Genomic DNA, 111,715 nt, shown 5'->3' with positions numbered 1-111,715 from the left:
AAAATATTATTCTTTCAAAATATAAATATGAAATGTTGTTCTTTGCCTTTTTCAGGAACTCTCTCTCCTGGTCAATGTCCTAATCTATTTTTCTCACATTTTGTCTCTCTGCTATAAACAATTTATCGTTGAGGACTGAGTTTTTGTGACCCCTTCCAAGTTCACAGACTGAAGCTTTAAAATCAAGGACTTATAGATGAGTCCTTTACTGCAGTGACTAAGGTTAAATGAGGTCTTAGGACTGGGGTGGTCTAAAAGAATTGATGTTCTTGTAGGAGACTCCTGAAGACCCCACCTCCTTGAAGATGAGCTAGGGAAAATTTCTGTTAGGAAACAGTGAGAAGAGGGTCATGTCAAGTTAAGAAGCCAGTCCTGACCAGAAGCCAACTGGTTTTAGAATCTTCACCTTGGAATTCTGGCTTTCAGAATGAGAAACTTGGTTTCTGTGGTTTAAAGCACCCAACCTGTGATATCTGTTAATGTCAGCCCTGGCAGACTAAAACCAGTTCTCAATTCAGTTACGAAATCTGCTAGACATATATCCATTTAATTTTGTTTATTTTACTAATAATGCTTTTGGGAATAAATTTTATGTTTATATGTGTAAATTTCAAAGAGGGTCATCTGAAATACGAGACAGACTTCATCATGAAACAACCCTTCTGACACCTTGATCTTGAATTATCATCCTCTAGAGCTATGAAGAAGTGAATGATGCTGTGTAAGCCACCCAGTCTATGGTATTTCATTATGGCAGCCAAGTAGACTGAGGTCATGACAACTCTATCAGTGGTTTAATTACTGATATCAATGTTATGTCCAGTTTTTATTATAAATAAAGCTGCTGTAAATATTCTTGTGCAAGAGTTGGATAGATATATTCTTAATTTTGAACAAATGCCCAGGAATAGAACTACTGGATCATATAGTAGATGCAGCTTGCATTTATAGAATGAACCGATCTATCATGCATGACTGTGTCATGGTCAAATCGCCCTGATTTCCTTCGTCCCCAGTGGGATAGTATTTCTTACTTTTTCTGAGAGCACAAATGATTACACAGGAGGTGCCAACCATTGACAAGCCAGGAAGAAAATTTTCTGGAAACACAATGTCCGATATTTTAGCTCTGGACTTCCCAGACTCCACAACTGTGGGAAATCACATTTCTCTAATAGTAGCCTCTCTCTCCTTTCTGTTCCTCCCCACTCGTGCCCCTGCAACTCCCATCCTACCCCTACAGATAAAACAATAAAACTGCTTCTATGATACACCAGGACATTCAAGGACGAAATGCTAGAATAACCCCTGGCAGCTCTCAGATCATCAGTTTACACCAAAAATATGAACAAAAATCCCTGTTCTGAGACTGACAAATCTTATTGTTACCTGTGCCCTATGACCCAGTTCTGCAGCTGTTTATGTACAAGTAAGCAAGAAATGGCAGGTTACTGAGCAGTGAGCCTGGGCAGAAATGTATGCATTACTTTTTGATAAACAACAGTTGTGGGTCTGGCATGATGGCACAACGGCTAAATCCTCACTTTGCAAGCGCTGGGATCACATATGGGTGCTGATTCATGTCCTGGCTGTCCCACTTCCCATCCAGCGCCCTGCCTGTGGTTTGGGAAAGCAGGCAAGGATGGCTCAAAGCCTTGGGACCCTGCACCAATGTGAGAGACGGAGAGGAGGCGCCTGGCCTTGGATTGGCTCAGCTTCAGCTGTTGCAGTCATTTGGGGAGTGAACCAGCAGGTGGAAAATCTGTCTTTCCTTCTCTCTGTAAATCTGATCTACCTTTCCAACAAAAATAAACAAATCTTTAAAAAAAGAATATGTGCTCCCTGAGAGCTTAAGAAATGAGGTAACATGTGGGGTCTTGAAAGACTTTGTGGAAAATGTATATAATGAATATACTGTACATGGATCACAAACTTCCTTGAGCTTTTCTTAGAGGCAGCATTTGACCTACTGGCTAAGATGCATGTGTTCCGTGTCACAGTGCCTTGGTTTGATACTTGCTCCTGACTCCAGCTTCCTGCTGGTGCAGATTCTGGGAGACAGACAGCAGGTGATGGCTCAAGTGATTACATGCCTGCCACCTGTATGGGAGACCTGCACTGAGTTTCCAGCTTCCAGCTTTGGCCTGTGTCTGTACTGGCAGGTGTAGCATATAGAGAGTGAATGAGTGAGTGTAAACTCTGTGTCTTTGCTCTCTCTGCTTCTCAAATAAATAAATATTCTTTTGGGGAATATATTTTAAACCATGCTTCTTTTAAAATTTCTAAGCATTTAGGGAAACTGAATTTGTTTCATTGAGAAATGCTACTCACTTTATACGTGAAGGCAAATGAAATTTAGTTCCTTTCACATAAATTTAAGATTCATAACATATTGTCAGTTCTTCCCAGGCATAACAGAAATCATGTTGAGTCTGAATTTCAAAATTGCTTTGAAACATTATGCTCACATACGTAAAACTGGATCTGGTGGAACCTGATCTAGTTTCAGTGTCAACCTTTTCAAGCATTCTGCTACCAAACGAGGAATGAAGGTGATTCAAACCAGGACATGCACTCCTGGGACAGATGTTGCGGCATTCAAAATTCGGCCTGATGCTTAGAAAACAGGCAGGCCAAAGTGAGCGAGTGTAACAGTGGAACCAGATGGAGTTTTCCCTCTTTCTTGGATTCTATGTGGACTGAGGCAATACCCAAAGGAAGACTCATCTTGCCAGCTGGTCCTGCTTGTACCACTGTAAATCCTTCAAATGCTGTGATTTTTCTCTGCAGGCTTCACCTCTTCTTTCTGCCCAAAATGATTTCTCATATTTCTCTTTAGCCCCCAAACAGGACTGGGAAAGCCCTTCACGAAAAACAATGGAGGCAAAAGCTGTTCTTGAAATCAGTTTATACATTTAATCAAAGCCAACTCCTTGAAATGCAAATGTAAAATCACGTACTTATTATATACATATGTACTATTATGTGCATAAACTTCTTTTGCATCCATACATAAGCTTTAGCATTTAGTATGTCTTTTTAGGAGTTCAAGTGCAGTCCTTCTTTCATGCCCTGTTCAAGCTGACCAGCTGACACACTAGCATCGCTTTCTTGAAAATAAGTGTGTTCGGAGCTCTCCGGTACACCTGAAATGTGAATTACAAATCTTTGTCCATCTCTCAGGGTTACCAGGGTTTCCTGGCCCACAGGAAGGCTGAGTTTCACTGCGCTGTCCGTGGCCTTGTCTTCCAACAATACCTGGATGAGCTGCAAATAGAAGAGATTTAAAGACAAATGTATATTATTTTTTGGTTCAGAAATGGTCATTTGCATTCTTTGCATTTGCATTCTTTGACCATAGCCAACACTGGTACCTGTCCAGAGAGTCTGTGCATGTATTTCCATCACAGGGAACCTGATTTCTCACAGGCAACATTCAAGGTCTTATGAGAACATCCCGGGAGCTCCGAAATCCAGGGATCATGCAAGATAACGGGCATGAAGGGAATCAGGGAGCTCCCTCTAGGAACAGGAGAGGATGCACTTCACTTTTGTTGGCTGATGTGAGAAAGCCCCAGTCGGCATCAGGAGGGGCCTGGGACAGGCACTGTGTGTTTCTGTGTGTTATAGTGTCCAGCCTGTGGGCTGCTTTACAGCTGGATTCCATTGGCCGCTTTCTCATCCTCTCTGCATCTGTCTGACATGGTGACTCAATTCCTGTGTAGACCCTCCACCATCCAGCACATATTCCACGAGACAGGTGCAAAAATGCCATGAAAATAGGCACCTGCCTTTGGCTAATGGGCCCTCGGTGGCGGTAGTAGGTTAGAGAGGTTCACAGCCCCTGATTCTGATGAAGTACCAGCTCTTGCCAGGCACCGAACTGTCCAAGCAAGGTGTCTTATGCAGCAAGCGGGGATAAGCTGCCCTTCTTCACCTAGGAACTTGGAAACATAAAACACACTCTCCTGGTCTGTCCCACCAACATATCCCCCATAAAGTCATATATTTTGATTAAGGATGTGAATGCCAGTCTCATGAAGCACATTGCCCACTTTCATCGGCAGTCCACAATAACCATCACTGTCAAAGGAAGAAAGGCTTTCTTTCTCGAAAATTTCTTTCAGCTTCACCCTAGAGCTGAAGAATCACTGATTTCTGAAGGCACTCTGCTGGACCCCTTAGGTAGCTGACCTGAAGTGCAATTCACACCATTTGTTCTCAAAACACTATATTCCTCACTTAATTTCATGATAGATTAAGAAAAAAAAACCCACTTTATTCTTAAACCTGGCTTAGCGTCTTCCTAATTTGAATGTTTCTGGAATGTACGAGAGCGACAGATGGATCTGGTCACCGGGGGTGCTGACTTCAGTTATTACTGTAGGTGCAGGGCAGCGCTAGAGCGTTCAAACAATGAGGCAGCCACAGATGTGCAGCGAAATGGGGCGCTGAATCGTGGCGGATGAATGCAAATGGGATGCAGAGGATGATGAGTGTGAATGCTGAATAATGAATGCAATGTAAATTAGAAGAGTACAGCTTCGGAGGTGTTAGATTGTGTCAGTCATTTCAGCTAATTCAGCAGGCATGAAACAAGAGAAGGGAGTTTAATTAATCTCTAATGTATATTACCTTGCATTATCTGGCATTCTTCTGCTTGGATAGCTTTATTATGTGGTTCAATTAAGTGTTTAATATCTTCCCTATTGATTCTGCCAACTAAATATAGGCCAAATCTCACCACAGTGAGCTTTAAAGTGATCGGGGACGGGCAGAGAAAATCAAGGGAGGGTGCTCAGATGAGGAGGTTTGGCTGGAGAAACATCACTGGGCTGGCAACCCCATTGGTTGGCATCTTATTGGGGCGTACTTGCTATGTGCTAAAGAATAGTCTCAGTGTTTGTGATTAATTTACTGAAACTACACAACAGTTCTATGGAATTAGGTATTATTGTCATTCTAGACTAAGAACCTTGCCCAAGGTTCCCAGCTAATAAATCCAATTGACCAACTTTGAATCCAGGAGCCTTTGGGCTAAAATTGCTTACTGAATATTTTTAATCTACTCTAAAGTCACCAGTTAAAATACACAGAACTAAAATGCCCAGAGACCCTCTGGGGGTGAGAGAGAGAGGATGCTGGGAAGGCAGGCCTTGGGAGATCTGTGGGCATGTGAATCCCTGCCCTCCCAACGAGCAGCGTGGACCCTTGGGAACATACTCAGCCCTTGTCGGAGCCTTAGTGGGACAGCTGTGAAGTGGGGATGTTGACCTTGCTGAGCTGAGGTGTTGCAATGAAATGCCCTGCACAGCAGTGGCTGCACAAGTAAGACTTTATTCCTATTCCTTGACTAACCAAGCAGCATGTTCAATTTGACCAGGATTCCCTGCTTGGGCAGGCTGTACTCAGGCCCTGAACCTTATTCTGGGCTCCTGTGTGCATCCTTCTTAACACCCAGTTTCAGAATAGAACCCTACGGAATGGCTAGAACCTCTCATCTTTGCCAGCTGATCGCGTGCTGAATATGTAGTTGGGGGGTCTCAGCCCTCCACCCCCCAGGTAATGCCAGGTCAACTTGGCCCATCTGTAGCTCAAATTGTGTGAGGTCAGATTAAGCTGGATCTCTCTGACCCCTGAGATCTGCTCTCAGTAATTTGTTCTATGTTATCCCCATCCACACTCGCCCAGGCTGTATTCCAAGTTGGACTCAATCTTTCTGCTGCACAAGGCCCTACCCAATAAGATGATTCCCTTATTATGCGTTAGCATGTGTCATTGAATGATCCTTTCCTTTCTGTCTAGCACAATGTCACCTCTGAACAATGCTTAGCCATAGCTTACAGAGGGCCTCCACACTGTGTAGCACCCAGAGTGATTCTTCAGGAAAGAAAGATTTTCCTAAAGGTTCAGATTGTCTTGAGAACTTTTAAGACATGAGTGGTTTTAGGCTGTGACCGCTGTGACCCTCCACTGAGGGCAATGATAGCCTCCTACAAAGCCCACCTCATTACTTCAGGAAGGGAGTTGGAGGCAGAGGGAAGACTGTGTACAGTAGCTAAGCACAGCAGCTGTGTAGAAGTTGTAGGAAGCCAGGCTAAAACAATTGCTGTCACCAGTTCTTAAAAACCACCCATTCCACTCTTCCAAGTGGAACGAAGCTCCTACATCAGTCCAGCTTCTCTCGGTTACCTCAGCAGGCCCCATCTCTGACCTGCGTCCTGCTTGCTCTGGAGCCTGGGCCACCTGCCTTTGAACTAGAGTTGTGGGGTAAGAATGGACTTTAGGAAGTGGACTTGGATTCTTGGGGTTTAGACTCCAGAGTCCCATGTACGAGTGCCCGGGTTTAATTTCTGGGTTTGGTAGTTGCTTTTTTTTTTTTTTTTAATTCTTAAAGATCATTTTATTGGTAAAACTCCAGTTTATCTAATTAATACCTCCATTTTACAGATGTGTCAACACAGCTCAGGAAAATAAATGGACTTTTCCAACAGGACTTGGTAGTTGCTTTTAACTTTAGATTCCTGCAGACCCTTGGTGGAAGTGGTGACACCCACGTAGTTGGATTCCTGCTACCCACGTGGGAGACCTGGGTTGCCTTCCTGGCTCCTGGTTCTAGGCCTGGCCCAGTCCTGGCTATTTTGGGCATCTGAGGACTGAACTGGTGAATGGGACCTTTTTGCTTTCTCCCTCTCTCCCTCTCTCCCTCTCTCCTCCTCCTCTCTTTCTCTCTTTCTTGCTTCCCCTGGCTTCTTCTTTCAATTGAATAAAAACAATAATCGGAACATTTTGAAAATTAAAAAATAGATGAGATCAAGCAGGCCAGGGCTCTTCCCTCTGTCTCATCATTTTCTTGAGTTTGTTTGCTTTGTGACTTTGGGCAAGTCACTTGGCTTCTCAGTATTTATTTTATTTGTTGCCGTCCAATGAAATAAGAAGAATAAACACTCTACAGTATTGTATGACTTCGGGATAATGTATGGAGGCACTTCAAAAGTTTGTGGAAAGCTAAGCACTTTTAAAAAAAGCTTATTTAGGTGCAGAAAATGAGTTTCTATAAAGGGTGTAGCGCATTAAATAAACAAAAATTCCTATTTTTATATGTTTCAAGATGTACTTCAATTCAACCTTTTCAAAATCCTTTCTGTTCAGGCTGTTCAGCCTTTCCTTATTGGAACCCTAGAGGCGTTTCCAGTGTGTGTCTCTTAGCTTCGTGGTTGGCAGGGTGAGCTCTGGACAGGCAAGGCTCATCATCCCTGTGTTTCACTCACACCTGTCAGTGCACCGCACACCTGACAGCAACAGACAGCTAAGTCATGGCAGTCACTGCTGGCAAAAATCGCCCAAAGCAAAGAGGATTCTAGAATGCTTATCCTTGTTTGGACAATGTCATCTTTATGGGTTTCCTAACCACCTTGTAGTTCTTATTGTAGTCAAAACAACTCTGTGTGCTACTGCACGTAGTGTGTGTGTGTATGTGTGTGTGTGTGTATGTGTGTGTTGGGGGGCACACAGGTCACAGCACCTCTACCTTATCACCCGTAGTGGTGTCCACCAGAAAGCCCAGGACTCGGAGAACCAAATTGCTCAGACCCGTGGGACCCTGGCTTTGGCTCATGTGCTTTGGTGTCACTGGTGGTGGCTCTGCAAGCAGGTTGGCACAATCCGGAGCTGAAGGTTCTGGAGGGCGGAAGAGCGCCTGGTCTGGTTGGAGAAGAGACTGGCTGTCTGGTAGCATTTCCCTGAGATGCTCCAAATCCTGCTCTTCCTCTTCTTCCATGCATGACTGAAGTATATGGATCACATATTCCAAAAGCAGCAAATGAAACAGGTGCCAGGAGCCTGTGTGTAAATAATAACAGAATTAATATATTTGGCAGACAGCTATGTGGGCAATAAATAAACCCATGTGAAACTAACAGCTTTTCTGGGGGTTTCAACTCCTGAGAAACACAGACTCGTTTCCAGTGGAGGAGGAAGGGGGTCTGGGTGGGCAGGATTCATCCTTCCTGCTCTAATTCCAGCTCAGAGAACCCCTACATGACAGTTTCTGCAAAGAAAAGCATAGATCCAGATGGCTCAAGCTGTGAGAGGTAAGTTAAAATGCAGCAAGGAGCCACAGGGTGAGCCACTGCTTGCAACACTGTCATCGCATATCAGAATAACAGTTCAAGTCTTGGGGTCTCCTTTTGAAACCAACTTCCTGGAAAGCAGCAGATGCAGGTGACAGCAGAAGATGGCTTCTGTCACCCAGCATCTCCTTGGATGACCTGACCTGGTTGTAGTAAGTTTGACCAACAGCTCCAAGTCTATATAATTTTGTGAAAACCACAGCCCCCTTTTAAGAGGAAAAGCTACTGGTGTGAAATCTTTGACTACACCTGGAGGTCCAGGGAAGGTGAATGGGTTAGAGCAACGACAACAGTGCTAAATTTCTATTTTTTGATTGCATGTGAAGTCTACTCTCTTGTTTGTTCTAAACAACATTAGCATAAAGCAGAGTCAGTGTGGACTCCGTGAAAGTGGATAACTTGATTATAAATGGTTGTCACTCCCAGGACAGCTTGCAGCAGTAAACCTTCAAAGAGCTCCATGATCACAAAACTGATCTAGAATAGGGCTCACTTCTTCTTTCTTATCCTGTTCATGTGCCCAGAAGGACAGCTGGCAAGTCACTGGGGCCAGGAATGGGACAGGGAGGTGAGGGAAGCAGTTGAGTCACCTGGAGACATCAGTTCCTTTTATTCTAAGGCCTAAAGAATTAGTTTGGGTCCCTTTGTTCTGCAGATAAGCAGACCATCTGCCTGGACCAGGTTCAAGATCGTTTAGAAGGATAAGGCTGACCTGGGTTGACTTACAGCTCATCATACACTTATTGTAATAGCTAAGCTTGCTAAATGACACACCTACTAGCCACTACAACAGGAAACATCAGATCATATGAGGAGCAAAAAGGAGCTCTAGCCACATCCTGGAAAATTTCTGCCTACTTCACAGTAATTCCATGAACATTCCTCCACTTTACTTCTTTGTACTAGACTGTACTTCCCCTTTCATTAAATGATCCACGTCATGTGAAACGCAATTCAGAAATGGGCCACTCTCTTCTGAGTGGGCTCACACTGTCTGTGGATAGCGGTCTGTTCTCTGGATGCAACGCTTGCAGATCAGTACCCTCCATTCTCCACTCACTCTTGGATTTCTTCCTGAAGTGAAGTTCATGTGCCAGGAAGCCTTTCCTGCCCAGTGTATGCATGACTCCTCCTAACCAGTGCCTAAACGTCTAGTGGTAAAAACTTCCTTTGTTTTTCTCTCAATAGATGCTCAGTGCCCAGCAAGGTGCTTGGGACTGTGAAATAAAAGGGAAAGCATCATTATGATGAGAGCAACAGTGAGAGAGCTTTTCAGGACAAAATCAGAAGGCTGTTAAGGCAGCAGCTCTGTGGACATGTCCAGCTGCTGTCCGGAAGGTGAATCTCCTTGTCACAAACATCTGGAAGGACTAGTCATCACATCATGCTCGGGTATAGAATGTCTATCCAGAGGTTTTTGGACTCTTTGCGGATATTTTTTTAATCAAGTGTATACATTCTTCGCTATCCTTCATTAGTTTTATATTCTTTTGAATTTCAATAGGAATTTTAACTACCTTGCAGTGACTTAACAGAATCTTCTGGGAGGCTCTACATGATTCCACTTTCGCTGCCTGCCTTGGAGCACTGATTTGGAGCTATCTGAACCTGTGTCTCCTGAAACTGCGATGCATAACATCCTTATTGTTTTTTTTGTTTGTTTTTTCACTTCTACTGCTTCTGAAATTGAATTGTTCAACAATTAAATGGCTAAGGACATAAATAAAAATCTGTTGAGTGAGCAATAGATCCTAGGAAGCTGGAGAACTGAGTGATGCACTTGCAGCTGTTACATCACACCAGTGACAAAGGTGTGACCTTCTCCTACAGTGACTTGATTGCCAAGTGTTCAAAGTTCACATTGGTTCATTCTCCTCACCCTCCACACACAGTGATGCCTCTGTTGGCCATTGTTCCTGAAAATTAAATATCGGTGCTCCAAAGAAGCCATTGTTTTTTCCATTTCAATGATCTCCTTTGATGCTTTTCCCATAATTTCACAAAGCTCAAAAACTAAGACAGTGATGGGCTCAGGAAGTGACGGCATAATGGGTTTGTTTGGTGGACTCTCACAACACCATTAAAGAGAGAGCGAGCTATGGCTTTGCATGTTTTTTTTCTCTATGATGTATTTACATTAAAAGAAGTTTTTAAAAAAGTGACTGGATTCTCTATAGCAATATGCAAAATACTTATGCTGTTACACCATTTCTGGAGGATAGAATATAAAACCTTTTGTATTCTGACTTACCAAAGCTATTTCTGTGGCAGAGGGTCATGGCTTTGCTCACAGCAGTAAGAAGGAAATTCCATCGAAGCTGGAAGTTGGCAGCTAATTTCATAAATTCCTCTTTGTTTCTGCTTGGCTAGTGCATTTTTGTGAGACAAAAAAAAAAACACCCACTGAGGTTTATGATAAAATCAAGGAGACCAGAGTGTTCTCAAATGCACACACATGTGTCAGGCACCAGCGTTTTACAAGGGCTAAACTAGCAAGGCGAAGGAGAGGAGGCTGTAAGGGTGAGAAGCAGGCAGGAGCTGACATGGGGCTGTTTCTGGTCTTGAGCCATCCCCTGTGGAGATGGTTTCAGGACAGAGCCCTTGAAGCTGATGGAGAAAAGAAGGGAGGTGGGAAATTGGCCTCATTTTTTTTTATAAATCCTATATAATTTTTTTAAAGAGGTCACTTGCAAAATGTGTTAAATAAAATTTATGAGAGGTCTTTGATTTGAACTTAATTCCCACATGAGGATCAATACACTAAATTGAAACGGAATCACTCATGCTAAAATCCCACATCACGAGGCAGAAGCTAAGCCGCTGATCTGACTTCCTGATAATTCAGGAGAGAGAGACAACAGTCGAATTCCCAAACAGCCCAGTGTTAGCCAGCCTGAGAGGGGAAGTCCCCTCTGCTTTAGCCTTTGTAAGGAAAGTGACTTCGGAGCTGGTGCAGTGGCTCAACAAGGCTAATTCTTCGTCTGCAAGTGCTGGCAGCCCGATGGCTGCCCGTTCATGTCCCAGCTACTCTATTTCCCATCCAGCTCCTTGCTAGTGTACTGGGAAAGCAAAAGAGGATGGCTCAACTCTTTGGGACCCTGCACCCATGTGGGAGACCTGGAAGAGGCTTCTGGCTTTGGATTGGCTCAGCTCTGTCCATTGAGACCACTTGGGGACTGAACCAGTGGAGGGAAAATCTTTCGTCTATCTCTCCTCTTTGTAAATGTATCTTCCTTTCAAGTAAAAATAAATCTTATTTTAAAAAAATAAAGGAAAGTGACTTTGTAAATGTCACTTTATTTTTAATTCCTTATTTTTGCTTTCTCTAGCCTTTTCCTGCCTACAAACACTCCTGCTCTCTGACCTCTGTGGTTCCCAGGCTTCCCAATTCAGGAGTTGTTCTTTGCTCAAGCCCACTCTGCAGGACTGTTTTGCCTGAAGGTTTTTTTTTTTTTTTTTAAATCAAGTGCACCCACAGCACCCTCCCCAACACAACTATTTAAATGGCTGTTTGGTACTTGCACTTCAGCATGCTCAGTCTGATGTGAAAAGCTGAGACCGATTTTCCCATAATGAAAAGTCAGAAGCTTATTTGGGAAAATGTGAAGTTGACTGCTGTACCATGTAAACAACCCTACGACTAGAGAATCTCTGACCTTGGGTCCCAAGGAGCCAAAGTCATCTGATGGCCTGAGTGGTGCTCAACAAGGTTCCAGCAAGATGCTGCTGTAAGCAGACTAAGAAATTCTCCCCCTCTGGACTGAAAGATGCCTTGAGCCACTCTTGAAGTGATCTACAAACTATGAAGTCATAGATATTTTTAAAAATGCATGCGTCACCGTGAATACCCCAAGGCATCCTCTTGGGTTTGTCACAGGACCTCCCACTGACTTGCAACCACATGTATTTTCTTTTTACATTTTTTATTTACTTATTTATTTAAAAGGCAGAAAGACACACACAGAGAAAGACAGAGGAAGATCTTCCATCTGCTGATTGGCTCCCCGATTGCTGGCCAGGAGCTGGAGTGGGCCAGAAGCTGGGAACTACCCAAGACCTAATTACCTGAACATCACCTGCTGCCTTCCAGGATATGTGCATCGGCGGGAAGCCGGAATTAGGAGTGGATCCTGGACTTGAGTCCAGGCATTGCAGAATGAGATGTGGGCATCCCAACTGGCACCTTGACTGCTACACCCAATGTCTACTCTGTAACCCCACATCACTGAGGCAAAGACGGGGACATGGGCTGGAAGTGACAAAAATGCCCATTCTCATCATTGCTTATCTACTATTTTGCCCCATGCCAAGCTGTCAACTCCCTGCAGGGTCATTCTAACCTTTGGAATCCTTTGTGACTCCTCTACTGGCTCTTACCACTTGCAAGCGAGCTCTTGGTAAGTGCTCCTCCCATTTAGTGGGGGTGGCACCAGGTTGAAGGGATGATATGACTACAGAAATCATTGGAAGCTTTCTGATAGCATTGGGGGAGATCATGCCAGGTGACCAGCATTCCCTCTGCGCATGCATTTGTTTGACCATCAGTCTTGAAGATCACTGAGCATTTGTCCTACCCCCAGACCATGGGGTGTGTCTTGTCCCTTTGCTTACAGATCTGCACCCAAACAGTGAGAAACATGTGCCCAAGTTGGCCAATTCCCTCTTCCAGTTGCAGACAATCGAGGACATTAGTCATCTCTGACAAGTCCCAGGGTTTGCATTTTAATGGTCTGAGTGTTTCATTGACAATAGTCTGGCTTTTTTTTTTTTAAATCAGGGAGGCTATTTTACAAAAACAAGCCTTTCAAAGTCACGCAATTGCAGAAACATCATTTTTCTAACACGCCTCATTTGTGAAGGCTGCAGATGGGAGCCTCAGGGACACATGTGGGGTTCCATGGCTTGCAACCATCGGGCTGCCTGCCTCGAGGCAGGGTTGGCATTAATGATCTCAGTGGTCTCTTCCTGGCGGAAGCTGAGACTCTGAAACAAGGAGCAGGGAGCACTGGCAGTTCCTCCCACCCCAGTTGCTGGTGGGTGGTAGGTCTGCAGTTCCCCAGGGAGTGACTCTGTGAGGCTCTGTAAAAGCCGTGGGTGGATAAATGTCTCAGTCACCAGCAACTCTGGTGTTCTGAATAAACCCTGCCAGAGACCACCAAGGAAGCATAAAGACTACAGACACTCTGGAATGATTATTTTCAGGAGGTAAAGAGTGGGAGCAGACACCTGTTGTGGGTTGGAACTGGCTTTCTGGCTCCTTTCTGAGGTATTCCGGTTCCTGCCCAGAAGGTTCAAAATCCCAAAGTTCTGGCAGCCGTGAAGATGGACTCACTCAGTATGTCTGCCTATTCTTCTCCACTGACTGGCCAGGGGTGAAGACAAGGGAAGTGAGATGGGATTGGGGCTTCCAGGAAAACATCCCAAGCCCAAGTTCCTATTCTAGGTCCTTGGCGTCTTTGCTGTGTGCCTGGAGCTCTCTGCTGATTCCTACCTGCTTCCCCATGTGCTTACCTACCGCTCTTGTCAGTCTTCGTTCTCAACACCTTCTCTCCCTCTCTCAGCTTAGTTGATTTCTCCACACCTTCCGTGTCTCAGGTGGAGTCCCGCTACCCTCTTGAAGGCCTTTCCTGACCTTCTCATCATCGGGGAGCATGATGGCACAAGAAGGGGCCTGGAGCTACCTTGTTTCCATCTGGGCTTTAATCCCTGACTCCTTCTAGAGCCCACTGGAGCCAGTCACTTTGGTTTTCCTGGAGACATTCTCAGTTCTTTCAGAGCAACGGCCCATGATGATGACAAAGAAAATCAATCCCAAGAACCAACTACAGTGATTGCCTGCAGGCAAGCTGATCACATAGACCAAATCCACCTGTGTCCACCACCAACTCATCCTTGAGATACAGAAGTCAAGCCAGGTGTTTCACTGGAACACAGCTGCTGAACATCCAGGTGGGTGATCATTGTCCTCAGGCAGACAAGCCTCCTCCCTCACACCCCACACATCTCCTCCACACTCTTGCTTGGTGCACATAGCATATACCCATACAGCCAGAATATACCCATACACACCCAGCACCTCTCACTCACCCATGTGTGCTCATTGACTGTCCTGCTCTCACCACGCACTGCTGTGGTTTGACCACATACTTTCAATTCAATCCCCAAGGTCATATGCTACCGGTTCTTGAAGGCAGGGCCTCAAGGAGGTGATTGGGTCACTTCATTCATGGGTTATGGAGAGAGTGACTTTGACATTGAGCTCTCTCTGGCACACATGGTCTGTCTTGTCCTGTACTATCTTCAGGACGGCAAGAAGGCTCTCACTTGATGCAGATCAAGACCTTGGACTTGCCGGTGTCCACAATGGCCAGAAGTATATTTTTCTTTCTCCTTGCCTGCCTCCTCTTCCACACCCCCTTTTTTAAAAATTATTTTTTTCCCTTTTAAACTTTTTAAAAACTTCACATTTTACTTATTTTTTGAGATAACATTTTAAATTTACATCATAGTCCAAGGCTTATGGGATTTACTAAGTAAAGAAGTCAACAAATAAAAAGCTGCTAATCCAGCAGGAAAATAGGCAAGGGTTAAACCAACAATCACATGGAAAGATATTCAATGTATCTAAGTTTTAATGTGGTAAAAAATTATTTAAACTATGGTAGTATATGCCTCATATCAATCTGACAAAAATATAAAAGTCAAAAAACACTGTATTTGCAGCAAAATTGATATACATGGGCATTTCTTTTGTTTTTAAATTTTAGCTAGATGTGAATTTCTTTTCTTTATCAGTGACCTCATGCATGATATTCAGGTACAGAGAGGAAGTGGACAAACACTGACCGCCCCTACACACCTGCACACCTGCACATACACACATTTGTGATTGTTTTGCTCTCCCATCTTCTGCTCTGCCACAAAATGGAAGGGCCACTCCCCTCTCTCCTCTCACTCCTGCCAGCCCTGACACATTCCTGATCAGAGCTTGGGAAAGGTCTTTCTCCTACCCTCAAGTAATGAGCATATGGGACTACAATTGAACTTGCATGATCGACACCCGCTTCTTTCCTTATCAAAACAGAAATCACGGGTTTGTACCTGAAAGACAAATGCTTGGAGATTAGAAGACAGGCAGTTCAGGAATACACTGAGATCTGTTGATGTTCCCAGCAAAGAAATCAAACTGCTTAAACCTACAAGGAAGCGAAAGGAGGCACAGGAGAAGATCACATGTACCATGCAGAGTGTTTGTGTCCTAGGCAACCTCGTCGACAACATCTGAACAATAGTTCAAAGGAATTCCTCCAGGCCTCACATTCATTCAGATTATAAAGGATGTCTCAGGCTAGACTTGTCACTCTGGCACTGTCTAGTTTGGAGTCATTGGCCATACCTCTGCCCCCTGCAGCAATGCAAGGAAATGTTTTCACACAGTCACCCCACCTTGTAATTACACAGACACTATTTGCAGGTGAGCTCATTCTCAGTACAGACATGACCTCACCTACCCTTGACATGTGCACAAAAGGCCTGGTGTATTCATGCCGTGCAAGCGACAGTGGACATCAAAGGTGGTCAGCACCTTGCCTGTGGTTATACACTCAGTCAGGTGGAGCCCAGCTGGGAACGTATGTGTGACATTAGATCTTGGCTCCCCCACCTGTGTAGGGAACACTGAGAAACAGAACCAGGTTTTGGCCTTCCCACCTTTGTAAGTACCCACTTTTTAAGCATCTGGGATTGAGTGTAACAAGCCAAGTAGGTTGCTTGGTTCAGGTGAGGCTTGGTCAGGGTACGCTGCTCCCTGGAAGCTTGTGCTTGCTGGGCAACCACAGCCACTTTTAGTGTTCTGTCAAGTCCTGGGGACCCACAGGGATGATGACAGGAGCAGAGAAGCCCTGGGGCAGCCCTTATGGTCCTGGGAGCTCTCTGGGCTTCAGCAGGGAGCAAGAGCAAGGTTTTGGGGAGTCACTTGGGATGCCTGGGGGTTCCTGTGGCCTGTGGGAACAGAGCCTTTTTGGATCCCACTAGCCAGAGGTGCTGTGTAGATCTCTGAAGCCTGTTGTGTCTCATGTTAACACTTCAGCTGCCGGATTGATGGAAAAAGGGTGGCTTATCAGGGGATCTGGGATTCAGGTTAGCCAGGACAACATAGGCCAGCCCTAAAGTGGGGAGAGGGGTGGTCAAAGACTATTTAGCATCAAGTATGGATGTATTTCAATATTTTAATAACTGTTACAGCCCACCAAGTTCAGCCCTACTTCAATGCCAAAGAAAGAGATATATCTGCCCACCATCCCAGTAAGGAAAGCTGTGGGAGGAGGATTACATTGCATCTCTGTGTGGCTTTCCAGCTCCTCCGCGGGGTCCAGGCCACCTGTCAGGGCCTTTGCAGAGATATCTAAAGCACCTTGACTGAGGATAGCATGCAGATCCGACTTCAAACTGTTGGCTCTCCCACTGTTTTTCAACACCAGTCTCATGGTCTGAAGACAAGAAGGAAGCATAGCACTTAATGACATCTTGCTGTCTTGTTTTTGCCTGCTGTCTTTCCATTTAACCAAGACTTTTTGTTACAGAAGAAAAGTGAGATCTGCTGCTAACATTGCCTCTTAAATGACAAAGCAGCGAAAGCATTCTAAAATTGCTAAGCTAAGGACTAGTATTTTGAAGTCTTCTGCCCTAGGCAGCGGTACCTAGGGCTGCTAACTTTCCTCAGCCTCCCATTCAATTAGCCCAAAGTGTCCAAGACAGTCCAACAGTGGTGACCGATCATCCCAAAGGAGATGGTGGGGAGAACCTTGACTTTGATTCTGAGGGGTGATTTTGGGGATTGAGAAACTGACTCCGCCGTTTTTTGTTGGGGCAAAGAACTGAGTTTTCTTGAATGACTTCCTCAGCTGTCAAGTGGGGACGCTCTTATCCTTCACCTGCTCAGACTGTGTGGTGTGAGCACCTGCTTATCCTTTCCCTGGGACACTCCCATTTGCACAGGAGGAACCTGAGTGCGTGGGGGGTGCTGAGTGAATGATCCCAAGTGGTGGTAGGTTTACAGTTAAGGCTGAAGACACAGCTGGTTCTGGTTGGAATGATGTGAAGGGCTTGTGCTTGAGAGTGAGATAGGCCAAGAACACATGAACAGGTGACACCCAGGTGAGCAGGGAGGGCTTTGTGTTGGAAAGATGGGGTCGGCTCGGGGGCTGACTCCGCTGACTCCTGCAGAGCAGAGACCAGACCAGAGCAGAATGACAGACCCCATTCTCAGTTCCCATCTGCAACCTAGGGATCACCACAACAGACTGCTGGGTGGGCCACAGGCTGGGTGCCCACACAATTCAGTTGGTCCCTGGTAACCTTGGGCGGTAGGTTCCAGGACCCCCTCCCAGGATATCAAAATCATCAAAATACTCAAGTCCCTACATAAAACAACACAAAATTGGCATCCAGCCTATGTACACCCTCCTTGGTTGTGCTGGATTATTTGGGCTACTTAGTACAGTGTAAATGCTGTGTTGATAACTGTTCTATTATGTTGTAACAATGAGGAAAATGTCTGTACATGGTGATACAGAAGCAATCACCACAGGCCTTCTAAGGTTTCCCATGTGCTGTTGGTGGAAACACAGAGGAGGCACCCAAAAATGCAGTGGGTCACTCCTTGGGAATGAGAAGGTCCAGGGTGAGCAGTCTGGTGGCCTGGACCCACTGAGCCACAGTGGACGGAAGGTCTGTCTATTAGTCGGTTGGTTCTAGACTCTGCTCTGACGCCCTTTCAACTTCGTACACCAGCCTGTCCGGGTCGGCACTGCATGGGACCTCACAGCAGCTTGTTTAGGGATGACCTCTTCCTCTTGCTCAGGCGACCACAGCCTGCCTGTCTGTGTGTGGGCTGTAACTGTCACAGCCCCACCAGGCCTTCCCTGCCAGGGGCAGGCACTGTTCCCCAGCACTGTTGTCCCACCCTCTGCTTGCCTAGTGGATGGAAATAGCTCCCCCCTGCAGCTCTCCTTTTCCTCTGCAGGAAACTGCTTTGTCCCCAGTGTGTCCAGAGGGCCACCACCTACCTTAGCCATGTTGGAAAGGTACGTCTTTCTTCTGATTCTCTTGACAAACACGGTGACTTCTGTTAAGAGCAATGCACGTCATTGTTACTGATCCTGTCAGCTCAGGTTCTTCCGTGACCGATGGGGAGCAGGGACACGTGGGTGAGTGGGGACAGAGAGGGCACTGTTGCCTGAGTGCACCCCCATCTTTCCCTGGCTCTCTGCCCTTTTTGTGGGCTGGGAGGTTCCAGCAGGGCCAACTAGATGAAAGGTACCTATGTGTAAGGAAAGGCATGTAGTTCCAGTGCTACTATGATATGCATGCCTGTGACCCCCCACTCCAAAGTCCTGTGCTAAATGCTCACCCTCATGGTGATGGTGTCTGGATCTGGGGTTTTGTGGGACCCTGCTTATGAGATCAGTGCTGACCTCATGAGACCCCTGGCATCTTCCTCTTTGTAAGGACAAAGTGGAGACAGCCGTAACTCAGTGAGGAAAGGGGTCTTCAACAGCCATGCCTGGCTTGGATTTGCCAGCCTGCAGTGGGAAATTTCTGTTTATTCACCCCCCCCTACCCAGCTTTTTAAGCAGCTACTCAAGTCATGCAATGGTGGCACAGCACTTCTGACACCAAGGACATATTTGGATGAACCCTTTGTTGAGTGATCTCATCATGGTGTGGACATCAAAGTATGTACTGAGACCAACTCAGAGGCTGTGATGTTGCTAGGAGACAGAACGTCATCCATGGGGCAATTGAATAACACTGTGCTGTGCTGTGCGTGGCAAACGACTGCATTTTGCTGTAACAGTCTAAGACACATGTCCAACAGAAGTTAGGATTTCTGCCAGGGAATCCTCTGTACTTCCAACTTTCTTATCTCCTTGGGAAATTATCCCAGGAGAAGGAAGGAAGAAAAGCAAAAACATGAAGAAGATGCTGTTGAGCTCACAACCCACCAGTGAGCTCTAGGTTCCCCTGCAGTGTGACAACATGGGGGAGACAAAGTAGATACTTCCGGGAAGGCAGAAAACTGTCTAGGGGACGGCATCAGGGAAGGCTTCTCTGAGGAGGTGACATTTCACTTGAGCTTTCACAGGCAGACAGGAGATAGGTAGGTAAGTGGGGGACACATGGATGTGGTCCAAGCACAAAGAACACAGAGACAAAGGCCTTCTGGGGACCACCGTTCTTGGGCCCCTGGGAAACAATGGGTGATCACGGTATGGGGAGAATCTCTGGGAAGACGGAGACACATAGGGGGCCTGAGATCAAACGGAGATGACTTTACATCAAATGAAGGGCTGTGGATGGCCTGTGAGCCGTAGAAGGTGCGCATTGACCAAATTACTCTTTGGGGATGGTCACTGGGGATGGAAGTGAGTGTGGCTGTGGGCTGGAAAGGCTAGAGGCAGGGCAGGCAGCCAGGAAGCCATGGAAATAACCGGCACACTGACAGACAGAGCCTGAGATCTAGTGTATGGGAAGGTGCTAAAGTGGCCACAGCACCTGCTTCACAGTAAACTCCAGTCTTGTTTTCTTTGTGCAGAACTTCCTCCCAGGTGTCTTTGTGGCTGCCTGTCATATAAGCCTATGGTCCCTGCCTGGCTGGGCCCCAGAATTTCCAAGTGGAGAAAAGTGGGAGCAGAGAGTCCAGCATGATGAGTCCTGAACACAGCTGGGAGTGCGATGGTGGTAAGTGGCGGGAGAGGTTCAGATGCCAAGACCAGACTGCCGATGGCCCAACCCAGGAAAGCATTGCAAAGGGAAGCAAGTCTCATACATGGAAGAGAGTGATGGGTATTGGCTTGGTGGGGGTGGTCCTGATCTGGCCCAGGAAGCATGGGCCTTGGGGAGGGAGACGGATCATGGGAAAGAGCTGTAGCAACAAGGATGGGAGAACCTCACAGACATAAGGCATGAAAGGGCATTTCCAGAACCACCAGGCATGGCAATCATACTGCACATGTGGCTGATGTTTAAAGGGCCCACATGCTGAATGAGGCACAAGCAGATGAGGTTTATGGAGGGCAGGGACAGTGGACACAGCACTTTGGGCTCACAATAGGAAGCCATTGCAGTTGCCCTGAACCCAAGGGCAGCTGGTGGAAGCAGTGCGGACTGAGCCTCCTTCCTTGGAAATGTCTGAGATCAGAAGCAGTTCATATTTCACTTAAAAAAAAGGCTTTGAAATATTTGCAGATGCATAATGAGATGTCCCAGGAATGGGGCCCAGTCTACACATAAAATTCATTATGCCTCATATATCCCTCATACAACTAGGTTGAAGAGAATTTAAACAATATTTTCAGGGTGCCTGCTTTTTGGCTGCAACCTGTCATATAAGGTCAAGTGTTGAATTTTCCATTGGTCTCATGTTGGAGTTCAGAAGTTTGGGGCTTTGAGGGCATTCTGGGTTTTGGAATTTTAGATTAACAGCACTCAAACCTGCATTCAGAGTCTCCTACTTGGCAGCCAGAGAGAATGGAGGAGAAAGTTCTAGAAAGTCCATAGGGAGACTGCAATTCAGGTGTGAGATGGCGCTCCAAAGGTGTGAATGCCCCGATGAATGTCTGGAGGTGTGAGGAAGTGGAGGAAACAGGAGGGATTTCTGATCAGAGAGCAGAAGGAGGTAAGATGGACACTGGAACCGGAATCTTATCCCACCTGCTCAAGGGACTGTGCAATGGGACGTCGGGCACTGGCTGGAGCTGTGTCCAGGTGCTTTTCCCAGCAGCAGCGTTGCCACATCTACAACTTTTTGGACCTGGCAGGCATTCATGTGATTATTCTTCAGGGGGAGTAGATTATCCCAAGAATCCTTCACTGGCACTCAAGGAAAGGTCAGGCCAGACCTTCTCAGATGGGTTTAAAAACTGAAAGGCTTACCCCCAGTGTGAATGCTGGAGAGATCCATTCTGATAGAATAGAACCTACCTTTGAGTTTGGAAATCTTTAATGGAGCCGGAAAACCTTCCACTGCTGTGAGAAGCCAAAGCTTATATCTCTTACTAAATTGTCTCACCAATTTCAAGTACTGGATAGAAACATCTTCCAAAAAGTCGTGAAGGAGAATGTCCTCAATTCCCTACAATAAGAATGTCAAATTGGGGTTGGCCTTTAGCCTAGTTGTGGAATAACCCGCCACACCCGAGTGCCCGTGCCTGGGTTCAGCTGCTTCAGTTACCTGCTCCAGCCCACGGCCCCAGCTGTGTGCCAGGGCAAACCCTGGGAAGCATTACTCATAGCTCCCACGTGGGACACTTGGATTGGGTTGTCACCCCCTGGCTTCTGCCCTCGTGCAACTTCAGCCATTGCAGGCATTGGAAGAGTGAACCAGAGGATGAGAACTCTGTTTGCCTCTGAAATAACATTTTTCAGAAAGTGGCAAGACGCTGACTTTTCTGGCTGATGTAGGGGTCTATCATTGAAAGTGACTAAAGCTGGACCCAGTGCGGTGGCCTAGCAGCTACAGTCCTCAGCTTGAACATGCTGGGATCCCATATGGGTGCCGATTGTAATCCCAGCAACCCTGCTTCCCATCCAGCTCCCATCCAGCTCCCTGCTTGTGGCCTGGGAAAGCAGTTGAGGACGGCCCAAAGACTTGGGACCCTGCGTGGGAGACCTGGAAGAAGCTCCTGGCTCCCGGCTTCAGATCAGCTTAGCTCCAGCCATAGCAGTCATTTGGGGGAGTGAACCATTGGACAGAAGATCTTCCTCTCTGTCTCTCCTCCTCTCTGTATATCTGATTTTGAAAAAAAAAAAAAGAATAAATCCTTAAAAGAAAGTGACCAAAGTTTATAAGTGCCACAGGTACGAACTGGAAGGAGCAGCTGCCATGCAGCCCAAGGCACTGCTTACTCCGTAGGACTACAGGCTGCTGTGGGTACAATCAGATTTTTTTCCCTCCAAGGACCTTAAAATACTAATAGTTGATTCATTTACAAAACAGTGCATTGGACATACGAGGTTAATCACACCAAGTATCTTTAAGGGTTGATCTCAGTCTCTAGTTTTCAATCTTCATTGTTAAAAACTTTGAAATAATATAATTTGATTCCTAAAAATGGATAAAGGTAAGATTTGTGACTATCAGAAGCAGAACACAGTCTTGCACAGACACGATACCTCCCTGATTCTCAAAATACAAACATCACGTTAGAGGCAGAGCTTCACATGAAATAGACGCCCCACCCTTTTCCCCTGCAGTTATGTCTATTTCCAAGCAATTATACCAGTTACTCATTGTACAACGTCTTGTTTGACAGAAAGGACCAGAGAAAGAACTCTGACTCAGTTCCAGGCTCGGCAGTTTTGGAACCATGGGTCACTCTGTGTGTTGGCTATGGATCTTTGCAGGAAGCAACTCAGAAAAGTCAAGAGCAACAGGTTCAAGACCCACCAACACTGCCAGTCACCCCTCAGAAGATCCCGGGCCCATGGAGAGAGCAAAGGAGGAGGGGCGGGGCTGTGGTCCCAATCCAGCCATTGGTATCAGTGTATGGAACTTGTACAAACCTGGGGCTCAGCTGTCTTCCTACCTTGTACAGCTGGGCATCGTAGCATTTAAAGAGCTGGCACACGTCAGGCAGTGACATAAACATGACTGTATCTTGCTGTAGAGACTTCCAGAAGGATGTAAGATGGTCCTGTACCTGACATAAGAAATGATCAAACAGTGGAAACTCCTTTTGTGCCTTGTAAAACCTCGTCCCCCCAGACAGACTGGAGGGAATTTTGTTCCAGGCATTTAAAGCTTTGCCTGTCTGCTTTCCAAGCTGTGTATTGGAAGGATTCTGCCCTGCAAACTCTCAGAGAGTCATTTCCACATAGGTAGGCCATGTCTTCTGAAGTTTTTCGGAAGGAAAGCTGTTTCTGACCACCAGGGGGCTCTGGTTGATAACATCAGGATGAGGATTGGGCCGGAGGGGTCCCATGGAGTTCAGACCATGTTGACTGACCACTTTGATCAATTTTCGGCTCAGAAAGAGGTGCAACAGTGTTTTTACACTTGATCTTAGCAAAAGGCCGAGAAGCGATGCAATAGTGTTTTTAATCTAAGGAGCCTCCTGTTTGACTTTGGTGAGAAGCCACCCAAGAGTGTATGCAAGACGGAGCTGGTGAAAAGCCGTGTGGGCAAGTTGGTGGTGGGGCAAAATAGCTGCTGTGGCTGCCTCCTTTCTTTCCTTTTGCCTCATGTGGACTTTTCAGATTCCATCCTTGAGTCCTTGTGAGGTGCCAGAAAATAAAGGCTCACATCCTTTTGTGCCTCTGGGCTTGTTGCCTTCGCTTGCATCATGGATTCTATGTGGAATCTCTCCTATCCCACCTCTGCTTTCCTACCAGAGTCGGCAGTGACATGGCTTGCCTTGAGGAAACTCTCCAGCCTTCTGAATCACTCTTCTCCTGACTCCCAGAATACTCATCATATAGTTATTCTAAAACATGCCATGTCACACCATATCTGTTGGCTAATGCTGTCTCTTTCATTATCAATCTATAGGATTATTCCAAAAAGTTTATGACAAATGGCATGAAAAAATAAGTTTACTTTCTGCAATTTCCCCCGTTAATTTTGTACATACAAGGGAATCTTCAAAAAGGTCATGTAAATGGCATATGATGAAAAAAAAGACATGAATTTCAAAAATTTTTGGTATCAAAACGAACTTGCCTATCAATTCCATTTTTCACTGTAAGTACTTTGGTACAATGGATGACCACCAGACATCCCTTGAGGGGTCTATTGAAGTGAGATGGTTAATGATGGGTTGTAAATACTTGGATTTGAGAGAAAAAGCCCTACCCTGTCAAATTCTTGGTTCTTCACACTCTGTAAAATGTCTTGACAATAGTTGCAGTATTCGTCAGCAAGAAAGACCATCTAAGGAAATATATAGAAAATTATTTCAGCTTTAACTTCCAAACAGAACTGATCCTTGAGGACCCACATGACCCTCTCAGATTTGCTCTTGTTGTGATTCAGCTGGACCACGGTGGGTTTAATTTCTAGGGAACACTACATACTCTAAAACCTATAATCCGTCTAGTCTTAACTCAATGTTGACTCATCTATTTCCAGGACTTCTTGAACCACTACATAGGCAGCCCTGCTTCTGACAAAGCTCCTTGCGAATATGTCAAGGGTGGAAGCAATAATACCACAAGTACTTGGGGCCCAGCTAGTCACATGGGAGACTGCTTGGTTTCAGCATGGCCCAGTTCCAGCAGTTACAATCATCTGAGGGAGTGAACCAGCAAATAGGATTCTCTTTCTCATTCTCTGTGTCTGTAACTGCCTTTCAGGTGGAAATAAATGTACCTTAAGGAAAGGATATCTACTGCCTTAACTGTCGTATAACATGAAAAGCCTGTCAACTTCCAAAAGTGCAAACCTACCATTTTATATGAGTGTTTCTTTGCCAGTTCTTGCTCCCAAAATTGACGTCTTCTGAATTCAGGCAAAAGAGATTCCTCTTGGTCTGTCTTTTTGAGTGCATGCGTTTCATACTAAAAATGATTTATACGTGGTTATTATTTTTAAAATAAAATGCATTTTCTAGCATAAGAACCATGTCATAATCACACTGTTACTGTAAGTTAATGATCTATGTCAGCTTTTATCTACATCTCTGGATACAGTCTTGATTGTAGCAACTTTCTTGAAATTATGCTAACCTATGGCTTTAAGACTATGGACTAGGCCCAGTGCAATAGCCTGGTGGTTAAGTTCTTGCCTTGCACAAACCCGGATTCTATATGGCACCGATTCATGTCCCAACGGCCCTACTTCCTATCCCGCTCCCTGATTGTAGTCTGGGAAAGCAGTAGAGGACAGCTCACAGTCTTGGGACCCTGTGTCCATGTGGGAGACCAGGATGATTCTCCTGACTCCTGGCTTTGGATTGGCTCAGCTTGGGCCTTTGAGGCCATTTGGGGAGTGAGCCAGTGGATGAAATATCTTTCTGTTTGTATCTCCTTCTCACTGTATATCTGCCTTTCCAATAAAATAAATAAATTTTAAAAAAAGACTATGGACTACAGCCATCAGGGTAAAGTAGGATTTGATATGAGAGGACTTCAAAAAGAGCTTTGTTTATGAAATATGGAATTAGTAAATTAGTATATTTTTGGTGCAAAAAATTTTGAAATCCAATTGTGTAAGGAGTCTTTAAAAAGATCTTGGGAAAATGCATATTATGAGAAAATCATGGATGGATTTAAAACGTTGCACCAAAAGAGCTATATCTTTTCGTTCTGTTTTTACAAGGTTTTTGAAGTACTCCGGTACAGTACTCAGACATACCATTGCTGGCTTTTCCTATACCTCTTGCCCCCAAGTCTTTCTCCCTCTACTGTGGAGGCTTCACACCATCCCTACATTACAGAGCCCATTCAACATTGTCCTAGTTATTTCAGATCTAGTTTAGCTCCCCATCCTCAAAACTGTGTTCTACCCAAGTATAAGGGGTTACAGCTTTTGGTTTGCTTGTTTGTGTGCTTGATTTTTAACCTTCATACCCTTAACATCCCTTAGAGTACCATCACAAAGTGGGTTTTCACAAAGTTGTCCAGTCAATGCTGGGCAGTGAGACAGTGTCTGTGACTGACAGAAGGTGTTAGCGTTAAGGATGGGACCTTTGGGAGATGAGTAGGTCATGATGATGGAGCTCTAGCAGGTAGCTTTGCAGAGGAGAGGCTGGCTTCCTTCCACCCTGGGAGGATACAGGAGTGGTGAGGCACTCTGTAGCCCTCACCAGAAGCCAGCCATGCAGGTACCTGATCCAGGATTTTCAGCTCCCAGAACCACGAGTAATAAATATTTGTTGCTTAAGTCCCTAGTCTGAGGGAATGTGTTGTGGCAACCCAATATAAGCCCATTATGTTGTATTGGCCAACTAAAGTAAAACCCAAAAGATATAAATTCATTAAATTATGCTCCACCATGTTTATACAAACACTATTCACAATAGCCAAGATATGGAACCTACCATGGTGTTCACCATCAGATGAAGGAAGAAAATGTGGTGTGCGTGCAAACACACACACACACAACTATAAAATAGAATGAAATCCTGTGTTTTGCAGCAAAATGAATGGTTCTGGAGGATATCATGTTGGATGAAACAAAACAGATCCAGAAAGACAGAATTGCATGCTTTCCTTTACATGAAGGGGCTAAAATTAAACACACAAACACAAACACACCTAAATCTGAACACAGAATGCTGATTCCTACAGGCTTGGAGAGGTGGAAGGAGTAAGAGTTTGAATTACAAAACTGGGCAAGATGGATGTAGTTTGTTATCCGTGAGAAATATACTAATAGGAGATGTTAATAGCGAAAATGGGGTGAGGGGTATACAGGAATTGATATTATCACTCAGTTTTTGCTATGTAGGTTTTGAATTCAAAATAAAGGGAACATATAAAGTGAAACTCATAATATCATAGATTAGCTAGTATTAATCCTGGTGTCCTAATTCTAAGAGCTATAACTACAATGTAGATACCTTCACATCAAATTTTACAATAACCTATAATATAACATAGGTTATACATGATATATAATGCTTACATATAATACAGATTATGCAACTTATATAACATGGTCATATATATTATAATATGCTATAGAACATAATAACCTTTTTTTAATAACTGAAGAACCACAGTTAAGCAGGGAAGGTACGGCTCAACAGTGGATACTACAAGACGGGGACCACGTCTTGCCCCAGCATGGTGAGTGCTAGGCAATCATAGTCAAATCAGTGAGCGATTCGGGGGATACCAGAAGAAGAACATTATACACAGAGAAAGAGTTCACTCTAATGAAGCAATTACTGAATATCACTTGGTCTATTATCATCAGTCTATTTTATTCCACACTCACTGTTTCTTCTGGTTGAATAACGTTGTTACAATTAGCAGATTTTTCAAAGGTGACAACATCTTTACTGTGAAAACATCAGATAGCAGAGAAATAATTTTAGTAAGACACCTGTGTCTGAGCACAAAACTGAAATTTCTTGCGTAGCGAGGTGTTTTGTTTGGGGTATAATAACCTTTATTGTAAAGCCCTCCTCCAAGATTCTATCCACAAATGGTGATGATCATGTGTTTGGGGTTTGTCAAAATCCATTTCTGTAACTGGGACACCCAAGTATTTATTTTTTAAAAAATAGGTTCCCTTCAGAAGCCAGGATATGATATAATCCCAGGGAGAACCTATTCTGAAAGAGAAGAAGACTCATGGCAAAAAATAAAATTTTATTACTTTCTGACTGGGGTAGTGGTGCTTTAAAAATGATCAGTGCAGAGGTGATGGTCACCCCTGCATGGATGGAGGTGGCAGAGCACCTGCACACAGTCAGTATAGGGCCACATGCTCCAGTTTACCACGTCTCCTGGACTTGTGTCTTAGAGTGGAAACACTTTCACAGGGAACAGATTCAGCCTCAGCCATGTGGCATGTTTTTCTCCTCACATTATATTTTTAATTTCATTTTCCAAAAGCTTTAAAAAAACTGTTCATATTTTCACTTTATAAAAAAAGGGATTTATTTATTTTTATTGGAAAGGCAGATCAGATTTCCAGAATGAAGGAGTAATAGAAAGAGCTTCCATTATGCTGGTTTGCTCTCCAGATGACTTCAATGGCCAGAGCTAAGCTGATCCAAAGCCAGGAGCCAGGAGCTTCTTCCAGGTCTCCCATACGGATGCAGTGAGGATGCGTTGAGCCATCCTCTACTGCTTTCGCAGGCCACAAGCAGGGAGCTGGATGGCAAGTGGAGCAACAGGGACACAAATCAGCACCCATATGGGATCCTGGCACTTGCAAGGTAAAGGTTTAACCATTGAGTCATTGCACTGGGCTCCATATTTTCACTTTCTAAATATATTTAATTATTCATTTGGAAACCAGAGAGAGAGAAACATAGAAATCTCTGATCCTTAGGATCACTCACCAAATAGCTGGGTCAGGCTGGACCCAAGAGCGGGTAGAATTCCCTCACGTGGGTGACAGGGGCCCAAGCAGCTGAGCCTCTTCCACTGCTTTCCAAGGTGGATAGTAGGGAGCTTTTTCAGAAGTGGAGTAGCCTGGATACAAGCTGGCACTGTTGTGGGATGCTGGTATCTAAGGCCATGGCCTAACCCACTGTGCCACAGTGCCAGCCCCACATTTTTCTTTTAACACAGGAACTGGAGAAACTGGGAGCCCCCTAATTTCTGCTTGTGCCAGACAAACCACCATATTCAGATGACAGAGGTGGTAATGACCTCCAAGCTGTGTCTTTGCCCAGGGTTGGTATAGGTTGGTGCCAGCTGTGTCCACTCCACATCCTGACACCTTATGGCCTCAGCTCAGCACAGGCACACGCAGGCAAGAGGAAGGCAGCCAACTGACCCTCTACCTCAAAGCAGGGCAACCATTGTCACAGCAGATGGGTCTAGAGGGGAGGGTGCAACAGGAGGTGACATGGAGGAAAACAGCTGTCACCTCACTCAGGAAGCTCCTGCATCCCCACGCTGCCTCTCAGAAGCCCCAGGAGACCTTTTCTAAAACTTTGAGTTGGCTTTTTCTTTGAACAAGTGGGCAGAAAGTGGGCAAGGTATGTGATGCCCTCTGCAGAATGTTCTTTAGAGATAGGGCATGTGGAGTCAGGGTCTACACATCCACCAAAAAGATACTCTCTTCATTTAAAAAAAACAAAAACAAAAATAAAAAATGTATTTATGATATTTCACTTGGCAGAGAGATAGAGGGAGGGAGGGAGAAAGATAGACAGAAGAAAGACCTTTTATGTACTGATTTATTCCTCCAATGGTCACAACAGCTCAGGCTGAGCCAGGCGAAAGATGGGAGCTATGCACTCTGTTTGATCTTTTCCATGGGTGGCAGGGTCGGCCACAGCTCTTTCCAGGGGCATTAGCAGAGATATGAGATGTTGATGTCGCAAGTGGTGGCTTAAGAAATATGTCGTCCCATAACATCGACTCCTCTCCATCATTGAATGAGATTATTATCAAAAGAGGAATTTTACCTTGGATGTTCCATCAGAAAGAGAGTTGTGGATCCATCCACCTGGGAGGGATACAAACTCTGCATATGAACAATACTAGGAGAGTTGAGTTGAGAGATGCTTTTAAAAAAGATTTACTTATTTACTTAGTTGAGCAGGGGGAGAGAGAGAGAGAGAAACATGTTGAATATGCTCCATTTGCTGGTTCACTCCCCAAATGCCTGCGAAGTTAGCACCAAGCCAGGCTGAAGCCAAGAGCCAGGACTTCCCTCTGTTTTAGTGCAGCACATTATGTAGATGGCAGGAACCCAAGAACCTCGGCCATTGGTCCATCTCATCCTAGGTCCAGTAGCAGGAAGCTGGAGCAGAATCACGGAGCAGGTGACACTCAGGCACTGTGGTATGGGATGCAGTTGTCCTGGGTAGCAACCTACGCTGTGCCCACCTCAAAGACAAAGAATGTGCTATGGGCAGGGTTGTGTCCTCACAGGTTGAAACCAGCTCCTGTGTCTGGATTGAGGATCTTCCAGGAGATAGTAAGACGAAATGAAGTTCTTAGAGTGAAGATTTGATTTGATAGGCCTGGTGTCCTTCAACGAAAAGGAAGAAGCACCAGAAAATCTGCTCTCTCTTTCTCTGTCTGTGTGTCTTCCTGCGCGTCACAAAGGATGATCACATGAGGACAGAGATGGCAGCCCTGTGAAAAGCCAGCAAGGGAGCCCTCACCGGAAACCAAACTTTCCAGCACTTTTATGCTGGGCTTCCATCCTTCAGAGCTGTGAGAAAATAAGTGTTTGTGGCTGGAGCTGCTCAGTCTGTAGCATTTGGCGATGGCAGCCTCAGCTAATGTGTCCTGATGCCTCATTTGACAGCTTTGGTGGCCGTGACAAGGTGAAATTTACAAGCAGCCCATTGCCACGGGTTCTGGGACGTGATGGCAATTAAAAACGTACAGACAAAAATCTAATAAGCAAAACCTGGAGTAAGGCTCAGAGGGATGTATCAGGACAGAAACGTCATTAAAGAAAGGAATCATGGTAAAGGAGTCTAGTCAGAAAATGTGATTGTCATCCTGAATAGATGTCTTAAAAAGGAGGGCAAGCAATTTCTCCATCACCCTAACGTCAACGAGCTCATCAGAGTATGTTCTCTTGCAAAAATGAATGCAGGACCACAATATGAATATGTGCAGCTACGTTTGTCTATCCACCCATCTAGCCACTCACCCATCCATTTCTCATCCAATCATCAAGCACTTCTTTCTTATCCAGCACCAACTATATGGCAGGCATCGTGCTAATCCCTGGTGGATATGGCAGTGACCAAGGGTGACATGTCTGTCTGCACAGGAGTGGGTCTATACAGGAGAGAAAATGTGAAACCAGTAACTGTGAAGGCTGTGACAGCTGAAGTATAGAGTACTATTGGCATGTATATTGGGGGCTGTCTGCTCAACAGTTCATGTGTCTGTCAACTGGCAGCTTGGTAAGTTTGGGGGAGTTTTTCTTGTGACTAGAGAGACTGATTTGGGGCTTATCAGAACATCACACATACGCAGCAATTATTAAATTCTTGCAGTGATGACAGAAGTCCACACCGGGCATTCCTTTGGTGGCTACAAGGCCTGGCTTCAGACTTAAAAGGAAGACAAGAAAAACATTCACTCTTATCACTTCTGTCTCACAACCCTGCCGCTGCAGCTGTGGAGGAGCGTGTACTGCTTGCCATGACCTAGAGAAATGCTCATATACCTGAGGAATGTGCTCGCAATGACCACAGGTGTTGAAATGACACTCTCAGGTTCCTGTCATGGACTCAGAGTCAAATATGGGTTTATTCCCCCCCACCCCCGGAAGGAGGTTGGCCTGGTCCTCCTCAACTTTAAAGACTGAAGGGAGCTGCCCACCACACAGCGGTTCACAAGTGCCACAAATCCTCCCTGGGAGAGCTTAACCATTTTTCAATATTTAATTAGGGAGATTTCCTGAATAGCAACAACAGTAGTGGGAAAGAGGAAATATTTCAACCTCGTAGAGAGATGGGATCACCTAATTAAAAAGTTCCAGTCTCCTTCTGGCCAGACAGACAGCCTAAGAGAATGGCTCCGACCCTGGGTCAACATGTGGCTTTAGTGAGATCACTTCTATTTATTTTCAAAAATCTCCTGCTTGCAGAGGTCTCTTCTGTAAGCCAAGAGCCACTATATTTTACCTGAGACAGGAAAATGAAGAGGAGGTGACCATGAAGTTGGACTGCAAGGCAGGTGAACAGAGTTGCAGCAAGGAGCGAATTCAGGGAGGTCCCAGTCAAGGGCGTTGGCATCCCGAGGAGCTGGCAGATGTGGCCAAGTGAACATTATAAGCATTGGCTCCACTTAATTTGGCAATCAAGGCTGGGCTAGAAGGTGAGACTGTGGCAGACGAGTGCGTCACCCTCCCCACACTGGAGTCTACCACCCAAGTGGAGGAACAATGAGGTTGACACCAGAGCGGGCCTGGAGGTGGCAGGTCCAGGCTGCCAGCCAAGATGGCCTTGTGCCTTTGGGCTCACCGCTCCCAGCATCATTTCCCTAGTTTGGTTCTGAGTCAGGTTGTTGGGCCACTTACTAGGGCTGTGATCAAAAGCATAGTCATTGCTAAGCTATGGCTCCTGTGAAACCACCCGTGGCGTCCCGAGCTGGCCTCATCACTGTGAAGGAAGTCTAAAAGGGGATGTGTCCTCTGCCCTCTCTCTGAGGACTGAGCTGTTGGAGCCCTGCCCAATCAGGAAGGCACAGGAAGATGAACCAAAGCCTATGGCGCCCCAGTGACCTTCAGTCGAGTTCATCCCATGAGATCATTGGCATGCTTTGGATGCTGACCCTCAGTGGCTACCCCAAGGGACACAAGGCAGGCCAGGCCTACCATATGAGCATTTCAAAACCACTTGGGGAAAGGCAAGATCAGCTGGGAATGGAGGGAGGGGAGCAGACAGAAGAGCGATGGAAGGGAAGCAACCACACTATGGATTCTTGTAGATTGATAGATGCAGCATCCTTGACTAGCTCTGCAGCTCTGTGGCCGCATTTCAGGCTTGAGCAAGTGGCTTGATTCTCAGACAGTGGAGTGGGAGGAACAACTTCTCCCCCTAACAAAGGGTGCTGATGGAATTTGATGAGCCCTCCCCTGAGAGCTTTTCCAACCCCTGCTGCCCACAGGTTTCACCAGGATGTGGACTCAGAGTTCCTCCCTGGTTGGCACTGTTTGTGGGCCACCCACAGGGAGGTAGGAGGAAGGTCTGTTTTTTTCTGGGCACCAGCAAAGTGGCCACTCCACTCAGATGTTGTAGATACAATGCGAGAATTATATGACGTTTTTCAGTTTTTCAAAACCATGTGGCTACAGAAGAATTGGGGTCCAAGAGGACTGAGATAACGACCACACTGCAAACAATGAATCTTTAAAAATTATGTTCTTTCGCCATCAAGTCTTTGGGATGTGTTGTTAGTCCAAAACACTTTTTGGCATGTGACTTTCTTTTAGTTGAATAATAATTTGCATTTGCATTCTCAGGTTTTGACATCATTTGTCATTAATCCAGACTTTTGTTTACATCAGTTTGGTCTCATAATTTGCCCTGGAAAAGCCACTCTAACCACAAGGAAACATTTAGAAAGTAAGAGAATAAAAATGCAATAAAACCTAATTCATGCACCACACTTGTTCTGAGCCCAATCTCAGCAATGAAAGCGCAAGATCTCCCAGTCACTGGAACCTAACACAGTTCTTTCTCAAAGCACATGAAGCAGATACCTTAGCGTTGATTAGGTGATGGGGCCTGCTGAGGCCTGTGCTCAGTCTAATGAGTTAAGCCTCTGGCTACAGTGCTGGCATCCCACGAGGGCGCTACTTTGAGATCCAGCTGCTCTACTTCTAATCTAGCTCCCTGCTTGTGGCCTGGGGAAGCAGCAGAGAATGGTCCAAGTCCTAGTAACCCTGCTCCCACACAGGAGACCCCAAAGAAGCTCTTAGCTTCTGGCTGCTGGCTTTGACAGCCCCAACTCCAGCTGTTGTGAACGTTAGAGAAGTGAGCCAGCGAATCTAAGATTTCTCTTTGTCTTTCTGTCTCACTGCAACTTTGCATTTCAAACATGAACACATAAAAAGAAGCCAGTATTAACTTGATGAATATTTGTATCTAAAATTAAAATAGCAAGTGTATGTAAGAATTCACAGAAGGATGTTTAGGAAAAACTTTAACATGAAGCTGCTTGACAACTTCATTCAAAATGGAATGAATACTTATTTCAGAGTAAACATTTGAAATCCAAATATTCAAGGGGATCTTGAAAAGTTCATGAAAATGTGTACTATGAAAAAGTGAGGCATAGATTTTGAGCTTTTTTTTTCTGCTAAAATAAGCTTATCTTTTAATTGCATTTGGACAAACATTTTGGAATACACTTAAAATTGTGATTACATTAATAATCATTGCAATATACTCACCACAAAGTGCTGAGTATATTTTTAATATTTCTTTCTTTCTTTCTTTCTTTCTTTCTTTCTTTCTTTCTTTCTTTCTTTCTTTCTTTTTAAAGATGCATTTAGCTATGTGCAAAGCAGAGTGACAGAAACAGAGAGAGAGAGAGATTGATTTTCTATATGTTGTTTCACTCTCCAAATGGCCCCAACATCCAGGGCTTTCCAGGCTGAAGCCAGGAGCCTGGAACTCCATGAGGGTCTCACCCACATGGGTGACAGGTGCATTAGTACAGAAAGGAAGAGAAAATGGGGCAGCTGGGTCTCTAACCCCAGCTCCAATATAGGACAGTTATGACACAAGTGATGGCTTAATCCCCTATGGCATAATGCCAGTCCTGTACTTATTTTACCCTAGTTCTTATAATATCCTGTTGGGAAAGTAGGCATGTCCATTTTACAGAAGGGATGAGCACAGGTAGAGATCTTGTTCTGTCTTCACAGTAGATGTCACTTACTCTACCATTCTGCCTTTGAAAATACACAAGTGCATGACTCAGAAAAATCCAGCTTTACAAGAAGCATCAAGTAAGACACAACACATGTATTTTGAACCTTACAATAGACAAGAACAACCATATATATATTTAAATTTATTTTATTTTTATTGGAAAGTCAGATATATAGAGAGGAGAGACAGAGAGGAAGATTTTCCATTCATTGATTCATTCCCCAAGTGACCGCAATGGCCAGAGTTGCTCTGATCTGAAGCCAAGAACCACGAGCTTCTTCTGCATCTCCCATGCAGGTGCAGGGTCCCAAGGCTTTGGGCCGTCCTTGACTGCTCTTCTAGGCCATAAGCAAGGGGCTGGATGGGATTAGAACCGGAGCCCATATGGGATCCTGGTGCTTGCAAGGTGAGGACTTCAGCCACTAAGGCCCAAGAACAACCATATTTAAAAATGTGCTTCTGGGTGATGGTCCAAGTACTTGAGTCCCTGCCATCAACATGGGAGACCTGAATGGGTAAGGTTCCTGGCTTCTGGCTTCAGCCTGGCACAGCCGCAGCTGATGCAGGCAATTGGGGAGTGAATCAGCAAATGGAAGCTCTTTCTCTATGTGTCTATTCATTGAATTAAAAAAAAAATAGCAGCAGGTGAACATTGGAGAGTACTGTTAAAAATGAAAGAAAATACATTGTGCGTCGCTGAGGGCTGTGGCTTAGTCACCTGTGCATTGGGGTTGTTGCTTTAGACACTTAGCTCTATGGGATTGAATGAACAACTTAATGGCAAACTGGTCACTGTGGGGGAACCTCTGTGAGTGCCCTCTGTGGAAGCTGCCCCTACTCATCTTCTGTAGTGGGAACTCAGACCCCTCAGGGTTGGGTTTCATCTAATTGCAGATGGCAAATAACACGCTGGCTTCATAGTGGGCATCTGCCCGTGGAAATGCTCAAAAAACATGCTTCTAACAGATGCTAGGTTTTAGACAAGAGTTGGCTTAGGAGTAGTACCTGCTTTGCTGGTTTTTCCCAAGCAATGCAGTATCTAGGGCATCATTCTCCCTGGGTATGTTTTTTTAAGCTGCCAGACAATAACGAGCTAATGTGTATTTTTTCACTTGAACAAGTTCTAACCAGCCTTGAAAACCATAGGGTAGACGGGGCTATAACAACGCGTTACAACTTGGACATTTTATTAGTACCTGGATGTGTCCTGGAGCTGCTCAGAGACCTCTGGAGGTTGGTGGGCTGGCCCCAGGGAGGGTCCCGTCTCAGCCCCACCTGGAGTGAGGATGCATGCGCAAACAGGAGGAGAGGCCCCTCCCAAGGAGGCACTGGTGCCTAACACACCAGTAGGCTGCGGATGCCCTCAATGGCCAGGCTGACCCTGGCTCCCTGTGAACTCGCTGTCCCCCAGGGGCGGTGCAGACCGGTAGATGAACTGGGCTCTGCCTGCATCCCCAGCTGGCAGCTGTGGACCCGCAGCCGGCATTCCGCAGGCCGGGGCCGCCCTCGCTGCCACCACCACCACCACCACCAAGGCAGCCCCTTGAGCTCATGGGCTGGCAGAAGAACAAAGAAAGCTGCGCAAGAATAAAGGCCTGCAATGTAGAAGGCGCAAAAGCTTGTAGCTTTTGTAAAGGCCTTTAATGTGCTAAGTGGGAAAAGCTGAGCCGGGAGAGATCATGTGTGCTGGGAGGAGAGGAAGGGCAGGCGAGGCGGTGGGTGGGTTGCACGCAAACCTGTGCGCAATTCCCTTCTGCACGTATCACCAGGGCACACAGTTTCTGCACAGGTGGGATGGAAATGTAAACTTATTTTGGAATCCATGCATCATTTCTCATCACATGCATTTTCATAAACTTTTCTAAAGACCCCCTGGTATGTACAGCTTTGAAATTTTAAGAACGATTTTGTTATTATTCTTTTGAAATTTGTATTTTGGTGGGAGAAACCCGGAGAGACACAGAGAACTCTCATTTGCTTGCTCATTTCCCACAGGCCCCCCAACAGCCAGGGTAGGGCCCAGGCTGAATCCAGGATCTGGGAATGCAATTCAGGTCTTCTGCTACATGAATGGGCCATCCCCTACTGACTTCACAGGTGCACCTTAACAGGAAACTGGAACCTGGAGAGGAACCAAGCTTTGAATCCAGGCATTCCCATATAGAGTAGCTCTCCTGTTTCCTAACCAACAGGCCAAATAACTATCCTTGGATTTTGAGCATTTTCATTTTTGCAAGCATTTTAAAATTAGTTATTTGAGGACTGGTGATGTGGCATAGTGTGTTAAGTTACTGTGTGGGATTCCTTCAGCCCGTCTGGGCATCGGTTCCTCTCCTAGCTGTTCCACTTCTCATTCTGCTCCCCACTAACAGCCTGGGGGAGGTAGCAGAAGGCTCAAGAGCTTGGGCCCTGCCATCCACTTCTTGAGACATTCAGAAGAACATTCTGGTTTCAGCCTTGCCCTTGTTGCTACTGCCATTTGAGAAGTGAACCAGTGCATAGAAGATCTATCTCTTTTTCTCTGTGTCCCTAACTCTCACTTTCAAATACATAAGCAAGTCTTTTAAGAAGTTAGTTATATGAGTCCCACTCTGATTGGTGGTTCATGCGCGCATGCACCCTTCTCAACTATGTAAACAATATAAAAATAAAAATTTTTAAAAAATTAGTGGTTGAGAGGCAAGGCAGACACAGGGCACTCCCATCAGCTGGCAGACTCAGCAGACATCCAAAGTAACTCCTTGAGAAGCTGCTGGCTGGAAACTTGATGCAGGTCTCCCGCGTGCGTGTTAGGAGTCCATTCTCTATGTCATCAAGCACTACCTCCCAGACTCTGCAGCAGCTGGAAGTAAGAACCAGCAGGGATGCAAGGCTTCTTCAAAGCCAGGTGCCAAGGTACAGCACAGTCATTTTTAAATTTTTACTGGAAAGGCAGATTTACAGAGAGAAAGAGAGACAAAGATCTTCCATCCGCTGGTTCACTCCCCAAAATGGCTACAACGGTTGGACCTGAGCTGATCTGAAGCCAGGAGCCATGAGCCTCTTCCAGGTTTCCCATATGAATGCAGGGAGGTTCTTTGGGCCATTCTCGACTGCTTTCCCAGCTCACATGCAGGGTGCTGGATGGGAAGTGGAGCAGTTGGGACAGTTGGGACATGAACCAGGGCCTATATCGGACACCAGTGCTTGAAGGTAGAAGAGTAGCCAATTGAGCCATCACTCAGGGCCTGAAGTGCAGGTATCTTCATTGGCATCCCAAACACCGTCCTACATGCCTGTCTCATCGCACACCATTTTAAGTCCCCTTGTACATTAGGTAGAAGGAAGATTTGTCTGTTTCAACAATGACCAAAAGTTTTCCTTGAAACATATTTGCTGGGGATTGTGCCCAAGAGGTAGAGAGCAAACATGAGCTGACCAGAGATAAGAGCACACACACCAAGTTCATTCCCCCCTTTCCTCCCAAAGAGCAAAGTGTTTTACAGTTTGGCCTCAATTGTTCAGCAATTTTCTAGGTCAGAAATCAGTCCCAAGTCCAAACTTCAACCCGTTTCTCAGCTAAACAAGACAGGAATCTGGGAGGCCCATTCCTGGCAAAATTATGCTACCCTTGGGAGAGGAGTGGAACTGGGATGGAAAATATGCTGGAGTGGGGGTAGGGATCTTTTTCACACATGTTACATTTGTGAGCTTTTTTTCCCTTTCTGTTTCCAAATAACAGCCTCAAGACTTTCTTTCATTTCCACAATCAAGCCCTGGTCACTCCTTAACTTGGGGCGGGCGATGCTACTGCTGCGAATTTGTCAAGAGACTCATTACAACCACAAACCTCCCCCTGCCACCCCAATCGAAAATGGGCACTATTGGTCATACAGGGGCCACCTCTACAAGTGTGCAATTACATGGCTCACCAACATCCTGCTTTCTGGCTTGAGGTGGTCACCTCTGGCTCCTCCTCTGGCTGCCTATCCTGCCCCATGCTCAGATGTGATGAGGCGGAGGCTCCAAAGGGTGGGAGTCTCAAAATTTCTGAACCAGTGGGACTTAGGAAAGCTGGTCTGGAAACAATAGGATGGAGAGGGGTCTCCCCTTAGGAGTGAACTTGTTTGAGTATATGCTTTGTTGGAGTGCTTGGTGGTGGTGAGCGAAATGCCCCCAAGCCCATCTTTTCTCTGTGAACCCCGGTTTTAGCCAAATTTTTCTATGCTGATGCTCTTCTTGGTGTTTCCATTTCTTTCCTTAACACAAGGTTCAGATGAAAAAAAAAAACCCACAAAGACAAGATGCTCTTGAACAACCTGTGCACAGTTCAGAGATTCAAGGTTGGTTTTAGCAAGGCACACTGTTTTTATCCTTCCCCCAAATCAAATTCTGGTTCATCCTGTAGACAAACATCACTGGAGTGTTTTTGCACGTTAGTTTAGTTCACAGAGATGTGCAACTTGCAGGAATGACTAAAACACTTGTCTGCTGGTTGGCTGGAGCTCCACTTTGGAGTTTAAACACAAGAGAGATGGTACTCTTAAAACCATTTGTGTGAATGTGCCCCATGCAGACACAGCTGCACACCAGTGGGGCTGATGACTTTCAGGTGTGCAGCTCCTCGAGAGGTGACTGCAACCAGCCCCTCTCTGCTTCCCTTAAGGACCAATGACACATGTGTCAGAGAAGGAAACACCCCTGTGCTGCCATGTCAACTTTGACCAGAATGGAGAGTCCTGCATGGAGCACCTGCATGGAAAGGGAGGGGCTACACACAACTTTGAGGTGGGGGATGGACATGCGCAGAGTAAGCATGAAGGCCTCCTGGACCCCCGGCCCCAGGGAAGTGGGCAGGTAAGAATGCAGACATACTTTAGGGGAGGTGCCATCATGTTTTGCTGCCTGGGTTATACGATTTATGCTTGAGTTATCACTTTAGATTGATATTTTTACCGAAGTAACTATAGATTTGGGCTTGGTGGCACAGCCATTAAGCTCATGCTTGAAGTCTGGGCATCCCTTATTTGAACTCTGAGTTCAACTCCTCACTCTTCCCTACATTTCAGCTTCTAGTAACAGAGGTGGTGGCTCATGTTCTTGGGTCTCTGCCTCCCACATTGGACACCTGAATTTAGTTTCCAGGTCCTGGCTTTGACCTGCTCAAATGTTGCTGGCATTTGGGATGTGAAACAGCAGATGGGAGATCTTTTGTCTCTCAGAATCTCTTCCTTTCAAGAAAATTAAGTTTGAGAAAGAGATGCACTTGCAGTTGTAAGAAATAATTCAGAAATACCCCTTTACTCACTGCCCAGTCTCCTGCAAACTGCCCTCAGCCAGTCCTTGGCATCCACCAGGGCTTGTTCCACAATGCCCACAGCTACTCAAATCCACAGGTGCCTAAGCTCCTTGTATGAAATAGAGCAGGGTTTGCATAGAACCTACACACTTCTTCCTTTACACTTTAAATAATTTCTGAACACTGGTAATATCTCATGCAATATGTGTGTTTTTGTAAGAAGTGTCTACATGACGTTGTTTGGGGGGCATAATGACAAGAACGGGATCTTGTACTCACACAGTTCTCCCCCACACGCTTTCCATCTGCAGTTGGTTCAACATGTACATGCAGAACCTGGGAATACAGAGGGCCAGCTGTGTGTTACCATAACTGGATATCGACCTGGATGTGATCCATTGATCCAGCTCAAATTTCCCAGAGTTTATTTTAAATTCATTGTGTGTGCACATTCACGTGTGTAGACTGGCATATAATTTCATCATCTGTGTAGACTCATGTGTCCACCGCTTCCACAGACAAGCTATTGAACAGTCCCATTGTAATAAAAGACCCTTGGGCTGCTGTTTTACAACTATATCCATCTCTTGCTCTGCCTATCCCAGATCCCTAATCCCTGTCAATCACCTTATCTGTCCTCTATTTAAAAATCTGTCAGCCACTTAAGCTGTTTTCTAGTTTTATTTCAGGAGCTGTCATTGTGGTATTATGCCACTTGCAATGCTGGAATCCCATATGAGTCTGCTGCACTTCCAATCATCCAGCTCCCTGCTAATGTGCCTGGGAAGGCAGAAGGTGGTCAAGTGCATGGGTCCCTAACACTCCAGATGGACTCCCCAGCCCTAGCCATTGTGGCCATTTGCAGAGTGAGCTAGCAGGTAGAAGATCTCTTTCTGCCTGTTTCTCCCTCTCGCTATAACGCTACCTTTCAAATAAATAAATCTTTTAAAAGTTCCTTTAATTTTTTTCATAAATACATGCCTACAACATTGAAGGAGTTTTACAAGCAGCATAATTATTTTACTGCTGAGTTTTAGGCAATCTTCCCACATTCTAGACACTAGTCATTTACTGATAGATGTGTTTTGAGGATTATGTTTTGCTTTCTGTAGCCTGAATTTCATATGGACTTTCTTAGACCTGAATTTTGATGAGGTACAACTTAATTTGTTTTCCTTTTTATGGAACATGTTTTGGGTGGAAAATCTAAAAAAAATCTTTGCTTAGCTGAAGGTCCCACTTATTTCATCCTAATTTTTCAGGTTTAATATTCTTACATCTAAAATCTAAGTTTCTGATCCACTTTTGAGTGAATTTTCAAAAAAGTTGTACACTTTCAGGTTGAAGTCATTCATTTTGACTCAGATGTTGAACTGTTCCAACACTATTTTCTTTTGAAAAGTTACATTCCCACTGAATTACTTTGTACCTTTGTCAAAAATGAATTGAGTGAAGCAGGCATTGACATAGTTGTTAAGACATCACTTAGGGTCCCAGCATCCTATAGAGAATGCCTTGGTTATAGTCCTGGCTTCATGTGTGATTCCAGCTTTCTACTAACGTGTCCTCTGGGAGGAGGCAGATGATGGCTCAAGTCCTTGGGTCCCAACACCCAAGTGGGGCATCTAGATTGAGCCCTGGCTCCTGGCTTTCACCTGACTCAGTCTTAAATGTTGCAGGCATTTTTGTTGGGGAAGTAATAGATTTAATCTCTCTCTCTCTCTCTCTCTCTCTCTCTCTCTCTCTCTCTCTCCCTCTCCCTTCCAAAGAAACAAGAATTTTACAAGTCAGCTGAGCATATTTGAATGGGCCCGTTTCTGGATTCCCTGTTTCTTTGATTTATGTCCCATTCATATCACACAGGCTTAATTACCCACCTAATGAGTCTTAGAATCTGAAAGAGTGCTTCTTAGAATCTGAAAGAGTGCTTCTTTTCACTTTATTGTTTTCAGTGCTGCTTGACCCATTTGACTTTCCAAATAACTTTTACCTTAAGTTTGCCTATATCTATAAATAAACTTCACAAGATTTTTTTTTACAACCTGAAGGAGATATAGTGCATATAGCCATATAATTCAACTGTTTCAAGAGTGCAATTGAGTGTGTCTTTAATCTAGTCCCAGGGTTAGGCAACTGTGAAGAATGGAGGTGGCCCAGCGTATCTGCCAAAGTTCTGCTCTGAGAAAGTTCCCATCCAAAAGTTCACTGATAAAAACAATGTGTTCTATCCTTGAGCTCTTGCTTTGCTTTCGCAAGTCTGTGATTTTGTTGCATGCTAGGTGGAGGGTGCTTATGTGACCAACAGTTTTGATGTCTCAAAACTGTGGACGGGCTTCCTGGACAGAAGCATCACATGCATGCGGCTGTGTTATTCCTGTGTTGGAATATGCTCTGTGGGACTCGTATGGAAGGGAGAGAACATTAGGAAGGCCCTTTTCCTTCCCCTTTGTGATCTAGTTGGGGTCGTGACTATATTACTGCATTTATCTTGGCTGTGGATAGTTACTGAATCCCATGAGTCCTTCCACTGGCTCTGAAAGTCTTGAAGGACTCCTCTGCCCACCTAAAGTGGTGAGATTTCTGAGCATTTCCAATTCTCTGAAACAGAGTGACAGCATCATTTGGCCTAGTGCCTAAGCTGCCTGAATCTCACATCAGAGTACTTGGATCTGATCCCTGCCTCTGAGTCCTGATCCCAGTTTCCTCTCAATAAGGCCCTGGGAGGCAGTAGATGACAGCTCTGCTAGTTGGATTCCTACAACCCACATGGGATATCTGGTTTGGGTTCTTGGCCTTGGCCTAGGCCTGGTCCTGCCTGCTGCAGGTATTTGGGAAGTGAAGCAACAGGAAAGAGATCTGTATCTCTCTATTTCTCTCTTTGCTTCTCAAAACAAATGCACTTTTTTTTTTTCTAAGAAGGACTTAGCCAGCTGGATTTCTTGGGGGCACTTCTTCTTTTTTTAAAAGAAAATTGCTTTTATTTTTGATGATTTTTATACAGTTGATTAAGGTGCAAAGGGTCAAGGGCTACAGGAAGGTGGGTGAAACCACTGTTTCCACATTCTCTTTTCCCCCTTGGTGTGTCTAGGGGAAGGGGGGAGACAAGGGGAGAAGCCACACCAGCCTCCCAACCGCCTCCCTACCCTGGGATGGAGGACAGCCACCTGACGCCATCCCAGGGTCCTTGGGGGGGGCACTTATGCCGATGTTCCCAGCTGCCTCTGGGAGTGAGGGCCAAAGTCTTGGGCTGTGGGACAAAGAGGACAAGAAGGCTGCTGGAGCTGGGTCTTGCTTGCCAGACTTATATTCTTCACTATCGCTCATGGAGCAGAGTGTCACCGACCCAGGGATGTTCATCTCCAGATGTTTATTGTTTTGCAAGCCTTCTTGGTGCCAAGCCTTCTTGGTTAGAGGAGCACAGGAAGGATTCATCCACCTGGGTTGCCTTCTCCTGCTAGGTTGCGGCTGGGTGGCTTTGAGTCTGGGTCTGGGAGTGTAGGGCAATGCAGGCTGCCTTGCTGCTGTGCTGGGTTGCAGTTCTGCAGTCCCAGGCTGGCTCTCTTTCTTCTTACCACCCTTCAGTTTTCCTTTGGTTGCCCTATATATGAGCTCCAAGATTTAATTATGCTGAGTGGAGGGGGAGGGAGATATGCATCTATAGCTGCCATCCTGTCTTAACCGAAAGTCACCACAAACATGTTTTAACACCCTGTTTTAGCTTGTTAGGTATAATCATATACATAAGCACTCAACACACAACTAACATTGACCTAACATCATGTGTATGAGGTGAGATAGGCTGGTTTTACTCTTCCTTGCTCTGATCTGCTAATAAACCAAACATTTGGATGCTGGTCGACAGAATGATAAGAAGAACTTTGAAAGTTGGAAAGAAGAAGACAGACCAATTGGAGACCACAGGAATAGACAATGTGCTTAATTCTTGGTGTTTTCTTTTTATTTCCCATTTACCCCATGTACCAATCGCCAGAAAAATCCTTAAACCCAGAATGGCCAACATGCAGGAAGGCTTATATTCTCTTGCTGAAAGGCTAGCAAAGGGAAGGGAGGCCAACAGAAACCCAGTAGGGGGATGGTGCTACCCCCTTGAACTACAGCCCCGGTATGGGCTGGCGACCCAATCTGTCCACATCAGTAGATTCAAAGCCCAGTTGGGCTGAATACATAGTTTCTCACACACTCGCACAGGTTACCAATGGGCAGGCTGATGACTCTCCTGGGCAGTAGCCAACCCCAGGTCTGCCCACACTTGAGCACTGAAGGGGCAGAGCAGAACCTGGTGTCTCTGCCTACACCAAAATTCATCTGGACACTTAGGTCCAGCCACTCTGGATTTCTCCACTGCCCTTAGAAGTTGACTCAGGTGCGTGTGTTCAGCCCCCACAAGGGCACTGCCAGGTATGAATCAGAGGTCCCAGCAGAGCCAGAACAAGGAAGCAGCAGAAGAGCAGGCCAGGGCTCTGAAAAGTAAGCTGTTCTGAAAACTAAGAGCCCGCGAAGGCTGATCAGAATCTACACACAAAGCCTAAACAGGGCAACTATCTTCTCACTAAAATAGAAGGTTTAAAAAGGATCAAGAGGGCCCGGAAGCGTGGTCTAGCGGCTAAAGTCCTCGCCTTGAAAGCCCCAGGATCCCATATGGGTGCCGGTTCTAATCCCGGCAGCTCCACTTCCCATCCAGCTCCCTGCTTGTGGCCTGGGAAAGCAGTCGAGGACGGCCCAATGCATTGGGACCCTGCACCCGCGTGGGAGACCCGGAAGAGGTTCCAGGTTCCCGGCTTCGGATCGGCGCGCATCGGCCCGTTGCGGCTCACTTGGGGAGTGAATCATCGGATGGAAGATCTTCCTGTCTCTCCTCCTCTCTGTATATCTGACTTTGTAATAAAAAATAAATAAATCTTTAAAAAAAAATAAAAAGGATCAAGAGTCTCCTCGCACAGCCAAAATATGCAGGTCACAGTTGAAGCTAACCCCTAATCCATAAATCCAGACAAACCATGATTTGAATGAGAAAAGAAAAATCAACTGATACCCACACCAAGATGAATCAGATGTTGGATTTATGTGACAAGGATTTATTAACACAAATTCTAAAAAAAAATGTTCCAATAAATAATTATGAACTTTTTGGAAACAAATGAAAAATAGAAAACCTCAGCCAAAAACTAAAAGTCATACAGAAAAACCAGATGGAAATTATAGGACTGAAAAAAATTCCATAGCTGGAATAAAAGTCATCGCCAAATACCAAGAAAAGCAGGCAGGTATGATAAAAGGAAGGCATCAAAGTTGAGAGCAAAAGGTTAAAGAGTTGCACGGAATATTTACTGTGCCAGATGCTGTTCAAAGCAGTGTGTGTGTGTGTGTGTGTGTGTGTGTGTGTGTGTGTGTGTGTGTGTTGGTGCATTCAGCCTTCACAGCCGGAAGGAGACAATATTCTTTCTTTATTTGATAGGCAAGGAAACTGAGACATGAGAGGTTGAGAGACTTGGCGCCAATCAAACAGCTCACTAGTGGGGGAGCCAAGCAGACAGGTGACTTACACATCCTTCTCCTCTCTTACCCACATGGAGTGTTTCAGGATGCTGGGTCCCCAAGAGCTCAAATGACCCATCTCTCCCAGAATCTGCTGCTCCCCGCATCTCTCTTGTCTCCTGTTTGGGTCCCTCACCTCCCACTCTCTTACTCATCAATCAGGATCCTCTCAGACTTCCTTGCAACTGTTAGAACTCATCCCTGCCCCAGGTCCTCTACATTTGCTCTTTTTTCTGCCTGGTCCCACATCTTTGCTTGCTTGGGTCCTTTATTTACATCTTTGTTCAAATTAGATTTCAGAGAGTCTCACAACTCCACTGCATAATTTCCAGGTCATAGCTTGCTACTGCTCCTTTTTTCAAACTGTCTTTCTTATGATTAAAGCTTGATAAGATGAGAGGGCTTGTTTATCCTGCTTACTGCTTCAATACGACTAGTAGCCAGAACAAGGCTTGACTTCCTGTGGGAACGCAAATATTTGGTGAATGCATGAATAAGTCAATGAAGAGTGACTTGGAGAGTTTTTGTTAACTCAAAGGCAGAAAGATGAACTTTAAACAAAAATTTTGAGCCTTATTTTTTTTAGTGAAAGGTGTTACAACAAGTCCTTAGTCCTTATGCTAATGTAAAATATGTTGTATAGTGAACTTTTCCTTTTTAAAAAAAGATTCATTCGTTATTTGAAAGTGAGAATTACAGAGATGGAGAGGTAGAGAAAGAGATTATCTTTCATCTAGCTCATTCTCCAGATGACCACAATGGCCAGCAACCTCCCAGGCCAAAACCAGGAGCCAGGAGCTTCATGTGAGTTTCTTGTGTGGTGGAAGGGGCCCAAATGCTTCAACCATCTGCTGCTTTTCCCAGGCAATTAGTAGGGAGCTGGATTGAAAGTGGAGCAGCCAAGATCCGAACTGGCGTCCATATGGAAGGCTGGCATTGCAGGCTGTAGCTATATCTACTAAGCCACAATGGTGGCTCATTGTTTTTGTCAGTATAATTTGCTAATTACTAACATACCACTTTTATATTTCTGCCTTTTAAAATATATCCCATATTTCGGGAAATGTGGCATTGATAAAGGAGTTACCGTCAAGTCTTCACGCTTTAAAATGTTCCTTATTTGATAATGACTTGAAAGTTGTCAAGCATTAAGTATTTGCAGAGTGCAGAGCCAATGACAGGTGCCGGCTGTGGGGCTTTATCCCAAAAATAAGCCAAGGGAATCCAGTTCCTTAGCCCTCTTTTCCACTCCTGATAAAGGCTATTTTGTTTGCCCACAAAGACCAGTTCTAACCATCCTCTCTGTGATATCCAAAATGAACAGAGAACTCGGGGACCCTTATGGCCTCCTGCTCCTGCGGAGTGTCTGCCTGGTTAGCCGTTCTCCTGGGGTGTGCAGAGCTTTCGAAATTGCCTGTGAACTGACTCACGGCTTTGGGCTCTGGGGCAAACAAAGAAATGTAGGCTCTAGGCCCAGCCTTTCAGGAGTGCACAGGTCAGCAAGGGAGAGGAGACATACTGGCACACATGAAGTGTCTAACGGCAACTGAAGTTCATCTGTCATCATGGCTGCTCCCTCTGCTCTTGTCTCCGTTGTTGTTGTTGCTGGAAGCTTTCTGTCTTGGTGACTAAGGGATGAGTAAGAGCTGTAAGAGGAAGAGCTGGCTCCAAGCACAGCATAATGACTTTATTTGAGGTTGAGTCTGAGGTTTCAGTGGGACAGGTTTGGCTGAGTAATCACTGTTCCTTCCCAAGGACAATGACTCAACCAACCGCTGGGTGCTGAGGACCCCGTGTCTATGAGTTCTTCTGGCCATATCTGCCTCCTTTTAGTCCAGGTGCATATCTGAATGAGAGCAGCAGCCCTGAACCCACCTCCAGGCCCATCAACCTTCCTAATCCATTCTTCTCTGCATTTCTGGTTTTCAGTTCTTCAACAGCTAAGTGGCTACTCTGGGAATATGTTTTGATATGTTTCTGCAGCAGTAACACAATATCTTAGGTTGGGTCTTGCCATTCTAGAGACTGCAAATCCAAGATTATGGCACTAGAAGGTTCTGGGTCTAGTGAAAGCTTGCTCTGTGCTTCTGTTCTGCCACTTGTTGCTGTGTTCTTACATAGTGGAAGACAGAGGACAAGTGGATAAGTGCTGTGTCTGCACATGGCAGAAGACATGGAAGGGCAAGGCAGTACCTTTCTGAAGTCACTCTGACAAGGTTGCTAATTCCATTCATGAGCACAAAGCCCCCCTGAACTAGTCATCTCATATAGGATTCACCTTTAGTACTGTTGCATTCAGGATTAAATTTCAGCATGAATTCAGGAGAGACGCACATCCAAACCATAGGAGAGAAACAAACAACAACAACAACAAAACTTCATGGTTTCTGCCCTTGGAGGCTTCAATGACCATTCCATACTGTTCCCTAAAGGAAACCCAAGGGATGCATTGACAACCAACCCTGAGTCCCTGCCTCATAGTCAAGGCTGCTTGCACTTGACTTACAGCTCCACTTCCTATTAGCGCCACGTACACTCTACTCTCATAGCAGGAAGCTCATGCTTGCACATGGATATCACACTGCTTTTCTTGCAGGTTGCATTTGATGAGTTTTCCCTGTTGCCCCAAACTCAACATCATTCTGCTATATTTCCTCATTCTTTTCCTGAAAGTTTCCCATTGTATGCTTTAACAATGGGTCTGGGAGCTGGCACTGTGCAGGTTAAACTGTCATTTGCAACTCAGGCATCACCTATGGGTGCTGGTTCAAATGTTGCACTTCTGATCTAACTCCTTGCAGATTACGAATTAAGCATCAATGCTGGTTGTGTACAGAACATGCAGACATGGAGAGGGGAGCCATTACAGGGGCTAGCATTGTTGGAGATGATTCCAGAAAGCACGAAGTTCCTGGGGTGTCAGAGGGAATGGGTAGGGCTCAATTAGAAAGAAGAAGGAATGACAATATAGAAGTTTCAATTAGAAGTGGCAGTGACATTATGGAGTGTACAATGATGATATCATTGGCAAAAGTGCATTTGTCATATTCAGAGAAGGGCACATGAAGCTGAAATAGGGGTTTGTATTGGGGAGAAATGGGCAGTGTGCTTGGAAAGGGAGCAGGGAGGAGCTGGGCTGGTAACAGTCACCCAGCTGGTATTCTCTGGCTAAGTGGGAAGAGCAAGGACCTAAGTCTTTTTGAGCAAAAAAGTGGCATTGAAAATGCAAGATTAAAAGCTTTTGGATCTGATTGTTTTGTTTATAGTGGAGAGAGGTTGAGAAGAGGGAAGCCATAAGGATTTATGGAAAGAATCTCAGTATAAGATGACAGGGTGTTAAGGAAATACCAAGAGTGAGTCAGGAGAAATGAAAATAAAGAATTCATATCTGGAATCCACACAAGGTGCCATCCCCAAGGGAGTCAGAGGCAGCTTGGGGTGGCCTTGTATGGATTCTAGTAGCTGGCATCACAGACTGACAGGAAGGAGAGAGAACTGAGAAGATGATGGGAAAAGATTCCCAAATCCTAAGTGGGAGGTGCCAGCGGTCATCAGTATGGAAGTGTCTCTCGAGACGGTCAGAAAGCATCCGCTAGGAGCCAAGCGTGCCAAGTCCAGGATAATGATGGAAGAGTTGTTCACTCTCACCAAGGGAGGCCGTGGAGAAAGATAAAAAAAGCTGGGGCATCTTGGGGCCAAACAGTGGGAAGTGTAATGGGATGATCAAGATTAGATCTTGGAACTGTATCATAAAGTAATAATAATAATAATAATAATAATAATAAAAGAAAAAAGAGATTAGATCTTGGAAAACGCCTGCGCTTGGAGAATGGGAAGGGGACAGAGGAAGAATCACTGCCACTGGGGAGGAAATCTAGATGACACAGAGTCAAGAGGGCTAGAGCAAGTTTCTTGAAAGAAGTGATCTGTTGTGGCACACTTTGCAAAGAGATTGAGAAAAATAAAGACACAGTCAGTGAAGAATGGCTTTGGCCAGGTGGATGAAAAGTACCCAAGGAAACCAATAGGTTTCTTTGGCTTATGAAATTACCAGGGACTAACAAAGGCATGCTGGTCAGAAATGGATTAATGGGCTATGTGTCTCCATCTTCCAGGAAGACCTAGAGGCAGGCACCATGACCCAGCAGGTTAAACAGCCACTTGGGTCTCTGTCTCCCCTATTAGTGTACCCCCTTTGCTTTCAGTGCAGCTCTTTGCTAATTCACAACCTGGAAAGCAGTAGACAATTGCACAAACACCCAAGTTCCTGCTACCCACTTGGGGAGACCTGAATGGAATTCTGGGCTCTTAGCTTCAGCTTGTGCACCCCTCACTTTTGTGGGTATTTGGGGAGTGAACAGTAGTAGATGGGTTCTCTTTCCCCCGCTCTCTGTCTCTCTCTTAATCACTCTGCCTTTCAAATAAAAATTTTAAAATTTGATATTTTATACATTATGAAAAAGAAGATTTAAAGGGAGAAGAGTAAGAAAGTCATTTTGCAATAAAACTAAAATATAAATAGTTCTAACTCGGGCTTGCAGCCTGTGACCAAAGATCTGAACAATAGATACTAACTTGTGATACCTTTTTTCACCCAAAAGATAACAATATTGGGCATAGAAGACAGAAGTTTTCTTGATACAGATTCCATCATAATGATACCTGAAGGGAAGAAAAATGTCGTCTTAAAAATTATGCAAACCAAGGGGCCAGCACTGTGCAGGTGGCCAAGCCACCCATCTGTGATGCTGGCATCCCATATGAGCAGCAACTCAGGAGCTGGTTTCCAGTTCAACTCCTTGCTAATGCCCCTAGGAAAGCAGCAGCAGCCAGCCTAGATGCTTGGACCCCTGCCATCCATGTGGGAGATCTGGATGGAACTCCAGGCTCCTGGCTTTAGCCTGGCTCAGCTGTTTGTGCCATTTAGGAAGTCAACCAGCAGAGGTGGAAGATCTCTCTATCCGTTTCTCGCTCCTTTTATAAGTCTGCTTTTCAAATAAATTAGTAAATCAATTAAAAAATGTCAACTTACTCATGTGCTTCATGGAAGACACAGAAAAGGTTCTAGCAAAGACTTGGAGATTTTGGAGTTTTACATCATTAGCTCTATTTATGACAAAAAATAAATCAGCCATTCAGCCCCTCCAAACTATTGGGTGGAGGCGTAACTTCATCCTACAGGTGATCCCTGACTCAGATGATCTGCCTGACAGTTTTTCAATGTTGCCACAGTGTGAAAGTGATGCACACCCACTAAGAATCCTGACCAGTTCAGGAGGTGGATCTCTTCCAGGGTTAGTGTGGTATTTCTCAATCTTGTGCTGCTGGGTGGCAGAGTAAGTGCAGCTCCCAGTCAGCTCCGAGAGGGGGCAGCCAGCATCATGCCACGGTGCATTGCAAGTAATGATGCAGTCCATCATCATCTGTATAAACACATATTAACTGCTCTGCTTTCCCAGCTTTGCACACGCCAATCCTAAATACCACCCAGAGCTAAAGTGGAGCAACATTAAGGTTCTCGCCATTGGAACTGAATTCAGGTTCCTGGGAACCCAGGAGGGAATCCAAAGATCTGTTTGGGCAGTGCAAGCCTGGTTCTCTTCTGTTGAGCCAGTAGGCAGGTCCCAACCCTAGGACAGCGCTTCCAGCGTAGACGTCATTGGCTGCCAGGGGTTTCTTCCTTAACCCTATCATTGCTCTCTAAAGGTGACCTCACTAAGTTAGGGAGTGACATAACTGCCCCTGTGGTTAACATAGTTAGCATCTCAGTACTGGCCTCTATTCTGAGAGCTTTGCAAGATTTCATCAGTAGAGAATCCCAGGCCTTAGCACTAAGTTCTCACCCCCTATAAGCTGACATACTGTTGTACAGACGTCAGTTGAGATGTTTTCCAGGAACATCAAGCCCCAATGACACAAATCAGCACTCAGGCTACTCTTCTCCCTGGACTGACTGCAGTTGGCCTTCGCCATTCTAAAAGAAGCATGCTGGCCTCAATAACTGACCAATCTCAGGAAAGTCACATGCCTGGTGAACCAACCAGAAGTCCGCACATGAGCTGATCCCTGCTGTAAGATTCAGATTCATTGCCTTTGCTCCCTAGTGAGACCAGGAATGAAGCCTTAGCTGCCTGGCTCCTGGCTTCCCACTTCCACCCCTTTCCCACAACTCCACTGTCAGTGACTGGCTCCTTGCTTGCAGGGCAAGCTAATGAATTTTTTTTCAAGTTAATTGTTGCCCATTGTTAGGATTGGCAAACTCTTCCACTGCCTTTAATTCCTTCATGGGTGGCTGGCCCCTCTTGTAATTAGCTTCAGTCCTTTCTTGTTGACTTTCCATTTTGATTTAAAACAAACAATAGCAATAGTAAATGAGTGACAAGCATGACACAAAGAAATGTTAGCACTGGAATTTCCTTTTGAGTTAAAAATATAACCTTGGGACTTAGCCTTCTGAATATAATGGCAATATTCTAATACAATGATACTTAGAACCTTTAGGGTAATGAAAACAGCTTCATTATTCTATGTGTACACTTGTCTAAATACTTAAACAATTAGACACTTGCATGTCTAGACTTTCAAGGTGTTGAAATGGAAAATAAAATAGGTTGTAGTTGTCTGACAGTGAGCAGCCTGACTAATTTCTTTCTCATGGACGGAGCAGTGAATTTTAGCTCAGCATGTTGAAAGTAGGGCTGGTAAAATGAAGATCATTAAAGTACCTTCTAAGAGAGTAAAGAGCCAGTAGAGAGGACACTTGGCTATTGCTTTTCTGAGTTGGGATTTTATTCCTGAAGTGTGAGTGGTACTGACTGGCAATGTGCCTGTGAATCTCATGACTGGCATTTGTGGTGGACATCTGGAAGTTGCATCCCTTGAGCTCTTTGCATTCGGGGCTTCCAGTACATATTAGGAATGCCCACTGGGACTGGAGCAGGGAGTGGGCAGCTGGGACAGCAAAACCTCAATATTAATTATGATGATCATATAATGAAGATGACTCACTCCAGTGTCATACGGGGCCTTATTGCGCATGTGCCATGGCTAGATTCTTCTGGCTTGGCAGTTTTCATTTTATCAGAACACTTTAACCATAACTTAAATTGCAAGGTGGATGGATGGTCTTGGGTGGGCCCCAGGTGGAGAGCAGGTTGTTGGCTTCTGGAGTACAGCCTTGCAGCTCCTCCCACAGGTTGTCATGTCTAATTCTCTGCCTGCCCCAAGGTTTTTACTTTTACACAATCCTTAAGAAAACAGAGAGCAACACTTGTTTCCAACACCATCTGAACGATTTCAGGCACAAGAATTCAACTTGAATCATGAGCATGCTTCAGTAACAACTGTTCTTTCTGGTTTGTTTCGCATTTTTTTGTGACTCATTTTGCTTTTCCCTTTCTTTTGACCATTTTAACACTTAAAATCAATTTGAAGCCTACCTGGCACTTCCTCTTGTGCCCAGCCTTCGGGTGCCAAGATCAGGAAACACGAAGCGCACAATCTATAAGAATAAGTCAGAATCAAGGCTGTCACTGGGGAAGTTAGACATAAGGGTCCAGTCTTGTTGCCCTAGAGATGTTCAAATTCTAATTCCTCTTTTATGACTATAAATAAAATAAATGTAGATGACATTTCAGGAAAAATCATACCAGTCTGAAAAAGAAAACATACTGCCACAGAAAACTGCCACTGAAACATTGTCATTCCACTCAGTTTTTGGTTCAAAATCTCCGGATGGAAGTACTTTAGATAGTTTGTGAAAAGTGGCATTAAAATATAATTTTGATGCAAAAAAGTTGAAATTCATACATAGTCTTTTTCAGCATATACATTTACAAGCTTTTTGGAGACCCCTCATGTACATAAATTTCAAGAATTTTTTGCACCAAAATAAATGTATGTTTCTTCCATTTTCTATGAATCTTTTAAAGTACTCTCATTTGTGCATGTGTTTCACGTGTTTACGTATTAAATAACCGCACATTTATTTCTCTTTGTCATTAAAAGTTTTCTAGAAGTGTGCTGGCCACTGTTTCGAGGGGAATAAGACTTTTCACTTCTGAGTATTGATTTGTTTAGTGAATTTTATTTTTTTACTTGAAGGCTATGTTAGTGACATTATGTTGAATTGCATAGCTATTTCTGACCTTCAAGTTATCTCATGGATGTACACGCATTTTGTTAGAAACGCCTCACACGATGCTTATGGTGATCAGTAGGTGGCTGTCCCAGTTTCCTAATGGGAAGAGGTTAATAACATGTGTGGTATTCACACACACACACACACACACACACACCTGCTGAAAGTGTGGGTCCTGGATGGTGGTGAAATGGCAAAGATACAGCAGGGAAACTGTGATGTTTGAAGCTGTCATGAGCTGATTTCTGCTCTTTTGCTGCAGCTCATTCACCAACCATTCAGCCCCCTTTTGAACGTTTTAGAGTGCATCCTTCATTCATTTTTTTGCAGTTAGCAGAAAGGAATGGCTACTGCTCTGGGTTTGACTGGCACAACACTCACAATCTGTTGGGCCCAGTATGACTGACTAGAAGTTGGCCACACATGATGAAGAGCTGGTGGGTAGGAAAGCCATTTTTTTTTGCACAAAAAGGTTCTGAGATGGGCAGCCAGTAAGGGATGACCAGAAAAAAGTATTTTACTAAGCCAAGGGATGCACCCTGGAACATTCCCAAGGAGTTCACCTAAAAGCTGGGGGACAGAATCTGCCTAACCTCCAGGGAAATGAACTTTCCAGATGCTGTTGTTGCCTTCTCTCCCTCCCAGAGGGATCAAGCCGACACCTGGGGAGCTGAGAGAGGAGGGGAACGGAGTGCGGAAGAAGCCCCCACACCTGGTTCTTGGTGGCAAGACCCCAAGCTGGACACTTTAAGCGGTGTTTTGATATCATCTGGGACTGTAGACAGATGCTCTTGGATAATTTAGAGGGGCAGCGGGAAGACATGCTGTTGATTCTCATTTCGGGACTGGGAGGGAATCGTTCCATGAACAAGTCCAAAGGGATGTGTCAAACAAAGGTGGAGTTGTGGGTCATTGCTGCCCGCCCCCTGCTGGTCACACCTGTGTGCCTTAATGCACACGTGTGCACACACGTGTGGTGGTATCAGTGGACAATGAGGCCAACCCTATTTGGTCCCTTCTTTTTACACACTTTTCTCTAGTTTCCACATTTCCAACAGTGAGGATGCATTTCTTTTACAATCACAAAAAACATCAGTAGATGTTATTTGAAAAGAGGAAGTTAGCCTTCCGGAAATTCTCTGTACCAGGTAAGATATCATTTGTACCAGAAATGAATCTTACCCATCAAATGCCCAGTGCTGACAAAAAGAGCAAGAAATATTCCAACATCTGCACAGGAACTCGGTGAAATCAGCCTCACTCCCAGGGGAGGATGGAGGAAGTGAGAATTGGGTATTTGGTTGTTTTCTCCTGTAAACATGTTTTGCAGTCATATCCTTCCTCTCTTCCCCTTCTCTTTCCATGTGGTCACAAATTTGGCAAGTGAGGGTCCCTTCCCAATACCACTGCAACCGAACTGGCCCTTTCATCAGACAAATTCCCAATGAGAGCTGAAAGTTTCCATCTTGGCCTCTTGGGGAACAAATTCTAAGCTGTAAAGTCCTTTTAAAATGTCCTTTGTCACACACTGCAGTCCCTCTTAGTTTTTTCTTTTGGAATATCTAAAGAGAGACTACCCTGGTCGTGAAACAACCCGTATTGTAAAAGATACTTAAAAGGCATGGAAACTGAGGTGTTTGGGTTTGTTTGTTTTGTTGGATTTTTGCTACCTTAGAAAAGGCAGTGGGAATCCTATGGGACCCAAACGCATCCAGCTGAAGCCAGCTGCTTCCCAAACAGAAGGCTGAAGGTAGATAGATGAAAAATAAGAGCAGGTTGGAGTAACAAACTCAGTAAAGCTTTTGATGATGCTTCCACTTTCAAAGTGATGAAAATGACAAAGGGCGGGGTATGAACAGTCTGGCAGGGCATTTTCACACCTGGCTGGAAAGCCTTGCTGTGTCTCTACGTACTGAGAGAACGGTTTCCTAGAAGCACCTCCAGCTGCCATTGGATAATGCAATATTCTGACCCATCATTCGCGTCCTCTGCATTGAATCCCTTGGTTTCACAATCAGTTACTGCCTTGGCTTTGACATGACATTGTTTGAGTCAGGTCGGGCTGACAACAGGGAAATTGGTTTTGTAAACGTAGGATTTCTAATTTTGTTCACTTTTGTATCTTCGGTGACTAAAACAATGTAGGGCATACAGCAGCTGAGGAGTGCAAAGGGTTTCAGGATATCTTGCATTGGTGTTTGTCAATGTAGATCTGCACCTTCAGAGGAAACCATTAGAAGCTGATGAGTTCTCGGCACAACCAGTGATCAGGTACCGGAATGGATCTGAGGAGTGTGGAAGGTGCTGATTCCTGGTATTCCTATGCCAGAATAATGGCCCAGCATACCTGGTTCCTGGATGACTGTGAGAATGTCCCCAAGCCAATATGGTTCATGTTCCCTTAGGTGCCATGCAGCCTTCATTCTTCTTGACCACTACTCTAAAGCAGAGGCAAAGAAAAGTGGCTACCAGAATGGATTTTCAGTGGATAGAAGGGTGTTGGCCCTTTGGTTGGTTTCCCAAACTGAAGGCAGTGAGAACTCGTCAGACCCAGATCTATTTCAGGATTTCCTCAATTACGGTCCTGCACCAGGTGATAACATTTTGGTCTACAGTGGATTGCATAAACAAAGATACTTCAGAATGTTGAAGGCAAATGCAATGTCAAGATAAGTTCATTTTGGTGCAAGAATTTTGACGTCCATGCATAGATTCCCCATATCTTTCCTGAAATCTTTGAAGATTCTTTGTATGGATTAAGAAATTTTTTTTTGCAGTAAAATAAACTCATCTTTTAATTCAGAAACTTTTGGGGATACAACCCTACAGTGACAGTTCCATTAGAGGATGTCACTTAGTGATGTCACAGCTGCCTTAGTCTAAATATTCTGATATTTGCACAGCAATACATTTCTCAGAACACATTGGTTGTTAAGTGACACAGAAGTGCACCTTATTTTTCTCACTCAGTGAGTGCGGTACTGTTTGTCTTTATAACCTACCTTCCCAAACGTTGCTGGGTTGATTTGGTTCTGAGTGTTCTGCCCACAGGTCTCCATGTAAATTTCATACATGAGACAGCGAGGCACGCTGCACCCCTCGCAGATGCAGAAGTTGTCCACCAACCTGGGGAAGAGGACAAGTAAGAGGAAATTGACGTATTTTACTAGAGCAAGGCATTCCTGCAAAATCAGATGTATGTGTGGAATCCAACTCAATGAAAGATGTCTAGCTTATTCAATTGAGTCACAAAGGCTCAGAGCTAGCATCAGTACTGCACCTTTGGGACAGATGCTGTGGTATGCAGATGAAACCATCACTTAGGATGCCAGCATGCCATGCCGGAGTCCCTGGAATCAATTCCCTCTTCTGCTCCTGACCCAGCTTCCTGCTTATGAAGTCCCTGAGAGGCAAGGGATGATGGTTCAAGCTCCTGGGCTCTTCCCACTCATGTGGGAGACCCAGATGGAGTTCCTGGCTCCTGATTTCTGTACGGTTTAGCACTGGCTGTTGAGGGCATTTAGGAAGTGAACACAAGAATGAAGGATACCTCACTGGGTCACTTTACCTTTCAAATCAATAAATAAAACCTTAAAAAGAGACATGATTTATTACTTGAAAATGATCACATACTTGTTTGGACTCAGGTCAGTGTTAAGTACATTGATTCTGAATATTTGGGGGTATCAACATAAGAAGTTATTGGTTTTGTTTGTTTTTGGGTAAGTTATAATTCATATGCTGCTTTACACATTTTGGTTGTAGCCAAGACTGACCAAACTATGAATTGGATAACTATTCATTTGGCAAGATGAAAACCAATACTCTGGGGCAGTCCAACACCTCTGCAGGTAGCTGCAGCATGCCCATTTCATTTGCCTGTGACCTCAGAGCGGGTTTTACAGCACTTTCTCCCTCTTTTCCCATATCTCTGAAGCAAGAGCTTATGTGGTTCTTAGATCCATGCAGTGTAAGCCAACTCACTGCATTTTGACTCTTTGGATTGTAACAAGATCTAAAATGCTAGACACTAGAGACACAGTGGTTGAACAAGTTTGTTCTCCTTTATTCCCTGCTAGAAACAGAGTGAAAACAGCCTTCAGGGGTGTGACCTGCAGTGCTTTCCGGCTTTGCTCAAGGTGGGATCTTCTGCTGCCTAAATGATCTGAGCCCTGAGACAGGTGGAGATTCCTTGGTAATGTAGTTGGGAGGGATTTGGGCTTACAGCTCATATATCACAGCCCAGTCTGTGAGGACAGCCAGGTTTGAATCCCAGCAGCACTTTGTGAGCATGTGGGAAAGCAGTGAAGGTGACAGGGTCACAAACTGTCCAGTGACAGCCGGTCACAACCTTCCTTGTCCTCCCTGCTTGGAGACAAAATGTGAGGTTTTTTTTTCTTGTGCTATTTAAATGTTTAAAAATTTTGAGAGGCAGGGAGGTAGCCTAAGAGCTCCCATTCACTGGTTTACTCCTCAAATGCCTGCAACAGCCAGAGCTTAGCTAGGGTCAAAGTCAGGAAGACAGAAACTCCATCCAGGAACCCGAGCAGTTGAGCCATCATGGCTGCCTTTCAGGGTGAGCAATGGCAGAAGCCAAACTCAGGATACAAAGTGGGTTGTCAAACCCAGGTGTCCTGATATGGGGATGAGGGTGTCTCAGCCAGTGACATAACCTTTTGGCTAAATGCTTCCTCCTTCTCCTCTTCAACTGTTTCTCAGTTTTGTGCCTTCAGATTCAACCTATTGTGGTTATGAAATATTCAGAAAAAAAGCTGCATTTGTACTGAACATTATTCCCTAAAAAATATAGCACAACAATCATTTACACAGTATTTATGTTATACCAAGTAGTAGAACTAACCTACAGATGATCAATATATTCATGCAAATTGCATTGGTTGCATGCAAGTATAATTTTATATGTAGGACTTGAGCACCTAAGATTTTGCTAAGGCAGGGAGGTGGGCCCAGGACCAATTCTCTATAGACACTGACAACTGTGCATAGAAAAACCCAGCACGGTTTTTAAACTAAGTACATGAGCTGAAATCTGTAGATGATAGACATCTCCTTATTGGTTATGCACAGTTTATATTCTAGGATCAGGACTATGGAGGCCTAAAGTTAACTTTCCTTGAGAACTAAAGACCACAGTCACAGTTGTAACCATTGGTGTCTTTCCAGAAACAAATGAAAATCAACACAGAAGGCAGGGGGATCTCTGGCCCCGTGTCTCTTAAGCTAAGAAGTTACCATAGGTCAGGTGGTTTAGAAAACAGCAGAAATCTATCTTCTCAGTGTTCTGAACACTAACAGGCCAAAGTCAAGGTTAAGGCAGAGGCTCTGAGGAATCTGTTTCATGCCTTTTCCCTCACTTCCGGGGGTTGCCTGGAATCCCTGGCATTGTTTGGCTCCAGCCCCTGCCTGTATGTACACCTGGCCTTCTCCCTGTGTGGCTGCACCTGTGCATATTCTTAGAAGGACAGTGGGTTGGCTTAGGGTCCATCCCAATCCACTTTATTCAATGTGCAAATACTGTATTTCACAAGAAGGTTACAATCCAAGGTTTTGGACAGACTTAAAATTGGGGCAGAATGTTATTTGTACTACCAGATGCCTAAGATAAGATATTTACAAAGAAAATAGAGGCTTATCTAGCTCATAGTTTTGGAGGCTTAATGCCCAAATAGCTTGATGTAGGTTCTGACGAAGATCTCTTAGTCTGTGACGAAATGTGTACCCAGGACAGGCCCAAGTTCAGGCTCTTAAAGTAACCCTCTTGTGAGAATTCAGGAGATCAACCAAGAACTGGCTTCCAAGGGCACAACTCTAGTGGCTTAGAACCCTCCATCCGAGCCTTCTCCTGAAGGGTCCATCTCTTTTTAGGATCATCACCATGGGCTCCCAACTGGATAGTTCAGATGCTTCTCATGATTTAAAACCAGCTGCTACTGCACCTATTATTCGGTTCCCGGTTGAGTATAGGGTGATTTTTATTGATGGGGTGGAGGAGAGGTGATATTTATATTTCTTTTGTTAAGATAACACTTGTTAATCAGGAAAAGCTCTCTAAGCAGCTAAGCTTCGTGGAGTTGTGACAAAATGTGATATGCCTCCTACTCAAACTCACTTCTGTTCTTTCGCAGTTCCTACAGAGTCAATTGCAAAAATGTCACCTTAGGAGTGATTATGTAAATCACTAATTCTCTAAAATGAGTTTTCAATTTCTTTCTAATAATTCTTTCTTGTGATTGTCTGGTGGACAAGTAAGGCCAACTAGTACCAGGAAGGGGGGTGGGGAGAGGTGGACAGATTGTTGTCTACCATCAAATAAGCAAGGCCAATTAGTACTGTGGGGGTGGGGGTGAAGGAGGATCAGCGGAGGGGAAGGGAAAAAGCAGGGAAGGAGGAGGACGAGAGGAAGAGCACTGGAGTGATTGCTGTCTGTGGTAGACTGTGGTCTACCACCCAACCAGTAGTACTGTGGAGGAGGGGAGGAGCAGAGGAGGAGGAAGGGAGAGGGGGGAGGAGGGGAGGAGGAAAGGGAAGAGGAGGAGGCACAGGACAATGAGGAGCAGGAGGAAAGGGGAGGAGAAGGGAGGGGAAGGAGGAAGTGGATGGAGGGGCAGGAGAAGGAAGAGGGAGGAGGAGGGGGTAGGAGGGTGAGACCTGTGGCATGCCTAGGAAGAAAGGGCTGCCTGCTGGACGGAGCTTGTGTTGCTTCGATGCTCATGCTCCAAGAGAATCACTGCAGTCTGACCATGTGTATTAGATCGTTTTCTTGAAATTCCCAGTCACAACCCTCAAACTGACTGTGGTCAGCAGTTGGGATCCATCACCTCGACAAATGGAGGGTGTATCTGTGCAGGGTAACATTTGCCTGCAGCTCAAGTAGTTGCTACAGGCTGTGTGTTCAGCCTAACAGTTGGGATGCTCTCATCCCACGTTCAGAGTGCTGGGCTTACGTCCTGGCTGCACTCCCAATTTTACCTTCCTGCTAATGCAGCACTGATGGCTCAGGTAGAGGGGTCCCTATCATCCATGTGGGAGATTTGGATTGAGTGTCCAGCTGCTGGTTTCAGCTTCACCCTGTACCAGCTGTTGGAAATATTTAGGAATTGAGCCAATGGATGGAAGTTCTCAGTTTTCCTTCCTCTCTCTCTCTCTTTATCAAACCAAAGAAACAAGGGACAGTACCTGTTTCAGCTTTTAGTCTCCACACCCCAGAAGTGATGGCCATGACTATTATCCATGGTTCTGAAGCTCTTAGCTCCAAGTTTAAGTTCTGGCTCTGAGATACCAAGGAGTTTTTATGATGAAGAAACAAGTATATGGTATTCCTTTTACACTTGCAACCTCAGATGATCATCTTTACATCTATGACCAAAAGATTGTATTTGAATGAGAAAGATGCAGCTGTGGGCAGATGGACAGCCAACAGCATCTGCTGTAGATGAACCTGACCTTCAAATTCACCTGCTACAATGACAGGTGGAATGTGGAATGTGCAGGCACAGCTACTGGCGAGCGAGATGCCACCTAAATGTCCTTTGGCTACACAAGATTGTAACTCCTGCCCAAATCTGAAGTGGATCAGATCACCAAGAGTCCTGCTGTGTGACAAGACATGTGGCAGAGATCCGGAGGACCTTCGCCAACCTCTCCTTATTTTGACTGATGGACAATTCAATGAGTGACAACTTCAGATACTCAGACGCAGTAGGCCTCTGAGCCCCCTCATGCTTGACCTGAAACTACCTTGAACTGTGTACCTTCGAAATTTAAATTTGCATTTGGTTAATTTTAATAGAAGCTATGCAAATTGAAGAAAGTCATATTTACACGCAGGAAATAGGTATTCACTATGGCTAAGGGATCAGACAATGCTTAGGGCTTTACCGGAAGTCAGCCAGGCCTGCTGGGTCTGCAGCTTAACAAGTAAAGTTAGAGTTCTGTCCTTCCTTTCTTCACACCTCCCAGGGGCCTGACAGCTTCTCTCCCTGTTAGGTGGTCCTTCTTGCCCCTCCAACAGAAACCTGCTGTTACTTCTATTCTCCCACTGGCCAGTTCCCAGTTTATGCTGTTGTCTCTAAGACATGTAGGGACCTAACAAGGAAACAGAAAAGGAGTGCCTTTGTTGCACAGGGCAATGGGCTTTCACTCAGAAACCTCAACACACTCCTGTGTCTCCAAGCATCCTGACACCTGCAATTCTCCCATGCTGTTCCTCTGGGTGCCTTGCTCTTCCTGGGCCTCTGGTAACCTGCCTCAGGACACTAGGCTTTGGATGTACAAGTCTTGGGGCAATGTTTTTCTCTCTTGAGGATTATTTGATCTTGATTTGGGAGGCAGTTACACAGAGAGGAGAGACAAAGAGAGATCTTCCATACACTGGTTCACTACCCAAATGGCTGCAACGACCAGAGTTGGATGGGTCATTGAAAGGCAGGAGCCAGGAGCTTCTTCAGGGTCTCCCAGTTAGGTGTAAGGGCCCAAGGACTTGAGCCATCCTTGGCTGCTTTCCCAGGCCATTAGCAAGGAGCTGAATCGGAAGTAGAACAGCTGGGACATGAACCAGTGCCCACATGTTACACTGGCGCCACAGGCCAAGGCTTGGCCTAACGGTACCATGGCACTGTTCCCAAGCAGCGGTGTTTTTAATGACAATGGGACAACCGGTGCCAACAATCTGTTCAGCACCCCACCACATAGACTGGCCCTAAATGAAAGTGATTCCCACAGTGAAACACTGCTCATGTTCACCTCTCTTACCTACCCTTGAACTTGAAGAGGACTATACTGTGGGTCACGGACCTGAAGAAGTCAATTTCAGGGTGTGGGGCATGAATTAGGAGGGTTTCCTTATAAAATGGTCCACACCATCCCAATAGCTTCTGGTTCCCACCTGAAGCCATTTAGGGCCACTTGAGTCACATGCAACTCCAATCTGACAGTTCACACGTGACCTTAGGAGGATGCTCAGGTATTTTAGCATGTTTCGTCATGCTGCTGAGGGCTCTGTCCCTGTCCCTGGTGCCAAATCAAATAATGAGGACAAAGTCTGAGGGCAACAGAAAGAAACAAGTTTAATCTAGTTAGTGATGGGGTGGGGTATAACTGACTTTCATCTCAAGAACTGCCATCCTTTTGAAGGAGAGAGCTTTGGGCTTTTTAAGCCGGCTACAAGGAAGAAACAGGACTTGGGGAATCAACCATTAGAGACTGCCACAGCTTGGTCTGTGGCCAGATGACTTGGAGCTGGTTGGAGTCACATTGTCCAGTTGGAAATTCAGCTCATGTCTGAGTGCCTGGCTGGTCGGCACTCAGAGAAGGTTTATGCTGGCCAAGTGGGCTTTGGGGCTTCTGGCCCTGGGTTTGGAATTCCCCTGCCTTGATCCAGAATTCCCCTAAATTAAACCCCTGGAGACAATGCCAGCCGGGAAAGCCTTATCTGACTATAATCTCAGGGCCGACTGTCCCACTCCTGGAATTCAGCTAGCTGAGGTGAGGGAAGGAAGTTGCAAGACTGGGGGCCTGCTGGAATAAACACGTGAGGCACTGTTTAGGGCCTTGGTTTTGCCCATGCGTTCGAATCAAGCTCCAGAAACTGCAGGTTACCAAGTGGTGACCTGAAAGAAGCCGGCCAAGGCTCTTGGTTTCTGTGGAGGGGTCTGAGGGGGTAACAGGAGCAGGGAGGCTGCTGCTCTTCAACACCAAGTTTCTGGATTTTATTGTTCTCCCATGTGAGATAAGACACATCAAGTCCTTTCTTCTGGAGGCAGTGGAAGGTTTGGGGGGGGGGTTAGAATCACAAATACATCTTCCATTTTTCTATTTCACTTAGATGCGCTTTTCAGAAAATTCTGAAAAATAGTCCTTGAAACTTACAAAAAAAAAAAACCCACCCAAAATCCAAAATATTCTGATATATAAGTTATTCACCTTATAGCACCAAGGTCCTGGGGGGGGGGGTGTGTGGTTTCAATTACTTTCCTATTTCTGAAAGGCAGCAAAGCCATGCATTTCCCCGTCCCAAGACTAGGAGTATTTTTCTTTCAATCCCCCCAAACCTCACCCTGCTTCTATTTAAATGGCCCAAAGTGAATTTCACAAACGCTGTGGAATGTATTGTTAAAGCTAAAAATTGCTTTAAGTTACAAAACGTCTTCTCTGGATCTTCTCCTCCATGGGTCCCACACCCACGTGTTCTCTCTCTCTCTCTCTCTCTCTCTCTCTCTCTCTCTCTCTCTCTCTCTCTCTGATAGGTAGCAAGTGTGGTCCACAGGGAGGGTAAATCCAGAGCCATCATTGTGTCGCAATCGGGAGGCCTGGTGAGCGGGTGTATGTGAGTGCGCGTTGTGTGTGAATAGCACCAAAAGGCGCTAGTCCTAGAAGGAAAGGACGGTCCTGGGCCTCGAACTTGGCTTTGGCCGGGCCTCGACGCAGCAGTGGTGGGACAGAGCATTCCTAGTGTCCCCCCGCCCCCGCCACCTCTCTCTCCTCTTCTAGGGCTGCAGTGCCCGCTTCCCCCTTCGGTCCCTCCCGGGAAACTCGGCTCCCTTGGGCACGCGTCCCTGCCGCTCACCACTGGATGATGGCGCTGTGCAGGCCCCTGCTGCTGCCCACTGCGGATGGGGAGGCCGCCGCCCCCTCTGCCATGGTCCGGCCGGGCGGGGAGCCGGGGGGCTGCACCCGTCGGGCGGCGCCGCTGCTCGCTGTTTACTTTAGAGCTGAGCACGCGGTCTCCCACCCCGAGCCTGGCGGCGCGTGGCAGCCTGGTAGACGGAAGGACTCTGCTGCACCTGCAGGACGGACTAGGGTCCGATCCACTGGATCAGAGGATTGCAGGAAATAGGAGCTGGCGTCCTCACACCTGGCACCGATACACAAGGAAGTCAGCAACCAAAATCAACGTCTTTCACTACGGGCACGAGGTTCCGTGAAACACCTCAATCCTGATGGTATACTGTACCTACTCGGAATGTTTTGAAAACTACTGCTGCTCCCTGCCGACACAATGGCTCAATGGACTAATCCCGGCCCTGTAAGTGCCAGGACCTCATATGGGCTCCGGTTTGTGTCCTGGCTGCTCTGCTTCCCACCCAGTTCCCTGTGTGTGGCCTGGGAAAGCAGTAGAGGATGACCCAAGGCGTTAGGACCCTACACCCGCGTAGGAGACCCAGAAGAAGTTCCTGGCTCCTGGCTTCTGGCTTCAGATCTGCAGCCATTTGGGAAGTGAACCAGTGGATGCAAGATCTTTCTCCGTGTCTTTTCCCTTTGTAAATCTGATCTGCCTTTTCAATAAAAATAAATAATATGTATTAAAGCTGTTAAAAAAAAGGAACCACTGAACATGGAACCCAGAATTCTGGCATGGGGCTGGCCCCAGGTGACCCTCCATGCAGCTCCCATAGAGAACTGTCATTCCAGAGTAACGGGCAAAATGTACTGCCAGGTTCCAACCATCAGTGGCTCAAGACCAAGAGCTGCCGATTGTTGAACTCTCCTCTCTCCACCAACCTCATTTCCTCTGTGAGGGATTACGTGGGGCTGGTGGGGGACGAGGGATACTAACTTGAAAGGCATACAGCATACTGAATGCCCAGTCATGTGGCTGCTGCCTGCTTACAAGTCTCCTCCTCTAGATTTCCCAGTCTTGATTAAAAACATATTTGGCAACTCAACAGCAAGAAAACAGCCCTATTTCAAAAAAAAAAAATAGGCAAGGGACATGAACAGACGTTGCTCCAAGAGAGGTATGCAAATGAAAAAGATAAATGTTCCAGGTCATCAGTCAGTAAAGAAACATAAAACATAAAACATAAAAACATAAAACGTAAAACAAGTAAAAATTGCCCACTGGGGTGGCCATTAGTGGAAAGAGAAGATAATGAGTATTGGTGAGGATGGGGAGATATTGGAACTTTGGTTCATTGCTGGTGGGAAAATAAGACAGTGTCGCTGCTGGAGAAAAGAGCATGACAGCCCATCAAAAACAAGCAAAAGCACTGTAATCCCACTTCGGGGTGAATGTCCAAATGACCTGAAAGCAAGGATTTGAACAAATGCCATGTTTCATAGCCATGTTATTCCTAACAGCCTAAAGGTGGAAACAAGCCCAGTGTTCATGGAAGACTGAATGAATAAGCCACATAGGACAAATACACACCATGGGATGTTGTTCAGCCTGTAAAAGGAAGGAGACTGTGACACACGCCACCTCGCCTTGCACCTCAAGGGAATCCGCCATGACTCTGTAAGGGTGGGAGGTTGGTGACACTTGTTTCAAGGGCGCCGCCAACGGGTACAGCTGAGTGCCAACTGCAGTGCAGAGCCAGCAGGGAGAGAGATGAAGTGCAGTGCTGGGGCTGCAGGGCAGCTCCCTGGAGGTGAGCTGCCTTCTCTGCCTGCCTCTACAAATGCCCAGTCCCTGCTGCCCGGGAGTGGGACTGGGCCTTGAGCGCTTACTTTCTGGGTCTCCTGCAGGGAGCAGGTGGGTCTTTCCCAGTGACTGTGGCAGCTGAGACTAAGGTTCCTTTCCGTTCCTTGTGTCCTTCCATCTGGGAAGCTTCCCAGGATGCCCACTTAGGTGTTCAGAGATGGGCAAATAATCCTGGAAGGGCCTGCATGACGTTACTTCAAGTCTCAGTATATTGCTGTTGGTTATGGAATATTTGCACTCTATGGAGCACCAACCGGCATCAGACCATTTTGAAATACAAGACTTTGGGAATACAACAGTGACACCATGACCTCTGCCAGTTACTACATCAAATGTTAGATGCCATGAAATGCAAGCATTACCTCATCCTAGCCCAGAGCTATTGAGGCCTATTGGTTGGAAGACTCTAGAAGTGAGTCCAGAAGATCAATTTCACACCCTACACTCAACAGGACTGTTAATTGCATATATAGGTGGTGACAGGTGGTATCCTTAATTTGAGCAGTCGTCGTATGGATGCAGCTCTGAGTCTTACAGCTCTGAGACATGGTCATTCAATAACACTCTTAGAAGATGTATTCCCAGCTTATGCCTTTGTAATGTGCTGTATGTGCAAAGAACATTCACTTCTGCACATGACTCTTCCACCAGCTGTATAATTAGCCTTTAATTTGAGCTGAGCGCATAGCCACAAAGTTTGCTAAGTGGAATTAAGCATAAAATCCGTTTTCTTCAAAACAAAAAGTTAAATCGCAACTGACCTAACAGAACTGACCCAACAGAGGTGCTCTCTGATGAGGAAAGCCAAAACCACACACCTGCTCTCGCTTGCCTGAAAAGTCCAGTCCCCTGTAATTCCAGGCTCAGCATCTTTAATATCTAATACCAGTATGAGGAAAATGCATCTCAATGCTTTTATCAACAAGAACTCCAATTTCCTGTCACAGTTTATACCCACAAAGCTTTTTCCCTTCTACGGAAGAATAGAGCTCTTTTAGTTAAATAGTGCCTTCGTTTGCCTACTTCAGTCTAATTGGTTTCTAGATGATCCAATTAGTCTCATTCCGCCTTCTAAAGGGGCACCAGCTGTACCTTATCCTTACACAAAACCATCTCTGATCCTGGGTGCTTAATTTCATTTCATTCTTGTAATTATTCCCTTTCTATGGAGGTACCCAGGTGCCTTCAGGCAATGGATGTTTTTTAAATAAAGCTAATGAGCATATGCAAGGCCTTGGATCAAGAATGTGCAGGGGTGCTGGTGGCTGCATAGAGCGTTACTGAGGGCAGACAGCTGTGTGTGTGTGTGTGTGTGTGTGTGTGTGTGTGCGCGCGTGCGTACTTGTGTGCCACATTTTAGCCTGGAGGAAATTTTTTCTAGGCTCACTGGGTTTTAAATGGTCTGGAAGCTATGGAGAATTTCAAACTATGCTGGAGCAAAATGATGCCCTTGGCGAGATTCCAAATCATGGTCATGTGTCACAGTTGTCCTTGGTGTGCATTCACCTTTGCACCGTTGAAATCAGTGGTAACACAAACTTCGTGAGAACAGGAAAGCCTGACTGTCCACACAGCACAGCTCTGCCATTTCTTGGTCTGAAAGCCACCACTTGGAGCACCTTGGGGGAGGTGGGTTTCCCATTGCTGTGGAGGTTGTTTTGCCCCAGCCAATTTTCCTTTGCGCCTTGTGGCCGAGGTCACATGGGAAGTTGGATCCATGCAGCATAACAAACAGCATTATCTGTAAAGGAACTCGGAGAATGCGTGGAATGGAAAGGAACGGCCCTCTTCACAGAATGCTTGCAAATTGTAACTTGTAGGGTCTTACATTTGAACTCTTTGTTTTATTAAAAGTGGGATTTTTCTGGAAGTCAGAAAACCAAGCAAAAACAAAAGGAAAAGTGCTTTGTTTTCAGCAGATCTATAGGAATTTCGCAAGTCATCTCATTAAAGATCCTGTAAACTAGGCAGGCAGCCAGATGCGGACTTTTCCAAAATCACGACTTATGCCAGAATCATAACTCTTGCCCTACTTTGTTAGATAATGTTGCAAAAGAATGAGAGAAAGGCTCGCTAAAGCAACTATTTTTGGATCTGTGTAAGTGCTATTCTAGGAGTTTTTAAGGACATGAGGGAAGTATTATTATTGTTATTTTGTGAACCATTGGTTTTAGATGGTAGCATTAGCTGAGTTTTGGTGTGAGGAACCATCATCTTTTCTCAAAGTATTATTCTCAGAGTCTTATTCTTTGGTAAACAAACCAACAAGCATGAACAGCTGCCTGTACCCTGCCGTTCTGCTTGGAATACTTTTCTGGTAATACTCACAGCCTGGGATGGGTTTCATGAAAGCAGCTCCAAGCAAAATACGCACTGGACGTGTCTTGTTAACAGAGGGCAGACCCCTTTCCAGTTGGTCATGTGATGCACTTTCTGCTAATTACCAAACAGAATCCTCGCGGCAGAGAAGCCAGGAGGGTGTGTTACAAAGAACATTGTCCTGTGAACTTTGCTGGAGACAAAAGAAAACATCCCCATTAGATGTTGGGAAAGGAGAAAAGCCAGCTTTGTGAAAATACACTTGATGACGAGTTGTTAATACTCTACAGCCAGTCCAAGATGCAAACGCAAGCTGGGACTCCCTTATCTGAAATCCTGGTGCTTCTAATTTTGCAATTTAAAAAGATTTTGGAATATTTGTACAGGCACAAGGAGATATTTTAGGCTTTGGACTCAAGTCTAAACAGAAAATTCATGTGTGTTTCACATGTAGCTTACATAAACAGCCTGTAGGTAGCTCCCCCAACTCCTAGCTCTTGCAGGATAGTGCCTATGCGAGGTCTTACACATGCATTTGTGAATCGATAGAGTAGACTCATTTTACAGGGTGGAAAAGAAGACCTCAAGTGATTTTCTCTTCTCTCTTTTTTCTATCCCCCACAAATGTCCTCCTTAACATACACCTGCCGCATGCATATACCTCTGCTTCTCCATGGGAGCAGTGCCTCTGCCTATGGCCGTGGCCTGTGAGACTTGGGAAAGATTCAGCTATAACCTTCCTGCTGCGTCATTGTGTGTGTGATTCAAGACAGGTGTTCCTAAATTTGGATTTGACTCTGCTTGGATGTGACTGTTCTCTTCAAAATTGATACTGAAATTTCATCCCCACTGTGATCTATTAAGAGGTGGGACCATTAGGCTGTGACTGGAGCTCTGATAAATGGCTAAATGTGCCACATGCAGCCCCTCGGCCTTGAACCAGAATTGACAGCCAAAATCAACTTTTCATGAAAACCTACTCAGGCTGTGGTATTGTGTTATTAGCAATAGAAAAATAGTCCCAGGAGGGTTCTACCCACGGAGGGGTGACACACACAGTTAAAAATGCGTTTAGCCATGTCTCACACATTCAGTATCTGGGTATGACGCAAATACATTTTTGTTGGTTTGTCTCTTGGTCAGCACTGGAACTCATGTTTTAGTTCATTGAAAAACTCTATGAAACCTGAACGCCCTTTGCAATGTAGGATTTCCTTGCTCCGGAAATTTTTTTTTCAAGAGTGTGCTTATAACTTTATAATGACTGATCATTACTCCTCAAAAACATGCTGAATCATAAAACAGCTTCAGAGACTTGCTTAAAAAAAACAACCAACCAACCAACCAGTACGTCTGCCTAATATATATCTGGCCACTTCCTTTTCGTGACCAAACACTCCTGCAACTTCCTCTTCACTCTTCAGGCAGGATTTGCTTTGTGAAGGGTCTCTGGAGTGGGGGTGAGGGGCGCTCTGGGGTTCTGGGGTCAGCCACCTACTCTGTCCACTTGCTTTCACTTCTTTTGTCTTTCTTTCCCATCTCTCATTGTGCAGAGGATTAGGAAGAATGACCGGCCTTATGATGATGAAGGGGATTAGGATGGTGATAACAATAGTGTATCGTAGGGTATTCTTTGTTACTATAATGAAATACCTGAGGCAGGTCACTGTATAAAGGAAATAAATTGATTTTGACCTATGGTTTTGGGTAAGGGCTGTGCACTGCATCGTCTCCTTGTTGGCAGAGATTTGAGGTGCTCAGAGCATCACATACAAGACACAGAGAGCACTTGTGTTTGTGGGTCTCCCTCCCTCTGCTTACAAAACCACAAGGGTTAAGTTGTGGGACCTCCATCCCAATGGCCTTCTCTAACTCTAATCATTCCTCAAAGACCCTACCTCTCCACGCCATAGTTAGTCTACATTTCCACTGATGCAACTACCTCAACTATAGGGATTAAACTTCCACACACAAAACCTTGGGGAACGCTCAAACTATATCCAAAATATACTACAATTGTTATTACCATTTTATTGGTTCATAAAACTCATTATTTTCCTGTCCATTAACATGCAGTTAGTATTCTTGTTTTTTAAAGACTTTTACAATTTTTTATTGGAAAATCAGATTTATAGAGAGATGGAGAAACAAAGAGAAAGGTTTCCATCCACTCTTTCGCTACCCAAGTGGCTGCAATGGCCGGAGCTGAATCAATCTGAAGCTAAGTGCCAGGAGCTTCTTCCTGGTCACCCACATGGGTGCAGGTTTCTAAGGCTTTGGGCTGTCCTCTATTGCTTTCCCAAGCCACAAGCGAAGAACTGGATGGGAAGTGGAACAGCTGGGGTACGAACTGGTGCCCATATGGGATCCTGGGGCATGCAAGGTGAGGACTTGAGCCACTAGGCTACCATGCTGGGTCCAGTATTCCTGTTGTTTTATAAAGTTGTGGAGACCTCAAAAAGTTTAGCAGTTTACTGAAAACCATAAAGCTGTCATTTGCTGTTGCAGTGAAATACATGAGCTGGCTACATTTTTACTGTCATCCTCATTTCAACACACTCTAGATCCTAGTGTTAGTACAAATTAATACAGTGACACTGGCACATACTGGAGGGATTGTTTTCCTGCTTCTACATAGGGAGTAGGCTTATGGTTTCAGATATTCACACAGAAATCAATCAGACTTCAGCAACTCCTTCTCCAGCCTTCCCAAAGCATAGAATTTACAGTTCCTTAGGAAACGAACATTCAAGCCACAGTGCCTTTGCACAAAGTGCTCTTTTTGTTTGAAATCTCCAGATCACCTGTCATCTTCTCTTAGGACTAAGTGCTGACCAATTGACTTCAACTTGATGTCCGTTGGCCCAGGTTTGCCCAGGGACCCTCTGATGTTCAGCCAGTTCAGGTGGAGGCTCCGCAGTGCCCTCACGTACCCCTGGGCTCACCTGTCAAAGCACAGTGCAGACTGGGCTATAATAGTCTGTGTGTTTTGTTCTCCTTTGTCTGTGAAGTGAGCTCCCTAATGGTGATGCTCACTAGTACACACTGGGGGCAATGCTGGTAGATTCTGAATAAGCGTCTGTTGAATGGTTGAAAAAAGGAGGAATGTCATCTTAGAAGAGGTGATAGAAAATGGAGTTTCGTGCTTCACAGAGGGACCACTTCTTGCACTTTTTGCTTTAGTGCAGTAGTTTCTGCTTCCAGAAGTGGGGGGTGGTGTTTTCGTTTGGATCCATCCCAGAGCCATCACTTGAACTTCCTGACTTTGTTGGCTTGGCTGTGTCGGATTCAGTCCACCGTCTAGAGGCCTGCTGCCTTTCATTTCCTCTACAAGGAAGAAAAACAAAACAAAACAAAAGTCTTGATTTATCACAAAACCCAGCACAGGAAAACTTAAACAATGGCTCCCAAACTCAGCTCTCACATTGGGGAAAAAAGCTATTTGTCTTATGCGAGGAAGAGAGTTTCTCAAACCCAACCAAGGCCACTCTTCTTCCCAGAGGGAGCAGCGAGAGGGACACACACAATAGAGCTCCGTGCCCAGACCACCCTCTGAGCCCACCGGCCTGTCAAGCCAAGAAGGGGCTGTCTGAGTCCCCCTGGGAACTGGACCCATTTAGTTTTCAGCATGTGTGGACAACAGCTATGAATTACAGCACCTTTGGACAACGCACATGTTCGAAAACACTCCATGAAATCATCAGCGGCTTTGGAGGAAGCTGGGAGGTGTTGAGTCCCACGTGGCTGTCCAGATGGTAAAGAAAGGAACTGCCCCTGTTTTCATCTCACGCCTTCTGCCTATCGCTGCCATGGAGTGCCTGCTTCATCAGTACCCCCTCCTGATGTCATGTCTGGGCTCCTAGTTTCATTATTTGCTCCACTGCCCCTACCCGACCCCATTATCATGATTAAAAAAAAATCTTTTCTTTAGGGTATTGGTGCTGTGGCTTAGTGAGTAAAGCTGCCATCTGCGACACTGGCATTTCATATGGGTGCCAGGTTGTGTCCTGGCTGCTCTGCTTCCCACCTAGCTCCCTGCCAGTGGGAACAGCAGCAGAAGATGGCCCACGTATTTGGATGAGGCTCGTATCTTCAGACTGACCCATTGCTTGACACTTACAGCTGTTGTAGCCTTTTGGGGAGTGAACCAATAGATGGAAGATCTTTCTCTCTCTGTCTCCTTTTCTCTGTAAATCTGGTCTGCCTTTCCAATAAAAATAAATACAATAAAAAAATGAATATGGATATGTCCCAATAACTTCATTTGCAAAAATAGGTGATAGTAGGATTTGGTTGGCCATAGTTTGCTGACCCTAAATTAATCTAAATGTAAAAGTAAAGTTCTGCAACCATCAACAAAATTCAGAAAGAGAATACTGTGTTTCTTACCCCTGCTAATCATAGCTCCTTCCCACAAAGGCAGTTACTACTGACCTTCATGGCAATCCCTTCTTTGCCTTTCTGTATAATCTTACCACTGAAGTATAGGTTCTTAAATATTAGTTTCATTGACTTTGTGTAGTATACGTGAAATCATGTAATCTTAGGACTTGTTTTGGCTTTAAAAAAATCTTTATTTATTTGAAAGTCAGAGTCAAAGAGAGAGGGGGGAGAGAGAGAGCGAAACCAATCTTCCACACACTGGTTTGCTTTGAGTGGAGTATCCAGGAGCAGAACCAGCACTACAGTTTTAAAGTTACAGCAAACCTTGTAATAAGTTCATGTTTAGCTGGGAATCTAGCACCAATGAGGATGTCATCAGCTCAGGTGGCAGCCCAACTCACCAAGCCACAGCCACAGTCTCTCATTAGATTCTTAAGATGCATCAGTGTTGCGGCGTCTAGTTGCAATGAACTTATTCCCTGTGTTGAGCAGCATTCCACATGTCTGTGGGACACAGCACAACTGACATTCATTTTACTGCTCACAGATATTTGGGTTGTTTCACCTTTAAGGCTGTTTTGACTCATGTTCCTGCGAAAAGCTCTGCAGTACACCTACGCGGGGATTCTGTCGCATCCAAAATACCTAGTAGTAGAATCGCTGGCTCCTAAGGTCCATGTTTCTTTTACCCAACATGCCCAGCTGTTCACAAAGTGCTCATGGCTCTGCATCATACGGCAGTGGTGGAGGAAGTGCCTGCAGCTTGGTGCTGTTCCAGGCGAGAGAGGGTAGGCTGAACGGGTATCTTTACTCTTTCCTGGTCACAAAAATTGAATCCAGCCGAGAGTTTATTGCATACAATTCAATAGCTTTTAGTACAGTGGTACTTCAAAAGGCTCGAGGAAAATGAAATTAAAAGATGAGGGTTTCTTTTTCAAAACATTCTTGAAATCCATGCACAGTTCTTTCATATTACACTTTTTCATGATCTCTTTGAAGCCCCCTCATACGCATGTAGGATTTGATTTACTGTTGTGTTGTTAACAGAATGTTTGTGGGGAAGGAAAAATGGGATTTCTTGTTTGTTAAATAACAAAATATGTCTTTGTTCATAATATATTTATCTTTATAGTACCAGTAATAAAGTTATCATTGTGGAGGGGGAAATTAAAGACTGAGATTTTTCCCAAAATCGGTGGTAAAATATTTTGCTTTTATAAACCAGATGGAAAAGCAAGGTTATATCATTCATTCGGCAGAATTTGGGGAAACAGGGGCTAGTTGAGCACTGGGACATGTCAGGCAGATCTTAAAGTCAGAGAGAGGCCAAGTTAAATTAGCACAGCTTTGATAAACTAGGAAAAAGTTACAGAGTCAAAGTTCAATTGCATCTATTATTACCAAACACAGAATTATTAAATAGTCAAAAATTATTTTCTGCTAGTTTTGAGGCAGAGAGAGAATTGCCATCTGTTGGTTCACTCCCCAGATAGGGTGAGGCTTGAGTTAGAGCTGGGAGTTGGGGGTCCTGTGCAGGTCTTCTCCAGTGAGCGGCAGGAGCCCAGAGACTGAGTCATCTCTGTTGCCTGCAAGGATCAGCAGAGGCAGGAAGCTGGAGCCAGGAGTGGGAGCCAGGGTCTGACTCCAGGCATTCCTTCCTGAAAGGAGTTGGGGGACTGGGAGAAAAGCAGAATACAACAACAGCTGGCTCAGCCACTCTGGGAGACCGACTCAAGCTGAAAGTCAAGTGTGATCATACAAGCGACACAGGAGGAAACAGGCTCTGCCATTGAAGTCACACAGAAGGCCGGGTGGCTGCACTCGCCTGCGACCAGGGTCGGGGTGTGGTAAAGACAAACAGCTTCCCCTGGGCCCCAGAAAGACCCCAACACCTTCTCTGTCCTATAAAAGTCACAGGCAGGAGCAGCACATTACACAAGAAGCACGATTTTTTTTCCCATTTTTTAATTGATTACATTGCATTATGTGACACAGTTTTATAGGCACTGGGATTCCCCCCACCCCTCCCCAATCCCCCCATCCCACAGTGGATTCCTCCACCTTGTTGCATTACCACAGTTCAAATTCAGAAGGAGCACGATTTTGAAAGGGCCTTGTACCAACTTTCCAGTGGGGACAAAACCTGTATTGCTTCCCCGCAAAGGTTTTTTCCCTCCGAAGAAGTCCCTCCTGGATAAAAGCCCCTACTAGGTAAAAGGCCCACTCCCAGAATCATTTTTCATAGATACTTCAATGTTTATGCCCAAAAAACTCTTACGGGGTTGGCACAATCACATTGCAAGCTATTTTCTGCCTGCAGTACCAACATCCCATATGGGTGCCAATTTGTGTCTCAGTACAACTGCTCCACTTTCTTTTTTTTAGGTGCAAATTTTTTTTTTCTTAATTTTTGACAATCTTTACATTGTTAGGGCACAAAGGTTCAAGAGCTACAGGAAAGTGGGTAAGACTATTATTTCCACATTCTCTCTCTCTCTTTTTTTTTCTGTATTAGGGGTAAATGGGGAGATAAAGGGAGAAGCCTTACCCAGCCTCCCACCCATCCCAGGTCCCCAATGTGGGGCATACTCTGAGGGTCTTGCTCAAGTGGTTTTGATAGCTCAACAGTTATGAATTGCTGCCAATCTCGCCATTCCAAGCACAATGAGGTCGCTGCAGAATCCACTGATTGACATAGTCCACCTTAGAATCTCCATTTGCCCAGTTTTTCACTGCCAACATATGGCTGGGGTAGTTGATTGATTAGTTCTGTCCTCTGTTGTGGTGCCAGGTATCCTCTGCAGGTTGCGATAGACTGCCATATCCTCCATGCGCACCTGATTGGGTTGTCCACTGCTCCATCTGAGCCTCTGATGAGGCTCGGCTGGCATTTGCACTCCATGGCAAACCATGGATCCTGCAATTCTCTTCATGGTTGGGGTTCTGAGTCCAGCAGTTCGATTGGGAAGATCCCCAAAGAAACTGACTGAGGTGTTCCCAGACCAGATTCTTGTGTGTACTAGCAAGTACAGGGCCCAGCACAGTCCACCACCCCAATCAGCTGGTGGTTGCAATTGCTGGGTTGGTTCTGTTTCCAGCCCAGTCTTCCACTGGAACCAATGGGTATTGTAGTCCAGCCTGATTCTGCCCAGCACATACTTGGCCCTCACATAAACCAATGGGAGCCACAGCCTCGCTGGAGCAACCCACAATAACCCCACCAGGCTCGCACCCTGCCCTGGTTCCTGTGATTGTCAGTATGTGCAGGATACTAGTCCAGTCTGTCCCACATCCCAATCAACTCTCATACATGTCAATGGGCATTGAATCCTAGTTCAACTCAACCAGCTCCACTATCCAGCCTACATACATGCTGTTGGGTGCCATTCTGTCTAGCTAACCCTGCCCCAGTCCTGGTGTTCATGCTCTCAAGTGGGAATGATAATCCAAGAGGGAGGTGTCCACTAATTTTCCTCCTAGGCCACTCCCACTCCCAGATCATGTACTTTCTGGATAGTTCTATAGTTTAACTTGACAGATTAACCACCAGCGCCAGCATCTGCTATTTGATGCTGTGGCAAAGCCCAACAAACCCTCACCCATTTTGCTTTATGTTTGCAAGTGGGGACAGTCAACTAAGCCTGTCTCTTCCCTGATCTGGCTCGCATGAGGCCCACAGGTGTTGTAACCTTGTGTCCGGTCTGGTCTGCCCCCATTCCAACTCATGCTCTCCAGTGGGCTAGGTGTTCCAGCAGGGGGGCCCTCCATATCTCCCCTACCAGCTTTAACCCCTCCCTCCCTGGTTCCTACCAGTGCTGTGTCCCAGTCTGGAAAGGCCCTCCTCACTTCGGCATTTGCTAGTAGGTGCTGTAGCCTGGCCCAGCCCACCCCCAATTCCAGCTGGTGAGGGTTACAATCTAGCCTAGTCCAGCGTGTACCCTATCCCAGCTGTAATGTGCATTGGTATGTGTTGTGACCACACCTGGCCTGACCCTCACTGTTCTGGTGTTCGGATTCACCAGGGGTTGATGTGAACTGGTTCAGCGTGGTCTGCCCCTGACCTGTGCCAAATGTATGCCAGTGGGTACCTTTCTCTGGCCTGGTCTGGGCTGGTCCTTATTGTGCTTCTTGCACTCACCTGCGGGGACTGTGTCCTGCCAGAGGAGTTGCCCAGGCTCCTCCATCAGAACCTCTCCCAATGCCAGATATCGCACTTATCAGTGGGTCCGTGAGCCACCTTCTGTCCTAGCAGGAACAGTGGCCTTTCCTGACTGGCTTTCAACCCATTCTGGTTCTTAGTTTTGGATGTTTCAGCCCAGCCAAGGCTCATCCATATCCAGACACAGCTCACACATGGCTCAGTAGGGGCAGAGACCTAGCTCCACTTTCAGTCCAGCTCCCTGCTAATAGCCTTACAACGCAGCAGAGGTTGGTCTGTATCCTTGAGTCTCTAAGCCCATGTGGAAGATCCAAAGGAATCTCCTGGTCCCTAGGTTCAGATAGGCCCAGCTGGTGCCACCATTTGGGCAGTGAACCAGTGAACCAGTGAATGGAAGACCATCCTCTATGTCTCTCCCCCTCTCTCTCTCTGTAATGCCAACTTTCAAACAAAAAATATGTGAACCTTTTCAAAATACTTAAAAACATTTTTTAGACTCTGGACCACATGCTTACTTTTAGAATTTGGTGTAGTCAATTTCAGTCTGATAAACAAAATCACCCCAAAGGCTTCAGCTTTCTTGTCCTAATCAGATTTGCCTATGACTCAGTGAAATGAGCTGAATTGCATCCCCCTCAAGCCATCCCCAAATCCTGTGCTGTATTCTTCCCCTGGGTTCCTCAGAAAACATCTGGAGACAGAGCTTCCATGGGTAGCTAAGGTAACACGAGGTCTGTTAGCATCCTAATCTGATATAACTATGTCCTCATAAGAAAACAGGTGTTTAGGGAACAGGCTTACAACGTGGAAAGGGTACGTGAAGATGCAGGGAGAAGACAGTACAGACAGCCCAAAGAGAGAGATCTTAGGAGGAACTGGCCCTGCTGATCCTTTGATTTTGGATGTATAAGCCCCAGAACTATTAGACAAAATTGCTGAAGTCACCTAGTCAGGGATACTTTATTCCGAAGTGTGATCCAACTAAAAATTTTTGTTTGTTTTTGTTTTAGGTTTGCTTATTATTTGTAAGGCAGAGCAAAAGAGGAAGGTGAAGAGGGAGTGAGAAAGTCTTCACCTGCTGTTTCACTCTCCAAATGGCTATAACAATCAGGACTGAGCCAGGAACCAGCAACTCCATCGCGGACGGCATCATTACCTTCTTAGGTGCATTAGCAGGGAGCTGCATTGGAAGTGGAACAGCCAGGAGTAGAAGCCAGCATTCTGCCACGGGATACCAGGGTCACGGGCAGCGGCTTAGCCTGCTGAGGCACAATGCCAGCCTCTCCCCTGAGGCTTTAGCCAGTTTATTCGGCATGTCTTTCCTGACCAGCTCAATTCATCCTTGAATTTTTCTCTGAGATAGTTTTAATGCCCTATTGAATCTCTTAGTTTGCATTAGCTAACCCTCTTCTATGTCCATGAACGTCATGGCTTTACATCTATGAACATTCAACTTTGACATATGTTTTTTTTTTTTAAACAATCATGCCATTGCTGTTTCCCTCCTATCTGATACTGATTGTATCTGAGAACTCATTTTCAGATGATCCAATGTTCATTCTTAGACATCTGGGATATCAATCAGTTGCAAGCCAATATTCTTACCATCTCTTTTTTGTTGGCTTGTTATCTTTTGTTTTGAACATCCTGTAGGGATTCTGGTTAGAGTGAGCCTTGGCCAACCATCTTCGGGCTCACTCAGAGGGGTCCCCTTCCTCCTTAGTGCTATCTTAGAGAGGTTTGCTGCTGGGGGGCCCAGGTTCAAGGGAGCAGGCAGGCAAACAGGCAGAAGGGTTTCCAGGCCTAGGAGGTCTCTTGGCAAGAAGTTAGTTTGGCATATCATTGGCTTCCTTGGCAGAGACAGATCAGCAACATCAGGAAACACCAAACTCTTTCGTAATTCATCTGGGACTGTCTTGTTAATCTCGCCAGTCACGAGCTGACAGTCTTACACAACAAGATCCTTCTCCCTCATTTATTTTACTAAAGCAACCACTCTACATCAAGAGGGTGGATTAAATGTCCCAAAGTTGGAGAACAGGCCCAGCCCACACAATAAAATGGGAGACATTTGCTCTTGTGTAGAAAATTATTAAGTCATTTTTCACTGGAAAGGTGACCATCAGCTTATTGAAAGCACTAAGAGCCAAGATGGATGTCCTTATTCTGATGCAAAAAAGGAAATCAGGGTGTTTACAGTAATCGTGTTCTTACTAGTAATGGAATGAAACAATCCATGTAGAGAAAATTGGAAGGTAATTAACGAGTTAGTAATTCGTCAGTGTCCAATGGATAGGCTGGATGGAAGAGAGGCACAAGAAAAGAGGGAGTCCCTTTAAGGACCAGCAGCCTGGTCTTGTATGAATAGGCCCTGAGAACAGGGCTTATTCCCAAGAGGAAATAAGCAATAAATCCTGAAAGTGCTCATGTCTGCAAGGTGCACTGTCTGGGTGTGGCAGCAGCCTGACTAACTCATTGCTGAGCTCACTGCTTAAAATCCTAAGATAAACAAAGTCAATGCTGGTCCGGAGCACCTGCTCCTGGCAACCGCCGGCCAACCACCACTGCCGCTCAACTAACCTTTACACAGGCTACTCTTTCTCCTTTACAGGTCGAGGAAATGAAGCTCACAGGCAAATGGCAGCCAAGATGAGCACTACATTCTGGCCTTGGTTCTAATTGATCCCCAAATTCCTGCTCCATTAGGCCAAAGGATCACCCATGTGTAAGCCAAACACACATCAGGAAATAAATGATGTACAGTCTTGAATCAGCGAGCATTGTTCCCAACTGTTGCACTCACTCCATAAGCAATATTGCAATGATAAGAAGCAGTACTGTAACATAGCATTTTTTCATAATAAATAAGAATCAAGAAAAATCTGCTCACTAAAATTTGAAGGATATACCAATGTTATCCCTACTTTATTATCTTACAGCTTACACCTTCTTCCTGCTCCTTTGTCAATGGTGTGGATTTTTTTCCACTCACTCCTACTAAATTGGGACAGTCATTTTACTATGTGACTGGTTATGTCCCTAAAAATAAACTTTTTACTGAAAGGTAGATTTTATTTTAAAACTACAAGTGTTTATCCAACAGCTTTCCCCAGATCACAAAGAATTAACTCTAAGGATTTGTTCATGAGCTGCTAAAAACACTCAGACCATAAGACATGCATTCTGAGGCTATACACAGACCTCGACTTTGATAAGCTTCCGTGTTTTTAGGTATTGTTTGCAGAAATATCTCATTTGTCTGGTCTGCTTTGTTCTGCTTTAAGAAAACATCACAGACTGAGTACTTTATAACAAACAGAAATCAGTACTCGGCACTATGGTTCAATTAGCCAATCCTTCACCTCCAAGTGCCAGGATCCCATATGGATGCTGGTTTGTGTCCTGGTTTTTCCACTTCCCATCCAGCTTCCTGCTTGTGGCCTGAGAAAGCAGTGGAAGATGGGCCAAAGACTTGAGACCCTGCACCCATGTGGGAGACCTAGAAGAAACTCCTAGATCCTGGCTTTGGATCAGCTCAGCTCTGACCGATGTGGCCAGTTGGGGAGTGCGCCAGTGGACGGAAGATCTTCCTCTCTGTCTCTCCTTCTCTCTGTAAATCGGTTTTTCCAATAAAATGAATAAATCTTTAAAAAGAAAAGAAACAGAAATATATTTATCTAGAAGTAGGGTTTGGGAAGTCCAAGACCAAGGCATTGGCAGGTCCATTTTTCTGGCAGCTCTCAGCTTCTATGAGGACGCCTCATTACTGCCCCCTCCTGGGGTGAAGGACCACCGGATCATCATACAGGAGTAAGCAAAAGGTAGACAGTGAATGCTGTGTGAAGCTGCTGCTTGCTTTTTGTTGTTGTTGTTGTTTAAGATCTATTTATTTTGTATTTGAAAGGCAGGTAATACGCAGAGAGAAGGATAGAGAGAAACAGATCTTCCATCTGCTGGTTCATCCCCCAGATGGCAGCAATATGAAAGCTGAGTCAAACAGAAACCAGAAGCCAGGAACTTATTTCCAGGTCTCCCACACAGATGCAGGAACCCAAGGCTCTGGGCCATCCTCTTCCGTGCTCCCAGGCCACAAGCAGAGAGCTAGACCATAAGTGGAGCATTTGGGACACCACGTGTTGTCCATATGGGATGATGGCATTTCAGGTGAAGCATTAGCCTGTCTGTCGCCGCACTGACCCCTGAACCTTCTTTCATACAAGCACTGATCCCATTCATGAGGAAGGAGCTCCCAGGGCTTACTCACTTTTTCAAGGAAGACCTATCTCTTCATGCCATCACATTGTTAGCACCTGAGTTTTGTAGGAACACGTTTGGACCACAGTAGTAACCCAAGCACAAGGAGAGGTTTTTGCCGCGATCAATGATTTGGAGGTCAGATTTCCCTTCTGGGAACCACATGGAGATGAGGGTTAGAACTCGAGTCTAGAACTGGCTGAATTTGTGTATGCTTGTCAGTTGCTTCTTTGTCTCAGATAGGGCCCTCAAACTGTGCTCTTGAGGTAGAAGGGTAAGTCAACAAGTAGTCAGCCTGGGACCATCACCATGATACAGCAGGTTAGGCCTCTGTCTGTGGCACCAGCATCCTGTATGGGCACTGGTTTATGTACCAACTGCTCTACTTCCAGTTGAACTCCCTGCTTATGGCCTGGCAAAGCAGTGAAATATGGCCCAAATCCTGGTGCCACTGCACACACATGGAGGACTTGGAAGAATTCCTGGCTCCTGGCTTTGGATCAGCTCAGCTTCTAGCCACTGAAGCCATTTGAGGGGTGAACCAGCAGATGGAAAAATCTGTACTTCTGTTTCTCTCTATAACTGCATTTCAAATAAAAAATAAATTAACCTTTAAGAAAAGTCATCAGCCAACATGGACTATAATCAGGTTCTGAGTCTTTTCAGTGACTTAGGAATCTCCAGCTCTGGGGTCATGATGCAGTACAGCAAGTCCAGGCCTGAAACACTAGTTTCTCCCATGAGGGTTAGTTCACATTCTGGTTACTTCACTTTCAATTCAATTCTATTTCCCACCACTGCACTTGGGAAAGCAGTGGAAGGTGGTCCAGGGGCTTAGGTTCTTGCCTCCCATGTGAGACACCTGAATGGAGTTTCAGTATCCAGCTCCGCATGTTGCAGCCACTTAGGAGACAGAGTTCCTCTCTCTCTGTCTTTCAAATAAATAAACAAATAAACGTTAAAGCAATCCATAGCTCTGAAGTTAGAGCCAGATAATACAAGATTGCTGGAGTACCCAAGTATCTGACAAAAATAAATGAAAATCTTACAGCAGAAGATACCATTGCCTTAAATGTGATCATTTCTATAAATAATTTCTCAAACACAATGTGATATGCACACAGGCACTGCTTTATATCCATCACAGTGGCTACTGTTTCCACACCAGAAAATTATAAATGTTGATGAACACACAGAGCAATAATTGGAAGCCTTATGCAGTGGTGGAGGGAATGTTAAATGTCATAGCTATTTTGAAAGCCAAGTGATGGTTCTTTTGAAATTAAAACAGAATTACTAAATGAATTTTTCTTCTTTGTAAAGCACCAAGACTCAAGTATTTTGTGATAGTCATTGAAAACATGGGGCCTGGTGCTGAGGCTCAATGGCAAAATGCTTGCCTTGCACACTCTGGGATTCCATATGGGCACCTCTTCTTGCCCCAGCTGCTCTGCTTCCCACATATCTCCCTGCTTATGGCCTGGAAAAGCAGCAGGGAATGACCCAAAGTCTTAGGACCCTGCACCCGTGTGGAAGACCCGGAAGAAGCTCCTGGCTTCTGGCTTTGGTTGGGCTCAGCTCTGGCTATTACAGCTGTTTGTAGAGTGAACCAATGGATGGAATATTTATCTCTCTTTTTTCTTTTATTAAATCTGATCTGCCTTTCCAATAAAAATGAATAATTTTTAAAAAAAGAAAATGGATGAATATATACCTTCAAAAATCAAAAATGACTAATTGCTGAAGATGACTGCTCAATAGGTGGAGAGGAAGTCAGGAATGGAGGGTGAGAAGACATGAATGTGCTGAGGGAGACTGCCTGCTGGATCACCTGCAAGCGTGAGTTCAAGAAACAAGAACGATTTCAGATGTAAACTCAGTCTACTTCTAACAGAACTGCACATTAGAAGTTCTGACAAATCCTCACTAGACAGAAAGAAGACAATGCTAAATGAATAGTGATATAGAAAGGAATGAATCACAGTGAAAATGGTAAGAATATTGGGTGAGCCAAATGAATATCAATTGCATAGGCAATGTAAATTAAAAAAATGGAAAGTTTGACATGACATCCAGAACTTATACCAGCATATTTTGAAAAATCAGGGGACAATAGAATCAGAAGTACGAGTTTTATTTGAGTGTAAATTTTCTTCGGTTAATACTCACTTTGCACAATTTTGCATAAATGTGCAAAATGAAGCAATGTTCCCCAAGTTACTCAGTGTATTGGTGAGAAGCAAGCATAACTTGAAAGCCCAATAAAAAGAACATTGAAAAGGAAACACAGAAAGCCAATGTTCTCCATAAAGAACATAGAGAAAAGGAGTTTTAAACAGAAGAATTAGCAAATCGGTTTCAGCAGTTGCCTCTCTGCTGCATCAGGGGATGGGGCCAAGGGAGCTCTCTGTGTGGCTGTGGTGAAGAGCACTGACCCCCTCATGAGGCTCCACCCAAAGACTTCACCGTCAGCCACCGTCACCTTGAAGATTAGATTTCAATGCAGACGTGTGCGGATGAATGTGTTCAGTCTGCACAGTCACGTGACAAAAAGCTGATTGAAAGGATAGAGTGACATGGCAAAGTTGGATTTATTCCAAGCTCAGAATAAAAATAAGTTGTTACATAAAGCAATTTAGCTTACTTTTAAAACATTACATATATATTCATTTGAAAGGCGATTACAGAGAAAGAGCTGCTCCATCTGTTGCTTCACTCCCTGGATGACTGCAAGGGCTGGGCTGGGCCATGTGGAAACCAGGAACCAGCAACTCCATCCGGGTCTCTCATGGAGGGGCAGAGACTGAAACACTCGGGCTGTCTTTCGCTGCCTTCCTTGGTACATTAGCAGGGAACTAGGGACAACTCCCAAAGCAGATTTTTTGGAAGCCTAATAAAAATGTCCAAAAGTTGATTGCAGCGGTGGCTGAATAACTAATTAGGGTGCTTCAAAAAGTTGTAAGTAATATTATTATTAGTTCATTTTGGTTTCAGGAACATTGAAATATATGCATAAAGAGAATTTTCAAAAGTTCATGAAAGATACATAAATAGGGGCTGGTGTTGTGACACACTGGATTGGTCTTCTGCCTGTGCTGCCAGCAGCCAGGATCAAAGCACCAGTCGGAGCTCTGGCTGCTCCATTTCTAACTCAGCTCACTGCTAATGCACCTGGGAAAACTGAAAGGTGGATCTTTGTACCCACGTGGGAGACTTGGATGGAATTCTAGGATTTGGAGCTAACTGGGCAGTGAGCCAGTGGGTGGAAGATTTCTTTCTTTCAATCTTTCCTTTTCAAATAAAAAAAAATAAAAAAATTTTTTGAATGATAGTTTTCTTACTATATATTCCTAGAACTGGAATTTTTATGTTAAAGAGCATTATATTTACATTTTTCATTGATACTGTCAAATTGCACTACAGAAAAACTACTCGTATTTTTCCTCACCACACACAATGTTTTCAAACACCTGTTTGTTTTTACACAGACCAAGCATGTTCTCTACCTGGCTTGGCCTAGCCTACTCCTGGCTCTTGCACACCTTTGGGGAGTGAAACAGTTTCCCTGTCTCATTCTCTCTACCCCCCTCTTTCTACCTTTTAAGTGAAATGAAAATGACTATGTTAGCTTTTAAAGAGTTACTGAGGGGCCTGGTGTGGTGGCCTAGCGGCTGAAGTCCTTACCTTGCACTCGCCAGGATCCCATATGGGCCCCAATTCATGTCCTGGTGGTCTTGCTTCCCATCCAGATCCCTGCTAGTGCCTGGGAAAGCAGTCGAGGATGGCCCAAAGCTTTGGGATCCTGTACCCGCGTGGGAGATCCCGAAGAAGCTCCTGGCTCCTGGCTTTGGTTTAGCTCAGCTTTGGCTATTATGGCCACTTGGGGAGTGAATCATTGAATGGAAGATCTTCTTTTCTGTCTCCTCTCCTCTCTGTATATCTGATGATCTTCCAATAAAAAAATCTTTATTTATTTATTTATAAATTAAAAATTTATTATAAATTAAAAAAATCATTACTGAGTAATGAGCATTTGCAGAATGTAGACTACTGTGCATATAAATTGTATTATGATTAAAGACAAAACCTGAGAAAAGCTGAAGCTGAAGAAGTCATCATTGGCTTTTAATTTTAACATTTCACTTAATGGTGTCTTTTCTTATGCCTATTTAGCTTTTGGATTACAACAGGAAGTCCATAGTTTTTGTAAGCACAAAGGAAACTTTAAAAATAAGTTTGTTTATTTTTGATCGAAAAAGTAGATTTACCGAGAGAAAGAGAGACAAAGATTTTCCATCCACTGGCTTACTACCCAAATGGCTGCAATGGCCCAAGCTGAACTGATCCCACACCAGGAGACAGTAGCTTCTTCTGGGTCTCCCATGAGGCTGCACGGTCCCAAGGTTTTGAGCCATGTTCCACTGTTATTCAAGTGAAATTTTGAACTATATAAAATTATAATTTTTTGGACAATAAGGACCATGCCACACTCATATTTATAGTCTAGATGTTGGGTAGGTATTAAATAGCAGCTAATTTTATATGCAAATAAAAACCTCTTACACAGAAAGAAACAGTTGCATGCTAAGGGAAACAACGACCTTAGCAGAGAAATAAGAGTGTATTTATAGGAGGAGAAAAAACACCTCGTATATAATTGGTAGGTAGTGGAAGCAAGAGCTGGTTCATTCTGGATTTTTCTACTGATGTAACTAATCTTTAAAAGCTTGAAATTTCTGCAAAAAGAACAGCTCTGGAAAGTAGGCTAAGTTTATTTAAAAATGCATGAATCTCTTTGATAATTCATTATGGCTGGGGAAAATGCCAGGAACCAAGATCTAGCCACAAGAACAAAGCTTGAAGTATTTTATGTCATAAAATGGAATAAAAATTTCAAAAGGATAATTTCAGCAGCTTTACGGCTATTTTCTAGGAGATGGCTCCCAACCACAGACCTGCAGCTGTGACCAGATACTGTCTGTGTTGCCCCAGGCATGGGATAAGTGATCTCTGAGTTCACAGGAATCTAAGTATGAGCCAAGAATTCTGTAAAGAAACATCAGCTGTAAAAGATTAGCAATGTACCTTTAAGAAGAGTGTAAAATGGAGTGTGAGTTTGCAGTCTTAAAAGAACAGCAGAATCAGGAAGATAAAACATAGTCACTCCTGTTGCTGTTATCTCAAGAGCTACATGTAAATTCTGTGAGCACCTCAACTACCAGATGTTGAAAACAACCTCCAACTTCCTTCTATGCCTCCCTTTGGCTAGATGTTGGTTAGTTCCCCCTAGTTGCCCCGTTTTCAAGCTAGAAGTCTTGAGTGTTCTTGGTTTCCCCTCTTCTTTTCCTGCCATGTGTCCAGATGGCCAATGGAAGACATTTCTTCACAGGGGTTTTCCCAGCCGCTAGTGAAAGTTAGGGGCTCCTTCAAAGGCACTTCTCAAAGGAGGGGACTTTTTTTGTGGTTGAACTTATTATTGTGGTTGCTTTGCAGGCAGCCTGCCATGCGACAGCTGTTCAGAACCATCTCTTGGGTTCAAGTTAAACCCAGGATGGCTCGTTACTCACACAACATTTTCTCTGTAGCTGCTTGGTCACTCTTACATCCTTGCAGAAGGCACTGATATATATGTACTTGATTTTTTTTTATTGGAAAGAAAGATTTACAGAGAGAAAAAGAGAAAGACCTTCCATCCTCTGGCTCACTCTCCAAATGGCTTCAATGGCTGGAACTGAGCCAATGTGAAGCCAGGAACCAGGGATCTCTTCTGCGTCTTCCAGGTGGATGCAGGGTCTCAGGACTTGGGCCATTTTCTGCTGCTTTCCCAGTCACAATCAGGGGGCTAGATGGGAAGTGGAGTAGCTGAGATACGAATCAGTGCTTATATGGGATGCCAGTGCTTGCAAGTAGAAGACTAGCCAATTGAGACATCATGTCAGCCCCACTGCTATCATTAAGATGACTTATTCAGGCCCATGAATCATGTGTTTTGTTTGTTTTTAGCTACTGTTAGTAACTGCCTAGGCTGTATCTTGAGAGTTGAATTAAGCTCTATAAATTCATAGGCCAATGGGATCACTTTTTATTACCAAATCAAAGAGCTGTCTCTGATGCTAGGCATAGTGTATCCTCCAGGACAAAGAGCCCTGCAACCAATTCTTGTGGAGAGATGAGATGGAATATTGCCTTTTGAAAAGAATTCTTTGTAGACTCTTGGCAGAAATAGCTTTGATATGATTTCATAAAGGGCATTTCAGACTCTTCTGTGTTGTACGGCCTTAAGTCCTGAAGTTTTGTAAAAGTTTGGAAATAATCTGCTGAAGCTGGGAAACCACGACTGAAATCAGGCAGAAATGGTAATAGATTCACTTTGAAGCACCCACTGTACGTGGTGGGATGGACTTCAGTGTAAGTCCAGCGCAGCCATTCCTGACAGCTTTGGGCCTTGCTGCTGGACTCTGGGGTCTCTGACAAATGCTGCTCTCACACCAGGCTCCTAGTGATGCCTTCGTGTCAATATCCCTGAGGCTCTGGGACAGGAAAGAGAGCAAGGCTTGTCTTGGCAGTGTCGCAACATGCCTGTCTGCCTCTTCCTACCAGAGTTCTTTCTTAGCAGGGTCTACATGTGGTTTATATATGTCACCCCCGCACCTCCCAAGGTCTCTGGCACATGGTAAGAGTTTAAGAAATGTTTGTTGGCACTTACTTGGCTGGCTGAATAAAAACGGCTCCTGTGGTTGTTTGGAAATTTGCTGGGTATTTGTTTAATAAAATGACTTTGATCTCCCAGGAGTGATGGTGAGCTGCTTCCTCTGGCAGGAAGTAGTGCTTGGTTTCGCCTCCTGCAGCCCATGGCTGGATTAACAGGGAAACGGCCAGCGAAGCCGAGTCAGGAAGGACAACCAAGGTCAGCGTGGCTGGAAAACAAGTCCAAACATGCTGTCCATCAAACGAGAGTCTGGTGGTCATGGAAGCCACCCACGGATGGCCCAGTTTCCAGGTCCTTCCAGGACGTGGTGGCACTGTGCTTTTAAGCACCAGCTTGTTTTAATGGATAAAATGAGAGAGTAAGATTTGTTTTGAAAGATTGATTGGCTAATTTGAAAGACAGAGTGATAAAATAAAACAGAGCAAGAGATCTTCTATCTGCTGAATCGATTCTCCAAATGGTCACAACAGCTGGGGCTGGTCAAAGCTAGGACCCAGGACTTCCAGCCTTGTCTTCCATGTAGGTGACAGGGACCCAAGTCCTTGGCCACACTGGTAGTGCACCCAGAACTCAAACTGGCACTCCAACATCAATTGCCAACATTGCAAACAGCAGCCTTGTGCACTGTACTACAACACAGACCCCAGGAGCAGAAGCTTCAAAACTTCGTGCAGTCTGCAGTGTGGCCTCCCTCTTCCTGCTGCAGGATGGTGGAAGTGTGTGTGTGTGTAGAAGGAAACTCCATCAGCCCAGGTTCCTGAATGACGACAGAAATTCCCTGTCAGCCCATGTTGGATTGGAAGCACCAGCCGGAAGGAAGCACCTATTGTACCAAGTCACTGAAGGTTGGGAGCTTCCTGTGTCCCTGAAACAGCCCCCCCCACCACCCCCACTACCTGTCAGGACTGCCACAGAGGTCCTCCAGCCCACAGCAGTAGCACGCAGAGGGGCTGGAGAGAAGGAAGAGGAAAACAGCAAGCGAGGGCCGACTGGAGGTCTATGGCCCAGTTTCTGCCCTCTGAGCAGGGGGAAAGCTCTGGCTATAGAGCGACAGCCTGGAGGAGGTGTGCTGCTGATGTGGTGGTACATGCCAGTTGTCAGCCCCCAGCCTCGAGCAGGAAAGAGGTGGTAGGATAAGGGCCTGGGGCACTGCCTCCTTCACTGGGCTGTTTGGTCCCCCAAAATTCCAACTCTCCTCCCAGGCGAATGAGTGGGGATAGGAGCAAAGGAGGCTGAACACAGATGTTCCGTGCAGTTAACGGGTGCAGCTGTCCGGAGTATTGCTCAACAACCTGCGTCCAGAGTCACCTGCCATCCCACAGTCACTCCTTCAACAGGAAGATACTCCTGGAAACATGGCTCTTGTTCTTAACACTGGGGCAGAAAGCAGGCACTGAGCCACCACAGTGAGTGGTCTCCTGGGCTTGCTGGGCTGTAGAGAGGCAAACTATTGATCATGGGGACTGTTCAGGATGCTGCTGGAGGTATACACGGGTTGTCTGCACAAAGGGCACTTAAACAGTGAAGCTGTTGCTGGTGGAACCGGGAGTTAAGTATCTGCCTCTGTATAGCCATCGCCCCCCAAATACAGACAAAGGCAACCCCCCTTCCGAGTGCCGACAAGTGCAGGAATATGGCGACTCGCCTGGGCTGTCAATGCAGTATTCAAACTTCTGGAGGCCAAGGTCTTGTAATAGGATGTGCATGAGGTGAAGCCAATGATTCACAGCCTGGGGTTCACTCAGTGGTCAAACCAAAGAAGGAAAAATTGGAACGAAGCCAGGCATCTGGAATGAATTGACTAATTCTTTTAGGGTCCTCCTTTTTTTTTTTAATTAAAGTTATGAGGCCCTACCAGAAACGCAAGAGACCTGAGAAAATTAGAATGTTAGTTTATCACAATCATGTAGCATTGACACTCCCCTTCCCCAAAACACATCTTAACACTCCCTTTCCATCGCTCCCACTGACCAAATCTTCTAATCCTGTAAAGCTCAATTTGAAATCTGGAATTGTATCAATAAAACCCCAAGCAGTCACTGTCAGCAGAGAAAGAACACAGTGGAGGGAGGGGCCTGTACTGTTGGCTTTCTTCTATTTTTATTTTTTTAAAATATTTAATGATCTATTTGATGGGGGGGGGGAGAGAGAGAGACAGAGAGAGAGAGAGAGAAATCTTCCATCCTTTGGTTCATTCCCAAATGGCTGCAATGGCCACAGCTGGGGCAAGCTTTAGCTAACAGCCAGCTCTCCCATGTGGATCCAGGCACTAGAACCATCCTCTGCTACTTTCTAGGCACCCTAGCAGGGAGCTGGATCAGAAGTGGAGTCGCCAATACTCAAACTGGCGCTCCAAAATGGGATGCTGGTGTTGCCTGTGGCGGTCACAAGGCTGAGGCTGACTCTTGTTTTGTTTTGTTTTCAGTTTTTTATGCACATACATTATTCTCTTTGAATGAAACCAAAAGTAAATCCATACGGAAAAAATAATAAATTCCACCTCCCTCTTAAAACTTTCTGATTTTCTTTTGTACAATGACTTCATGATCCTCAGCTCTTACTGCCGACAGCCATTAACTAGCTTTTAACAGCTAAGTCATGTCCCTCCATTAGATTGCCTTAGCTCAGTTGAAGGGGATGTATGCCATGAAGTTGTGCCTCTGAGTCCCCAGGTTTGTACAGCTATTTGCTAATACCTGCTGGCTCCCACATCCCGCATCAGGAGGAGGCTGGCTGCTTAGCTCCCAGACAACACACCTAAGAGTTGGGAAATGTACAGCTTTTCCTTCTGAGCCATGTCCGTCCTAGTGCCCGGCAAAGCCGGCTTGCCTCCCTCAGTCCTGGGCTCTTTTCCCACGTGGATCCACTAGATGGCCTGCAGTGAACACAGTGACTTGGAGGAGGACTGCATTGGAAAGGAAGAGTATTTTCTTGCTTAGCTGTTTATTTGTTAAAGTTCTTTTCTACTGTGGGTCCCCGGACATTCCTGACAGGATAACTGTTGGTAGAAATACGTCACTTGTGCATTCAAGAATGGGAAAGGAGTTGCGTTAGAGCTGAAACTCTGAGTCTTCAGGCAACGACTGCTGACTGGTGGCGGGACTAGTGTTTACATTTTATGCATCACCACATAAACGAATCTTCCTGAGCAGTCAGGTAAGACTTCAAGATCTGGGCAGCTGAGAGGTAGCGCAGGTTCACGTGCAAAGTGGGTGTCAGCACATGGTCGCAGTGCCTGCAAAGCAGTCTGACCTCAGCGGTGGGGGCCATAAGACAGTTCACACTCTTCACCTAGGAAAGTTTGAGGAAATGCGTGCAAGGTATGAAAAGGCGATCGCCACCCGGATGTTCAGCTCTCTGCTCTTCGTAATGATGAGGAGTTGGAAAAGCTGGAGGGACCAACAAGTGGGACTGACCTCACCATCTCCGTTGTATCAGTCTTACCCAGACTTTGAAAATGATGGAAAAAATGAGAATTCTGCCTATACACACAAGAAGCTGTGAAACAGGACACTTGTTTAGTTGGACTGATTTTCGAGTTGAGAAGGTGAGATTAAGACCAGGTCATTTTTCGGAGTGAGCCCTCCTACAGACAACAAAGTCTTGTGAACTGGAGACAATGAAACATTGACTCAACTACTGCCTTCCCCAGAGACCCAGGCAGGAAAAGGACATCCCTGACCCAGGGATAATATGGTACAGACTGTTGTGGGGCTGGCTAGGGATGTCTTACTCCGCTGGGATTGAAACTATAGGGATTCACTTCTTAGAGTTTTGGAGACAGTTCAAGATCAAGGTTCCAGCTATTGTGGCTTCTGGTGAAGGTCTGCTCCCTGGTTTGGTGATGGCTTCTTCCCCTCTATATGCTCAATGTCAGAGAAGCGGGTGGAGCACTGCTCTCTCTTCTTAGAACAGCACTGATTCTGTCCTTGTGGCCTCATCCAAAAATAATCACTTCTCACAGGGCACCTCCTAACAGCACTGACTGTCATTTGAAACCTTGAAAGTTCACACTCTGGCATCTGAAACCCTAAGGCAACAGTGTGTAGGGGTGGGGCTATTAGGAGCTGATCAGTGCGCCTCTGCGTGAATTCACACCACTGCTGCTGCTGGGGTAGAATAGTTTTCACTGACAAAAGGACGGAGTTGGCCCCCTTGGCTTCCTCTCTCTTGTGGGCTTTCTGCCCTTTCGTGTTCTGCATAAAGCATCAAGAAGATCCCTGTCGGATAGTCTTCTTGACCTTGGCCTTCCTGGGCTGCAAAAGTGTAATAAATGAATTATGCAGCCTCGAGTAGTTTGTTATAGTAGCACAAAACAGTACACAAAGACAGTAACCCATTGAAGCTCAGGATCTCGATATATAGATTCAGGAGGCAAGCCAACATTTCTTTCACAGCATGAGACTAAAGTCTTAGGCAGTGCCCCCAAATAACCTAGAGCTCTGTGGAGGCTGGTCATCCACTCAAAGGCTGCCTCATTTTGTGGCTCCTTCTCTTCTGCCACCAGACTAACCTTTGTAGTGGTATAAGTTAACCACAGACCTCATCTAATACAATATGAAATGTGTGGTATGAGAGTACAGTAATTTGCCTTTAGGTTGTGATGCTAGGAAGGGCTGCTTCCTCTGGAGGACTAACTTGATGAAGTCATGGATCTGATGGAGACACACTGGGTGCTCAGAGGCCAGCCCCTCCCCTTCCACAGTCACACCTTGGTAAAGGCGTGATCCTGGAAAGTGGAGAAGGGGCAATTAAAGACAACTCTTGGTACTCAACTTGAGCAACTCCTTGTATATTTATCGGTCATTTACCAGCAGGTGTTGGAGGAGGAGTAAGTTTTCATAGGAAAGTGAGTTCCATTTTAGATATGCTCAGCTGGAGGTACCCACAAGTCCTCCAGGGATGATGTTGAACAGAGTCGGAGATGGGCTTCTGGGAATCAGGTAAATAGGATCAACCAAGGACAAAGAGCCTCGAGTGAGAAAAACAGGTCCTTCCTACACTCTGGCTTTCCAAAGCATCTGGAGAAGCCAGCTAGCTGCTGGAGAGAGCTGCCATGAGGATCGCCTTGAAGCTCTGCTTTGCAGGCTGCTGGATCTGGCTTTCGTCTGCTTTGTAGCTTTCAAACCCTCATTGTTCTCTCTCCTGCCGTCTCCCAGTCCCTCTCATTACTATAGTGAAGAAGGGTTTCAGGACATGTCACCAGCAGTGGCAGGTGTTCACTCACTCCCTTTATCAGAAGTCAGTCCCAGAGCCCGCCAACTGTGAAAGCACATCTTGGCCTTTATAAGAAAGGAAAAAGTCCTATGGTTATCTTTCTTCCATTGTTACTGTGAGGATACCAAAACCCCAGATGAATCCTATGCAACCCAGCCACATCAACCAACCAACCAACCGCCAACCACATGGAGATGGCCAGCTACTGAGTCTGGGCTCTGGCCATGCATATTTGGAATTCCTCTGATAGGGACATAAAGCCATAAAAAGATCAGCAAGGGTAAAATGAGACAAACTGGGGCAGGCGTTTGAGAGTGAAGATGCTGCTTCAGATGCCCACATCCACAGCAGAGTGCCCGGGCCTGAGTACCCATTGCTCCGGATTTCAGCTGCCCTCAGATGTGCATCCTGGAAGCTAGAATGCAACGGCTCAAGTAGTTGGGTCCTTGTCATTTATACGGCAGACCCTGATGGAGTTCTGAGCTTTTGGCTTTGACCTGGCACAGCCTGGCTACTGTAGGCATTTGGGAAATGGAGCAGAGGATGTGAGATTTCTCTCTTTCTGCCTTTTGGATAAATAAATGAATGGGGCCCGGCGGCGTGGCCTAGCGGCTAAAGTCCTCGCCTTGAAAGCCCCAGGATCCCATATGGGTGCCGGTTCTAACCCCGCAGCTCCACTTCCCATCCAGCTCCCTGCTTGTGGCCTGGGAAAGCAGTCGAGGACGGCCCAAGGCTTTGGGACCCTGCACCCGCGTGGGAGACCCGGAAGAGGTTCCAGGTTCCCGGCTTCGGATCGGCGCGCACCGGCCCGTTGCAGCTCACTTGGGGAGTGAATCATCGGACGGAAGATCTTCCTCTCTGTCTCTCCTCCTCTGTGTATATCTGGCTGTAATAAAATGAATAAATCTTTAAAAAAAAATAAATGAATGAATGAATAGACTTTTTAGGTGATAAAATATTTACAAACATTTAGTAGGCATCCTCTTCGTATGGTAATTACTAAACTTAAATCTACAGAAATGATTCTTCTGATGTCTACGAAGAAACTTTGTAAAAGTAATAGAAATTAGGACTTAAAGAACACAAGGTAATTTACCATAATCTTTTCTGCTTATTGTAGCAGGGTGCAGCTGGCTAGTGGCACCCCAACGCAGTACTAGGTTTCCAGTGTGGCTAAACATAGTTATCTGCTTTTCTATCTGATTGGCTTGAGACGCACATTGATTGCTTTGTAATACCTGAGATGATTCACAATGCCTGGCTGCTGCGCGTTAATGATAGCTTAAAACTTCTGGCTTCGGTCATGTGGTGCCGTGATTCCTGGAGTGTAGCAGGCGCTGCCGTCACCAAGCTTGGCAAATAAATCTTTCTAACATCCTTCACTTGTGTGCGGTGGGAGCTCTCGTGCGCTCGTCACATGGTTTTGCTTTGTTTTGCCAATTTCTAGCCACCCTGGTCTGCAGACATTCATAATTTTACAAAAAGGACTTTATTTCTACTGATGCGTAAAAGCAGGCATTGTTCCAAATCTCTTCAATACGGCAGTAGCCTACAAAACAGCATTGTAGTTATGTAATAAATAAGACTGGAGTATTCTCCCCTCCTTCTGAGGAATCCTTTTGCATGAGTACAATTTGTGTTGCTAAGACCGAATATCTGATGCTGGATACTTTATAAAGATTATTTGGCTCATGAGTTTGGTGACCTAAGGGCGTGGTGCAGTTGTCCTGGGCTGGGAGACCTCTGGCTCCATCACAACTGGAGAAACTAGGAAGGGACCGATTGCTTGTAGGTGTTGTGGTCTTAGGCAGCTAGTTCAGGGTCACAAGCTTGGAAGCCATGCCTCCCCTACCTTTCTGCCCACTGTGAATCAGGTGACGCTCACCTATCATCACCTGGAACCTGAGAGGGGGTGGTATTGCACTGTTGCATAACCACTCGCCTCTCAGGCCCCCACAAAGGCCCATGATAGGGAGGGGCTCACTCTTGGTCACATGCTCCCAATGGCTCTTGAACTCCAACTCTTGCCTCCCCAGTACCTGCTTGCTCTCTGGCTTCCCGCAGACTGACTCCAAGGACAGGCAGCTCCTGAGCCTGGCCCCTGTATGTCTGTATCCCTTACCTTCTGTTCACTGCTTGGTTGGGACAGTGAAGATGCAAATACTAAGATGCTTTCAGGAGTTTCAGGAGAGGTGAGGCCTAGCAATAATGGAATGAGGACCAAAAAGCTAGGAGAAGGGGAATGTTTACAGTTTTTTAGGTGTGTCCATGTTGTTCCCTGCACATTTAGGATAATATACATAGCTGGGGAGGCTGGGACACAGGTGTTAGTTTAACAAGCGGATTTCACAGTAATGACAATTTCTTCCTCTCAGGGTTTTGATTCAGATTATATTACCACAGTGACTTCTCATGCGCTGAATTCTAGTGGGCACTGCCACTGCCAAGCTCGGTTAGTAAAGATTCCTTAACACATGCTAGACTTGTCTGGCATCATCTGTCTTGCAAGGGGCCAGGTGTGTTGTGAGGCTTCCATTCACAAGCACCTGCTGTCCTCAGGGGTGACTCACTCTGGGCAACCAGTATTAATGACTTCCAAGGCAGTGCCCCTGTGAGCGAATCACCTTTCACAAATCTCTGCCTCTTCAAGGTTCCACCCCCAACACCACCACCCTAGGAACCAAGTTTCCAGCACATTAGCTTCTGGGAGGGCACCCAAGCTGTAGCACCTTAGCAGGTGCTTCAGCAAGGAAAGGAGTTCAGAGCTGCTCTGACAGTGATGGTGCTGGCTTTAAGAAGGCCTGGCTCCAAGTTGCTGCTCTCCACGCATCATGGGTCTCCCTGATGCACTGTGAGGGTCTCTGTCTCTCCCAGCAGAATCAGACTGTAGGGTTGGCAAGGGTCTTAAAGGTCATCAGGCCAGCGCCTTTCACAGATGAGGGTTTTGGTTAACTCAGCCCTGACCATCACACTGACTTGGAGAGCGAACCAGCAGATGGAAGAATTCATTCTATTTCTCCCTCTGTATGTGTAATTCTGCCTACAAAATAAAAAATGTAAATCTTTAAAACTTGACTTTTAATTCTATTTTCCATGAACTTGAAAGCACCTTCCAATGGGTGGGTATATGTGTGCATGCGTGTGTTTCTCTGTGTATACTATTATATATGTGCTTGTAGGGACACAATCTCATTTAACATAACAAAGTTTGGCTTATTTTGATGACTTAGAATTTTACCAACACTCTCATAGCCAGAATTTGAATACGCAGCTGCCTAAGAGCAGAGATTTGGTTCCTACCATCTCTGAAGGCAGTCCCCTGAGACATGATGGCTTAACCATCATTTTCTCCTCCCTGGCACCCATTTTCCATATGCTCCAGGCTGACATCATGCCTTGATTCCTCCTCTAGAATCTTCCCTGCTCCTCTTGTCTTGGTCTGTTTGGCAAAAGGGTTATTTGAGAAGGTGGCTGTGTGATCAGCATTTCCCAGACTCATTCCCATGTGAAGCTTCGGAAGAGTCTGACCTAGGAGTTGAGAGAGGGGCCAGCGACGGCACAGTTCTCACAACTTGCCAGGAAATACTGCCTCCAGGGCTGGGCTGTGGGCCCCTCAGCAAGGGAAAGACCAGGAAGCCTCTCGCTTGGCTTTTAATTTCCTTTCCACCACTTCTTAAGGACACAATCCTGGGTAACTGGTAACTGATTTAACTAACCTTTTAGAACTCCTTCATCTGTCACTCGATGATGGTGGCATCTACCCCGCTGGTGAGTGTTAAATGAAGGACAGATAACACAGACCAGCTTCTCACTCATTTTGGTTGGAATTTTAGGTGATGCCTTTGTTGATAGAGTAATGAGAACCACTATACCAATGAGTTGCTCAACTTCACACCCAAAGCCTGAGCCATTGGGATTTTTGTTTCTGTGTCTGTTTTTTTTTTTTTTTTTTTTTTTTTTGGAAAGGCACATTTATATAGAGAAGGAGGGACAGAAAGATCTTCCACCTGCTGGTTCACTCCCCAAGTGGCTGCAAAGGCCAGAACTGAGCTGATCTGAAACCACGAGCCAAGAACTTCTTCCAGGTCTTCTAGGCAGGTAGATGCAGGCTGTCAAAGTCTTGGGCTATCCTCCACATGCCGCAAGCATGGAGCAGGATGGGAAGTGGAGCAGCTGGGACACAAACCATCACCTATATGGGAACCTGGCACTTGAAGATTGAGGATTAGCTAATTGAGCTGTCATGCTGGGCCCAAACTATTGGACTCTAATGGCAGCTCTCTGCACCACCCAGGAAAGCCATCTTGCTGATTTCCCTGTTGTCATTTCAGTTCAGATTGTTTTGGGTGGCCTGGAAGACCTGTCTCTTGATGGCTATTGCTGTAAAAACTACCGAGATTTCCTTGAAAGAGTGATCAACAGAGAATAGGGCGACAGCAGACTGGCACACACAAGCCAGCCATGAGTCCATGCACATCCTGTTTCTGCAGTTTTTGGTGTTCCCCTTCAACCGTAGATTTCTAAATTCTTCCTTCAATGTGACTAGAAGAGGGGGAAGCGAAGCTGGCTCCCTTTTGATACCAAAGGTTTAGGTCTGGGCCTGTGGCATCTGAAGCCAGGGCTTAGCTCAGGCTGCTGCTCCTGCTGCCCAGCACACAGAAGTGGGCCCACAGTGGGGCAGATTTCCGAGGTGTGCTCCAGACTGCCCCCATTGTTCACTGTCTGGGAATGGTTATTTGTTCTCACCAGTTAGTGTGGTCAGCATTTCCATTCAGGATCATATTCTCAGAGCTTTGATTTTAAGTCAGGCATAAAAATGGGCCTTGAACTGAAACTTAGAAGCTGGGCAATTAACATATTTGAAAGGAAGCCAACTGGTCTTTTGTAATTCTGTGGGCCAGTTGGGGCTAATGAATGCTCCTCTACAGGACAGAAAGGGTCTGTGTTTGGGACATTTGAAAACAAGCAGTAGGCATGGAGTTGGGATGTTCATACACAGAAGTTCATAAGAAAATTGCCTTGGCGCTACCAGACTGGTGTCTCTGTTGGGGGTTGCTGGACCCCAAGAAAGCTTTGTGTTGACCAGAAAGAAGTGGAGCACTTGAACTGTGAACACTGGAAGCCAGAGAACTCCATTTGAAGTAGAACTGGTGGAAGTGGCCAAGTCCGCTGTGGCTTCCAGAATGCCGTTAGAGGAAACACTGACCAGTATTTACGAAGAACCTTCTCCCCCAGGAGATACTAGTTAGTTAGAGATTAGGCACTCAGGCTGGTTGGTGAGAAGCAGCAGGTGGTCTATGTAGGGGGGTCCTCTGTATCTTGAAAGATAGCAAGCACAAGGCTAATCCTTGTTTTTTGTTTGTTTTTGCCATTTTGTTGTTGTTTTCTGGCAAAGAAGAAGCCAGACATGTGAGCCATGGCTTCAGAATCATTTACTAGCTGTAAATGATTCAGGCAAATTTCTGAGCTTTGGGAAAGTACCAGAAACCATAAGAAGATTAAGAAAAACATCAACAGAATGGAGTGCTGTGGAAATTAAATGACATGTGCTTGTCAATATATAGTGGAATGTAGAGGGCCATTGTCATTTTTGGAAGATGGGTGCATTGGGTTTTAGAGTCAACTAATCAGAGAAAATGGATCTGATCAATATCTTGCAAGTATAGGCAGCAGGTGGAGTGGTGGGATGGTGGGCAGCTTCAGTGGCAAAGGGATTTTTTTGATTCCCTTCCTCTCATTTGGTGCCTCCTAAATCCAGAATTGCAGCTTCATTTTTCACACTGTACAGGACAAATGTGTTTTCTCTTGTTAGATGTAGAGATTAGGGTGGCAGATAAAGCATAGGCTTCTGAATGCAGCAATAAACTAACTGCTCATCTGAAATTCAAGTTCACTTGGTGTCCTCCACATGTGCATGTGCGTGCCTGTTGAACCTGGGAACCTTGCATCCAACACCTATGTCTTCCACTCTCATGGATTAGCGTTACCACTTTGCAACCTTTACTTGAGTGTTATTTATATTTCAAATGGAAAGTTACGAATCACATTTGAAATGCAACCTTGCCAGTAGCATTTATCAATCCCTGTGTTACAGACACACACACACACACACACACACACACACACACACACACGTATATAGGTACTATTCTTCAAAAATGTCCCGTTTACTGTATGAGTGAGTTTCATTATGTGGCTACTTCTCTGCTTTTGCTACACTTGGTGAACAGAAACAAAATATATTATTGGTTGTTGTACTTTATAGACTTTCATCTATGGTGTGCCACTGTGTTTTTTTTTTTCCACATAATTTTGTTTTGAACAGACAACACCAGAAACAACTGTTGCATATCATTTCTATGCTGTAATAGTGAAGCCACTACCCATGTGCCTACCACCCAAGGGGAGAAGTAGACCCTTGCCCTGACTGGTTGGAGTCACACCCCTGTGAACTTCTGAGAGTAACTGCTTCTTGGAGTCATTCATTGTTCCTTTATGTTTCTTTAGCATTGCCCTAACATAAGCAATTCTGAAGGACAAGTTCAGTTTTGCATCTTTTCAAACCATAGACAGAGAGTGCATGCTATGGTATACAGTCTTCCAAGGCTGTTGTCTTTTGACTTGATGTGTTTGGGAGGTCCATCTGTGTTGATGAGTGTAACTGTGGTATGCCGAGTTTCTCCTCTGCTGCACTATACCCCACCAGGTAATGGCACCTGCATCTGGTACTGCCTTGAGGCATTTTTGGTTACTACAAGCGTTACTGCTCTGAACATTATCATGTTTTTTCTTGGTTTAACTTTGAAAGAATTTCTCTATGGCAAAAAAAAAAAAAAAAAAAAAAGGAGCGGTGATCTTGGGGCCTTCCATTACTTGAATCCATGTTCAAAGCGCTTCTGTCAGTTTCCATCACTTTACACCCTTGCCTGAAGTTGCTGAAGGATTGGGAGTGTTCTCAGTCCTTGTTACAAATGTAACAAGGCACAAAATGATGCCTTGCTATGGCCTAAGTGTCTACTTCTCTGATGAGGAATATCGGTGACCATGTTTTTCTATGATTATCAGCCACTTGCAGCTCCTTTTTTGTGAAGAGACTGTTACAGTCCTTTGTCCGTTTTTCAGAAGGGTTTGTTGAAAATGTTTGCTTTTATGCCCTTAGTTTTTGGCTTGCTTGTTAATTTCATATATATTTTTTAAAGATTTATTTATTTTTATTGCAAAGTCAGATATACAGAGAGAAGAAGAGACAGAGAGGAAGATCTTCCGTCTGATGATTCACTCCCCAAGTGAACGCAATGGCTGGAGCTGAGCCAATCCAAAGCCAGGAGCCAGGAGCTCTTCCAGGTTTCTCATGCGGGTGCAGGGTCCCAAGGCTTTGGGTCATCCTCTACTGCTTGCCCAGCCCACAAGCAGGGAGCTGGATGGGAAGCAGGACTGCCGGGATTAGAACTAGCGCCCATATGGGATCTTGGTGTGTGCAAGATAAGTACTTTAGCTGCTAGGCTACCATACTGGATCCCAGGCATTCTCTTTTATGACTGATATTTCTGTAACTTGTGTAAGAAAATCTTCTCTTTGCTGACATATTCTATTATCAGAGGACTTTTAGCCTCAGAGTTCCAAAGTTTGGCTTTTGATTTTCAAGTTTTTAACCTACTGGTGTTGATGCTTGCGTGTGGAGTAAAGCAAGGCTCTAGTCCATGCTTGCTGCTTAGGAACAAGGACTCTGGTGTCACCACTGAGCAGTTTCTGCCTGCTCACCCACAATGTTTCTTTATCATGTGCACGTTTCTCTGTTCCTAAGTTTCTACCATTCTGTCAGATTGCCTGTCCATCCTTGCACTAATTCCACACTGTTCTAACCACCACAGTTTTACAACAAATGGCCATCCAGCGGAGCAGGGGTCTCCTACCTCTTCACACCGTCAAGTATGCTCAGCTCTTAAGCTGCAATACAAGTTATGCTGTACCGAGTTTGTATAGGGTTGGTCCACATAAGTGCAAATCACTTATTCAACTGTGTGTACTACTTACAACTATGCCGTAATTATTGTCCATTGCCCACCGGTGGACATTTGGTCTTGTTCGCTTCATGATAAGCACCTATTATGGAGTTGTTGGGTTATAAGTGCATGCATGCTCACCTTCGTTGTGTGGTGTAAAATGGCTCTCCAAACCTGTCAAACTAATTCACGCTCCGACCACTAGCGTAAGAGTTGGAGTTGATATGCCTCCTTGAAACACTTTTGACTTTAGTAAACTGTAGAGTGTGCAATATTATCTTAGTGATGTTTTAATATTTATTTTCCTGTTTCTATACAAGAGGGTGTTTGGGTATGTTTATCAGATATTCAATTTCCTATTTCTGTCCTTTGCTCATCTTCCCTTTGGATTGTCTTTATTCTTACTGATCTGTGTGTAGATCATTTTATAATATAATTATTAATCTTGGCAAATTGGGCTGATTGAAATGGTTTTCCCCAATATTATATATCAAGGCTTAGGAAACTACGGTCCTTGTCCATGACCTATCCTATCTTTGTTACCCATGAGCTAATTTGAATGCAGCCTAACATTTCTTTTTTTTTAAGTTTGTAAAAGAAGAAATGAACAGAAATGGTAGAAATGCATAGGCCTAGAACATTCGCTATCTATTTGCAGAACAACAGTGTGCCAACTTTTAAAAGATATTTATTTATTTTTATTGGAAAGTCAGATATACAGAGAGGAGCAGAAACAGAAAGAATTTCCATTGGTTGATTCACTCCCCAAGCGTCTGCAACAGCTGGAAGCTGAGCCAATCCAAAGCCAGCAGCCTCCTCCGGGTCTCCAATATGCAGGTGTAGGGTCTCAAGGCTTTGGGCCATCTTCGACTGCTTTCCCAGGCCACAAGCAGGGAGCTGGATGGGAAGTGGGGTGCAGGGATCAGAACTGGTGCCCCATACAGGATCCCGACGTGTTCAAGGTGAGGACTTTAGCCACTAGGCTATCACATTGGGCCCTGTGTGTTAACTCTTGCTGTTGATTATTTATTAACTTAATTTTAGATACATCTCTGTTGTGCAGATGGGTTTTCTTCACTATGGCTCACTAGTTTGATTGTTTGGGGTTGTGACATGTCTGGCTTGCAGGCCATTGAAGTCTCACAAACATTATTTGGTCAAGCCCCGCAACAGCAGCCACAAAATCAATAAATTTATAATAGGCTAATTGTTCAGTTGCTGTTATGCATGGCCTATGAATGATGCTCTAGGTATCCAAATGGCTGCTGACAGAAGAAAAGATTCTCCATCCCTGGTTGGTATATCACAATGTCAATACCATTCTTCAAATTACGAGTGTCCCAAAACAAGCCTTGGCATCTGGTGGGTGTCTCTGTCCTGCCCCAACTCCTATTGTTTTACTCAGTCCCTCTCAAACAGCGCACCCCACCACACACACACCCACACACACACTTGACCATAAAGATCAAAGTTGATTCAATGCATGATCTAGTTTTGTGTTTATACTTTCCAACTGCCAGTGCAAAAGCTGCAAAGGTGATTTTTCCTGGCTGGTTACTTTTACTGCTATTCCTGAAAAGAAGTCCTTTCTGCTATTTAATTAACAGACTTTGTAGAAGAACCAAACTCACTCGGGACATCTGCTTGGCTCTCTTTGCCCTCTGTTAGCTTCCTGTGCAGGAGCTGAGTTCTTAATTAATTACTGCTTCTGCTGAGCACCCCCTGAGCAGCAAAGCAGCTTGCACGGAGGAAAACAGAGTAGCTAGTTAGCTGCTGGAAACAGACAACAGAATGCACTGCTTGTTTATTTCTTTAAATATCACCAGGTACATGAAATTCATCTTCTTGGAGATCCACCCATTCAGTTTACAAAATCATTCCAAATTCTGACTTACCATCCATGGCAGAAATGATTTACAGCCAAGTGGAACCAGCAAGGCTGCAGTTGGAGTTTAGTTCTCTGTATTTTATGTTTCCAAGTCTTAAGCAGCTTTATTGAAGCAGTCTGCTGCCCTTTAAATTCTCTCATTGTAGGCGTTGATTCGTCAGAGTGTTAGGAATCATGTACTACTATGGTTTAAATGAAATTGTGATTAATTTAAAATGCACTTTATGTGAGTGAAGTTGAGTGTGTTCTCACCTGACTGCTGTTTAACGTCTTCGCCTGTTTTCTTGCTGAACTACAGTCTTTCTACTCCTTCATTTGATGAACTCTTCATCCAGTGGCGCATTAAGCCTTTAACTACGATGCAAATTAAAAACATGTTATCCCCCCAAACACTAAATATTATGTTGAAAATAAATTCACAAGAGTTATTTCAATCATCTCCACCATCCAATTTTAGAACGTGAGTCTAAAATGTTCTATCATGCCTGTTAATTTCCTCATCCCTAGACAACCAATTATCTACTTTTTGCCTCTGTAACTTTATCTTTTTGTATGGATTGAATCATAATACGGACACTGCCTTTTGCTTCTGTCTTCTTTCGTTGTATTTTATCATGTGTTTGAGGTTTGTCTTTGTGACAAAATGTACCAGTAGGTTTTTTCCTTTTTTTATTGCTGAGGACTATTCCAGTGCATATGGTGTATTTTTTATTATATAATGCGACGTAAGATCCATTTTATTTATCAACTCACCGATTAACACACACTTGAAGTGGTTCTAGTTTGGGGCTTCTATAGATGATACTCCTCTGAACATCTGGGTGCAAATCTTTTTTGCAAACATGTGTTTTAAATTCTCCTGGGTACATTTCTGTGAATGGAGTTGCTGTGCTGAGATAAATTCAACTGTTCCAAAAACAAAAAGCTGGACCATTTTCCAAATTGGCTGGATCATTTAAAATCTCTACCAGTAATACACAGGGTTACAACCTCTCCAGAACTTCGGACTTGGTATTGGCTGTGTTTTTGATGATAGGCCTTCAGTGGGTGTTTGATGTTATCTTTTTTTTTTTTTTTTTTTTTTTTTTTTTTTTTTTTTTTTATTGTTATCTTACTGTAGCTTTGAGTTTCGTTAGTAACTAATGTTGGTGAACGTCATTTTATGGACTTCCAGGCTGTTTGTATAACTGCTTTGTTGAAAATTCTATTCAAATCCTTTGACTATTTCACACTGGATTGTTTGGCATTTTATCAACATGTGGGAAGAGTACGATCTGCAAATGTATCCTCCGAATATACTACTTGCCTTTCCATTTTCTTCATGGCATCTTTCAAGGCATAAGCATTTCAAGTTGATCAAGTCCACTTTGTCATTTTTATTTCTTTTACAAGTCCAGCTTTTGGTCATTTAGACAGTCTGTGGTCTATACTATAGTCACAATGACTTTGTTTCTTAAAAGTTTAGTGATTTTTAGCTATTACATTTATGTCTGTGTTCTTTTATGGGCTAATTTTCTAAGTTTATGAGATGAGAATACACGTACTCTATTTTTCAGCATGAGAGTTTCTAATTGTCCAGCAACATTTTTTTGAAAAAATCTGCTTTATTGATCTATATTCTTATCTTTGAGTTAATGCTGCATTGTCTCAGTGAGTGAAGTTCTACAATAGTTTTAAAATGGAGTAATGTAAGTCCCTATTTGTTCTTTAAAAAAAAGTATTGTGTGAGCCATTCTAGGTTCTTTGTTTTTTTATACCAGATATTTACAAAATCTGGTTGTCAGTTCTCTCACACACAAATGTGCTGGGTGCTTAAAAAGAATTGTGTTAGATCAACAGGGTAAACTGACATCTTAAGAATATTGAAATTCACAAACATCTTGTATATTTCTTCATTTGTTTAGTCCATCTTTAATTTTATAGAGTAATGTTTTGTAGTTTTTCTTTGTATAAGTCTTGTACCTTTTATTAATGTCTACCAAATAATTTATTTTCTTTTTTTTTTCAAATAATTTATTTTCTGTGATGTTATTGTAAATATTTTTTTAAATACAAATTCCAGCTATGTTTTATTTATTTATTTATTTTTAAAGATTTTATTATTATTGGAAAGCCAGGTATACAGAGAGGAGAAGAGACAGAGAGGAAGATCTTCCGTCCGATGATTCACTCCCCAAGTGAGCCGCAACGGGCCGGTGTGTGCCAATCCGAAGCCGGGAACCTGGAACCTCTTCCGGGTCTCCCACGCGGGTGCAGGGTTCCAAGGCCTTGGGCTGTCCTCAACTGCTTTCCCAGGCCACAAGCAGGGAGCTGGATGGGAAGTGGAGCTGCCGGGACTAGAACCGGCACCCATATGGGATCCCGGGGCTTTCAAGGCGAGGACTTTAGCCGCTAGGCCACGCCGCCGGCCCCCTATTGTAAATATTTTTTGTCCTAATTTCATTCTGGATTTTTCATTGTAGCATATAGAAATGCAATTTTTTTTAAATAAATAGGGATCTTCAGTCAGATGACCTTGCTAGATTTTTATATTTGCTCTGATTGGTTTTAGAAGGATCCTCTGGCATTTTCTTCACATGAAGTTACTTATAAAACTCATTAAAATGCAACTATATAATAATATTAATAATAATAATATTAATAATAATACTTTTGGAGACTTTTAAAAAAGCTCAAGAGAATACATATGAAAAACTGTACCTGGATTTCAAATTTTTTTCATCAAAAGAGTCTTGTGTTTCAATCAGTCTGCAGACCTTTTGAAGTTCTCTTCTGCAGACTCGTGTCTTCTGAGAAAGGACTTTCACTTAGTCCTTCAGTATCCGAATCATCTAATTTTTTTGTTACTCTTTTTTGGCCATTTTACCTGCTACAACATTCACCACAATGTTAATAAGCAGACATTCCTAGGTTGTCTTTGATCTTGGGGGTAAGGGATTCACTACCACCTGTAAGGATAGTAATAGCTGTGGGTTTTGACAGACCCTTTTTGTTTGACTGTAAAAGCTCCCTTCTATTCTCATTTTATTATTTTTCCATTGTAACTGGATGTTAAATTTTCCTCTAATGCCTTTTCTACATTCATTGAGAAAACACTGTAGACTTTGTCCTTCTCTCTATTGACATACTATATTATACTAACTGAGTTTCAAATGTTCAGTCAACCTTGCATTTCTGGGCTAAATCTCACTTGATCATGGTATGTCATCCCTTATTATATGATACTGGATTCTGCTTGATAAAATATTCTTGAATATATATTCTTAAAGTTCAGCACATCTATGTACCTAGGGACATTAGGTTGTAGTTTTGTTTGAAATGTCTTTGCTTGACTTCTATATCAGGGTAAGAATTCATCTCACAGAATAAACTTTCCTCCTAGATTTTCTGAAAGAGTTTATGAAGGCTCTTCATATACATATTTCAAAAGTAATTTGATGGCCCCAGCTGTAGATAACTGTTCAGATTGCCTCGTACCTAGGCAAGTGTTACACTGTTAGAAGAAAAGCATTCAATAGCTGGCAGGCATTCTAGATCTGGTCAATGTCAAATATACGTTAACTGTATCAGTGTGCCAGCATAGTTACCTGTTCTATTTTTTAAAAGGTATATGGGGAAAGCAGGGATACACGGTCCAGACACAGCACCCCAACCTCCAGAAGGTTGCCCATGGGAGGGGATCTGGGGACATATTGGAGTGAGAACACTGAGGATGTGTTTGACAGGGAAGGAATGACTTCTGAGGGCTTACATAGATCAGGCCACTACATTTGCAGGTAGGCAAGGGAGCTGAGACAGGGTGGTTTAGAGGGGAGAACACAGAAGGCATGTCTGGGTCAGGCTAATGCAGAGCCCATATTGGAGACCTGGGCTGGGGTAAGAGACCCTGTGGCACACACAAAAGCTGGGGCTAAGGAGCATGCCTGACAGGGCCAAGTCACAGTACCACCGGCGAGAGTTGGAGCAACATCAGGCTGGGCCACAGCACCCACCAGAATGTGAAAGAACTGGATCTGGGGGCAGACTCTGTAGGATGCCTGTGGGCTCACTTCTGTGGAACTGCGGCACAGTCTGTGCTTAGAGCCAGGGGTGGTGACAGGCTGAGCTAGGCTGGAACAAAGAACCCACCTGATATTTGTGGGAGCTGGGGCTGAGATGGGACTGGGCTGGGCCAGGCTGACCATGCAAAGGCCAGGACTAAGGGTAGACCAGGCCAAACAGAGCCACCTCTCCCACAGGCAGGTGTGGGATACTGGGCTGGGTGGGGCTTGGGAGGGGAACTTGGGGAACTCTCCTGTTAGGCCACAGTTGCCCTTGGGGAGCAAGATAGCAAGTGCTTAGTGCAACACTCATCAGAATTTGTGTAGTCCAGGTCTTGGAACAGGCTTGGCTGATCCAGGCTACAGCACTTGTTGGCATGGACAAGAACCAGGACAGTGTATAAGCCATGCCCCACTGAGCTAGGTTGTAATACCCACCAGCAAAAGCTGGGACTGTCAGTGGGCCAAGCCAGGCAGGGTCAAAGCACTTTCCAGCATGTACAAAATCGGGGGCTGGCATCTGTGAGTTTCTTCTTTTGGGTTTGAAGTAATAAGAAGCTGGGTTTCAGAAAGCTATGAAGAGTATTGGTTGGGGAGCTAGTTGTGACTTCCAAGTAATGGAGAGTACCTTGAAGTACTCCTGGGGAGAGCAGCTGCACAGGTGGGCACAGGTCAGCGTAGGTGGGCACAGGCAGGCAGAGGTGGGCACAGGTGGCACAAGTGGCACAGGCAGGCACAGGTCAGCTCAGGTGGGCACAGATGGCACAGGTGGGCCCCAGGAGAGCAGTTTCCCAGGAGGCGAGATCTTCAGTGCCTGCCATGGGATAGTCGTGGGCAGCCTGGAATGACTGACTACCCTAAAACATCACCCAGAACCACAAAGGAAAAGATTAATTATTTCATGAATGTTAAAAATTGAAAATAGGCTGAACATGTATGAATTTCTGTTTTTCCTTTGGAAGTAGTTTTAAATAAATGTGTCTGAGATTTAAAAAAAAACAAAAAAAAATAAAGATAAATTATTTGCTTGAAATCACCAGTGAACCTGTCATGTGAGGTTTATTTGTGAAAAGTTATAAATGAATTCAATAACTCAGAATTCTAACTCTTGGAGTTAATTTTGAAAAGTTTTGTCTTTCCAGGAATTTGTCACCATATTAAAGTTTTGTAATTACGTGGAATGAAGCTGTTAATGGTGGTCTCTTAAGATCCTTTTGATTTCTTTTCTTTTAAGATTTATTTAATTTTATTGGAAAATCAGATATACAGAGAAGAAGATCTTTTGCCTGATGATTCACTCCCCAAGCGGCCGCAATGGCTAGAGCTGAGCCAATCCAAAGCCAGGAGCCTGAAGCCTATTCTGAGACTCCCATGCAGGTGCAGGGTCCCAAGGCTTTGGGCCATCCTCAACTACTTTCCCAGGCCACAGGCAGGGAGCTGGATGGGATTAGAACCGGCGCCCATGTGGGATCCCGGCGCGGGCAAGGTGAGGACTTTAGCTGTTAGGCTGCTGTGCCAGTCCCTCTTTATGTTTTCTATTGGATAAATGATGATGTTTCCTCTCATTCTTGATTTTGAAAATTTGTGGCTTTTATTTTTCTATTTTCAGTGTTATACTTTTCAAGTAACCAATTTTTGTTTCATTGATTTTTTTTCCTGTTCTCTGTGCCACTAACATCTGTTGTAATCTTTATTCCTTCCTTCTTTCTATTTACTTTAAATTTAAACTATTCTTTCTCTATTTCTTAATTTGTGCTTTAGGTTATTGGTCAGAGGTTTCTCTGTTTTCCTGACACTGATACTTTATGCTGTGAGTAGCCATTTAAACACCACTTTAACTGCATTGCATAGATTTCCTTATATCGTATTTTCCACTTATACTCAGCATAATACATTGTCTGATTATCCCGTGGCCTAGGGGTTCTATGAAAGTATCCTGTTTTATTTCCAAATACTGTAGAACTCCAGGTTTCCTTGTTTTGTTGATTCTATTGCACACAGGTAACTCATATGATATAATTAACATTTTTATGTTGATAGGACCTATCCAAAGGACGCTGTGTATACACTTGAAAAGAATGGGTCTCCTTATTTAGAGCATTTTATGTTGTCATGAGGATCGAGTGACCTGAAGTGTTTTCGACTCTTTTTTGTCCTTGTTGATTTTATGTGTAGTTTTCCACACATTATTGAGAGGGAGTAATGAAACATCCTACCATTTTGTGGAATTGTTTATTTCAGCTTTGTTTCTGTCAAATTTGGCTTCATGTGTTTTGAAATTCTGCTTTTAAGTTTATATACGTTTTAAATTGTTATTTCCAGATATTGATCTTTGTATCATAATGAAATGCTTTCTGTAGCTCTTGTTATACCTTTTGCAGTCAGCTCTGTGCTGTGTTATGGTAGCTCCTGGATCACCCTCATGGGTACCACTCAGAGTGGCCCTTTTTACCTGTTTATGTTCAGCTCCTTTGTGTTTGCAAATCTTTGAGTCTTTTCTTTCTAATATTTATTTATGTTTATTTGATAGGAAGATTTACTGAAAGAAACAGGGAGAGGGAAAAGAGGAAGAGAAAGACAGGAGGGAGGAAGAGACAGAGAAAACACGTTATTGTTAGCTGATTCACTCCCCAAATAGCACAACAGCCAGATCTGGGGTAGCCTGGTGTTAGGAACTTAAAACTCTTTCCAGGTCCCCCATGTGAGGGAAGGGTCCTGAGGCTTTGGGCATTCTCTGCTGCTTTCCCATGTTGTTAGCAGGGAGCTGATTGGAAGTGGAGCAGCCAGGACTGGAACCGGTGCCCATACGGAATGTTGATTCTGTAAGTAGAGGATTACCTTGCTACCTTATGGTGCTGGCCGGCCCCAAGTCTTCTATATCTTGTATACAAAAAAATAGTTGAATCTTGGCTTTTGCTAAAGACAACCTCTGCCAATCTACACAGTTGGGTTGTGTAGACTGACACAGCTTGTTTTAGTGCTTCTAGTCAATAAGACTTCTATCTCCTATTGACAGATCTATGGATGGATATGGGGACTTATTCCTATTTCAGGTCATTTTCAAGTCCTCCTTATGCATTTACTGTCCACTGTCATATCCTCTGCGTCTGGATACAACGTCCTGGTTGACCAGGAGTTTGTGGTTAGCTTGGGTTGTCCCAAGTCTCTGCTGTGTACTCACAGCCTGTCAGCCGTGTCTTACCTTACCTTCGGGCTAACAGAGCCCACCCTCACTGCCAGATTATCATTTCCAGACCATGCGTCAGCAGGTGTTATTCACTGCTTCCGTCAAGTGAGTGCCTTTGATCTTGACTGTGAAACTCTTAGGTCTTACAGTCGGTCCTACCCGGGCCACACACCCTGTCCCATTGACCTGGAGGTCAGCACAGGAAAGGAAGGATGCTAGACAAGAATGCCACAGGCTCCCTAACATGCTTAGTAAGTAACATTTTTTTTTAAGGTGTAAGTGTTTCTTAGACTATTATGTCTCTGTGGTCCAGCCCCAGGGAATTGATGCAGTTTTGTTTTGGTCAGTTGTTCCAGATTTGTAGTTGCTTTTTCAAGAAAGGATATTTTGACCTCCTCGCTAGTCTATGAGCAGAAGCCTCACTAATGAGGCTGTGAATATTTAAACCTATTTCCTTTGGGCAATTGGACATTACAGCATTGAATGACACCTATTTGGTCCTAAAGGCTGCTCTTGTCTTGCTTATTAGAGCGTAGGATGGCACAATACTAGTCTATGTGTGATGCCAAACAAAGAGAGCCTGGTTAGTGAAACGGCAAAAGGTCTTGACCAAGGGGGACTTTCATTACCACAGCAGTCTTGGGTAGATAGTGGTGGGTGCTGTTGCAATGTATGGGTATATACATGATATGTATTCTCACATTTATAATTTTTAGATTTTTAAAAAAGATTCTATGTGTTTACTTATTTCAGAGTCAGAGTTACAAAGAAAGAAAGAGAGAGAGAGAAAGAGGGGGAGAGAGAGAGAGAGAGAGAAAGGGAGAGATTTCAGGTACCGGTTCACTCCCCAGAGGGATGCAGTGATCAGGACTGAGCCAGGCCAGAGCCAGGAACTGGGAGCTCCTTCTGGGTCCCTCACATGGGTGACAGGGTCCCAAGCACTTGGCCATCTTCCATTGCTTTTCTCAGGTCAGTAACAGGGAACTGGATTGAAATGGAGCAGCCAGGACTCAAACCAGCACCCATAAAGGATGTCAGTACAGGCAATGGCTTTAGCTCTTATACCACAGTGCTGGCCCCTATAATCTAAGATTTTATAGCATTCCCAAGTGGGAGTTGCAAAGATAAGAGCTTTTCCATGATCACTTTTAAACTAGTATAACTTTGTTTTTAAAAGGTATCTGACATTTACATTTCTCAAATGCGTAGGTGTAACATTACACTGTTTCACACACAGTAACTTTGAGCTAGATATTATGTCAGACTGCTTTATACAAGGAGCTTCAGAAAGTTCATGGGAAAAGCGTTCTCTTTCAACTTCACTTTCCTGCAAGTTTTTTGAACTTCTACCTACAGTGGGCAAAATAACTCATTAGGAATCACCAGCTAGTAACCTGGTTTTGATAATAAGTGATCAAGCAGAACCTGAGTTCCACTTGAGTTCTTGTGACCTAGAAGTGACATTTCATAACAAATCAATGGCAAGGTGGCAAGTCACAACCTATTTCAGCATTACAGAAATGCACAACGGAATAGTGTTTCTACACAGGCCAGACTTATAGAGTATAACTAGGAGTAGGTGTTGGCCCAGCAGTCAAGCTGTCCATATCCCATATCAGGGGTGCCTGGGTTTGGCACCCACCTTCAGTTCCTGATTCCAGCTTCCTCATGATGTAGACACAAGTAAGCAGAAGTAATGACTCAAGCATCTGTGTTCCAACCATCCATATGGAGACCTGGATTGAGTTACTGTCTTTCAAGTTTGCCCTTGCCTCAGTCCTGGCTGCTGTAGGTATTTGGGAAGCAAACTACTAGATGGGATCTGTGTTTGTGTGTGTGAGTGTGTGTGTGTGTGTGTGTGTGTGTGTGTGTGTGTGTGTGTACCTTTTTATCTGTGCATTTCAAATAAAGAAATTAGTAAGTTTTTAAAAAACATAATTATGTTGGTACAACTAATTCTCCCTATATA

The 111,715-nt window shown here is 44.8% G+C and overlaps 1 protein-coding gene across 2 annotated transcripts; it reads right to left on the bottom strand.

Moving 5' to 3' along the window:
• Positions 1-2,891: 2,891 nt before the first annotated feature.
• RFX8 (regulatory factor X8) lies at positions 2,892-63,882 on the bottom strand. Of its 2 annotated transcripts, none has more exons than XM_058667384.1 (15): positions 63,731-63,882; positions 56,148-56,271; positions 52,445-52,506; positions 49,581-49,667; positions 27,073-27,136; positions 24,579-24,689; positions 23,986-24,063; positions 22,721-22,834; positions 21,117-21,267; positions 18,200-18,258; positions 16,465-16,621; positions 15,234-15,328; positions 10,384-10,498; positions 7,532-7,842; positions 2,892-3,267 (listed from the first exon to the last, which is right to left on the bottom strand). In XM_058667384.1, exons 1-15 carry the CDS (start codon positions 63,802-63,804, stop codon positions 3,040-3,042), a joined length of 1,830 nt encoding a protein of 609 aa, XP_058523367.1. In that variant the 5' UTR covers positions 63,805-63,882; the 3' UTR covers positions 2,892-3,039. The 2 variants fall into 2 exon arrangements, with proteins under 2 accessions (XP_058523367.1, XP_058523368.1); XM_058667385.1 differs by having other exon boundaries at positions 49,590-49,667.
• Positions 63,883-111,715: the final 47,833 nt, after the last annotated feature.

The sequence above is a fragment of the Ochotona princeps genome, chromosome 8 (assembly GCF_030435755.1).
Source record: "Ochotona princeps isolate mOchPri1 chromosome 8, mOchPri1.hap1, whole genome shotgun sequence".
Classification (NCBI taxonomy): domain Eukaryota; kingdom Metazoa; phylum Chordata; class Mammalia; order Lagomorpha; family Ochotonidae; genus Ochotona; species Ochotona princeps.
This window is presented reverse-complemented; position numbering and strand designations above follow the sequence as displayed.

What these genes read in the sequence shown, in the direction of transcription:
- RFX8 (XM_058667384.1), bottom strand. Translation starts at nt 63,804, where the DNA reads ATGGCAGAGGGGGCGGCGGCCTCCCCATCCGCAGTGGGCAGCAGCAGG. An exon ending in ACGATGCCCAGCTGTACAAG is followed by an intron (nt 21,268 to 22,720) that starts GTAGGAAGACAG and finishes TTCTTATTGTAG; the next exon opens with GGAATTGAGGACATTCTCCT. An exon ending in TCCAAGCATTTGTCTTTCAG is followed by an intron (nt 10,499 to 15,233) that starts GTACAAACCCGT and finishes AAAATGCACTAG; the next exon opens with CCAAGCAGAAACAAAGAGGA.